General features: G+C 40.4%; 1 protein-coding gene across 4 annotated transcripts; it reads left to right on the forward strand.

The window, feature by feature from the left end:
- Positions 1–7,595: 7,595 nt before the first annotated feature.
- On the forward strand, positions 7,596–100,659 carry LPAR1 (lysophosphatidic acid receptor 1). Of its 4 annotated transcripts, none has more exons than XM_067553207.1 (4): positions 7,596–8,006; positions 40,207–40,365; positions 55,305–56,052; positions 91,880–92,144. In XM_067553207.1, exons 2-4 carry the CDS (start codon positions 40,306–40,308, stop codon positions 91,966–91,968), a joined length of 897 nt encoding a protein of 298 aa, XP_067409308.1. In that variant the 5' UTR covers positions 7,596–8,006; positions 40,207–40,305; the 3' UTR covers positions 91,969–92,144. The 4 variants fall into 4 exon arrangements, with proteins under 4 accessions (XP_067409308.1, XP_067409304.1, XP_067409305.1 ...); XM_067553203.1 differs by lacking the exon at positions 91,880–92,144 and adding an exon at positions 98,340–100,659 and having other exon boundaries at positions 7,603–8,006; XM_067553204.1 differs by lacking the exons at positions 7,596–8,006; positions 91,880–92,144 and adding exons at positions 8,445–8,574; positions 98,340–100,659.
- The last annotated feature ends 24,693 nt before the right edge of the window (positions 100,660–125,352 follow it).

A 125,352-nucleotide genomic window follows, 5' to 3' on the forward strand; every position in this document is an offset into this window, starting at 1 on the left:
AAAGAAAAGAGACCGAGCTGATAATGTATTTGTATTGTGCAAGGGGAGGCCTTGCTGTCCAACATAGCAAAATTCACTCCAGTGAAAATAATATTTAATAATTTATAGTAAATACTAATGCACATATTCTAACATTTTTGTTAGCAGGCCATGGATAAACATGTCACTTGCACCTATTTCAGTTACCCAACTGGCAATTATCTCACAACTCTTTAAAAAGCTGGAGTTTAAACAAAGTCATCACAAAAGCATCTGTAGGGCTTTATTTACACGAGAGAAGGATCCTTCAGACTTCTCCATATAAAACCTTTTTTCTGAAAAGGGGTGTGTGATTCAGTTGTTTAGAACGCTGTCTGTGGTGAAACAGCATACAGTTGTCAGTCCAAATAGCATTTAAAACAATGGGGCCAGATTCACCACAGAAGGCCTGACGGGGGAAGTTACTGTACCCTAGGCCAGCAAATAACCCCCCGAGTTATCGTTGGGACTCCAAATCCCACCCACTAAGGAGTCTGCTGAGGAGTTACGATAAATAGGCACATCCTCAGTCACTGTCCCAATTTCCCAGTTAGTGCTGTTCTTTTTGGGGGGGCAATGCTAGCTTCCTTTCCCCCCCATGGGAGGTTGCAATTGTTCTCTGCAGCAGCCGTCTGCAAGGAAGAATGTTTGACAGCCGGGCCCTGTGCTTGATTGACTGAGAATCTACTCAGAATAACATCCTGGCTCCAGTACCAAAACGTGTACACACCTACTTGCTTGTGCTTGCTCTCGCTCGCTCTCGCTCACACGCACATTGTTTTCTGGAGAATACAAAAAACAAACAGCTAAAACGCTAGCAAAGAAGCTATATCCTAAAGGCCATTTCAGCTCTGGAACTGCATCTATGATTGCCATTTTGGGCTCTTTAATACTGCTAACCTGCCAGATGAAACCTGTGCATTCAGGCCAACCCTGTGCATTCCTGCAGCCCAGACTGCACATTCAACATTCAGCCTGGCTGTGACCTGCAGTTGTGTATCTTGAGTGCCAGGTGCTGCTGCAGTGCTCGCAGAGCAGGCAGCCAAATGGCCCGTTTTGCTGCCCTGCCTGCTGGATCTGAGCTGGGAAAGAACAACTAGGAGGAGCAGCTGGCTACAAGAAGCAGAAGTGATGGTGGGAAAAGAAGTTCTGGCCTCAGGTTTCCCTACCCCCAGCAGATCCTAGTTGCCCACAGCCCTCACTTACTTTTTTTCCTTTTCCCAGATGCCTTCCCAGCAACCCCACACAAACCCAGCTCTCCACACACACCCAGACTTCTACCCCTGGCCCCAACTTTCCCTCCCTGGACACCTTCACACTGGGCTTTCTCCTGGCTTCTCCATCAACCCTCTGACAACTGCCCAGACACCCCTACAAACACAGCTGTCTTCCCTTCCCCTTCTGTATACAGCCCCCATCTCCCCACCTCACTGGCCATACCTTCCTATCTACCTGCCTATCTTCCATAGATGCCAAGTTTTCTGCTGGTCCCTGTCCAACCCCCCACCCCTGTTTGGGGCAGAAAGTCAAGACCTTCAACAGACCTTTCTAGCCCTATACAAATTGTATGTAGAGATGCAATGTATTTAATAAGCTAATTTGCACGTCTGAAGATAATTTGCACGAAAGGTCATGCATGGAGCTGCACAAAGCTTGGTGCCTATGGTAGCGAGGTAGTATTGTGGCAGTAGCAATGAAGGCAAAACACCATTTAAAAAAAATAGGCATTTTAGGTATTTAGAGTGCTAGTCTCTCACGGCCTTTAAGAGCGATCAGTTGCTGGTACCTCCTCTGCCTTTACAGGCAAAAGGTATAATGTTCATAATTCAGAAACAATGATACAGACACACAGACTTGCTTCTGGCATGGTCTCACTGTCTTCCTCTGTACAAGCGGAGTGTGGCAGAAAGTCTGTGAGAGTCCAGGACTGGGTCACAAGGGCAATACAAGATTGAGAGACGCAAAGTGACTGAGGTAATATCTGTTATTAGACCAACTGCTGTAGGTGAAAGAGACAAGATTTTGGGGGACACAGAGCTCTTCTTCAGGTTTGCTATACAATACTCAATAATCAGGCCAAAACTGCTAGCTATGAATACTCTACAAAAGGGAACCAAATTTTGCCTGGATCCTCACCTTTACCCTGGTCAGATCCACCAAGCGGGGACCCTGCACAGAAAACTCCATTTCTTGCCTTGAGATCTTTACAGATTTTGGAAGATCTGCTGAACTGTGAGGCTGTGGTGCACTATTTCTTTAAATCTGTTAGAGGAAGCCATGCAGGGTCGAGCTGGGACAGGTATGAGGCAAATACTCTGCATTGAAACAGAGATGGAGTAGCATTACGGATAATGTGACTTTCCTTTAATGGAACTTCTCATCTGTGTAAAGGTTCGTCTAAGAGTAATGTTTACAGGCTACCGTTGTTATTTGCTCACATCCGTCTTAAAGTACAGACCTGTCACAAAGAACTTACAATTAATTAGTAACTAGCATTCTGGCCTTAAATACATATAGTGGATAAGATATCAAACCCTGTCGGAATCATAACTACTTTGCATAACACATGCTGTAACAATGCTGATCTGCAATGTTTTCAGAAATTACAATATTTTAAGAGCTGTTTATTTTTAAGGACACTTCATTTGTTCAGCTAAGCAATGTCCACTCCAAATATTTTTCTAGTGCAGTTAATTGTGGTGATGCTCACCTCAGATATTTCTTAAGGTTCAGAATTTTCTTATTGCTTTATTAAAGAAAAAATAGTTGTGGTCTGACCTGAAGCAGACAAAACTCAGTTAAGGCTGAAACTTTTTCCTTAACAAGACCTGTTGCACCTGAAGATAGCACATCTCACATTTTATGTGACATCAAGAATTCTCTAACATTATACATAAACAAATGGGTGGGCAGAGACCAGAGTTTCCATCTTAATTCTGAATTTCCTGGATTTGTTTTTTCAAGTTAAATCAAAAACAGAATAATTTTTCAAGGTCACTATGAAGGGAAATTAGCTGCCTAGCTTCTATGGTGTTTTCACGACCAATTTTCCAGAAGCACTGAAATTGTATCCATTCTAAGAATTAAATAAAAAGATGTTTGTATGTGCGTGCAGGTAAAGGGTACTTACGATTGAAATCTACTTATAAAAATAAGAACATAAAATTTAGATAACATATTATTGAAGTATGTATTTTTCCAGGCTTTAAGACGTGAGAAACTGCTTCCATATTTAATCACATTCAGTACATCTGTATATGATTTTGTAAATATGCTCCAGACATCTGGTCTTCTCTTGGTAATAAATGTTTGCCTGCTCCTAAGACTCAGTGAAGATCTCGTTTATTTTATGATTACAGCCAGTGTGAACGATTGTTATCTGATTATATTAAATATGGATAAATAACAAGTCACTCAAACAATACTGAGTAAATATGTCTGAAATTTGTAATAGATTTAATAGCAATTGAAAGATCATTGCTGATTTAACCACAGAGGCCATCACCTTTCCCAAGCAAAGATGTGAACTACTACCCTTTTTGATTAGGTAGGCCATTTTGTCTGGTTTTAAGCTGGACACTCCTCTTTTTCTATAGTTTTTTCCCCTGTCTGGTACTGAGGTAAAACCAGATGTTTCTGTCTGGAATCATGGACAGGGAACTCCATTTCGAAGAGTGTGCAGACTTGCCCCTGCCGACATGACTCTGTACACTCTTCAAAATGGCATTCCTCACAGTACAATCTGGATTGGTGAACAGCTGCATCCCCTCAATTTCCCAGTCTGGGGTGCCTTTTACACTGCTTTGCTCTGAGAACAACCACTCCTGGCCAGTTCACACACAGGCCTCGCATGGAAAATCACTCCCAGCTGAATTATATGAATGCCCTGGCCAGTCACTCATGAACTACATGCAGGGTGACACCAGCAAACTCCTAGTCCCAGATTTGTCCCCAGAAATGTGCATCTTGTACTGCCCAATTCTCTCCTTCTGGACAATGCAAGCTCATAGAAAGCCAGTCATTTCATCAATGGAAAATGATATGCACAAACCCTGTTGTCTCAAATGGAGGTTCCCAAATATGTCAATTCAAACACACACAATGGTATAGATAAAGCAATAAGACAAGTTTATTAACTACAAAAAGATATATAGATTTCAAGTGATTGCAATTGGTTACAAAATGCAAACTAATAGCTTAACAAACTAAGTGAACTTAAAAGCAAAAAAGTTTTTCTTACCATAAATACAGAGCAATCTGGCTGGATTGCTTCAGCCAGGACCTCCTATCCAGTGCAATGATGCTTCCTTTGTCTTTGAAATGTTGTTGATGTCGTGAGTAGAGATGAGGGGAGAGAAGTGATTTGGGAGCCTCTGTTTCTCATTCTTATACCCTTCTCCCCTCTTTGAAGATTACCTCCAGCTGGGCTTCAGGTGACAGCCAGTCTGTTTACACAGAAAACCCCCAACTATTCCATTGCCAATATGTAAAGTTCTCGCTTGGACCCTTCTTCCTGCCAAAGAATGGCTGCTTAGCCATGTGATAGTCCATGATAGTTCATTTGATTATGATGATAGCTTGCTGGAGCATCAATATGCCTTTTGTCTCTGAAGAACTGGTTTGGGCCTGCTTTTCTAACTTGGGAACATGTCACAGCTATGTTATATAGCAGAATATTATAACTTTACATGCAATGTTGCCACACATTTTACCAGGACAATAATGTTCAGCAGATTATGAATTTTCAAATGATACCTAACAAGGCCTACTTCATGCAAAATTTATCATAGTCTTGTAGAAAGGCTGGACATAGGGTATAGTGTGTCATTGAATGCAGATTTTATGCACAGGGTTACCATGGTTGTGTGTGCAAATCAAGTATTTCAGCATGCAAACAGCCAGTTAAATGTGTAACTGTACTTTTCACTATGCCGATATGCAATCTGCATGCTCAGTAGCACAGTTTCAGTATGTGAAGCAGGCATGCAATTCCATGTACAATTTTGTTTAAAAATTTAAATTAGTATTTTTGATAGACCAACAGTGCTGTGTTCTTCTTAATGCCTTAAAGCAAAGAGTTATCTAGATATTACATTCAGAGATCTGCTTATGTTAATATTGGTGATGATCTTTGTAACAGTAATAACCCACAACATAAGTCATCAGTATTCTTTGACTTTAGAGTCTAGATTACTATTATACTGATGGTACACAAAGATGGATGTAATTTAAAGAGTTAGTTGTGTTGTCTTCTGCCTCCTTTGGAAACACAATAAGAAATATTTTCTACATGAAACGACTGATACACTTTACAGTGGGTATATGTAGGTTTCAGAGGTATTGCTGATTTTGTCGGTATTCCTTCTTTTAAATATAAGGAATATCTCTGAAAGCTATAGAATCTTTCAAAACAGAACCTCATCATTGTAGCCACCAGACTGTAAACTCTTTGGGGCAGGGATTGTCTTTCCATTATATGTGTGTATAACATCTAGCACAATAGGGCCTTTGTCCATGACTGGGGCCCCTAGGTGCTACTGCAATACATATAAATAAGTTATTTGACAGTAAAAGCTTATGGCAAAAAAGCCTACACATTGGAAACATTTAACCTCTTTTATGTAGCATACGGAGCTGAAATAATAGCGCATTTCTGTCAAGTCATAAAAAGACTCTATTTCAAACTATCCATTGTACGAATAAGCAGAGTTGTGCAAAACCTGATCCATTTTGGATGCCTGGGTTTTGGCCTGCACTCTTTATACAGTTTTACCAACTCCAAATTCTGGTTTGAATTTCACGTGAATGTAAACCTACACTCTAAACTACAAACTGGAAACAAAACTTTGCTGAATATCTCCTCTTCAGCTCCCACTCTCAGCTGTTAAAACAATTTTATCAGGGCTCAACCCCCAACACACATACCTTGGGACATGCTTTGGAAAAGGGTGGAGGTTTAATGCTGAGTTTCCTGGCTTTTGCAGATTCACAGGCTTAATGGTGCACTGAAGATATATCATCCTCACATGCTATTGTTTCATATGGATCACAATGTGCTGTAGCTTTTGAAGGACAATAGAATCTGTTTTAGCTCTCAACTATAATAGCAGCCCTGACACCCTCACCCCCTTTCCTGTATCCAGCCCCTGTCTGAAGTAGGCTGTTCTACCCTTGTCAACCACCAACTGCCTCAACCCCCATTTTTCAAAGTCACAAGTGCTGAAAATGGGGTGAGGATTAAACTCTTCTCAGCCCTATCTGTAGTGTAGAGCGTACATGAATGTGAATATTGAGGAAAAATTCTGCCTATATGTCATCCTAAAATAATTTCCGCCAATCTAAAAAAAAAAAAAAATCAGATCCTAATCCTTCTCTGACTCTTACACCAGCTGTATGAACTATTTGAAACTTTGTAATAATGGAGTTACTCTCCCTTTACACTCATGTAACTGACAGAGCCTCAGGACTGGAGTGTGCAATGAAATGCTGACACAACTCCTAAACGGTGGGTGCTGCTGTAATACATTTTGGAACACAATAGGAAAGCAAGATTCATTATTTCATAAATGTACCTCCCAGGAGTACATGGAAAAAGCTGATTTCTAGAAGACAATATGCAGTGGGGTCAATGGCAGAGTCTTTGAGAAGTGTCTGCTCCAACTGACTACACAAAACAAGAGATCTTGCAAGCTGTATACAATAATGCACATAAAGGTTTAATCTGTTGATATAATAAATCCGGACTGAATTGCACTTGATTTAAAAACAGGCAGGGTTCTTTGTTGCTGGGTAAGGAACTGGAAGCTACTAGCAAGAAAACGGATTTAGGGATTCAAGAAGCCAAGGGATGCCAGGAGGGAGAAAGAGAATGGGGTGATTATAAAACGAAACAGATAGTATGTGTGTGAAGTGGCGAGTTGTGTTGGAGTATGAGTTACATGAAGTAAGGCCAAGGGACTGGATGGAAAGGGAGGAAAGCAGATCAGGATTTCGTGTTGTGAAGGAGGGGAAAGGTAAGGAGATAGATGTCCAAAAAAAAGTCTGTGGACAAAAGTTGAAGTCTTTATGAATAATGAGAGGGCAGGAGGGCGAGGCAGGCAACTGGCTTTATAATAAAGCAAAGCAAGGGCTTACCCCCTTCCCCCAATTAATGATAATGAAATCAGCAGCTTCTGCCTCGCTTTAAGGAAACTCTTCATTTCACCAATCCCGGCTGACAGACATACCCTCTCAGCCTGAACTGTAGTGTGCGCGACCCATGGGGGCTGGGGGGGAGAGAACTGGAAGAACTAAATGAAAACTGAGTCCTGGGGAAGTGTACACACAGGTCCGGGGGGTGGGGGGTGAATGGGATCAGGGCAGACCGCGAGGCTGGGTTTAGTAAATGGAGGGTCTAAGGAGGGAAAGGAGGAACGGGCGAGTGGCCGAGAGGAGAGGCTGCCGGCCACGGGGCAGAGAGATCCGCTGCATGGGGCAGCCGGGGGGGGCGGAGGTGGGGGAAGGAGGCACCCGGCTCTGGCAGGAGGAGCATGTTTCTGGGGGGGGGGGCCGCTGGAGGGGCAGGTGGGGAGGAGGAACACGAGCAGGGGGGCGGGCAGGGTGACGCCTGCGGCGGCCGGGCCGGAGTGCGGAGGAGGGCGCTCGGTGCACCCCACCCGCCCCTCCTCTCTGCAGCCGGCGGAGAGCGGCGCGGCGCAGCCCAGCCCGGCCCGGCTCTGCTCAGCTCAGCTCAGCTCAGCCGCGCGGAGCCTTTCCCCCCCCAGCGGCGCCCGGCCGGCAGGAGGCGGAGGATGGTGCCGGCGCTGCCGCCCGCCGGGGCTCGCCTCCCTCGCGGCTCTGCCGCCGCCGAGTGAGCCGACGGGGCGGGGGCGCTGCAGCGGGACTCCGGCCCCGGGCGGAGGGGCGCGCGCTGGGGCAGGGGGACGGGTCCCGACCGTCCGTCCGTCTGTCTGTCTGTCTGCAGGCGGAGGCCAGCTCGGCCAGTGCAGGTAACTGCGGGACCGTGTCCCACCGCCTCGCCCCTCTCCGCAGCCCGGCCAGCCGCTCCTGGCTTTCCCTCGCCTCGCCCAGCGCCGTGTGCCCCGGGGCCGGCAGCGCTCCGCGCCGGAGGCGGGCTGGGAAGCTCTAGCTCGTCGCGTGTCCGTGTCCAGAGCGGCTGGCGCGTTCGGCTTTCAATCAGGCTGGGTTCTGTTTAGCCAAGGGCTTTGTTTGTTTTGGTAGGGTCGTAGTCCGGGCCGATCCTGACTTACAGGGTAATCATGGTTTCGCTTGATTTTTGTTTTTTTTCCCCCTCCACTGCCTCATTCCCCTTTCCCGACTCCAGCCGCAGCCTGGCTTTTAACCCCCGGCGACCGAGGGAAGTGGAAGGCGGGAGGGAGGGAGGGAGGGAGCTGTCGGTTTGAGTGGGAGGTTGGCATTGGAGGGACTTGCTGCTCTGGAATATGGTTCTGATGGTTTATGGTGTGTCTTGTCTTTGCTGCCATATGGCCTTTGATGTCCGAGGGGGAAGATCCCCTAGACTTATTACTTCCATCCTAGCTGAGGTGCTTGATGCAGGTGAGATGTTCCAGCCATTCGTGCTTAACCCTTTCACTGCCTGGAGCGCCCATGCTGCTGAGAACTTGACATACCAGTCTCTGCCAGCGTGGTTATTAATTCAGACACCCTTAAAATAAAGACCTATATTTTCTATGTTGGTCTCTCAGTCTCGGATCTGCTTAATATATTGGGGTGTGCAGGTAGGAATATAGACAGCATGGTGTTTGTGTGTATCACATATTGCACTCTGTGTGTTTTATATAGTGTATTGTCCTGTAAATAGCTGACCACTAATCATATTTAATGGGCAGTCCTTGTTAGAGGAGTCTTTTGTTCCTGACTAACATGATTATCAAAACAATTAAATCTGCCTGGAATAAATAGGGGTCATTTGTTTGATTAATGGACATTAATAGTGCTGCCAGCATTGATTTGCTTAGGGCCAATCCAGTTTTTCCATGCAATTTCTTTATACCAGACCTCTGGATTTCTTTATACCAGACACGCACACGCAGACTGAAAAGTACTAGTTAAGTGGTTGCCACCTCTTTTTTTCCTGTCAGTCATTTAAAGGAAAAGCTCACTCAATAGAAACTGAAACCCTATTGCCAAAGTTATCAGCTTCAGTATATATATTCTAGTGGAACTTGTAAAAGGAAAGGACAAGAGGAGGGACTATAATTCAATGAATGAAGAGCAGATGGGAACGCATTTGCAGAAGTATGAACGAGTGAGAGAACAGTGACTTGGAGGAAAGTTTGAAGACAGAAGAGTTGAAGGTAAACTAAAGGAGGAGGAAAGAGGAGTAAGAAAGAGAGGGTAGAACCAGGGTGGAACAGGAGACAGAGAGACCTATTCTGTTCCTTTCCCTCCCTTTATTTTCTTCCTCTTTACTCCCCGCCTCCCCTTTTGTGGTGACTTGGAAACTTCTCAATCTGGCTATGCAATAGAAGATTCTTTTCTGTAGCTCTTCTATCAATATTTCTCCTCCCCATCTCCCGTTGATATGAACCACTTGCATCATAGACTCCCGTGATTAAAGAGCTGCATTTCTCCATGTTTTCTTATGTCCCCTGACTTCTCCTACAAAGAGCCATGGTTTCTATTGATTGAGAAGGAGAAACTTTTTTGAGATTCCCCCCTAACTTCTATAATCTTTGAAAAGTTTGAGAAAATACAGCTTCTGAGTCTCAGTAGATAACAAATCCTCTGTACTTTTTTGTTTAAAATGTTGGTGGCTGTGAGTTGACTTCTGGTTGATGAAACTACTGGAAAAGAAAGTGACTGGATCTGTAGAAGGAAAAATAATCTTTTTATGCCAAGTCAGGTTTGTTACATTGTTCCATTTGGTTTAAAATGAGTTAATAAGGTCTGAGAATCATGTTTCAATTTGGCAGTCAAAATTGCATGCCATGCAGCCTTGTACTAGCATGAGTATACTGTATCATTAAAATAAAATATTCCAGTGGTTTCAGCAATAGATAGGTACTGACATTAGTTTGAGTCTCAATACAGAACTGGTTACTGTGCTTTCATTTATAAATACACAATTATATAAACTCTTTGATAGGTCCATACTTCAGATTTGTATTTAATACAAACCTGTAAATGACTCAAAAGCAGCTGCTGTTTTATACCAAATACTATAAGCGATATATGATCTTGGGTGGTGGTTGTTCATTTCAGCATTTAGCCAAAATAATTAAGAAAACATGTACATATATACTTCAGAGAGCCCTCTCTTTGTTTGATTGTTTGTTTGTTTTTGTTGATTTAGCGATGTGATGTTCACTTGTATTAATTTTGCTCATTGTTGGGGTAGTGGAAATTGGGTGCTTAACTGTTAATATAAAATTATTGCAGGGAGTCAGTAACTACCAGCTACACAGAGGGAGTTACAGATGAAAAACTTAAGGAGAAAAGTGACTAGTGATATTTCCTTTCCCCTCTGCTTCAAAACAGATGGTTTAAAAATGAAAAACCCCTTCTGAGCCAAAACTTTTGTGAGCTACAAAACTGAAACAGTGATCTGTGCAAGTAGGTAACAAGGAACTCTTGTTAAGAGGTGCGAAGAGATCTAGTCAAGATGAAACCGTTTGTCACTGGGCAGTTTTGCAGTGCATTGTAAATATAAAGGATAATTGCTTTCATGCTAAGAAATGCAAAGAGAAAATTGGACAACTGTTAAGCATTCTTACAGTCAGCACAATGATGAAATTTGTTAGAAAATCTATAATGCAGAGTTGAAGGAGAAATTGTTTGGAACCAAACATTTACATAGGGTTTAAATAGGGCAGACACACAGTGGTGATGAACAGCACAGAGTACCCTAATGAGGGGCAAATTGCTTCAGAAAGGCCTGATGATAATGTAACAGGGTTTTGTGAAGTCTCTGATTGAACTTAACATGGCCAATGTTAAATATAAGTCTCTCGTTTAAACCAATAGAATAATATTTCTTTAAGCAGCTTTCCTCCTTGGAATTGTTTCACTATTTTGTCTTTCAGTTCCCAGATGTTTTGTTCATTAACTTCCAGATGTGCGATATTACTATCAGAAATCTTAAGTGCTGGGGGCTTGGCAGTGTTATGTGGTGTCCTGTCACCGTGCTATCTTTTCATAAAACATATTACAATGCTCTAGCGGTAAATGCAAAAGTTATATATGGTGAATGATTATATGTGAAGATAGCTCCCTTCCCCCCCAAAAAAAATATGGTGTGAAGTTTTGTGTCTTAAGAAAACACATGTCCACTTTCCATAAATAATTGATTCTGATGGGGCAGGAACACCTAGAAGAAGCCTAAGGAATGAAATAGTTACACAGTGGGACTGGTGTCTTTGAAAAATGGCAATGAAAATATAGTTTGGGTTTGCCAACTTTAGCTGTTTCTCTTTAGGGAACGAAAGCTGTATGTATTTTTAAGGGACACTGTCTAAAAATTTCAGACAGTTGTTACAAATAATACCAAAATAAGAAATATATAACTGAAAAAAGTCTGTTCTTTTCAGTCCCTTTACTTTGTTGATTAACTCCTTGTGTATAGTCAGTTTCACTGTTTCCCCTAGTATAGTCACAGTTTCCTCTCTTGTTTGTGAGAGTCTTTTAAACAGCAACAAAAGAGAGAAAACCACTTTTAAAAATAGGATAATATGGTTGCAGATATTAGCAGAAACTACTACTATTACTCTTTTAGTTGATTAGATTTTGAATTGAAAGGGTCCCTTTAATCTCAAGATATCATCCCTTTGAATGGAAGAAGTCTGGGATTGGCACACCCATTTAACTGTTGGAATTAAATTCTGATTGGGAAAAAAATCCATATTATTTCCCAAGAAATCTGTTCATGAGCTATTTTAAGTAATGGTCAAAATACAACTTTCACCATGTGTGTTTTGCAACAGTGTGTCTGCATATGCTATTAAGCAATGTTGTATAAACATGACATTCGACAATATTGCAGGGTAAGAACTGTAGTTAAAGTTTTCAAGTTATTGGGGAACTATTTTTTCATAAAAATATGGAACTTTAAAGGGCTAATCTGAAGGCCATTAAGGTCAATTGCAAGACCCCACTGACTTCAGTGTACTTTGGGTCAGGCCCAAAGTTAGAATTACAATGAGGAAGACAAGATTGCTTCCAGAAAGGAAAGTAGTACTCCATGGAAAAAAGACTGCTGTTTTTGTTTCAAGGGATTTGGGTTATGTTTTTCTGTGTTAAACTTTATGGTATAACTGTTTTAAAAGAAGTGGAAATATTGCCAGTATATTCTTACTGTTTCCACGCTTGTTATAGCAAACCAATGTTAACATGTGAAACAGGTCCAGTATTTTGTGTTGTTTTTTAGTGAAGATGCAGGGGAAACTACGAAAAAAGTCTGCTCTAATATCTCCAGCCCACTTCTTCCTCCCTGTTCCCATTCCGCCCCCAAACTGATTAACAGTATCCCTAGATTCCAATTTCTTGGGAGTGTTGGGTTGAAGCATATGCTGTAGAATTAAAATATGTTCTGCTGCGGTCATGTGTTCCTATTATTCCTAAAAATGTGGATACTATTTTACAAATTTGTAACTTGACCCTGAAAAGTCTATTTTGTATGACAACAATTTGTATGTGCTCCTTTCTCAACTGTCTACTCCATTTTCAGACTGCCATTGCTCTGCTTTTCTGAATGGTGGAACAATATTGTTTCTAAAATCAATATGGCCTAGTCAAAGTTCTGTAGAGATACAGTTTGCTGTGCATGGAACAACTTGTTAATCACGCTCTATGTCTTGCATCCTCTTCTTAGAAAGTTTGCCTTCTTTTTGACCTCCACAATGCAGGCAATTAAATGTATTGGATATAAAACTGTGAGTAGTTTAGTTCAAGTGGTGGTTACTCTAGAGGAAAGAAGAATTAGAATTTCTTTTTAAAAAGAAAACAAATGTTCTACTTCTGACAGACAAAGATGTTACCCATAGACTTGTGTGTCTGCTCAGGTTAAAAGATCCTGGTCGGTAGGCGCGTTGTTCCTCTTTCTGACAGTGTGTGCAGACATCTGGTGTGGATATTGCCACTGACTCTGTTTAGGATGAATGGCCTGGACAGAATCCTGTATTGGCAAATGTGAAGACGCTTATTTTTAAAATTATTATCAGGGAAGTTTCCTGACTAGAAATACTCCCTTTTCTAATGGGGAAATACAGGGCCAAGCATTGTTCCTTGCTGCTTCATAGCCTGTGATTCTCATACAAGCTGCTATATAGATAATCTGTGTGGTGGAAATATTATGAGCGGAGAACAAGAAAACAGTTTGCAGTTACATAAAAAAATGAGACTATAAATGACATTCGAGGGAACGCTGTTTGACTGGGCTCTGTAGCAATAAGAACTAAGTGGTAAAGATTTTTGTACCAATGTAAAGTTCTTTAAACATCTTAGAACCCAGTAAGCATTTGGGAATTTTTTTTAACTTGTATTTGGCATGCTACATACAAACTGGAGGCTATCTTATCCATTAATAAAAGTTTGCAAGTTCAGCATCTTCTTTAAGCTTCTGACTAGGAATATAACAGGCAAAGTTCTCTGAAGTGATTTTTTTTTCTTAAAGCTTACTGGAAAGGGTGCTGGTGAGCTTGATAGTCATGTGGACTGAAATACAGCTAGCAGGAGGCCTATGCATCACTTAAGTCCCACTTACTCCTTGTTTAACAGACTGAAGTGCTGTATGAACCCCTCTGCACAACGTGAATTTCCGACACTGTTTAATGCCTACATTAATTTCTTTGTCTGCTAGAAAATACCTCATACTGTAATACTCACAGGAGCAATCAAAAAAAAAAAAGTTGGATTGAAATCAAAATTGAGGCCATTCCGCATAACACTTTGGAGATTTAAGAGAATGGTAAAATTTGGCAAAGGGAATATATGTTATTTTCCATTGTTTAAGTGTTGTTTTTTCCTTTTGGCTGAGGATATGTAAAATAATGTGTTGGCAGCCTGTCCTATGGTAGCAGTAAGCAAAGACAGTTTTTGGAAATTATTGGCCATTGGAAGATGGCTGGCTCTTGTTTGGATTAAAAAAAAAAGTCTATGGTGTTATCTTTTTATTATGGAGATGTTGATTGCAACCCCATAGTTAAGCTTCATGTGAGTTTTGCACTTAGAGATTCAATCCTCACTTTATATATAGACCAACGTATTATAACTTCTACTATATATCTATGGCTATTTAATATTACTGAGCTTAACACAAATATCAACTTTAGCAATGAGTATGCTATATCTGAACTTCCTGAAGTGTCCAGTTAATACTATATAGCTCACATTAACTACTTCTTTTATTTGAAGGTGTGCATGTGGGGAGAAAGAGAACCTGTATCCTCATCTTCCTGTTGCAGAAACATGCGGGCATAACATGTCTTGCTTCTTTGTTTGAAGTTGTCCTGTTTGTTAGCATGTAAAGGTTCCAGATGAATTTCAGTTGATCTGTCTTGCCTAGAGTACTATGCAGCTGAATCTTCTGTCATTGATGCAGGAACAGTAATCATGGAATTGCCTTGCTGAACTTTCGTTTTGAGTTGTAGTTTCAGGTTTAATGGTGATACTGGTGGTGATTTAATGTTGCTACGTTGTTTGAGGTGTGTATATATATACATATATGTTTGAGTTTTCCTTTCCCTCCAGAACAAGTATTGTATTAGACTACAAATATCAATGACTTAAATCGCTGGTGCAAAAGAATGCAAAGGCCTGCAAATTTCATGTCTATCTGCATGGTTGGGAATTTTAGAAGGGTTCAGGAATTGATCTTGGCAGTTGAATCTCCATATATATATATATATATATAAACTGTTACTGCTACTTTCAGCCAGCAGTGCCAGCACATGAACAAATGGTCTCATGATTACACTTTGTGGGTAACAAAAAGCAATACAGTATTTCAGTTTGCATCAGCTAAGTTTTCAAGGGACATAACTTTTTAAATTTGTGATTCTATTTTACCAATTATATCAGTATCCATTATTCAGATATTGAGGTGTGGACTAGAATGAGGATTTTTTTATTTGTATCTTCCTAGACCATTGGGACTCATCTTTTGATTGTCTGGGTAGTAGAACAGAGAGGTAAATTATATGAGCTTGGTTTTTCTTGCGTAGTTTGTGGTTCTCCAACAACACAGGCAGTGGGACAGGTAGGAGTTGAGTGATTCATTAGAGAGATTAGGTGTGGTTTTTGCAATGTGTAAGTAGTTGTGAGATGAGCTGTATTGAATGGAAAGGGTGTTGGTTTGATGTGGTAAGGAAGCTGTAATGCAGGATGTAAATGGACAATTTGGTAACATTACCCCAGGCAATGTTTATTGCTTTAAACTTAATAGCATGTTGTAGTGCTTACTTGATAGTTCTACACTTCATGTTAATTACTAGAGTATAAAAGATTTTGCATGACAGGTTACGGACATAAACAACAGGTCAGAATAGCATCAGAATCAAAAGAACATAAGACTTATTTGAGAATAGCCTCTCCTCTTATGTGCTCTAGAAATAGTTGTTCCAGAAAGCTTTCACTCAAGTTTGCATTCATAAGAAATTTCAACTACAGCTAACCTGGAATAGATTACTTCAATGTCTGTCCCCCATATTTCACTGACACTCAACAAAAGACGAACCTTGTTCTTCAGATTAGTCCGTTTCAACATCCTTTTCATTGTTGATTAATGCACTATCATATGAAACAAACAAAAGAAAACGTAACAGTTGGAGATGCAGATATTACTGATTCAATCAGATCAGATGAACATTTTTGTTCAACACTGTTTTGCTAGTCAGATGTAAACCTGAAGAAAAAGAAACCACCGAGAAGACAAGAGGAAAATAAGAAAACCAAACTACACAAACACATTGCAAGAAGGCAACACACAAACTGCTCAACCTATGAGATTGTGATTTAACTACAGAGACTATGCCCTGAAAGATGTAGTATGACTAAAATGTACATTGATCTTTTGAATTACTTAGTTTGTTTGCAGGCTTTGATTGGTAGCAGACTGTAAAAAATTTCCTGGAGTTCCATCTACGCTGGCAAAGCTGTACAAAGTGCACAGATTGAACTTCATTACAGGAAACGAAGTATCTTTCCTACAATCAGATTGAAGGGAGTCACTGTTTTCTGCAGTTGCCTGCTACCGTAAAATAAAAACTGGTAGTCTGTATAAAAGGCAGTGAAGACAGAAAATGCATTATCGTGTTGTGCTGCTTCCAGAATCTGCAGCAGTTTCTGGCACTTTCAAAAAGCTGCTCATACTTCCAAAATAAGTAATTAAAAACATATCCTAACTGCTGATATCTTCTGAGGGTCTCTAGATTTCAAGGAACATGGAGTGGGTAGAGAGGGGATGGAAATTTCCAGAGTCACCATGGATAGCTCATTGAAGACAGGTCTGCAGCATCAGTTGAAGTCCCAGTCCTGGAAACGCTTAAACAAGTGTGCAACTTTGCTCGTACAGGTCACCCCCAACCTCCATTGACTTCAATGGGAATACTTGTGAAAATAAAGTAACTAATGTGCTTAAAGTGTTTGCAAGAGAATGGCCAGGGAAAAATTGATCAGTTACTATTTTTTACCCTAACCCATAATCCAAAAACAAGAGGTAACGCAGTGCAATTTAAAGGGTAATGCATTTCGAATAAATGAAATACTGCTCACAACATAGTCAGCCTCTAGAATTCACTGGAAAAATGTCAAATTTTCACCTACAGCTTTTGAGTCGAAGACTCTAAGAGAATTTTTACCATTAGCAACATTCATTTCTATGCAGAGTTAAGACACCAGAAGGCAAACAAATCCCATACTTCAAGGTGTAAAATGTTCACACACAGAGAGAGTGGGAGGAGATCAGGAAGTTCTTTCACCTATCCAACATTTCCCTGCATGAAAAGCAGCAAGACCTGGCATGTATAATAGCTTATAAAGTTTGCAAACTCACTCTTAATACCACCTTTCAAAGAAAAATAGTGGGGAAAAGAAATCATGCTTCTTTCACAGGTTAGAGACTCTTTTTTCTTACATGAACAGTTCACTGACATTCTTTTGAAGCCACTTTGCATTTAAACATTAGATTGTATCCTTTTCACTAGATATCAAACATCTGCATGATAACAGAATATCACAATTCTCTAAACAACTTTGAGGTGGGGCACAGTTAAAGCAAATACACATCTCTTTCCACATCCCCAAACAGCTGTTCAATCAGCAGGCAGAATAAACTACCAAAAAATACAATAATCTGGAAATGATGAAGTCAAGGAAGTCCAGAATTAAAACAAGCCAAACTCCAAACTAGAAATGTAACAGTTGAGTATAGATTTACATGGACTCTCACCATGATGTGCAAATGGGAGTTTAAGTGGTGTTATCTTAAATAGACATTTGCCAACCTCTCCCTGCTATAGCTGTATATTAAAGACTGTCAAGACATTTCTTTAATGGGTTTCAGGCTCACCCTACTGCAGATGCTGTAAACCTTATCAACCTCTCAAAATAAACTGGAAATAAAAAAATACTTTCTGGTGCAATTTACTTTAACGTTTGCATTGGTCAGTTAATTACTCATTTAATGATCTCTGCAGTACTGTATTTTGTGTAGTTAGGCTGGCTAAAGTTTGGCAAGAATTAACAATTGACAATAAAGAAGAATTATCTTAACGACTGGGTTTAGATTCTCTATTCTCATGTCCCTCCCTCCACCCAAGGCCACAAACAAACTTATCTGATGAACAGCAGCGACCCAGAAATAAGATCATACCTTTGATCTTTGGCACAATACAAGGCCAACAAACCAAGTGGCCCAGAACAACCAAAATCCCAAGGCTGATAAATGAAAATTTTCTTTATTTTCTGTTCCTCTCATAGGATGCTGATGGGCACTTATAAATCCTGGATATAATACCGGACTGAAAATTAAGACTGGTTTAGCAACATTTTTAAAGATCAAAAGCAGACTAAAGGGAAATCATCCCCGCCCCCTCCCCACCACGTTGCTTTCTTTAATTTATTCAGTGCCATGACTAAGCCAGTTGTGCCCCAAGCCGCATTTTGGGAGGAGTACACATAGCGGATTAGGTATGAGCTGTCTCAGGAATGTTAAAGAAGCTGCAGTTGCCAACAATATTTATTAGAAAGCGGAAGCGGGAGTCCAGTTTTCATTTTCAGTCTCAGGAAGGTCATGCTAGTCATTCAGGATCTTTAAATACAGATCACTTCCAAAGCTTGTCCTTGAAAGAGGTACTTTAAAAAAAAAAAAAAAAAGAAAAAAAAAGATTCAATGCTCAAATCAGCAAGTGATTTATGTGTGTAAAGAAGTTACGTACATGTTGAAGACTTGCACGATCATGCCATTATTAGGTAGCAACAACAACAAAAGGACAACATTTTTTTTTTAGTATACACCCAACCAAAAAATCTTAGCTCTCAGATAAACCAACTTTAAAATTACACAGGATAGACAGAAGTGGCAAACATTCTGATCAGAAAGTTTGGAAGATGCTCGCCATGGAATTCAAGAGAAAAACTGTAAGTCTGACAGAAAAGTAAGTTGGAGGGACACGGTCATATTTAAAATCAACACTGCTGTAACACTGGTGCTATTTAGTTGACAGCACCACACGTAGTCGATTTCACTGTTTTCCAGTATAGTCAATAAGTTCCCTCTTGTTTGCCTGGGTCTTTCACACAGCAAGAGAGGAGGGGAAAACATTTTAAAGGGTAAGAAAGATATTTAAAAATATCAGCAGGGAGATCCAGAGGCAACTACTGTAACTGTTTTTTAACTATTTAAAAATATTCAAATAAGTTACCTCGAACTCTCCCCTGGGATTCAGTTAACATTTGCATGGATAGATATTCAAGCACACAAGCATGCACTTCAGAATGATGTTCTGATAGTCCTCAACAAAAGCATAAATGTAAAGCACTATAGAGAAACGTTTTTTCATTGTGAAGATACGGTCAGAGTGCAAAAGAATCCTAGGGATCCGGGGAAAAAAATTAAAATTGCCTCAGACAGTTGGTTTTGCAGGTTACAGGTGGCCCTGAATGGGATCTGTGTGACTGAACCGCTGCACCCAGGCTGATTCCCCCTCTGTGACTTAAACAGGGTACTGCAAAAGAGACAGGGGTCTAAGTTATCAAGTACCTCTTACTGTTGAAACAGTGTTTGTTGGGGTTTTTTTTGTGGCATTCAGAAAGGAACATGCGCACCATTGAAGCTTAACTGACAGTAGCCGTAGTTGCCTGGTATTTATTGCATGTTATGCCTTAAGCAAAGTTAGTGTTGCATCCCACTTGGCTGTAGTTCCACAACAACTTGGATTCTGGAGTTGCTTACAACCAACACGTTCAGGTGGGAAAAGACACCACTGTAACTAAGTAAAGCCTTCTCCCCATCCCTCACACGTGCACAATTATCTCTTCCACCAAACAAGCCCACCACCAAAAGAGTTAGGGGCACAGGCTTCCATATTGGTCCAAATTGGTATGGGTCTGATAAAATGTAAGTCCCCTAACTCATGTCCTTCCTTTTAGCTGCTGGAAGGGAAGCAGGAACTTTCTGTCCATTCATTTCCCTTCACTGACTGATTCTTCGGAGTTGTTCACATGCACCTTCACTAAATCTGACTCTTCAGTTCTGCCAATCGTGTTCAGATCCTTCTTTGTTTGTTTTTCTGTGAACATCTGGTTGACCAATTTTTTGTTCACATGAAAATTTGGGGAGGAGATATTAGGCATGCAAATACGCATACAAATGAACATGTTCATAGCAGAAGTCTCATTCCAACACCCTATTTTAAAAACATTTATTTAGTGTTAGAGATCTAAATAACATGCACACAATATCTGTGCATGTGACGAGAAAATTGATGGTAAAGTTTTGTAGAGAGGCAACGGATAGGTCTGGTTTATACAGTTTCTCTTACTCCTTCACTCAAGAAGGAGCTCAGCCACCTTTAAATTTGGAGTGGATATACGTAGCCAAATACATTTTTTTTTAAGAAAAAACATAACAGGTAAAATATTTAATTGTCCTAAAGAAGTCATAAGCCTCTACATTTCTGCTTCATCTCTTCCTCTAAAATGCACCTGTCGGGAGATTCAGTGGCCCTATGTTTGCAATGGCTAGGTCACTGAGGCACAGAACAAAAACCAGACCGTGTCATTAAAATGACCAAACAGCAACTTGAGCTATTTCTATGGACGATTTGCAAAAACCAGTAGACTCAAAATAGGGGTTCTGAAAGACTGTTCACCTTTTACACGTATTTCTATTGCAATAGTATCTGGAGGATTCAGTTCAGGACTCATGGCTGGTTGTGCTGGGTACTCCAAACAGGAAGAGAGAGCCTGTGCACCAAAAAGCTTACAAATGTAACACTATGAACAAATTAATTTTAAGGAAAAAAATATCACATCCAATTTATGGACTGTTCACAAGAAGAATGGAACAGTTTATTTGTAGGAGCTAACTTTTTCTCACTGATATTTACATGAGCTCAGCTCAAAGATTTCCTAAGCAGAAGAACGCAACTGATATGTCAGCTGTCTATTTCATAGCTTCCCTCAGAATCCTCCATAGCAACATTGAAACTGAACAATTTTTTGTTAGAGACAAGGTGGATGAGGTTCTTTTGTTGGACCAACTTCTGTTGGTAAAAGAGACAAGTTTTCGAGCTTCACAGAGGTTTTACTACTTCACCCATCTGGTTGCTCTAATATCCTGGGACCAACATGGCTACAGCACCGCAAACAAACTTTTTAGCCTTCCAAACGTGAACGAAGGCACCACTGTGTTCTGTGGCTGCATCCAAATCCAGCATCTCATATTGCTTGGGAAGAGCTCCAAGCAGCAGCAAATGCACTAAAGCAGTGTGCAGACTTTGAAGACACCTTTATACATGTGAACCAGAGCAATACTAATTTTTTAAAATGGAAGCTGAAGAAATTCTGGACATTGAAAGAAAGTCCTGAATTGAACATATGAATAAATTACAAAATTAAGCTCCCCAGATGGAGAAAGGACCATCCATCATATGAAGTTAAGACATTGAACATTTTTCCTTAACTGATTCCAAGGTTTGCCTGAACAGTAATTGTACAGCACCAAGCACAATTGGGTCCTGGGTCTATAGGGGCTCCTACATGCTACTACAATTACTAACAAGATCTAGCCCCTTTTTAGATCCCATTTCCAAACATACCGTAACCTGGATACTCTTTGAATGTATCCAGAAAGCCTGTAAATTACAGCACATCAATACCTTTTTAAGAAGCTCAGAATTAAACTGTTCCTTGCCACTGAACGAGCTTCTCCAAAATTTTGCATTCACTGTGTAAATAATCAAAACCTGGCTAAGGGATAGGAAACAAAGAATAGGGATAAATGGCCAATTCTCATCATAAGAAAAGGTTAACAGGAGGCTGCCCGAAAGGTTCTGTACTAAGTCCCATATTTTTAATGTATTTGTTAATGATTTGGGAAAAAGGTTGAGCAGTGAGGTAGAAAAATTTGAGATGACAGTTATTTAGATTAGTGAAGTCCAAAAAAGACTATGAAGAAGTTAGGAGGGATTTAACCAAGCTAGATGAATGGCTGACATAATGGTAAACAAAGTTCAGTGTTGAGAGATGCATTATGGAGGGAAAAACTTGAACTCTGGAAACTCAGCTTGGGATAGGAACCTGGTCATCATTGTGAACAGCTGAATGTTGGCTCTCTCAACTGAAGAGTCCAGGACTGAACATGAAAAAGATTGGACTAGTTTGGACCCTTTTGTTTCTGGAGGCCAAGACTCAGGCACACTGGGATAGTGTGGAGAAACTTGAACTGCTGTGTTCTGCGGTTAGTGGATTTCACTCTTCAGTCTCAGAAGGCAATTAAGTGCATTTTTCTAAACTGTGTTATGAATTCATGTCATTTATCAAATCAAGTACTCTGGGTTTGTCCTTTCAAAATGTATCTTCAAGCTACATAAAGCTTGTAAAAAGCTTGTTCAGGTCTGAAATTCTCTTACTGAGGAAATAGGATTCTTAGAGATAAAAATCTGGTTTAATACCCTAAGGGAAGGGAAGTAATTGTTTTGTACACAGAAAACAAAGTCAAGAAAATTCTTTTCTTTAATCAGATATGCTATTGTTTATCTTCCTGCATGCATGATGGGATGTTTATATGATTCGGAAGAGACTTTTAAGGTAATTTCATGCTACCACTAACATTTATAGCGTTTTCCTAAGGTGATCTTGGTACTTTCCATGTATCTGAAAGGAACATTGTCAGATACATGGAAAGTGTTCTGATTTGTTTTCTTACTACTACTTGCTATCTAATTCTTTTCTTGAGGGAGGGAAAATCACCTTACTAAAATGCTTCTGTGGAGTATTTTTTAAAAGCAGTTCCAGCATTCTCTTATTCATGAATAACCAGCAATAACAAGCCATTGTATGCTTACATGTTGCAGGAAGAACATGGTTTCAAGCATTCAGGGAGTCCTAATAAACAGTAAATATCTAATTCAAAAATCTAGGGTGGCGTCTTCAGAAGTGATATTTGTTAACTTAACTCTGCTGCTATTGAGGTCCATGGGAGTTGTATCCTTGGCTGCCTTCAGTGGGAGCAGTGTAAAACCAATGCTAAACACTTATGAAAATCCAATCCCTAGTGCCTTCTCCTCCTGCAATTCACGTCAATGGCAAAAGTATGTTTACACTTAAAAGGTGTAGGATCATGCTCCTAATTTGATCATGAGAAGCTCCAGACAGACATAACAGTGCTATTGGAGAGTGCAACAACAGATACAATGGATTCACTGTTGACAAATACAAAATAATGCACGTGGAAAGGAGTAATTTTAACTACCCATAACCAATGCTGTTTTAAATGAACCATTCAGGAAAAAGGCCTAGGAGTCATCATGCACAGCGCTTTGAAAGCCTCTTTATGTACTGAAGCAGTCAAAACAACATTAGGATTGATAAAGGAAGGGATAGAAACGAATGCTCAAAATACAGTGTCATTATATAAATCAGATGGAATAATACTGTGTTCAGTTGCAGTCACCTGTCTAAAAAGATACAAAAGGAATGGGGGGCGGGTCCAGAGACAGATGAATGGTAGGGTTGCCAATCCTCCAGGCTTGTCCTGGAGTCTTCAGGAATATGCCATGTGATGAAACTTCCGGGAATATGTCCATCCAAAATTGGTAACCAAAGTGAATGGAATGTTAGACACATGGAAAAGCCTGCAGTATAAGAGAGAGTGAAATATTGAGGGCTGTTTGAATTCATTCAAATACTTGAATTATAGCTCAGATGATATTTCATAGTGTGTTCTTCTTATAATACAATGACCTCTTCCCTGTTTCTTCAGGGAGTGCTCTTCTTACATGAGATTGTTCTGAGAACCTGGTTCCTGATCCTGCATACCCTTATTTATATGAGTAGTCCCACTGGCTTTAATGAGCCTTTTCCCTGGATTATCCTATGGTGCTTTGCTGAAGTTAGCAGGTAAAAGGCAGATGACTATTTAAAGAACCAATTAAGCAACAGCAATAAAGGAGGAACCGGTTAATTGTGCCTGTTTTCAGACAAACCAGTATCTTTGCAGAGTCCGTGAAACTATTCGGCTTGTATATGGAGGCTGCATGAAACACAAGTCTCTTTGCATTTTGTATTAAACTTGTTGCTGAATGTATTCGGTCAGAAAAAGATGTAAAAGCAGTTTTATAGTACGCACAGTATTACTGCTTGAGGCCAGGACAATGCTCTTTCCCTGATTAAACACAAAGATCCTATTCAGGAGGTTTGACTGATGTCATTTTTTGAGCAAAAGCTGAGCTGTGAATGCAAATGATGTAAAGCAGCCTTCAGTCTGAGATCATCTGTTGATTGTCATGTTGTGGAAAAATATTATGGAATGTGAGGGTACTTTAAAAAAAAAAAAAACTAGTGAGAGCTGCTTTTGTAGCAAGAAAGAGCAAGTGATGGGATGCAGAAGGAGGAAGAGAGTGAATGGTGCAAAATTAAATACAGGGGTTAATTTGTGCAGAAACAGTAAATTGGTTGGCTTAGAAGGTGGTCTCTTCACAGAGCAGCTATACCATGGGTAGTTGCTTTTCCAAGTATTTTGTAAAGTCATACCTGAGTATTTTTTGTTTATTGAAATTGCCATGTGTTACATCTTTACAGACATAGTACTGATTGTTTTCCAGTCCAGGGATGCTACTGTGGAAACAACTTTGTTCCCATCCTCAGATTACCACAGTAAACTTCTTACTTATCTCTTTTTTATTAAGAAGATGATCTGCACAATCTTGTGAAAGTGGAAGGTTGGACTAGTGAAAACATAAATCCTTTATACCCACAGGAAGTTGCAAGCTTTAGCAGAGCCCCTTTTTAATAACTATCTCTGAGGTCTGAGTGAATGGTGTGGGGAAGCAAGGTTAGTGGAAGGGAAGGAGACTGATTTGATTTTCTTTTTTAATAACATGCTTTTGGCTTTTTACCTTAATGAACTAGTGTTTGAACACGTACAATTTTTGTTTAAGGAAGGCCCCCAGTTTAGACTTCAAGGATAATTTTGAGGGCAAATGTCGAGTGTTTTATGAAGTAAACCAAGTAAAATTGAAGCCACTCTTAAAGGGGGAGTGTCCCTTATATCCCATTGTTTCTGTCTGGTCCTATCTCCTAAGCCTGTCTTTTAATAAGTAAGCATGATAGAAATCTCATTGGGAAAACCAGCAGGAGACCTGAGACACAATCTGATTTGGTTCTCAGAAATTCTCCACTTTCATGGATGCCCACTCAGGAGTTATGTAAGCAAAAACCCATCTGGGTAGAGACTGAGTTGGTTGGAGAAAATGCCACTTACAAGAGAAATTGTCTGTTCTCTTAAGTCAAATGAGCTGAAAAGAGATGCCCAATTATTTAATACCAAATCGAAAGTGGCAGTTGACCATGTACTGCTGTTAAGAAATAACCGGTTCATCCCACTATAGAGAGAGGCTTTTTGCAAACTACGGGTCTGGATACGGGTTTGGATTTCAAACTCTGTTGCAAAATTCATAATATGGGGTTTTGGTTAGAGTCTGCCTTTAATTTTGTCTCTGTAAAGTTAGCTCCTGTGAAAGGTACTACACTGACCGCCCTTGAGACTAGAGTAGAGATACAGCCTGGACCACAGCACTGCACGCTTCCTCTCATTCCTTGACAATATGCCTCAATGACCTAAAGGAAACTCCTGCAGAAGTGAGATAATAGTTCAGTTTCAGTGTCTATTCCGTCTTTGACCTCTCTGCTGAGACTGCACAAAGGTTGCCAATTCCTAAGTGCCAATTACGGTGTTGGTGCTTTTTTTTGTGATGTGGACATTTTGTCCTCTGGAAAATGGACAGAGGCCACTACCAAAGTGGGTTTGTTTTTGTGTTTGTTTGTTTTTGTTTTTTTACGGAATACCTTTATAGCAGCGGTTCCCAAACGTTTTCCCTGCATGACCCCGCTCTCAGATGTGTTGTTTCCCACTACCCCAGACAGCATGGAAGTTGCCGTTTAAAAATGGCATCCTCTATGCAGTGTGACCCCACATGCACTGTACATACGAGGTCAGGCTGCAAGGGGGATGCCATTTTGCTTTGCAAAATGGCGTCCTCTGGACTGCTTGACCTCACATATGGTATGTGCAAGGTTATGCTGCATGCAGGGTGCTGTTTTGTGGAGCAAAATAGCATCTGCTGTGCAACATGACCTCATGCATGAGGTGTGGGTGAGGTCATGCTGTGTGGAGGAGGCCATTTTGTAAAATGGCGTCCTCTGCACGCTCGGGATTGCCATTACCCCATCTGCTGATGAAGCAACCCCACTTGGGGTCACGACCCACAGTTTGGGAACTGCTGCTTTATACAAGGTTTCAATTTATAGATTCACTCCCTGCCCTCCTTCTTTACTTTACGAAACCGTAATGCCATGTATATTTTTAGGTACATGGTATGAACTCAGTTTTTAAAATGTTTTCCCACATTCTATTCTACAAACTGACTTTCTCTCAGTGTTTGAGATGTGCCACTAACAAGAAAGAAAAGGCGTGCGTGAGCGTGAAGACTCTGGAGATCATGGAGCTGTGTTTTGGTGTTCTTCACTGTACAACAGACAGCTGAGTTCTGTTCCATTACATGTTGCTTTAGGTGAGATGACGAAATTGTCTTTCAGGTTTCTGGGACTGCCTGCTCAGACTTTTTTGACAACTTTTACTAAAACTTAGAAATCCATTTTCATATTTATCTGGAAATGATCAGTGGGGAATAGAATGCACTCGTCTGTAACCAGCTCCTGTTTACCACACTTCTGCTCGCTACAATATCAGTGGAATTGAGGGCAATTAGGGCTCTGGGATACGTTTTGTGTGGGATAAAATAGATTCTTCATTCTGATACGTTATGGTGATATTGCATATCTTTTAAGTGTGGCGTTTGCACCGTTTGTTGTGTTTAAAACCATACTGAACAGTTAATAGCTGTCTCTTCCTTTTAAAGAAAGGTGTAGAGCCATGTTAAACCTAAGCAGGGCTCTTCTGTCTTGTGGATGTCTGAAGTAGATTCTTACCTTCCTTGCTATCGAGGGAATTTCTTTTGTGTTCCACACTGTAATTGCAGATTCGCTGCTGTTAAACTGATTTAATTACAATACTATAAAATATATTCAAATAGTGATTAATAGGAAAATAGTGGTGATTGCCAAAATCCCTTTATCATATTCACTGTAATGAAGTCTGGTAAAGGAATCAAGCTAACCATTTTCCCCCTCAGGCCAAATTTAATGGAATAACACAAGTCATAGAATAAAATGAATTCATTCGTGCCTGACTACACTGAAATACAATCTACATTAATAAGATCTCGGAGAGTTATTAACTCTTCTAGGCAGCACCTGCGTCGTTCTAGGCACATGCTAAATAGAAAAGGTGGGTGCAGTCCCTGCTCAGAGAAGCTCACAAGTTGAAGAAGAGCGGAGCAAGTGGTCCAGTTGGTGATTGACCACATCTTGATAAGGCCGTGTCGTTAAACAATTTAGTAAGCTGTATAAGTTGTTTCCAAATTACCCCTCAAATTTGCCACTGAGAGTCAGCAAGTTTTGTTTCCATATCATGTCAGAAGGGGTCTTCAGAAGAGACTTGAATGGATGTATGAAAGAAATGGGCCTCTTTAATTAATGAATTAATTAATTCTCTGTTCACGAATCCTGAATTGATGCACTAGTCTAATGCCATCTTACACTGGTGAAGGTGCAGTGCAATATGCTTTTTGCAGCTTTCAGATGTATCTGTATTGACTGGTCATTAAATCTGAAAACCTTTGTCCTCTAAATAGCATGTTGCAGATTTCCCTATTTCAAAATATATAAAGTAATGTTGGCTCTTAAAAAAAAAAAAAAAAAGTTTGTTTGTTTGAAATTCTTTGAGGTGGCACTTCATATCACATCATCATAAACCTTGTCAAATTCAGTTATGAATTTTTTCCTCTTTTGATGGGGGTTGTGAGTGAATAGAATTTTGTAGGAATTGTCTAAATTGGAATGTCAAGTAACATTACAGAACCTCTGTGGTTTCTAAAGCTGGCCACATATATTGAGGAAATGCTGATTTGATTTTTGTTACCAACATACTTGATAAGTGAGCGATAAAGAGAGCTATTTGCTGAAATGAGAATGTAGATAATGTCTGTAAATAAATGTCTCTAAACACTGGCTGATACTGGGTTGGTAGATTGACACATCCTGGTGTGCTAACAAATGAGACCTAATCCTGCAAACACTTGCACATGTGGTTAACTTCAAGCAAGTGAATAGTCCGTGTGCTTTAAGTTGAACACTTTCATAAGTTTTTGCAAGATTGGGGCCATGTTTTTTCTACTTGGTTGCTCTTCGTTCAACTGTTGTAAATTCTGTTTATGCAAGATGATGTCAGTTCTGGAACTTTAGATAGATAACTTTGCAAGAGCTTTGATCTTTTCCACTAACTGGAAAGATTATTTTCTCATTAAATGTGTTTGTGTTGACAGCAAACATTTTCTCTTGCTCAAAAGATCTAAGTAATTTGATGTTGTCTAGGAACTGCTCACCTCAATATCTTTGTATATGTATCCCTCTTCTTCATCATTTTCTTCTCCTATTGCCACTCCCACACCAATTATCAAAACAAAGGCATTATGTATTGTAATCCTTGTAATCTCCCAGCAATTGAATGCAGAGTGCAGGAGTTTATTTTAGATTGCAGCTTCAGGCCAAATACATCCTGGAATGAGTAATGGGCTGGAGGGTGGGGGAGAGATAAACAAACATGCATCTTTGGGGTCATAACTGTTTAATCAATTTTCTTTGAGTCAATGTGCTTAGCTAGGTCATTTGGTAAAGTTTCACATGAGTTTAGCTTCTTCTGGAAATTTATTTGTCTTAGTACAGCATGTACTGAACTCAAGGTCAAGATTCAGCAATCTGCTCACTGCTAAAAAATAAGACAGTGTCTCCTGATAAAACATTACTTTATATTTTGGTGTAAAAATTAATTGTGCGTCCCCATCTTTTAAAATATTGGTGTAGCTATACAAACAAACATAGAACATAAAAACAGACAAACTGGGTCAGACCAATGGCTTATCTAGCCCAGTATTCTGTCTTCCAATAGTGGCCAATGCAAGATGCTTCAAAGGGAATGAATAGAATACGTAATCATCAAGGGATCCATCCCGTCAGCCATTCCCAGCCTATAGCAAACAGCAATCCCTGCCTCTCCTGGCTAATAGCCTTTGATGGACCTATCCTCCATGAACTTCAGTTCTTTTTTGAACCTGGTTATAGTCTTGGCCTTCGCAACATCCTCTGGCAAGGGGTTCCACAGGTTGACTGTGTGTTTTGTGAAGAAATACTTCCTTTTGTTCATTTTAAATCTGCTGCCTATTAATTTCATTTGATGACCCCTAGTTCTTGTGTTATGTGAAGGAATAAATAACACTTCCTTATTTATTTTCTCCACACCAGTCATGATTTTATAGATCTCTATCAGATATCCTTTCCTTAGTCATCTCTTTTCCAAACTAAAAAGTCCCAGTCTTATTTATCTTTCCACGTATGGAAGCTTTTCCATATCCCTAATAATTTTTTGTTGTCCTTTTCTGTACCTTTTTCAATTCCAATACATCTTTTTTGAGATGGGGTGACCAAATCTGCACGCACCATTCAAGATTTATAAAGAGGCAATATAATATTTTCTGTCTTATTATCTATCCCTTTCCTAATGATTTCCAACATTGTTAGCTTTTTTGACTGCCACTGCACACTGAAGTGGATGTTTTCAGAGAACTATCCACAGTGACTCCAAGATCTTTCGTGAGTGATAACAGCTAACTTAGAGCCGATCATTTTATATGGATAGTTGGGATTATATTTTCCAATGTGCATTACTTTGCATTTATCAACACTGAATTTCATCTGCCATTTTGTTGCCCAGTCACCCAGTTTTGTGAGATCCCTTTGTAACTCTTCACAGTCTGCTTTGGACTTAACTATCTTGAGTAGTTTTGTATCTGCAAATTTTGCCACCTCATCACTTACCCCATTTTCAAGATCATTTATGAATATGTTGAACAGTACTGGTGCCAGTATAGACACCGGATGACTCCTCTATCCAGTCTGAAAAATGACCATTTATTCCTAGCCTTTGTTTCCTATCTTTTAATCAGTTACTGATCCAGGAGAGGACATTCCCTCTTATCCCATGACTGTTCTACTTTGCTTAAGAGCCTTTGGTGAGGGACCTTGTCAAAAGCTTTCTGAAAATCTAAATACACTATATTCATTGGATCACTCTTGTCCACATGCTTGTTGACCCCCTCAAATAATTCTAATACATTGGTAAGGCATGATATCTCTTTACATAAACCATGTTGCCTCTTCCCCAACAAACCGTATTCATCTATGTGTCTGATAATTCTGTTCTTTACTGTTCCACCAATTTGCCTGCTACTGAAGTGAGGCTTCCCGGCCTGTAATTGCCGGGATCACCTCTGGAGCCTTTTTTTTAAAAATGGTGTCACATTAGCTATCCTCTTGTCCTCTGCTACAGTAGCTGATTTAAATGATGGGTTATATACCACATTTAGTAGTTCTGCAATTTTACATTTGAGTTTCTTCAGAACTCTTGGGTGGATACCATCTGGTCCCAGTGACTTATTACTGTTAAATTTATCAACTTGTTCCGAAACCTCCTCTGACACCTCAATCTGGGACAATTCCTCAGATTTGTTACCTTAAAAAAATGCCATTAATAATTTGTCATATTTATACAATGGCTTGTTTTGAAGTAAACAATTAGAGTAAATTATTGCATAGCAAACAAGAATAATCAATGTTCGTTAGACAATTGGCCAAATTTAGACCTGGGGTCAAGTCACGGTAACGCCCTTGAAGTTGATAAATTCACACCTGCATTTGCCAGGTTTGACTTTTGGCCCAGTGCCTGAAAATAAGACACAGTTTTCAAAGATCCTGTTGCCTAAATAAAAATATTGATTGCTTGCAAAAAATAAAATGTAGTATTTTTGTTGGTTTGAGTAATTGCTTAAATACTTTTTTCAAGAACAGTTTCAATTTGGTTTTCTTGACAAGAGAAATTTAACAATATTTCTAATAAGCTACTTTAACCTAGTTGTCCATAAATTTGATGCATCGTGGTCTCTATTGTGGTGACGAAGCCAGAGGACAACATTTGTGGTTGGGGTTTGTGGTCATTTTAAAATTTTATTATCAGTTCCTAGTGCTACTCAAATAATATAATATTAAACTAAATTCTCTTTTGTAACAGAACAGAATTAGATCTATTGTCTCTCTTCCGTATTTGCATATTTTATGGTGGTGTTTTCTAGCACATAATAGCTCCTGCATTGACCAAATGATGCTACAATAAAATACTATAGAAAACTACCAGGAACCATTGCAACCTCTTCTTCCCTCTCACCTCCCAAAATAAAACCCCACAACCACATATGTACATTTGTGTATATAGAAATCAGTGTCTTTAGCAAACACGCCTTTCAGTATTTTTGTGCTAACTTGTATTACATTGGTGCCTAGAGATCGCAAGTATGTGAAATATTAAAACCGTAAAACTTAGTGAGTCATGAAGACATTTTAGTGTTTGTGTGTTTGCATTTATGAAAGCACAAATACTAAACACTGCATTTAGTTGGTGTGCAGTAAAAATGATAAATATAACTTGCCACAAATACTGTGAAATGTGTGGAGCCACATGACTGACTTTGCATGTACTTTTGGTTGTAAATATTTTGTTTAAAAAAAAAAATAGAGGACAATGACATGGGATAATTAGGGTATGCATCCAGTTTTAGGCAGGGCACATATTTGTTGGTATTTTTATTGTGCCTTCCATCCAAGTACCTCAAAGAACTTTCCAAAAATGAATTATTTAAGTCTCGGAACATCCCAGTGTAGCAGGCAGTAGTAGTATCCTCCTCCCACTTTTAATATGGAGTAACTGAGTCACAGAGCGGTTAAGGGATATAGTTTCAGCCAATGGATACCCACCAGAAGAAATTATACCTGGAAGACGATGCAGAGGTGAATTGCTACTATCCTGGTTCCCCTGCTTCTCCCACACTGAAGAGGCTGTTCTCTAGGCCCTCGGCACCAGAAGTGGTGAAAGGGAATTTAGGACCATCCATGGCTCATGGGTGCGTGTCTGCTTATATGCCGTTCCTAAATAAAACCGGAAAATGGAATCTGTCACTCAGAGCCGATTTGTTGTTAATTTACCCTACCACATGTTTACATGTCTTTCTTTTCTCTCCCTAACAGTCCTCAGGATCTTATCCTAAATTCCTCTGTACAACAAATGGTTATAACTGTCCTCTTTATAGTCCTAACTTCTGTTTATATTCCACAGCCTTATCCATATCCAGAATGGATGAAATCTGAAGGTTTTATTTCAAGGCTATATTGGAGCTATGTAATAATAATAATATTCAGCGGCAGCATCTTCTGGTACAGATTGGCTTCTCACGAGTCTAATCCAGAGTGTCTTGAACTCTTTTCAGTTGCTTTTATCTTTGATTTTGAAGTCCGCAGTAAAATTTTATGATACAACCTTTGACATCATAAATTACTACTTACTCCCAGGAAACGTATTCTCCAAAGTCCTTTTTTTTTTCATGGGAATAATCTATTGTGTGTACCAGCACACAAACTGGTGTGAAGCTAATGAAGCTCTGGTTTGGGTGCAGGTTGTTTACAGTTGTAAGGTTTCAGCAGATTGTCAAAGAGAGAAGCTGGCAGAGTGAAAAGCTATGAATTCCAAAATCCCAGTTTACCCTGCAGCCTAACGAGTCTGTTTATACCAGCTTCAACTTCTTTCCAGTGAAGTAAACATATACTTATAGTCTGAAACAAGTGGGACCAGTTAGTTGTGGAGCTCAGACAACACTCATGGTCCTTTGTCCCGCTGCCTACGTACTTCCAACCTCACTTTTTCTTCTATACAGAGATCTTCTACCTTTTAAAATAACGTAAAAAATAATTATTTTGCTCCTTTTCACGTTGTCTGGGACAGGTGATCCAGAGATTAACATGATCAAATACAACATGTTTGAGAGATATGTACTTTATTCAGTAGGGATATATGTGTGTTGTATACGTCAGATCTGTACTACAGTGTCAATTAGTACCTTATGGCACAGTTAGCTGGTTTTCTTAAGTAACCCAGTGCTTGAACTTTTAAAATAAATGAAGCTTCTAGATGCTGAATAGTGTCTTGTGGCTAAACAGCATCTGGTAGAGATTAGTCATGTAACATTCATAAAGCAAAAGAAATTCCATAATCTGTGGTTTCATCATTATATCTATGGCACCTATGTATTTTTCCCATATATAATTATCTGTTTGCTAGATATGTTTACTGTAAAGAGAACCATGTCTAAAAATAGGTAATTAGCGCAATATTTGTCTTAAACACCTGCCATTTCATAGTTTGGTTATGATGTGTATGAATACGCTCACTAAATCTTGGCACTCTTTCAGTGCCTTGTAATACAGCAAACTGCAAAACCTCATTAGTAAGAAGCTGCCCTTGTCCTTTTGTGGTTCAGATTTGTTCCTCTTTAATAAGAGACTGCATTTTCTGGCTCTGTGCCTTTTTCCTCTAGTAAATTTGTCTGACGATCTTATTTCCTGTATTTTTCCCCCCAGAGGCTCATGCTTGATTCTGAACTGTCACTAATTTTATATCCATGTAAATTCATTGACTTATTCATGGAGTTATTCCTGATTTTATGCTGATTCAAGACAATAATCAACTCTGTGTGTGTCTGTCTGTGTTTGTTTGTTTCTACAGCAGTGCCTATTGTATATCATCCAGCCAGAGCTGTGGAGTTGTTTAATGTGGACATATTCATTTTCAGCTGGAGCACTTTCTGATTAAGTTTCAAACGCGTCTCACCCTAATAGTTCTGTTAAGTAAGTCAAGTAGTCTGACACAATACAAGCAGGCAGTATTGACTCCCCCCCTCCCCCCCCCCACCCCCCACCCGCTTAGTTTGTGATCTGACCTTTTCATTAAATACAAAATGGTTTTTTCATGTATTTTCAGGTTTTATACTCTATTATTTTATGTTAAATCTGAAGAGCTCTTGGAAACTGTCTTAAATCTTAAAATCTTTCCGAGTAAAGGTTTTCTTGTCAACCAGTGCTTCAAAAATGTACCAGATGTACTATGAGCTAGAAGATGATCTAAAAGATGAAAGGGTGGGGTTCACAGCAATGTGGTTCTAGGGGAATGCTCCAGTGGGAAACCCAGCTATCCTGCCATCACCAGCTGGATTCCAACCAAGGTTATATATAAAATACATAAAAATTACTTACTCAAAATAGTGCAGGTTACTGCAGCAGCACGTGTGACACTAGTTTTGGGCTGTTGGTTTAGGTTAATCTGTGCATATGTTTCTGACTGAGACAGTCAGACAGGGATTTCAGTATTTTATTGCTGCTCTTACAGAATTATGTTGTCTTCTAGTTTTGGCTGTTAAATCCAGATGAGCTGCTTAGTCACTACTTGTTTAGTCACTTCTTCTTTACTGCAAATGCTAGGCTAGTTTAGGAATTAAGTTAAGCATTCTATGAAAAACATATTCAGCAGAAATTATACATGTTTGTGCGTGATTGACCCAATTTCTCATATCCTCTCCTCCTTTGTATTACAGGGATTTTCTGTTGGTGTGTGCTATTTGTGTAGGTGCATATATACATCCAGAGATGAGAGAGTTTCATGCATCAGTGATTTAGGTTAATTCATTCTCCCCATCACTTGTCACTATTTTGTACTTTTCGATGCACTTTAATCTGTTTCTTGTACATGGTGGCTGCAGGTTCTGAAACATGGAAGTAGTTTTAACTTCACATTCATTGAGGTTTTTGGTCATTCCAATCTCTTCAGGAAGCAGATTTCTAAAAAGTTCTGTCTTCTGCTTATGCAAGCCTCACTCGTGAGGTTGACAGCTGGGTTGCTCCAGTGGAACCCAACCGTTGTGGGAGGCTGTGGTCACACAGAGTCAGGCAGTCTCTCCAGTAACTTGGGCTGTTCCCATGGTGGACTTCGAAGATGAGTTCAGAAATCTGGTATTCAGTGGCAAGACAGTGAAGAAAGTGGAACACTGGGGTGAGTTCACTGAATCCACAGACTACTGTGTTCTGGACCTTGTCTCTCTCATATCCGAGAACCAACATGGCTAAAACCACACTGGAAACTAACTGTAATACTTCTGCAATGAGGTGTACACCACACTCAGGCCCTGAGCAGGTTAATGTAGGCCAGGAGGGGCTAATCAATCTTAGATGCTGCACCTGGAGGGTGATCGGGGACTGATAGCACCTAGGGCAGATGAAGCTCCGCTGGGGGAGGAGGAGCTGGGCTAGGAGCATAAAGCTAAGAAGTGAGAGCAGGAGGGGGATGCAAGTATGAGGTCTGCAGTCATGCCAGAGGGAGGAGAGTGCGCCCGGGTCAAGGAGGAAATCCAGAGGGAGAGTATGCCTGGGTCCTGCATGGACTAGGCAGTCTTACAAGAGGTCTAGAGGGGTGCAGAAGCCATGGGGGATGGAGGAAGCTCCAGTGGTAAACCCACAGATAGGCAAGGAAAGAGAGGAGGAGTAGATAGGAGTCCAGGGAAAGAGCAACAAGGTATGAGGCTGAGCACATTTATGCTGCTAGTCATAGAATCCCAGGACTGGAACCCAGAGTAGCAGGTGGGCCCGGGTTCCCCTACTAGCCACAAGCTAATTTAAATCATTTTGTTGCCTTAAAAACCCATCTCCTTAAAGTTTTTTTATTTTCTAAAATAAAACTGGGGAATGAGAAACATGTCTTTTGTGTAGAATGAACTCCATCTTCATAAAATGAGGCTATGTATTTGGTTTTCCTAATACAAGGACATACCATTAAAAAGAAAAAAAAAGGCGCTGATTAGTTCTTCATTCTTATACACAAACTAAACTTTCAGAATGAGGAGAGGACAGAAAGGCCCCATATCTTTTGCTTATTGGATTGTCCGTCTGTCTGTCTAGGTTGTTAAGTGGTGCTTGTGACCATGGCATCAAAGTGACTCATGTTTGACCAAAAACCCCATAAAATAATAGTGTAGCTAGTGTAGAGGTCTGAGGCCTCAGTTTTACTTCTCAACTCTTATTATTCCTAGTGTTAGAACAGCTCATGACAAATTAGTCACTAGGTGGTAAAAATTAAACGTAACCCTTGCCATATATAGCATATATATAACACTTGCCATTTTCACTTGCAGAGAAAGTCGTCTTTGGTTCGCTTTATGGTCTGCCTTCTTCTCTTTCCTGGCTAGTTCCTGCACATTACTGAGCACCTTCAACTCCCAATGTAGCGAATGGGAGTTGAGGATGCTCACTACCCGTCAGGAGACACTTGGCATCTCCCAGGTCAGGCCTATAGCCTCTCTGGTGCTGTGCCCAAGAGTTTTAAGTATCTATGGTATGTAATAGATGAAAAAGCTCACACTGTGGGACATGCATTTTAGTATAGCCCTCATCGTATGTGGTGGCACCCTCTGCTGCTTACGTAGGTGGTTCGAAAAGGAGTCTTGAAATACTTCTCTCTGCATGGCTCTTAAACGTAGTTGCTAAAAGAAGTAATGCATATGTTTGTAGAAGCAATTAAATGTGGCTAAGTGAATAAAGGGAAATGTGTGCTCAGAGCATGTTTAGGAATTTTGTATTAACTCTGTAGTTTGTATTTGTTTGGAGAAATCTTAAAACAAATCATTATACTGGTTATATCTGTTTCTATAAAAACTTTATCCCCATTTGAGCATTAGTGGGTCAGAATGTTTTAAGCCTCTGAATAAAATCAAGTTAAGATAGCATCTCTGACTTTTGTACATGATATAGTGATCATAACCAATTTAAGGATGAATGGATTAATTGTCCTTTTTGTCCCTTGCTGTTGCCTGGCTGGTAGAAAAGGGTAAATTCTTATCTGGTAATCAGGTTTCTGTGACTTCTTCTGTTCCAAACTGGGCAGTTTTCTCCAAAGTTAGTAAAACAGAGTTCTGGCTCATTTGTTTTGAATTTTTCCCTTTTTTCTCATTAGAAACCTGAACACTGTTTTCCAAAAGCAACAGCATTTGGGGAATAAAAAGAGAAGGGAAGGCAATGTGTGCAAAAACAAAAAAAAGGTGTGTGGCCCATTCTCCCCTGCTGTCTTTGGAGAAGGTAGCAAAAAGCAAGATCTCATGAGGCACCCTACGCCAGGCTTTCACTGGCTAGGGAAAAAATGATAAGATCTGTCAGACCAATGGCAGGGGAAGCCAGTGGCCAAGGACTATATCTTTTACTGTCATGTTTTTGTTTATCCAATGATGAAGTTTCTTTTAGTTTAAAAAAAATCCAAAAAACAAGCACACTCTAATATTCACACAGTGTTAATCTGCTTTCTGCATTTGTCAGAGGATATCATGGTTAGACCAAAAATCAGTGAGTTATAAAATAGCCAAAACTATGTTTTGCAAAAGACTTGGGAGGTTTTTAAACGCTCAGTCTTGGTTATTTAATTTCCTCTGGAAGCCTTTTCAGGAAGGCTAGGTCTCTGTGTTCTTTCCTCAGTGTGAGGACAGTAGCAGAGATCTGGAGTAAAATGCAATATGGAAAGAATGAAAGGATTTCTAGCAGGAGCGAAGAGGGCTTTGTGGCTAGCTATATAAAAATGGAAAAACTGACCCTAGTGCCTGGAAGATGGTCGATTTCAGTTATATATGTTGTAAGGCATGCTGGGCTGTGTATGAGGCTGAAGCAAGCTTTTTATGATGACCCTTTTTTAAGAGGCAGGAATAACTTTTACACAACGGCATGCAGAGACTGAGCTTAAACAAAAAAAGACATGACTGACTCAGAAAAGCATGTGGAATACAACTTTCCTACATTACTATCTGCTCTTACTTGGCATGCTAAATATACGTTGGCTTTGTGGCAAGTGAATTAAGAATAGGAAAGTTTTTTTATTGGCAAGGTTGATCTAGATGACTACATTGTAACCTCAGTCTGATAAATACCAATTACTTTTTTTTTTTTTTTTTTTGGAGGGGGCATATCTGTTGGATGCTCAGTTTAGTCCGTGTGGGAGCAATTTTCCACAACATCTTCCAGGAAAGGCAGTGTTAGGTAGAGACCACACGAAATTTGCCTACAAAACTTTTAAATCTTTTCCGTGGCCATTAATATACATCAGTATACAGAGATGTTGGGGGTTTTGGTTTTGTGAATGAAACTGCTAAATTCCATTTTCAAGAGTTGAGATCCTGGTATTTATCATTATCTCAGACCAGTTTCACAGAACATACTAACTTCATTTCTTTTCACCATTCTTTATTTTGTTTTTTGCACATGTAACGAGGGGAAACGCAGAAGCTGGTATAACCTCTGCCAAAGCAACCAGAATGGGAACACTTCTGCATTTGACTAACAAATCTGTTTTCCTACTGCACCTTAGTTCTTTGTTTTTGGTTTGTAGGGAAAAACTTTAAAGATGGCATGTAATCAAATTTGTCTGGCACCCATTATTGTAGTATTGGAGCATGTTCCAAGGATTGAAATAGCAGTAAAAACAATCGCTCTCTACACCTCCTTCAAAACATGTAGGAGAAATGTCTTGAGTTGTTTACAAGGTTTTGGCTGTTGGTGTGTTTTGCTTTTAGTCCTGATCACTCTACGGTCTGTGGCCATCATGATGTCCATGAGTGTGAGTCTAGGTCCATCTCCTCTGCAAGTTCTGTCTCCTGCACTCCAGGAATCTCCCTATATTGTTCAAAAGTTGTAGAATGTAACCACTGTGGGGGGTTGAATCTTGGTTGGCATGGAAGAGACCCTCTGTTACCTACCTAGTGCTGATCTTATGAAGGACTTTAATCAGGACTGAGACTTTGTACTGCACTTCATGTTCCGTGGGGAGCCAGCCAGAGAACATTTGAAGTATATTACTTTCACTTAGAGTACCAGTTACACACAGTGGTGCAACTGTATTGAGTGCATGTGTGTGTTCATTACCAAGACACAGTGCTGTTGTCAGGCTTCTTTTTCTTAAATCTTTTACTGTTGCATTTCTGCCATGCAGCTGTACTAGTGGTAGCAATGGTCAGATCAGGCCTCTGCTGGCATTTTTGCCAGCATGGCATCTAGACTAGGTTTGGTAAGGGTGAGAAGGCATAATGGTAAAAATGACAGTGCCTTGTCCACACTCATGCCACCACCATCGTTACTACTTCTGGAACTGCACCAGTGGTAATACGATGCTGGAACATCAACAACACAAGTCTATGCTAGACACAGCCAGCAGAATGTCTGATTTCAAATTTTTCAGAAAAAGGGTCATTGCAATTTTCTGAAATGCTGTAGCATGCTTGTTGAAGTACTCATTTAAAAATATCATTTAATGCACTTAATGAAATTATCCATAAAAACTACCTAAAACCATATAAGACATACCTGACAAAATGACGATGTTAGAAAGAATATATTTATTGCAACAGAAGACAAAGTCTACCAATAAAGTTCTCCCCCTCATAAAAAATAAAATCAGTAAACAATTGAACCTTAAACCGGTAGGTGACATAAGAGAATACATTTATCATAATCCACAAAAAAAAAGCTTGAGTGGCGTAGTAGCACAAAACAGAAAGGAATGAATGCAGACTAAAAATTAAGGGCTGCTCATCTACCAAATTATTTCAACGTCTTGGGAAAGTTGAGATCACTATATTACCCGTGACTACAAATGCTAGTTTCCTTCAGAGATGGGTAATGAGCAGTAATGTTTGTGTCTTTTAAAAATATATATATATAGCACTGAGATGTTACTGAAGAACTTTGGGGAATTTTGAAGTATTTCATTGCATTCTTGAATAAGCATGTTTTACTTTTAAAATAGTTTTATGATGAGACAGAACTACAGAGCTACTAATAATTTTTCACCATCAAAATGGAGTAACTATGTAGGTAATATGATCATACTATATCCTGCTGCAGTATTTAGACAATTTGGAGAGGAGGTGACGTACTTTCTGTTTTCAAAATATGTCTGTAGTTTACAATTAGGGATTTGAAAGCAGCTATATTATCTTGTTTCAAATAAAGAATAAAATATTGGTTTATCATGTTGATACTTTAGAAATTGTTAATATAATTCAAGTTGAAAACTAATTTTTCTGAAACAGTCTTCTTGGTGAAGAAATGCATGCATATAATGCTGGTTCTATATATTTATTTTAAAACATACATTGGAATTTTTTTATTGTCAACACGTTGCTGGATTCAGTGTGTTTAAATTTTGTTTTATGTGGCGGGGTTAAATATTTTATTGTCCTAAAGCAAACTCTCAAAGGTGCCCTTTAAAACATCTCTTGCAAGTCTTCTGTAAACGGTCATGAATCCCACAGACAAACTGTGCCATGCAAACTAAATTAATCGGAGATTGGTTCAGAGGCCGTTTGGGATTTGGGTGGTTATGCTTACATTGCTTTCTTGATGATCTAAAGATTTTCTCCTTCTTTCTAGGAGCAAATGCCAGCATGATTGAGATCTGACCAACTGTGTCAATACTTCAGCTAAGAGTCCTTCGGTGTGAAGGAGGGGCCTAACATCTGCTGAACAATCATGGCAGCCCCATCTGCTTTGGTACCCTCCTCTCTGATGTCGCAACCAGAGTTAATTGAGGTGAGTAGACTAATCCAAAATTCTGGTAGAGTCGAGTTGATCAAGCTTTTGTCGTGCAAAGGTGGATTCCTAATAATTGGCTGGCTTAGTTTCAAGTCACTGATGGAATTCTTAATATTTTGTACTCTGGATATACTCGGCAATCATTGCACGATGCCATCTTTTTTGTCAAGTGACATTATTCTGTTAGTAGCTACAGTAATTTATTAATAGAAGCTAGTTCACAGTCCATTGTTTGTGTTTGAGTCACACCTCGAGGTCCCAATTGGGATCAGGGTCCAAATGTTCTAGGTGCAGTCTGTGCATGCACATTTACACACGCACACAGTGTATCAATATACTCTCCATTTGGTTTTGTTATAGTAACAGAAAAACATGGGAAGTCTCTACTGCCAAAATACTACTACTAAATTTACATCAGTGGATCAAATATTTCATGAGCTAGCAGATAGTGTACCACCCCTACGTTAGAGAAAGAATAGTTCAACCACATATAGGGTCTGTCTAAACTGCCAAAAAAATTTAAAAAATAAAAATATCCACAAGTAGTTAATGAGTTAAGAACACTGTTTTTGTTTGTTTGTTTGCGCAGTGTGTACACACGGTAAATATAATCTCTAAATACTGGTGAGTTCATCTGTTTTATGTGTCTTTCTTGTCACAGCACTATTACAAAACTAGGTTCTGATTCTTCAGTAAGATCCGGGTAGGAAGTCTCTTGCATCTGAATGGATTCCAGTTGTCATTGGTGCACATGCATGGATCTGACTTTAGGATCAGGGGTCCTAGTCAATTTAAAAGATGTAATGAGTGTAAACCAACTGGCATATAACTAGTAATATTTTGTGTCATCCAGGATCACTGCAAATGAAAAAATATTTACTACTTGAGATTTTGAATTACCGCTATCTGTAAGTTTAAGTAAGGGTTTTTTTACAGCAGGTATGAACATAAGGAAACAAAATGGCTAACGGGGAGGAACCAAGTCAATTAAAGCACACCGCTGACTACGCGCACAGACATTTTTCTTTCCGTTTGTTATTTTGTTGGTATTCTCTGTAAACCTTTTAAATCTTTAAAACTTAATACAACTTAAATTTTTCCGGGCTATATCAGAAGTCCCAGTGCTTCACTAAAATATAGTTTTTATGGAGTATATTATCCTGTCTACTCAGCAGAGATGACGAAGTTTTTTGCTGTAGAGGAGATTGAGACTAACACTTTCAGGGATTTTTTTCCTTCTGTGCTTGGAAGGAGGGTTGCATACCTCCTGCAGGAGCTGGATTACATTTAATTTACATTTAAAAAAAACCTGTTGCTTGTTTTGAAACACAACTAATGGATGCAATAGGATTTCCTCGTGTTTAGTGGACAGTCATCTAGGAAATACATTAACACTGGATATATTTATTTTGAAAAAAGCAAATCTAATTTTTCTCTCTCTCACCCCCATCCTTTAATTATGGCCCTGATCCTGCACAGGGGGGTCCACAGTCCCTCAGTCCTGGACATTGACCTCAGTATGGGAAGATCCCTGTGCAGGAGTGGGGCATATAATTGTACTTGATGGCACTACGAGAGGTAAAATTCTTTGTGTCACCCTGAAAACAAAGGTTTGTAAGGAAAACTCCTTCATAAATGTTTTCTGGAGTGGGGGGGAAGGGGAGTAGGTGCTTTTCAAAAGTTTTGGCAATTCAAATGAGCTTCCAAAATTTGTTTGGCAGCACTAGACTGTTGAATCTTTTTGAGACTTGCCCATCACTAATTTCAACACAGGGACAGGTTCTGATGCTGTAGTAAAGTCTTCTGGATTATCAGAACCTCGTCACTAGAGTCTCTTTATGAGCTCTCTCAACCTGCTGAGCTGTCTCAGGTTCTCTGTATGCTATCTCCTTTCCCCTCCCAGCATACTGTTACCACAGATAAGAAATGATTCGGTGGTTTGATGCGTGGCGTAAGATGAGATCTTAGTCCAATTTAGGGTTGAAGGATAGTGAATGTTCAGAGCAGTTTGCTCATCCAAGACTGAGACCTAGTACATGCAATTTCTGTTCCAAGAGGCAGTTCAACACATTAAAGAAATCCCTTTGTTTTTAATTCCAGTAATTCATAATGTGTTCACATGTTTTAGGCAGTTTTCCAATACATTTAAAAAAAAGATATAGTCACATTCCACGTATGGGCTATTCTTTCTAATTTCAAAATGGTTAAACCATTTGATTTCTAAAAGTCTTATTGCGGCAATTTTTAATATTCCTGTTGGCCATTTTTGCTGGTGTTAATTAATACTGAATAACAGTAGAAATCCTCGAGTGGTTCCTTTTTACTGAAGGTCATCCGACATTAATGTCAGACAGGTTTCTTTGGTTCTGTCTCGTCATTTAACATGGGGTTTAAATTGAGTTTTTTCAGATTTAATCTGGTATAAAAGATCACAGGTGTTACATAGTTTTTCTTAGGTACAAGTATAGATTATCCATAAGATGTCCATACATTACATTAATATTGCAATTTAATTTGGTATGGCTGTTAGCTCCTCCTTTTTTATATTAATTATTTTACATGATTCACCACTACCTTTCAAGATAGATAATGTTCCTCTCTGTCTTCTGTGCTTAAAATCTTTACCCCACTTTAATCTTTGTTTTGTTTCATGTGAAATGTGTGAGGATCAGGAAAGACTGTTTTGGATTTGTCACTGCATGTAGTACACTGTTCCGTATATAATTGAACTCCCTTTTGTTCCAGCTTGCATGTAACTTAAAATAGTCTCCATCTCAGGTTTGTGCTCACATTCTCTGTGAAGATGTGTCTACTATAGCCTGATGGCTATGCAGATTAATTCTTAGAATGTTGTGAAGATTATGACGTTTATGAGAAGGATGTGAGCAGGAAAGATGAATGACTCCTGTTTAATGCTTCTCACTGTACATACCAACAGCTTTCAAATCCTTCAAGGAAAGGCGCTTGAACAATGAAAGAATGTAAGAATAAATCTTTCAAATGCTGGGTTGCTTTGCCCACCTGCAGAAGTGGATAGTGTTAAATTGTAAACTCTTTGGGGCAGGGACCATTTTTGTTTTGTATTTGTACAGCATCTAGTGCATTGGGGTCCTGGTTCATGCCTGGGATTCAAAGGCATTGCAGCAATACAAATTATAATAGTAAAAAAATCACTCCCTTAACTAAAGAAGTAGTAGAGACACAAACAACAAAGTAACCAACATTTGATCAACTTGATTCTTCTTCATCTTTAGAGGCTTGGACTGATTTATTTTTTTAAAGTGTGTTATTTACTCTTACTCCTTTTTTCTTTCCCTCTCACCTTCATATAGGCAAAAATGTCATACAAAGATACATTTTAGGAATCTCATTAGCTTAATAACGTAGTAGGTAGAAAGTTTGCTGAGTGGCCAGGAGGAATCTTGAGGAAGCATTTTAGTATGCCTGGAAGGTCATATATTGTTTGCAAAGGGAAAAGATAACAAATGATGTTCTAGATAAGATAATTTACTGCATAAAGTCATTAGCAGGTTGCCTTTAAAGATGAGATGCGGGTAGGAAAGAGAGGATGATTTTTTCCCCACAGTGGGAAAGTAGAAGCCAGTAACAGTTTATCCGTTCTATTTACACTTAACAGCTTCAAGAAGAAATTATTTGCTCTTATTAACTAAGTGCTCTTAGAGCACTTCAAACATGCTAAAAGGGCCATTCTTGTCTTGTTTTGTTTTTGTTTACATTTTGATTTTTGATTTTGCCAGCCGAGGATTTTGCCAGCCAGGACCACCTAGTGCTAGATGTAAATGGACACACACAAATAAATAGCTGGAATTGGCCTAAACGGGAGTCCAGAAGACAGCTTTCATTGTCCTCTCTGAGCTAGCCAAACGAGTCTCTAGAAGCACTTCTCCCACTTTTGAAATTGAATAAGTTTCTGTCCCCATTTCCTCTCCACTTGTTCCTACTTCTAAATGGATGAGACTTGGGTCCCCATGTGCTAATGCTATAACTGTTTTTTAAAAGTGCAGCAGTGAGTAGGAGGGGAAAAGGACAGGGAGAATGAAATATAGCATGTGTTAATGCTATCACTTTTTTAAAAAGTGCAGCAAGGAGAAGGAGGGGAAAAGGGCAGGGAGAATGAAATGGTAGCAGATATTGGACCTGTGGATTTTCAATCTCACTTCTAGCAGCCATCTATTGGCACTGTTGCTTTTCATTGTAAATATTCTTTGAATATGCTTAATCTGAGTTCTCTTCCTTGTCTCATATTGAATAATATTCTAAACCATGGTAACATGATAACCTCCTCCTTACCCCCATTGTGAAGGTGAAATCCTTTAGTAGAGATACCTTGATCTTTAACTTAAGTGATGTAAAATGACTGTCTGCCTCAGAAAAAAGGGGGAATGCACAGCAGGGGGGTTAGCTTCTTTAAAATGTGGCATAGTAGAAAACTCCAGCCACTGACCTGTGGCTAGATAGTGTTAGTGCCAGCAATTTTGAAAAAGTGAGATGAATTGAACTCTTTAATTTGCCAACTGAAGTACAGTCAGAGCAATCGCAGGGACAGTGTTGGAATAAAATGGAACCACAAATGTCACAGGGGAAAAATGTTGATGCACTAGACTGGTTTAGGGTGATTCGGGCTCTTCTGTCTCCACAGTGCCTATTCCAGACAGGCTGTTGGAGTGTAGCTCCCAGCAACTCCACCGCTAGACCCTTTTGATAATAGACCTAGGTCTAATGCTCATAACTATTGACTCCTGAGAACAGCCTTGATACAGAAGGGACCTGCAGTGCTATTACTGTCTCCGCCACTTAGACAAAACAGCATTGTCTGTGGTTTGGGGTTAGCTTCCAATTGCAGAAGCAAGCGGAGTGAGCTATGTTGCGTTTTTCCCGTTCCAGGTGAGTAAACAGATTAAAGCCATTACCAAAACAGATCCCTGGTAGAGCTGAATACTTTAAATGAGAGAGCAAATCAGCAGCGGTCAGACAGTCAAGGAAATGAATAACTAGTGATAAACATGAATCCACTCAATTACAGGCATTTCATAAAAGGAAACTTAAATACTCTGTGGCTTTCTCATTGCACCAAATGGACTGGTTGGTCTTCAGAATATGTATCCATGGTTACAGAGTAGAATAGCTTTGTCTTTTATGGACTTCTGGTTGGTCTGGCTTGAATGGGTCATTGCTAGAGGGCCCGTTGTTGCCAGTGCCCCAAAATAGGGGCTCTACTATATACATCTTTATATGTTCTGTTTACACATTTCATGAAAGGATCCGTCAAAGCAAAGTAAACTGGGAGACTGACCCATGCTGTCTGTGTACGCAAAGGTCCAGTATATTGCCAGGAAAAGATATTTGGAGAGGTAAAAACTGAGTAGTCTTATTATTTCCATTTAAAACCTTGTTTTCCTACCCAAAGCTAAATGTCCTATACTAGTAAACAGAATTCTGAATACACATTTTCTGTACTGGCTACGTTTTCCCACATGCTACCCTGCTTGTACATGGCATGGAAAGCTGGAAGGTCCATCTTATTTGGAGGTAGAGAGTGGACCAGGCATCCTATTAGAGAACCAATCTTGCACCCATTGAAGCCAATCGGTATTTTGCCATTGACCTTGATACAAACAGGATTGGGCATGAAGTCTACATGTCGCAGTTCACTGTGGACTGAAAGTCCTTTTTTTAATGCATTTCGGTAGCTTCTTTCATCCCAAAGTACATCAGTGCAGAGACTGTGTTTGTACAGCACTTAGCACAATCAGGCTTTGAACCTGATTGGGGTCTCTGGGAGCTGGTGTGGTTACAAATGTTCAATAAGAGCAGTATATGCCTGCAGTTGCCAAAGGAACATCCCAACTTGCTGTGCAGTGCGGTCCAATGACACCAGGACACAGAGCTCTTTTGGCTAAGATTTCCAAATGCGATAATGAGTGATTTGTGGCTGCCTGCCTTGACGTCTTTTAAAGGAGCCTGATCTTCTGTGGAGAAAGTGAATAAGGAAATGTTGTTTACTCCTTCTCATAACACAAGAAGTAGGGGGTCACCAAGTGAAATTAATAGGCAGCAGGCTTAAAACAAAACAAAAGGAAGTATTTCTTCATACAGCGCACAGTCATCCTGTGGAACTCTGTGCCAGAAGATGTTGCGAAAGCCAGGACTATAACGGGGTTCATAAAAGAACTAGATAAGTTCATGGAGGATAGGTCCATCAGTGGCTATTAACCAGGGTGGGCAGGGATGCAAAACCATGCTCTGAAGTGTCCTTAGCCTCTGTTTGCCAGAAGCTGGGATTGGGCAATGAGGGATGGATCATTTGATGATTACCTGTTCATTCCTTCTGAAGCACCTGGCATTGGCCACTGTCGGAGACAGGATACTGGGCTATATGGACCATTGGTCTGGCCCAGTATGGCTGTTCTTATGTTCTTAGGTTGGGTGCTCAACATTATCTGAAAATGATGAGCTGGCACCTCTTTCATGATGCCTTCTTGTTCTAGAACAGAGGTTCTCAAACTGGGGGACAGGTCTCCTTAGGAGGGGCATGAATATATTTAGGGATGGCGGGGGGGGAAATACTGCTCATGTTTTACCCACAGCAATGAAAAACTAGCAAAGCTAATTCCTGTAGACATGTCAGGTCCTCATATGGCGCTGTTCATTTGATTCTAGATGGCAGTGTGCATTTTGACAGATTTCTGTTAAGCTTGCATAGTCTTTGCCATTTGTTAAGCCATTTGCTATGACGCAATATGCCCATTTAATTGTAAGCATCCACCACAATCGCAGTTTTGCTTTTGCTCTCATCACAGTGGATCATTGGTGCTGTTTTGAATCAATGCCTTCCTGTTTTTGATATTTAGTGAGAGTCACCTGTTGATTTTTTTTTTATTGGTATATGTACTTTTGTGGCAGTAGGGGAGGGGTGTAAACTGCTACAGATACAAAGAAGGGAGGTCGCGATCAAATAAGTTTGAGAACCGCTATCCTAGAATATAGGTTTTCATTAAAAACGCCTCTAGCTATTACGGTAGTTGAGGTGAATTTGTTTCACATTTTCAAGGCTGGCTGATGCAGTGAGGTTTGCCTGCATTTACAGAGCCTGAGACACTAGCTGGGAGGGGTGTGGTCTGAACTAGTAATCTCAGTGGATGCTAACTCTGGTGCCTAATGCAATACTTTAAATGTTACCACTGTCAACTATTTCTCTGCTCATCAAAGCAAATGAAAAGAGGGAGGACCATACTGTGAAGACCTGCACAATCTACTGAGTAACAGTGTATTTTTGCCCAAGAGAGTGGGCTTGGAAGAGTACCACCATCTGCCCTGTCTCTCTCCTCATACATCCCGACCACCGCCCAGTACAAGAAGGAGGCAAGCAGAACTCAGCGATATTTAAGCCCCTCCAAAGAGGACGCAAGCTCAAGGATCCCAGAGAGTGTGTGTGATCATATTTTGAACATCTGCACAATTAACTTTGAGTGACATCTTAGGGGAGTAGAGCTTACTTTTGCAAGTAGAGCTTGGAAGAATAACATCCCCTCTTTCTTGCCAAAAGATGTTGGTTTCCATTTTAAGTTGATCTAAAACACTTGTGCATGATGGAGCAGTAATAACTATTCAGTAGACAGACTTAAGACCGAAGCTAGCTTCTCATTTTATCATTCTTCTTTACTTCCCAAAAGGAAAGCATCCACCAGAAACTTTTCATATTACTCATTCCAGGATAGAATTCTTCTGAGAAGCCTGGAAATACCAGAAAAGGGGCATAAGTGATAGCGTGTTCTTGTTTTTAAATTTCCCTTCTTGAAATCTTTCCTGATGGTTTTTTGGCTACTCATTTCCCCAAACTGCCTTGGCTTGCAAATTCCAAATGTGTTTTGTTTTGCCTACCTTGCCACAGGGAGGTACTTTTGGCAGTGATACTGAGGGTGTATGCAGGAAGCTGGGAGCATGGGGTAGTAATGTTTTGGAGGGCTGACTGGACCTGCCTGAAACATACTTGCAACCTTAATTCCTTTTACTACTCAAAACAAAACTTCAGTAAAATTGCATGGTACTCCATTTATCTCTTGGTCCTTTTTGTCAGACCGCTCATCCATCCCTTGGTAAGAAAGGGATTTTGAGAGTTAGAGAGCCAAATGTCCTTCTGCCTGTTCTTTTTTTATTCCAGAGGAACTATTTTTGAATTTTCTTTATAAAAACTTTACAGTGAATAAGCATTAAAGAAGGTCAACACCCTCTTTGGTTTTACAGGCAACCTGTGGAGGTTGTAATCATAGAGTCCAAAAGGATCTGTGTCTCTGGTGAATTTAAGCTTTCTTGTAATAAAACTGTTTTTCTGCACCATCCCCAGTTGCTGTTCATTCCTTCTAGTATATTTTCATATAAACCACTCGATATTGAGGACAGATGCTACACTCCATAGTCATTCAAGCTTTCACTGCGCCTAAAATTATGTAGCAAAACAACTTGTTCAAAAAGTATACTGAAGATATTGGGCTTCATTCCCATCGACACGAAGGTCTTTTTTACATTGCCAGAGCCATGCAAAGGATCTTAAAATGGATATAAATATAAGAATTCACACTCCTTTGAGAACTCTTTACATGATTGAAGGGGTATTAAAGGGGCTGAAGTGTAAATGAGAAGCAGAGCCATTGTTAATAGAACTCGCAACTTATGTCTTGAATGTTTATCAAAAATAAATGACTTTGGAAATACAAATTTTGAGCCTCAGAAGGAAGAATAAGGTTTCACTTGCTGGACTATTATCTGGGTTGATTTGGGAGAATTCAAAGGATAATGATTATAACCAGAAAACCAATCATGTAACATAAGTTTAAAAAAAAAAGGTAACCGAAAACTCTCCTGGGCTGGGGTTCACCACAGACATGTGAACCTGGGTGTGAAGCCCTGCGGTAACTGAAAGAGTCTCCCTTTTCTGTGTCTCAAGCAGCTAATGCATAATCCTTGCCCTGAGCACCTGTGTGATTGATGGAGGAAGCTGAGCTAGTTAACTTCTGGTTCACTGGGGACAAAGTATTGTCTCTGTACATACTCAGGCAACCCAATGGGCTTAGTAGCCTGTCCTGACGCCCATCCTGCCACGTTTATAGTTATCCGTCCTAGCTTGGTTAAAGCTAGCACAGGTATGCCTATCTGTGCAACAATCATATCTTTATTTTCAGTGTAGACGGGCCTTAGAGAGGAGGAGTATGGTTACTGCCCCATCATCTACTCGAGCAGCCAGCCTTGTTCAAAACTGGATGTCACTGGAGATGATTTTAAAAACGTATCATTGACAAGGCTGCCCCACAAGGTGTCACGTCGCCTGTAAAATGAAAGAAGGTGTTGACCTGACTTCACTGTATCTCTGGAGAAGTCTGCAGGAGTTCTTTTGGGTTTTTGTGGTGATAGTCTGAACAGTCCTAGACACTATGGGCATGATTCTGCACTGCTATGCGCATGTGTAATCCCATACCCCTGTGCAAAATGGATTTAGAGTGCTACCGGAGAGTGTTGTACACTCACATTGTACAGATGTAAATACCGCCCCGGGATGTAGGGCAGTGGAGCATCAGGTTCTCTGTGCCCACGTTCCTTTTTTTGCAGGACTTCACTTCCAACGTTTACTTTCTTTGACGTTTGGGAACTTGAAAACAAGGGTTAACATCTTTACTCAAACATACATTTTGAGGAACAGATTCTTATTTAAAAAAAAAAATTCTTTCCTTTGTTTTCAGTATCTCCTCTTCACCTTGCACTCTACAGCCAAGTCAACAGTCTGTGCTTTAAATCTGTGTGTTTGCCACTAATCAAATCCTTTCCAGCTTGCAACGTTAGTTTTCTGAAACATGGGTTTGCAATTATGGGATGGGGAATTATTCATATGCTGACTAACCTTTTATCTTTTATTCTGGGCCACTGGCTGTGATTGCTGGTTTGTCTCTCAAGTCTAGCCTTCCTGGTATACTGGTAAATTTAAAGCCATTTAGTTAAATTCAAAGCAGCAGCACCTTTTTCCTGACAACTCCTGTAGTAAATACTGTATGTGAATCCAAGTTTCTCTCAGTCTGGATTCCCACATTCTTCCTGACTCTAAAATTTCTGTTGAAGAAACTATCTTGATCTCTCTGAGAGCATTCAGATTACTGCTTCTCTCAGGGGTCTCTGTTAATTAAGGAGCAAGGCAGTCAAGATCCCATCCTGCAACAGCAATCAGTTTGCTCTGAGTTTCATTGACTTCAAGAAGACTGCACACAAGTTGAATCCCTTCGCAAAATTTCAGGCTTTGGGTTTTATTTGATGTTCCATTACAAGCATGATTTTGATCCCTTCCCCAAACTTCATTTAAAAAAACAAAACAAAAAACCTTCATCCCTTCTGCATGTCTTCTCACGTAAGAAATTTAATTTTAATTGGAGATAAGCTTTTTGTTTTGTTGTTGTTAAAACTTTTGGGGAGAATTTTGAAATGTTTTTTCTAATGCTTTTGGCTTTTTAAAACTTCAAATACAATTGAATAAACACTTGGAAATTCCGGAATGAGGTGTTTTCTAGGTCTGAAGATTACACAATGAGAAATAAAAAAGAATGCACTTGAATGTTCTTTTTTTAGGTAGGCAGAATAGCTAATTTTAGAGCTGTTCACTAATGAAAACTGTCAGGTCCCAGCACCATTAACCCTCAGTATGTTTCATTTAGAAAATATCAATCAAGTGCTACTAGTGTTTTGAAAACTTGTCAGTGTTTGTTTTTCACCTGAAGAATCAGGTTGCTCCCAGTCTTCCTGCAGTGAACTCTCACCACTAGCTGAATATTTCCAGAGCTCTTATCTTGAGTCCCTGCTCCAGGCAGCCAACACCTTCTCTCACTCACATTTTCCACCAAAAGAGAAAAGGTGGTGATGGAATCTTCACCAACCTCGGAGCTCCTTGTCTTCTTAACTCAATGACTCCTCTTTGCTCATCCCTGAACTGCTCCTGTGCCATACCCCAGAGAGATGGAGTGGATGCTGTTTCAATTCTCTCAATACCAGACTTTTCATGCACATGGCAATGGAGGGAGAGTAGCTGAGGCAGGATGTTCATTCCCCACCCCACTATGTCCTGCAGAGTGGTCACAAGACAATACCAGTGATTTGGCCCTAGTGGGGCTATGGGGGAAGTTATGAGGCTAAAGGAAAAAGATAGGAAATAATCTCTGAGCCGTGTGCAAAGCTGGTTTCTCTAGATGTGTGAAGAATGGGCATTGGTTAGAGAGACAGAGTCAATTTTATTTATTAAATCTTAGTGCTGAATCCCTTGGCCTTCTCTTACCTTGGTTATAACTATAGTCTAATAATATTTTACTAGATACGATTTTACAAATTGGACTGTCTCTGAACAAGTTTGTTTATTTTGTCTGGAGGAATTGGCTCTTTGAGAACTAAAATCAGCCTGATGTGATTAACATGGTACTTTGAGTCTGGCTTACTTCTCTTCCACCTTTCATTTGTCTCGTTTATGCTTCACAAGAAAGTCTTTTTTTTTCCCTGCGCATTATAAAGATGTATTTAAGATGATCATTCTCAATTCAGTTTAAATAAACTTCTGTTGAGATCATCTACTAAATGAATAAGGTAAAGTTTAGGACCTTGCACATCTGTTTTAACTGGGCTATGAAATGTTGAGAGTGAAACTTCAGGAAATTAAAATATAAACTTCCTTGTCTCTCTTCCTGAAGGGGCTGGAGCTGGGGACAGGCCTGCCTGTTTGTTTTTGCCATTATGTTAGGTTAACCCTTTGGATGTCCAAAGACAGCCCATATTCTTTTATGGCTTGGCCATAAGCTGTCAAGTAGCACCATTAAGTATATAAATGCATTGCCTTGGAATCTCAGATTCAGTAGTTGGGTGGTTAAAATCTGCTATAAAGATGTGTGCTGGAATGAGGAGAGCTGATCAGTTGCAGGCTCCCCTGTTTGAACTTTGTCAGCGCACCATACCTGATTACTATCACAGATGTGCTTGTTGAGGTCTCTTAAAACTCCAGTAGTGACCATGAATCAATTGTCCTTTTCCTTCCCAAGAGCAAACACCTGCATGTCTGAAATGTGGAAATGTCTTTCTTTCCCTTGGGAATAAAGAGATTGCTTACCAGCAATTACAGACTTTAGACTAGCATCCACTGAAAAGCAAAGATCTTTCCTTTGAAACTCCTTGAAGGAGCAGTTTGTGGAACACTGCGTGCCACTGTCTCCAGTATTATTAGACTCTACAGCCAGGTATTTATTAGGATACTCAAGTTCTATAGCATTCCTGAATTTAACCTATCATATTTTAAGTATATCCTATATTCATATGTGTATTGCGTACACATATATTCCCCTGTCTTGGTGATTGGGCTTTTTATATGTAACTGAGATAGATTACACTAACACAAGTGCCTGTAATGCATTGATTTTTATCGTAGCTTGTTTCTGGCTGTATGTGGGGGGCGGTTATGGCAGGCAGAGAGTGCAATACTATACACTCAACTGTTACATAGATTGCATTTTTAAGTTAGCTATATTTTGCAGAACAACTACAAAATGTAATCCTGTAACTTGGTCCAAAATGATATTTATAAGGATGAACTGACTTCCCTTATCTATTGTGGAGAGGCAACAGTGAAGCCCAGGCTATAAATATGACTATCTGAAAGAAAAATTCCAACCACTAAACTTAGTGCGTGAATGCAACAGAACATTCATTGATAGATTTAAGACCAGAAGGGGCCATTAGATCATCTAGTAGCACAGGCCATAGAATTTCATCCGGTTTACTCCTGTAAAATGCAAAAAGTCTGGCTATTTATATAATAATGAAGATGCTGGCAAAGCTTTTATAATGTTCACTAATTAAATCTTATGACTTCCCTTCTTCCCCAAGGGTTTTTATACTTGACCTACTATTTCCTCACAATTAAACAAAGAATTAAAGCCATACGTGTTATGTCCTTAAGTCTGCCCTACTGAAGGTACCCATTGTATAGGATTTGTCCTAGTCAATTGAGGGATCCTATAAGAGATTTTAATTCATAAATAATTAGGACTTAAAGGCCAAACTTCCAAGAAAGAGATTTATTTGGAGAGTTATAAAAGTTAAGCTCCGCCTGCTGCGAAAGAATTGTTTTCTATAGCTTTTTACCCTGGTCTAGAGAATACTTAAAAAAAATTCTGAGCAGTGTTTAGGTTGGAGGGTAAAATTATTGCAACTAAAAGGACATTTTTCTTCCTTAACTTAAGTTCTGTGCAACACGTTTTGTGTAAACATGGAAAGTTTTGCCATTATTGGTTTACAAGAATTGCCCGCATAGTGCTGACTTTCACAAATAAAAATCAGTGGAAATAACTTAATTCCAAAGAAATCTTTCAGGGCCGTTTTTACGCTGCTCCACCCACTTGTTCTCTTTCCCAGTTGTGCACAGTTTTAATTCTAGTGTGTTAGTAATACTGAAGATGCAGTTTTGTACGTAATGGGTAGAGCTGGCTGAGGGGGGAAGGGGAAAACAACTTTGTCATTAAATTTTTTAAAAATTTTATTTTGACCAGTTCTAGAAGTGGGCCTTGTTCTTCTCTCCATGATTCCCACCCATTCTTACACCGGTGAAATTCCAGTGCAGGCAATTGAGTTCCCCAGGCATAAAACCAGAGCAAAGATTCATAATAGAGTGGAGATTCAGACACAGTGCATAAATATAGATTTCTTTTAAAACCCTCTTTGTTAAGTTGTGCTACATAGTACAGCAACAATAAAATACATGTATGTACCCTGGAGTTTGCCTTTTGGGAATTCCATCCTGAGTAATGCTTCGGGAAGGAAACAATGTATTTAATGAGGGATTGCCTTTTAAAACTTTGCTTTAAAAAAAAAAAAAAAGATACTGATAGGGTTGGTTAGTTGAGCACATAGAAGCATGCAAAACACAACACTGAAAGGAAAATGAACAGGTAAAAACCATTAATCTGTAGCTTGATTCCTGATACAGCTGTAACTTCAGTAATTCAGGAAACAAAGCTTGATGGCTAAAACTTTTTGAATATTCCCTGCCTCCGCCCTCCACCCCCCTTTCAAACTGAAAAAAAGCATTTTGGGTTAGACTATGATTTAAGGAACAGTCCTGAGCAAGGGGTGTTGCTCAGGCTCTATAACCCTAGCTCTTCAGGAACTTAATTAGACTGAAATTGAGGGAGGGAAAATACTGAAAATAATGGGCCTGCTGCTTTTTGTTTGTGGTCATTGTATTTATTTATTTATTTGTCAATGTATTCAATGCTACAAAGGATATGGAGTAGACAGGCCCTTGCACTGAGAAATTTACAATCCGAGATCATCTATTAAAGCAAGCTCATGCATTCCATATAGCAGAGAACAGAAGAATAGGGGAATGCCGTTACTGAATGTCACCCTTTAAAACCTCGAGTGTTGAACTTGTTTAGACACATGCTAAAAAGGAGGTTCCCTGAAAGAAGAGGAATGGTAACAGTTAGCCCAAGGCAGTTTAGCTGATTTTTTTATGTATCAATGACATGTTTAATGTGTTCTTCAATACTGTTTAAATCCTCACATTACATATCATGGGCAGCATTGTCTGTATTCAACTTGGTTTATTTTTAGAAGAATTGTATGTGTAGCAGGCTGTTACAATTACTGTGTAATTTACAGCTGCCATGGAAAAAAATTCTACCTCCAAAGCTGGACATATTCACCTTCAGTTCCCTCTAGTCTGAATGCCAATTCTAGCATTGTAACAACAATTGTAATGTCATCTTGGATATTAATTTAAATACATTATCTGAAGAGTTATTCATGTTTTCTTGCTTCAGCGTGTGCCTTCCCAGCAGAGGCAAGTTTGTCGTCATTGGCTGCTTTCAGTTCTGATTTCTGTTTTCTCTTTTTTTCAGTCCACAGCCATGAGTGAGCCCCAGTGCTTCTACAATGAAAACATTGCCTTCTTTTATAACCGGAGTGGAAAATATTTAGCCACTGAATGGAACACTGTCAGCAAGCTTGTGATGGGACTGGGTATTACCGTTTGTATCTTCATAATGCTGGCCAACCTCTTAGTTATGGTGGCTATTTACGTCAACCGCCGCTTCCACTTTCCTATTTATTACTTAATGGCCAACTTAGCCGCTGCGGACTTTTTTGCAGGGCTGGCCTACTTTTACCTAATGTTTAACACGGGACCCAACACTAGAAGATTGACTGTGAGCACCTGGCTTCTTCGCCAAGGTCTCATTGACACTAGCCTGACGGCATCTGTAGCCAACTTGCTGGCCATTGCTATTGAGAGGCACATTACAGTCTTCCGAATGCAGCTGCATACTCGGATGAGCAACCGACGAGTGGTGGTAGTAATCGTTGTCATCTGGACTATGGCCATTGTCATGGGTGCCATACCAAGTGTCGGCTGGAACTGTATCTGTGATATCACTCACTGTTCCAACATGGCACCACTCTATAGTGACTCTTACTTGGTGTTCTGGGCTGTTTTCAACTTGGTCACTTTTGTGGTCATGGTGGTCCTATATGCTCATATCTTTGGGTACGTCCGCCAAAGGACTATGAGAATGTCCAGACATAGCTCTGGGCCCCGCAGAAATCGGGACACCATGATGAGTCTCCTGAAGACCGTGGTCATTGTGCTTGGTGAGTGTCTTCTTCAGCAAAAATGTTCATTTCTGCTTCCCGTAGGGTAATTTAATGAAACATTAATTTAGTGGTAGAGGAGAACTGGAACATGCATGCCCATCATTCCCACTGGCACACTGTCAATTTGTGGGAGATGGGAGAGGGAGGGAGGGAGCAAACACCAAATGTGTTCATACCACTCGGAATTATCATGATAGTTATGGCAATGATATCGGAGCCTCAGTCATTCAATAATGTAACATCTGTCCTGGTCATATAATTTTTTTGGGGGGAACATATCAGGGAGGGATGGAGACTAGGACATTGAGTATAAAGGTGATATGATCAAGGCAGAAACAACCCTTCCCCAGGAACAGCTTCACTTACATTTCCTGGTCCATTATAAACCTCCCCAGTGCAGACACACCCTCTTTCATGGAAACTTTACCCCCTGCACGTTTTCCTGGTCTTAGGCCTATGTATTTGGGGAGAACTAAGCAGTTACAGCACCGAAGTGGCACAGAGGTAGCTGCTACTTGCTGTATGCTTTCCATCTTTCAGGTAAGTGCCAATTGCATTTTCCCACTTGTTGCTCAAAAAAATGGCACATTCTGACAGGCCTCTGTTGCCATATTTGCAGATAGTCCAGGTAACAAATGCTCAACTTGCTTCGGTGGCACAAAACGATTCCCTCTTGTCCGCTACCTGCTGTTGTCGAAAATATTAAATCTCAGCAAGTAAAGTGAAAATATGTTTAGCTAGGTCAGGTCTCTGTTACATGAGGTTCCAGTACACAGACATCTTTGTTCTATCAGGAGTTACGTTTCACATGAATTGGTGAAGTTTATATTTAAATGCCTGCTGATTAATTTTTGAGCAAGTGTCAAGAATCGGTGCTTTAGCTTCATTAATACAAGCAGGTAAGTGTTGGTGTGCTGGCTTAACTAACACCTTGGTTGAGGAGCAAATCTGTGTGCAAGAGCAAGCTGGAAATTTACCAGCAACCAATGTTACTATATTATCTATTTACTTGCATCATTATCATGTTTTGCTTTTCTCTTTAGGGTAGAAAAAATAGTGTCAGTGCTTTGAAATAGTTAAAACAAACAAAAGAACGAGTAAATCTCATTTGGTAGTTAATGCCAATTATGTGTGGGACTAAGATTGTTTGCACAGTTAAAAGTCAGTGGAAATCTCTCTCCACTCTTCACCTTTCTCCTAGCAGTTCAACAAGCAGATGTTATGCTGAAGATTTGAGTATCAGATATAGCATGACCTTAATAGTAAGGCTGAACTGAGAACTTGAACCAAGCCACCACCTCTTCTTGGGTATTGCTGAAAACAGCAAAAAGAATTCAGAAGGTTAATTAGCATTACTCACACTAATTTAATGTCACTGTTAGTATCTTTAAATAATGACAGCCATGGCTCCTTGTGATATTGTTTGGATAACAATTGTCAGGACTGCAAACAGCGCATGCAGCTTGCTACAAAACTTGAACAGGCTCATGGCATTTGTCATTACTGATTCCATAATAGTTCTGACATCCATTCAGTGATGTTCATTTTTTTCTCTTTATGCACTCAGTCTAAGTGCAATAAAATGCTTCTTGAGAAGTCTTAGAAGATTGCTTTCCTTAGAAAACAAGGATGAATGCAGTTCTCAGGTTACCAGCACTTTACTCTGTTCTGTTAGTGTAATTTGACTGCATGTTCAACTCTTTTGTGGAATGTATGTCCTGTATGCAACAGAATATTAACTATTGAGCACTGATTAGATGCTTACCAGAACATAGATTAGATGTTTACCTGAAAAATAGAAGCTGCAGTTACACATGCTAGGACAACCTATAAGGGCTGTGAATCCTCCTCATGCAGGGTATTGGGTTGACTGCTAGTTGGGGTCAGAAAGGAATACATTATACCACACAATGGGGTGTGTTATTGCAATTAGGTCTATTTATGGGTGGCTTCCTCTGGAGTATCTGACATTGGTCACTGTGGGGACCAGGGCACTGAAGTAGGTTGGAGTAATTTTCCTTATCTGTAGAAGCCACTTAAAAGTCAACATTCACCAATCATGGCCACTTAGTTACTGTAGCTATTGCTTTTGTGGCTGTGGTTTGCAAATGCTGATTTCAGAGTGATGAACACTCATAATTACCACCAACAAAAATTAAGTAAAAATTAGTATTTGAGGCCAACATGTTCAAACTTAGGTGTCTAAAGTTAACCATCAAGGCTCCAGTTCAACAAAGCACTAAAATATGTGCTTAAGACCCAATGGAATTTAAGCACATGATTAAGTGCTTTACTGAATCAGGGCCTTGAATAGGCAATATGGTTTTCATCAATTTTAATCACCTTTACAGTTCCTGTTGAAGTCACCAATGCTGAGCGTCTCTGAAAAGCGGAGTGCTTACCTAGGTATCAAATGTGGACTTAGCTTTCCAACTTTAGGCACCTAGGTTGGAAAACTTTGGCCTGCAGATGCACTTAGGCTCTGGCCTTCAGGTTGGCTTTCCTCTAATTCTCAGATGAGTTATTCCTCAGTCTGAAGGACAACAGCTTGTTGGCATGGATTAATGGTGATCCATTGGCCAGTGAGTGATGCCTTTTATGCAGGTTGCACAATGAATAGCAGTGAAAGTTCCTAACTGGGCTTTTCAATGAGACTTTCAAAGCATAGCTTTCTATAATTGCACTATATTATTCACCAGTATGGGTCTCAGTCAGAAATCAGACTGTGAAATGGAGTGAAGGGGAGGGGAACAGAAAGGAGGTAACATAATAATCTTTATTTCTAGAGGCCTGTTTTTCAGTATGGTTGAAAATGTTCATGAGTGAAATGAGTTTGATATCAGTTATATAGCTTCTGAACGTCTTTCTGTATAGCAAATCTACCACACAATGACACTGTAGGGAAACTGTCTGTATTGGGATCAGTTTTTCCCAGACTTGGGAAAGACAGGATAAGATACATTTTCAGACCTGTGTTAAAAAGCTTATGGAATGTTTATCTCTATGCTACCTGGCTCTTTCCAAATCAGCTTTCTCTTTCTGCATCAGTAAATTACACAGAAGAGGAGAACTGGGGCTTTCTTGGTGGTCTAGCTGTCAATGCAATGTGTTGCATTACAATTTGAGGCAAAGCTCAGCCTCTCTACAGAGAGAGAGGAAAGGAAGTGCCTTGGTTTATTCTCAAAAGGCCGCCTCCCCTGAAACTCCTTGCAGCTGACTCAAGAATGCAGTGGATGTATGCTAGCCCTCTTAAACAGAAGATTGGGTTTGTTCAGCACAGAGCTGCTTTGGAGCGATGGGGGAGGGGAGGGTAAGGTGAATCTCAGAATTAAAAATGGGGGGAAGGGGCTATAGATCGAGGAACCTTCCTATGTAAATCAACAAAGATTGCAAAGAGATGTAATGTTGCTCTTGTTTTATAGTCCTCTGCATCCTTAAATAACCACCCCATAAGTGAGCCAACAAGGGATAAATTGGTCTTTCTGAAGTTATAGCCCATTGCTAGTCAGAGGAAAAACGCCACCGATGAACTTTTTTCAGTCCATCTTTGCTGCAGTTTCAAGGTGTGGGGAGGGGATAAACAAAAGAACTTCTTGTTTATCGGCCCAGTAAATGCCGAACGCTGTCTGCCATCCCTGCATCTTGTTGCTTTGCTCCAAGAGGACAGCCACCCAAAAGAAAAAAAAAAAATCCTCTTCTAATGGCTATGCTGTCAGTATGTGTGAGGTGGAATCCGATTGAGTTTCATAAGAGGACTCATTGTTTGCCTAATGACTGAGACTGCTTGAAGCTCTGGCTGGAGCGGTCGGAAGCTGGCACACGGCGTCACCCCACAGAGCTGCTAGGATGTCGAATCCTGGGACTGAGTCAAAGCAGAAAAGAGAGGGAGGGTTTTTTGTTTTTTTTTTATGCCCTTTTGTGTTTTTTTTTTTTCTTGAGTGAAATATTTTAAACAGAAGGAAGTGATTTCATAGTTGAGTCCTTTCTTTTAACAAGGCTCCTTTTGAAACACATAAAGCTCTTTCTCCATAACATGCCTTTTTGCTCTGGGGCTTATGCAGAATTGATTCGTATAACATACACAGCTGGAAAATTGGGCCTAAGTTAGGCTGCGACTCGAATCATACCAAAAGCAGTTCATAATTGCAATGCATTATATTAAAGTAGAAAAGGTCATTTGCAGAAAGAACCTAGCTGATACGACAAGCTTAAAAATTGTATCTTTTCCTTTGTATTGTTTGTGTTAGGATGAAGTTAAACCAGTTTTCCTGTTGGGCTTTTATCTAAGTTCTTATCTGAATCTTCTTCACTAGCACAAATGCGGGGCTGAAGACATTAGTTGCTCTATGAGGAAGATAGGTATTGTGGTTAAACTTCTGAACCAGGACTCCAGAAATTTACGTTCAAATCCTAGTATCGCCTTAGACTACCTCTGTGACCTTGGAAAAATTACTTACAGCCAGATTTTTAATGCTACGTAGGGTCTAAGTATGCAGATAAGCTTCCAAGTGGAATTCCTAAAAGCACTAGGAGTATATCTGCATATTTAGACGGATAAATACATTTGAAAATCTGGCCCTTAATTTCCGTTTCTCAGTTTCCCACCTGCAACATGGGGATACAGACAGGGGGAGCAAAAGAGTGTCTTGTTTGTTTAAAATGTTAGCCGTTCATGGCAGGGACTGTCTGTATCTCCATAGCCTCTATGGGAATACAAATGAAATAATAGTGAAGGCCATGGCGCACACTGGTGTGCAGTCCCATTAGAAGCTATTGATAATGCGATGTATTGAGGCCTGCCAATAGGCGGGAAGGGAGAGGGGACAATTGCCCAGGGGCCCAGCGATTTTAAAAGGGCCTGGGCCAAGGGGGTCAGGTGATGCTTCCCCTGAGGAAGGCCAGCTCTCCATCCTGCCTCTTCCGCCTGTGGCCCTGCCCACAGTCTATCCCAGGCCCCACCCCTTCCCTGTTTAGCCCACTGCGTCCCTCCTCCTCCCCCTCCCCGCCGTTTGGCCCCCCTCCTCTTTTCCACACACCCCTTTCCCACTTGGACTCCCCACCACCATGTCTCTTTGCCCCACTCAGCCCCCATGCGGGAAGGAGGGTGTGGAAGAGAGTTTGGGGGCGAGCATGGGTGGGGTTTGGGGAGGGGGTGTGGGCGGGGCCGTGGGCGGAAGAGGTGGGATGGAGAGCTAGCCTCTCCAAGTGGGAAGCTTCACCTGCCACTCATGATCGTAAAGCTGAGCCATCCCTTTCTAAAGGGATGGGGATCATTGACTGTTCTGCCCTGGGCCCAGAATTGCTGTTGGCAGGCCTGGATGTAGTATTGCTACTTTGATTCCATCGGAGGAAGTTAGCAGGGCTACTTACTACACTACACCAGTAGTAAAACTTTGCAGAATTGGGCTCTTATGTCTAGCACTGAAATAATAGTAACAACTTTTCCCAGTTAAATGATGGAAGTGTGACAAAGTTGCATATAATTGGGCCACAAATGTATTCCTTCCTTTTTTTAGCCTCCCTCCCGTGCATTGTCAATATTATTTTACCAAAATTAGTTATGTCTATTGACTTTAACACAGTAGCTGCATTCTGTGACCTAGATGGAACAAGCAATGAATTCCTTATTGCTTACACCTAGACTTCCTGGGAACTGGGAAACCTGCACAATGTGTTTTCTCTGAAACGTAAGGACACTGACATCGTGTGAAAATGATCAGTTTGGTTTAATCTGCAAGACTTGGAAGTAGAGGTGGGCACAAGATTATAATGAATTTTGCCACAAAGGAGTGTCACTTTCTCTCAACGCACTCCTTCGCTATTGCACTGGAGGGATGAATGTAATGGAAACATCTGGAAGTTCAGGGGAAACATCTGGATGCATGGAACAGCTTACTGACAACTTTTTTCTTTCTGCCACAGTTACGAATTCCACAAGAGACTAATTTTTTGTACTGACTCTGAAACTCTTTCACAACTAGGGTACCAAACTGAAATGAAATGCAGCAGATGATAACTAAGGTAATATAGTGATCTCTTACGAACCTAATTAATCCTCCAGGCTGGCTATATTTTTCATTTTGCTTGGTTAAAGGAATGTAGCAGGAAGTCACTTATTTCTTGACATATGCAGTTGGTTAAAGCAAATTCCATGTATTATCAGTAACTTGTCCCCTAACCAGGTGATTGATTGGCTGACATGCGCTGTTATACGCTAGGATGAAAACCAGCCAATATTGGGAGACAGACTTTTTTAAAAGATGTTTTCAATATGTACTTTGCTGTAACTGACATGCAGTTCACTTCACAAATGTTTCTGGCTATCTCTGTCATGCATCAGAGGGGTTTGTTTAAATGAAAAGCAACCCCCCCATCATTTAGCTCTGCAGTTTTAATGAGCTCATTCCCCATGGTGGTAAATAGCCACATCTCACATGATGGTGAATGCTTACATTTCATGAATGTCTATTACCTCCCCAAATCTTAAGGCCACTGACATAACTTTATTAGTTATCTTTATTAGTTTATTTCATTAGCTCTCAGGGACTGAGGTGAAGGGGATATTGTCTAGGCAAGAGCTTGGCTATGGCTTTACTTAAACTTTGGAAGACCTTCCCTGCCAATAGAAAGTTATTTCTATGGTCGAAAGCAAACACTAGGTTGTAGTAGTGTGACACATCAATAACAGGATCTTTTAGTAGAGCAGGGATTTAACTTGGCACCCTATTGATTGGAAACTCACGGCTTCACCTATTCATCCTTTCCCTGTAGAGTTTTTTGTTGACATGAAGAGCACAGAAGCCTTAATATCATTTTCTAGGAGATCATTGAAAATGGGTATCTTTTCTTAGCTTTAAAGCATCGTCCTATTTAGCAGGCATAGCCTGATTTGGAAGATAATTAGGTGTCTTCTTTAGTCTTGATAGAGAGGGCAGTTGTATGAGGTCACAGTGGGGTTGCTCACAACCATTCTGCAAAGGGCAATTTTAAGAACCGGGATGCTTCTGGACTTGGGAAATGCTGTAGAATCTCTTCAGTGTGAGGGGCTTGTTCATCTTTCGCCAGCCCTGCCCAGCCCCTGCGTCACAGTAAAGTTGCTTGTATATTGATTCAGGCCTAAAGGAAAAACAAGTTCTGTAAACTCAGGAATTGGCATCAGCAAGCTGAGTCTGACCATCAAGGACTGTCTGTTCTAAAACAGGAGGAGCACTATTTATTCTCCTGGTGTTTTTAGATAAGTAGATTTTTAAAGTGCATAGGCTGTGAATTTAGCCCACCGCCAAGTAAACGGGGAAGTTGCATCTGATGACCTGTAGACTAAATTGATCATATCTAATGTATTTCATAAGATTAATTCTCTTACTACACTGTACATATTTACACATGAAGAAACAATGAGTTTGTAACAAATAATTGTCAGTTATAAATGAAGAATATGGTACATGTCTGATAGCTATTATATATAAAGATATAAAGATAAAGATTATATAAAGATAATAATGGAATGAAAAGGTGAAATTAATTTTGACAACTTTAAGGCTTTCTGCATTTAAAAATGTTTCAGATTTTTGTTTTTACTTTGTGTTTTAGGATAGCTTGAGTTTTTTGGTGTCATTTGAGTTGTTTTTTGTGGATTTCTTGTAAGGTCTTTCAGAGCAATTGTGACTTAATATTAACACGTCTGAAGCTTTGGTTGGAGGAAATAGCTGATATAGTTTCTTGCTTTTTATTAAAGATGATAGATGCTGCTACTTTTATAACCAGCACTTTTTTGTGTGTCTCTTGCATAAAATTTTGGGTATTGTTATATAAAAGATAGAGTACATTCAGTTAGTATGAATGGATGAATGGAAGAGGAAAATCCAACTACACTGAGTATACTGGCATATGGCTTCATCTTTGTCATACAGTTTCAAATTTTTATACCATCTCAGATACAAGGTTATTACAACCTTGCGAAATTCTATCTCCTGCTCTCACTTGTGGCAAGTAATTCTTTTGATGAATGATTAAAATATCTTTAATTTTCATCATTACTGTCAGCACGGAAAGAGTAGGCAGGTAATTTACCAGCCCAAGCATAAAACTTTCATTTTTTCCCCCCTATTTAATATACCTTGACTATTGTACTAACTGTATTTAAATCCAATTATAACACATGGGAGATTTAAAAAAGTTGTATGCAATTTATTGTTAAGTCAATTCTTGCATCAGCCCAGATTCTCAGCTGTAAATCTAGGTAGCTTCATTCAAGTCAGTGAAGTTATTCAGATTTGCATGTCCTGAGGATCTGTATGAGCCATAATACTTATCGGGGGCCAAAAAATATAACCTGCATTTCGAAAGTCACTTCGTGTTTTATTTTTGAGAAGAAACACCATTATTGCATGCACTCTTTCCTTAACGAGTCTCTCTGACTTTGACTCAATTGGCATTCCTGGTGGAATTTTTTTCCTTGCAACTCATTATAGTTCATCTCTTATTCTCCATGAAATAAGCCTTATCATAGCTAAATCGCTTTTTAATACTTAAGTGCTTGGCAGGCCAGGATAATACTTTAATAAAAATGGATTCTACTGATGTACTTGATCCTCAAAACAATGGAGATTGGCACGTTGTTACACTGTTGATGTATGTGTGTGTGACTGGAGGCTTCACAACAGTTTTGTTTTTCCTAAAACAAACCAATGCTCACATGGCTGAAGCAACTGTAATTTGAACTTTGAGTTTAGAAAATGCTGTGGCAAGTCCTTTCTGTGAACCCGAAATCTGGTTTGATGTTCTGACAGTTTAAAACGAAAGACATTTCTTTCTTTCCCCGTTGCTCCTCCTGGTGAAATCTGCTACATCCAGAAGTAAAACTGATACATCTGCAGTAAATAGCTTTTCTCTAAAATATTCTAAATACCCTTGTTAAATTCATGGCTTTGCCCTGGGAGAAACCCTCTGGAAGTTTGGCCCCTTTGACTTAATAAGACAGATTTATTTTCCTTTTGGGTTCCTTTGAGACTATGGTTTGAGGAACTTCTTTCAATGCCTAAAGCAGGCATGTGGTTTTATATTTTGAGGAGTGGAGGGGACTCGTAGGAGGGCCAATACCCTACAGGGGGAGGAAATGATGCCTCGTTTATAAAGAGCTTTACCTAAATTCAGTTCAGATTAATACCTTTTTTTTAGGTATTATTGAAGGGAAAATGGAAACTCTCAAGCATTCAACAATTCATGGGATAAAGATGAACCTCAATTATTCCTCCTTGTTCAGTACTTTTTTTTCCAAGTTCAGTTCTTGGTTAAAAAATCTTGGAATAGTGACTTGTAGGGACTGTCACTCAGTTTAAAAACACTTTTAAGGTTCTTTTTAAATGGTTTTCTTTAAATAGCAAAATTGAGGTTTGGGGGCCTATTCATCCCATCAGTGCACATAGCTAACATGCGTTAACAGTAAAAAGACATGGGCATATCCTTGCACCTGAAGTAGAGAAAACAACGCTTTCTGCTGGGCAGAATTGAAATAACGAACAGTTGGCTAGGGAGTGAAACGTAGCTGCTGAAAACCCCACCTAAAGGAAATGAAATAGTTCTGAGTAAACTACTCTAGTTCAGTGGCATTACAGCCAAGGATATGTACTTAGAGAGACAAGGTAGGTGAGGTAATATCTTTTATTGGACCAATTTATGTTGGGGAGAGAAATGAGCTTTTGTGCTTACACAGAGCTGCTTCTATAAGCTCGAAAACTTCTCTTTCACTAACAGAAGTTGGTCCAGTAAAAGATCCTCACCCACCTTGTCTCTTTAATCTCCTAGGACCAACATGGCTATGACAACACTACATATAAGGATGTACTTGTCAGTCTTGACACCTCCAAAACACTAGAGGTTTAGACCTTGTTGTGAGAGAGTCTCTGTACCCCAAAGGTCTTAGTGAGCAATGGGAAGATCTGTGAAGGGGTGGCCAAGAATGAAACTTCATAATCAGAAATTCAGTGGGTATAGGAAGATCTACATGTAATATTTCAGAACACAAGTAAAACCCTTTGGTTTAGACCACAGGCCTTAGAATGACACATGCTCAGTATTACAGGGCAATAGGATTTGTTAAAACAGAAGCGGGCTATTCAGACTTTAGGACAGTTGCCTATACCACTTTTATAATACGGTTTCGTCCAAAATACTATGTTTTTGCAAAACACGTTCCCATGTGGTTGTGTGGTTTGAAAGCAAAGGGTTTGGGAGCTCAGAGGATCCTGGTTTCTTGTCCAGGCCAAATCTGACTCAAACTGTAACCTTGCACAAGTCATTTGACCTTCATGTACTTTAGTGAACTCAACTAGAAAACAGAGCTAAAACCACAGGACCTTACTGAAAACTAGAACTAGGAGGGGGGGAGGAAATTAGATAAATAACAATGTCAGCTGTTAACCTTTGTCAAATTGCGTTATTCTTGTGCTAAATGAGTCATGAAAATTGGCTTGTTTTAAAGATGTTGCCTTCAGTGTCACTAATACAGGGGGAAAAGATTTTAATTCCGGTACTTTTGAGAAAGTTTTTAAATAAAAATGAAAAAGGTAAATGGTGCTTGCAATTATTCCAGATCTGTCATACATATAGGATCTTCCAGCAAACAAGGAAATACTTTACTATGTAGATATACCAAAAATAACTTTTTCGTTCATTATATCCTTAGTGCAGTAATGGCTATTCAAATTAACATTTGTCGGCAGAAGTACACAGAGTGATATCAGATATCAGTTTTGTGTTTCCCTATATATAGAATAGGAAATTGTCGGTAAATGTTAGCTTTTGAATGCTGGCCATGTACCTACACTATGAGACTTAAAATTAGGAATGTATTGGAGAGATTTATTTGATGTTGATGTCTGTGGCTGGTTTCTCCCTGCTCTCACAAGAAAAGAGTGAATATGGATTTAAATGCACCCCTGTTTGAACATGTTGGCTTTAGCATCTGTGTTTGTTTACTGTGTCTATAAAAATGAACCCTATAATTAAGGCGGTGTACAAAGGTGACTTAAGCAGAAACTCATAACAATCAGTGAATGTCTGATTGGTTAACTCCACTACAGAAATACATTTCCATCAACATATTTGTAAATTTGATATACTTAAAAAATAACATAAACCAAAAACTCCAAGACAATCTCACTACACAAGTCCTTATTCTGCAAAACCTCTTGTCAATGGTCCCTACTCAGGCAAGTTGTCTTTCTTTAAGGCCCTTTCAAGTCGTGGCCAGTATTTGTACAGGTAAAGGTTGAGAGATTGGGCTCTTATTGCTAAAGGAAACATGGAAGAGTGTATGCCTAGAACTATACAATAGCTGATGGAAAAAGCAGGTTGTTAATGCAAAGACTGATGTGTTGGCACTCCCTTATGGTAACAGGAACACTTCCATGGCTTTTATCCACAAATCCCTGTGTGAACACTAAATATTCTGTCAGTGATCCCTTTATTTCTACCCTGACAGCCTTTGTTTGATATAACAGCTTTTCTTTCACTGAAAAGTTATGAACCACATATATGTGTGTGTGTGTGTGTGATTACTGTCAGTCAGACCAGGACTCTGCTGCTACTATAAAAAGTGCAGTCTACCATAGACTGGAGAAAATTTGTAAGAAAACCTAGCAGGCAGTGATGGCATTCAGGCAGACTTCTTTGCTGGACTGATCTCTTTTCTAAATAAACAAACAAACATACACTCCTCCAAGTAAAATGTCAGTCATTGTAAAACTGCTTGCAATAAATGGGTTTTGTTTAGGATTTGATAGGTTATCCAGTCTGAGATGCATTTTCTTTGCACCCTTGCAGAGCAATGTTAGGAAACATTCACATGATGTGCAGTCATATTTCTTACAGGCATCTGAAATTAGTTTTCAGATAGGTCAGTTTTCCTGCTTCAAATCCCTCCTTAAAACTCGCCTCTGTCATGATGCCATTTAAAAAAAAGTGATTAGGCAGCATGTATCTTGGGTCTACTGTTTATCCCACTCTTCATAGTGGCCTCGTTGTTACCCTGTGCTCTGCCTACCTGTTTGTATCCATCCTTTATTCTTATAGTTGGCTTGAAAGCAATCAATGGCAGGGACTATGTTTTTGTTACGTGTTGTGCCTAGAACATTGGCGGCCTGATCCCCAGTTAGGGCCTCTCAGCACTGCTGAATTGCAAGTAATTAATAATAGTATGGGGCTGAGCCTAGAACCCTTCTATTCATCCAAGTAGTCCTCACTCACGTGAGTTATCCTACTGCAGTGTCAGGACAACCTGAACGATTACTTGCATGCATGAAGGTTGCAAACCCACCTTCCATCCGCCACAAAATACATTGCACGTTAGTTTCTGAATTGGCCTATTGAAATAACTGGTAGACCATTGCTGCCTGTTGCTTATAACCACTAGATATCTTAACGTTTCTGAGAATGGTGTATGCTCACTGAAATCTAACTGTAGTTTAATAACACCCTGCTGCTGCTATGAAGTTGAAAAGCTACCTCAGACAATACAAATGTTAGCATTGCAGCGTTACAACAAAATCAGGGCTCCAGGGTTGCTCTCACTCTCTCACTTTTACTGCGAGTCTTGTGATATCTGGTGTTTTTTCTTAAAGCTTCAGCTCTTGGAGCCATGAATACGTCAGAATTTCAGCTTTCCTTAAAAAAGGGAGTTTTTATCCCTCATGGTTCACAAGCTTACAGGCATGAACCCTAAGGACTCAAAAACCAGAAGACAAATTAAAAGAGCTCCAAATCCATGATTTTTTTTAAAAAAATATGATTTTAAAGACAATCCCATGATTTTTGAGGCCTGCACCACTATTTTTTAATGCTTGGGGCTGGCAATGTTGATAGTCTGTGGGAGATATGAAGGCATATTAAGTTGAAATAATAATAATTTTAAAAAGTCAGTTTCCAGTGAATTGGGCCCACCTGTGGAAAGGAGAAACTTAAATACCATGGTAATAGGTGCCTTAGAAATACTCTTACATAGCAACAGCTACATTCTGCGACTAAGACAGGTAAAATAGAAACTTGCTACATAAATGGGCGTGTGCCATTTGAATCCAGAGGGCAGCCTGCTGCTGCAGGCCACTGTACAATCAAGGAAATACTGAGTATTGGAATAGATGGAAATAATTTCTGGGAACCAGAGTGGAGGAGAGGATCTACTGGCTCTTCGTCAGTCGCTATTGTATTTAAATAAGATGTTGTAAGGAGCCAGTCTGAAAATGGGTCTGTAAGAGTATGTCTATAAGGCAAAGAAAAACCCCACGGCTGGTCCTTGCCAGCTGACTCAGGCTCACAGGGCTCGGGCAGTGGGGCTGTTTCATTCCTGAGTAGACTTCTGGGCTCGGACTGGAGCCCGGACCCTGGGACGCTCTGAGCCCAAGCCCGCAAGTCTACACAGCAGTGAAACCCAAGCCTCACAAGCTCAAGTTGGCTGGCACGGGTGTCTAGTTGCTGTGTGGATGTACCCTAAGAATATTCTGAGGTAATGGAGTTCAGTGGGGGAGGGCAAAGGAACAGCTTTTACTGTGTTTCCTTATAGGTTTTGCATTTGAGTAAAAACCTACAACCCAGATATATTTATTATATTACAATTGTATTTGTTATGTTAATTATATTATAATTAGATTTATTATGCAGAATGTGTGTATTAATTTGATTAACAACCCAGCAATAATTGCAAAGGTAACTTAAGGTTTGTGAGGTAACATGCTTCTTTCATTTGCTCTTTCTTTTGAAAGAGATCTTCTAAAGAAAAGAAATCACAGCCTTCAGAAGCAGTAAAGTCCGCCGGCCTAGCTTTTTATCTCCTGGCGCAAAAATAGCCTTTTTTCCTCTCTCCTCAGATGCAGTAGTTTCCTTATTCTATTATTCACTCTTTTGAAAGATGGTCTGTTTAAGAGTTTGATGTGGTCTCAGTAGCAGCTCTGTTCCAATATACAATGTTAATATTTTTTCTTCATTTGATGTTTTTTTTTAGAAACTCATGCATTTTACTATATCTTTAGCTATCTAATGAATTAAGATTCATTCCCTTATCAGACCTTTTAAATGAATATATTATATAAGTCTATTGGACGTCCATATAAGAAGCTACTGCTTTGCACAGCTAAATTAGATAGCTTAAAAAAATTCTATATCTAAACGAAACATTCAGTCAAATTGCTATCTGGTTCTAGGTATGTACTTGGATTGGTTGAATGCATTTTCTCTTTGTAGTCGAGCAAAGCAACATCAGGTAACACTTTCATCCTGCAAATATTTTTCCACTAATATTTGTCCTGCAACATTGTGACCTAATCAAGTAACAAAAAGGGAAGAAAATTCTATGGAACACAATCATCTAAATGTTGTGCAGCTGTGCTAACAGTCCCAGAAACAGATTTGTATGTAGAGTCAGGAACACCGTACAGTGCCAGTCCTGCAAGTTACATGTAGGTCAAAATGTGTCTGTTTTAATACTGATATAGCTGTATGCATATTTCGATAGACTCTGGAAACTATACCATTTTAGGAATGATAGCTACATATTTACAAGAAGTTTCCAAAGAACCTAAAAATGAGAAATAAAAATTGTGTTTTGAAACGTTTTATCTCATCCACAGACATGCCCTGTGAAAAAGGAAGGGACTGATTCATACTAAATTACAGAGTAAATTGTGTTGTCCCCATTAATCTATACTGCGTACTGACAAGTCTACTTCTGGGTTTTTTTAAAAAAAAATGTTGAAAATTTACTGACGCGTATACCCGCATTTGGGCAAGTGCTTACGTGATGAGGCAATTGACCATAGGAGTAAGATAGATACATGGTGAAATGTTTTTATTTCCTTTCCATGTACAATAAGAAAATTTCTGTATTAAATAGTGTCTACTTCACCTTGTTCCTCTAATTTAACTGGCAAAAGGATCACAAAGAGGTAGCTTAATTCCAGTCTCTGCAGAGAGAATGGTGAGGGAGAACAGGACACAGGCTAAAAGTATTAGGCCTATCCAATTTAGAAAGTTGTACCACTTTAACTATATTGATATAAACCCCCATACAGGGATACAACCTCTCTAACGTGGACATAGTTATACCAGTATAGAATGCTTAGACTGCAGGGGAAAGGGAATAAGAGATACTAGTATAATATAAGACACCTTTTCACCAGTATAATTGTGCCCATGCTTTGACTTTTTCCAATATAACTATTTAGGTAAAAATCACATTCTAACCAACATAATTTATACTGGTAAAACTGGCAAGTGAAGACCAGACCTAGCATTCTGTTGGGCTGCTAAGACATGAAGTACCCTTCAAGTATTTATTTTGGGTTTGGGATTTGGGTTTTTGTTTTGCCTTTTTTTTTTTTTTAGACGGGGAATGTTACTGTTTTGTTCTATTGCTAACTGAAGTGTGTATTCTCCTCAATTTCCCCCCACAAAAACCAGGAGGGTTTGGGGCATGAGGAAAGAAATACACATTTTGTTTCAAGTCCTGTATTTTTGGCTTGGTAACTCATCCTCTTAGCTATGAGGGATCCTCTGGTATGGCAGAGGCACTGCCATGCTCACAAGAATTTATTTAGTAAAGAAATTCCAAATTAGAGAAACCATCTGCATGGACCCATTTGGCTCTAACCTATTCTTGTTCGTATCTGCACCTGCCCCCTTTGTAGCTCTCCACCCACTGGGTGTGTAATGCAGAGGGGTATTGGTTTAAGATGGAAATGGTACTTTTAAGGGGTTACCAAAAATCCTAATTTACATGGAAAAAGGTGCATTCCAGGCTTCCCAAGTCAAGTATGTAAGACTTGCATGGAAATGGGCTAGGTTATGTTTTTATGACTTGATCCTTTGGTCTTTCATGCTGAGGAGAGCCAGTGTATTATTAATTCTTGGTGGGTCTCTTCTGAAGTAGCACCAGTGCAGGGAGAGATGTTTGGATTCAGAAGTTAAAGGGTGAAATTTCCACTTATTATTTTTCCTATGACAGAACCCCAGACAATCTCAACCCAGCTTCCCCACTCCAAGTGCATATTTTATTCACATGCTATTGCTCCCAAAATAAGGCACTGTTCGTTTGTTGGATTTTTTCACTGCTATGTGAAACACACTTTGAGTTTTCCAAACACATATCAGCAGCTTACAACTTTGAAAATTGGAGAGGGAAGGTTAACTTTAAACTCTGCACAGATGAGATGAGCGCAGGTTGGGTTAGGAATGGCTCTTGGCCACTCTTCCACTTCCCTTATCCTCAGTTGGCCATGGGGGAAAACAGCTTACAAGTTCTTTAAATTACACCCCCTGCAAAATGCTTGCAAAGTCAGAGCCAAGAATGTGACACTAGAGAGTCTAGTTTTGCAACACCTATATGTAACGAAGTATGATCTCCTTATTTGGAAGGGGAGACTCGAGGCACAGAGATGAAGAGCCAAATTTTTAGCCTGCTCATGATTAGATCTCCGTGTTACATCTGCAGCTTAGCTCGTGTTGGTGTCTAATTAGTGGGGTGAAGTGTAGTTATTTTGCAATATTGGTGATTTTGATATCTGTGTAAATAATTGCATCCATACAATAAAATTGTTTGTTCATGGATTATCTTTTACCATGTGCTGTATGACATCTAGCATGACGGGGCCTTAGCCTCTATGCAGATAACAAATGAAACTTCTAAATGACCTAAATTGCAGGGGCATGTTATTGTGAGGGCAAAATTCTACCTGCAAAGAGTTCCACCTGCATGTTATGGGTATGGAAAATGGCTTTCAAAATCGGATTTCAAGTGACTTGCCCCAAGTGACACAGGAGGGTCATGACAGAACTAGGAATAGAAGCAGGGTCACCTATCTCCCCATCACATCTTAACAGGCAAGTTGGGGGGGGAGGGGAAGGGAAGAAAGAGAGAAACAGTGGTTGATACCCCAAACACCCTCAAAATCTGCAATGTAGTCAAGACCGTAAAGGAAGAAATGTTGTTATCGTGGTTCTAAAGGGAAGCATAAACAAAAATAACCAAGATCCATTAATGGTTTTTTTCAAAGTTGACTGTCTTCAATGTTAACTAAGAAACAAACAACTGAAGTCTTTTTTATTTCTGCTGACTGTTATCAAGGTGTAGCAGTAAACTGCCAAACAACATCACAGCAATCAAACATCATGCTTAAAAGTCTAATTCTTAATCAGGAAGAAAATATATAGTTAAGTGAGAGGGAGGAAAGTGCTTTTCTCTGTCATTGATAGTGGCACAATATGTACTTTGTACAATATACAACGGGTGAGCATTTGTTCACAGTACATTACGTTGCTTTTGGAGCATAGGTGATTATTCCGTGAAGAACTCTGCCCTTTTATGTCAATAAAAGAGTTTTATCTTTAACTATGGAATGTAATCTTGGCTCATTATTGAGGAGGTAGTGTTGTTCACTGTAGAATAGTCTGCGTGTAACACATCTAAACAGATGGTAATAAACATGTGGAAATGAGGACGTGCTTCTGGAGTTGTAGCTCTTTCATTCAAGTGTCGGTGTCTGCCTTCTTCTGCAGGACTTAGCTTGGTCTGTGTATACAGCTCAGGGAATTAAATCCGTGCTATAAAGGTAAATAGTGAGTAAATTATTTTGAAAATGATCATTGCATGAAACTAATTGAATAGAATGAAAATATCCTAGTTCTGAATGGGCAGCTTCTTTGAATGTTGTACAGTTACACTCCCATCTCCTCCTTGTTCTTAATGACTTGGAAAGCCTTTGTTCCAGTTAACAAATTTATAAGAAGCCACTATGCTTACTGCAGATGCAGAGGTGGACTCCTAAGTCACAGGCTAGTTGCACTGGATGTGGTGGACTCTCCTGTTCCCTCGCTGCTGTCCGTTGCCCAGCACCTCAGACCGATCAATACTTTCTAATTGAATTTAAAGTTACACTACTTCCCGTTTAAAAATGACTAAAACATAAATTCATTTCTGAAACAGTGTCCTTTTGAATTGATATTTTACAAGCCAGACACCCCTCACTGTAGACTAGATAGCCCTGCATGTTGGTTAATGGGCTTTAGGGCCTTATATCTCTAAATAAGAATGATTGAGTTAATCGTGACCAAAAATGTATCCTCTGCTGGCTCTTTGGTGGTCTGCATGAAGTAAGGTTTTCTAGTTTATCCAGGTTAGTAATGACTGAATTTTTTTTTTACCATTGATGGCTATATGGTGAGGTCAGTACAGCTTGTAGTGGTAGAGTTGTCTGTTTAAAAATATATAAAATTAAACTAATACTTCTGGTTAAATTAGTTTGTTCTATAGTTAGAAGACTTCAGTCTCTATTACTGTCAATCCAGCAAATTCACCCATGCTAAAGTCATACCGTCTTCTTGTTGTGTTGAATTTTTTAAGGAGCAGAAGGCTTTCACAAGTTCATTATTGCTTTTCTTGACATGCCACGTAAGTGTAAGTGCTGTATGTAAAGCTGCATGTGCTCAAGAAAATGTGACCTCTTAAACACATTCCAGAGAATACAGTAAATGATTGATGTTTCGCCCCATGTGACTTTTCTTTCTATGGTTTTTTTTTCCCCTCTGCCCTTTCTTCCTTTCTCACATCTCCACTCCCTTTTTTATTTTTAACCTTATCTTCATGACCTTGCTCCCATTTAGATGGCAGGCAAGAGTTGCGCCTTTCAGAGCTTGCACAGATGCTGGATGGTAAGTGGAAGAACTGATTATCAGGAGATGTTGCAAAAGCATTACAGTCAGCACCTTTCAGCTCAGACTCTGCATTCTCCTGCTTCAGTGGGACCCAATTCAAGTGGCTCAGAGCCTCGGAGCCGGACTTAGGTGCCAAGCTTTTGTCCTGGCAGAGCATGGTAATTCCCGGCCTGTTTTATTAAGTGAAACGTAGCTGTCCTGGTGCAAATCTTTATTATGGAAGTAAATATCCCTACATTTCCTTCTTCACATTCGAGATGGAATAAGCATGGAGTGTGACTTCTGGAAGAAAGGCAGGCTCTTTGCCAGTTTGAAAAACAAGTTGTGAAGTAAAAGAGCATTTGCTGTCTTGCACTCTGTTATCTGCTTTTGATAACCTATTTTGTTTATTGTACATAAAACAAATTAAGTTTAAGATAGTGGTAGAGCTTATCAATATCGTTAATCAATAAGTTTATCGTTGTCAACAATATCCATTATGGTTTCATCCCCTTAACAAATGATTCATGAATGAATTCTGATCTAAGTGCCTGACTGAAAAAGAGTTCTGGGTAAGCTCAAAAGCTTCTCTCTCACCAACAGAAGTCAGTCCAATAAAATACATTACCTCACCCACCTTGTCTCTCTGAGTTAAATAATCCATTTAACTGCTAATTCGTTATTTTGTAAGTATTTGCTGAATAGTCTGGATAAATAATTTTCAGCCTCTAAGCCATTTGCAAACTGTTAATTTTGGATACAATTTTCAAAGCACCTAAATGACTAAGAAGCCTAAGCTTCTTTTCAGAAGTGAATTAGGCGTGTTAGTTCTTATGTCTCCTTTGAAAATGAGATTTAGGGACTTTTGAAAATTTTACTCTTAATTACTTGCTATTCATGGTGTTTGGTCAGACACTTAAGTTACATGGTATTGCTCATCCACTCACTGACTGGATGAGTTAAACTATTTAAATGGGGAGAATATTGAAGACTATTTTGTATGTGTGACATTTTGAGCAAGTAAACGTTCACGTTAAACTTTCAGGATTCAAATATTTTCAGTCAGCCTTGGTTGTTCTCCAAGTATGTGTGAATAATGAACGATATGAACTTATGAATCGTAATGAACTGTTCTCATTACTTTTATTTGTGGAAAATATTCAGGAATCAAGTGATAACTATTCAGCCATCTGTAGTGAACAGCACTATGGAGAGTGCACAGAGTGAACTGTGATATCAAGTTATACAGTCTGGCAGACTGGGAAAGTAGTTTATAGCCTCAATATGTTGAAAAGCTCTCAGTTGTATAAAGAGCCACTCTTCGTATTGGATAATTTCTTTGGATTTACTGTTATGGCAACATAACCTCATCCATCTTTTTTCAATCTGCAAAATGTTATTTCTTAAAAATCATAAACTTGCTTATGATCACATCTGAAATGTGAGACCATGATACTGCAAAAGAAGCCTTGTTGCTATGTGAAGTTTCTGCTTCACCGTTTGAACTGATCTGTGTCAACAGAGCAGTGAGATGCCTCTGTTTATGAAGTACCAGTAGATCTGTGATAAAGATACTTGGTAAGTATCTACAGAAATCATTTTTTACAATCAGTATTGTGGTTTATGAGTCATTTGATTTTTCCCTTCAAATGGTACTTAATAACCTACCCTCTCTCTGTCATTACTGTATAGTAACATTTTATGCTATGAACTTGATTCAAAGGCCATTGAAGTCGGTGGAAAGATCAGACTCTATGACTTTAACATTACAGGAACATAAGATAAAATTTTCAAAAGTGTCAAAGTTCTATTGTTTTTTAATGGGTCTTGGGCTCCTAGTGACTTAGGCACTTCTAAAATGTTTACCCCAATTAACTTTTTTAATTCCTAAACTTAAATCTTCTTCATTTGCCTGAGCATTTTTATCTGCCTCTCCCTGATTGCTCCCAATTAGTATGATAGCTATCAATAACAGAGACCTCAGAATTAAACCCTTCCTAATATAGTTTATTGCAAATGTTTAGTTATAGTCAACTTCTGATGTCGAAGACTTATGTAGGTGAAATTGGACCATTTAAGGTTCTTTATTTATTTTTTTAAAATAATCTTGGTGAAACTCACATCCTTCAGACAAGTTCAACGTACACTGGTCTTGTGCAGGAAGTGTGGTGACGGTCACTGGCACAACCAACATTCTACAGCAACAAACTTAGTGGTGACGCCTTCAAGAGGTGGTTATTGATAGTGGATCCTCATAGTTAGTGGGTATACTGGCCTGGTCCTTGGTTCACAACCAATATCTCCCCAACAGGAATTTTGCCATCCACATTTAGGTGAGCTGTTTTAATAGAGCACCCTAGGATTCTTCATTCTCAGGAAGGACTTGGGAAGCAGATTTATAGGAACTAGACAAGTTTAAAGACACAAATATTGTGGAAGGGTGGCAACGTACTTCTCTGGTACCTCCAGTAATTGTGTTTTTTTGTTGTCTGATTGGGGTTCCAGGATAGTACAAATTAATCATATTGAAAAGGAGTAGCATTAAGGGGTTCTGAGATGGAAGGGCTGTTGTCTCACTGTTCTTCTATTGCCTTTTCTTTGGGTTGGAGAAAGACACCAAAAGATAAATAGGTTTATGGACTGGCGCTCACATTAATAACTAGTAGAAGCATAGGAAATATGAGATAATTTGATGAGATTTTGGGCACAGCTACAATGTAGAAATTGCCGTGTGTAGAGATTTACTTACAATATGGTTGAAATCCAGTTCAGTCTAGCAAGCTTTTAAACTCTGTCCCTCAGCTGAATTACTTCCCAGCTGTAGAAAAGTTCAGGAAAACTGTGTAAATTAAGTCCTGGTACACACTGCCAAACTAACCTGTGATGATTTTTTTTTTTTTTAACCCTGTCCGGGGACTAACATGTTGTAGCAAGGGCATTACATATAGCATTTCATACAATGTAGAGGGGACCTTTGTATGGAACAAGGAAGGATGGGTTCTTTAAAACAATGGAACATGGGGAGAGAATGACAATCTGTATAAAAAGGAAAATACAATGTAGGTTTAGTATTGCTGCAGATTAGGTCTTTTGTCATTTTGCCCTGGGTTACTAAACCATAAATTTTAAAAAATATATATTTCAAACTTACACAGAATTAGTGTTTTTCGGTTGAAACAGACCTGAGTCAACTGCAGAGAATTGGCAATCTTTACTTCCTCTGTTTATCATCGCCATCTCCAAGCTGAACGGGTTGTTGGAGTAGACAGTCTTGGTTTTATTAAGCTCCTCTAGACTAGGCATGTATAACTGAAAGTACTCCCAGAAGACCAACAAGATGCCATGGAGTGTTGCAGGATGGGGTAGCCTGGCTTCCTCTTCTGGGACCCAGTGAACTGCTTAGCTCACAGCCTGTCTTCTCTTGAGCATGCTTTAATTGCAAAAGGCTCCCTGGTTTGTGCCTCGGCTCACATGCGCTGGATTTTTGTCCTAAGCAGGGTGATATTTTGGTATGATGCTCAGGGAATGCCAGCACTTTTCTTGGTGTTAACAAGGAGAGGTTTTGCACCACTGAAAAACAGCTACAAAGTCTTCAATTAGAAAAAAAAATCCTCTGTCACTAACTAATCACCAATGCAATGATCAAATAAATGTGAAAAGTAACATCATGTTGTTAAATGAGTTACAGACAAGGATACAAAACACTTGGGGATTCTGATTCCTTAGCCTATACTCTCCCCTTCTCCCTACTTAACATGTTGCTGGTCCCTTTAACCAAGGGAGTATCCCAGAAAAATTGTCAAAGTGCTGTTTTGATGAGGAATGAGTTTGTTAGCAGATGTTACCTGACACTGTGCTTTGTCAGCTTTGTAAACAGTGTTATATGTTTGGCTACTCAGCACAGGAAGACAGCTCATCGTCTTGTGACAATAGTGGCATAGAATGGACCTTTTTCATATTGGTACTCATCAGAAAATGCATGATGTGCAGCCAGGAAAAATGCTAAGGAGGTAGCAGGACTTAAATAGCTTTTTCAGAGACAGTCATAAACTTCTGTTTAGGTAATAACTTTTTTACCTCCTTTTGTTACAGATGTATTTGATGGTTCACTCATTTTTCATAAATCTTCAGATTTTTTTTTTTTAAGAAGTACCTTCTCTAAACATTTAGTCAGGTCTGTCTAGTGATGCTAATACTGTAAGAGTTTGGTGCATAGTCACCAGTGCACTGAGAAAAGAGAAGCCTATTCGTTTCTTACATAAACTGATAGCACACATGACATCCATCCGCTCATTTATTGTTCATGGCATAATCGGGGGGGGAGCGCTATTTCCTTCCTTGTTTTGATCCCTTCGTGCAAGTGAGGTTCTAATGAACAAAAGTTTTCCTTTCCTTTTGTGAATTACTGAACTTTGCATAAGTGCAAGCAACATAACTTAAAAATATATCTGAGCATGTACTTTGTTCATTTATTTTTCACAACTATAGTGTGTCTGATACTTTCCTATATATCACTGATTGCACTGGACACATTTCTAAGGGCCCCATCGCTGTAATAACCCTGGGCGTTTCTACCTAAATTTATTCTCATGCAAGAGACGCCCCTCTGCGGGAGCATAGCTCTCGTGCCTCCTATCCCCCATCATGCTCTCTTATTCGAAGGATCAGGGTGCAAGTGACTAAGGGCTGCTTGAATAAGCGACGGTTTGAAGTTAGTAGTAACCATAACTTATTACCATCTTGTGTGACCTATGAGAAACAAGCGCTCTCAGTCTAGCGATTGGAAAAGGGCGTATGCATGTTGGAAAGCTCTTTGTTTAGAATGTCCCCAGGTTGAATCATCTCTGTGATTTGTGATCTGTTACCTTCCAATTTTTAAGTTCTCTGTCATTGTTCATATGTTTACACACATGACTTTCTGAATTATACTTATGAGACAGCATGGGCTTTCTGCTACTAGAACTGAAATAACTTAGAGGGTGGTTTCCCTTTTAATGCCGTTGTGCCTATAAGAGCAGCTCAATTCTGCAAATACCTCCGGAACTTAACCGGGCTGGCAGTTCCTCTAGGGGGTATCACTCAGCCACTTCCATGGATCAGGTGTGATCTAGTTTGCAGAGGATGATCAGGTTTGATTATCACAGTTGTAGGTCATGAAAATAGTTTTAGACTCTAGCTAGTGGGTGTAGTGTGGAGAATCAGTAGGAACTGCTTGGAAAAATCCAGGAGCCATGCTGAACAAATTAGGGTTTTTCTGGTTGCCAGTGTTTTGCCATCCCCCATACACTCACTGGCATTCCTGGTGTCCAGTGAATAGTTTCACGGGTGTCAACTGTGTCTGCATGTGTGTATATCTGCGCATCCTCAGGGTGATTGAGCCCGTGGGCCTTAGATGAGTTATCTGACACATCTGCATGAATGCCATTCATATGTTACTAGGAAATGGCAAAGTATTATTGTACCACATTTACAAATGAAATGAATTATTAGGACATGGGATTTACCATACCAGCTCGACCTTTCTGGAGTTTGCATCTCAGTATGTTGTTTAAAATATGTCTCAACACCTTGATATCCAAGCACAGGAGAGAATGTTAGAAAACACTTGAAATTTAAATTTCTGAATTAATTACATTTCTTATAAACCTGTCAAAGGCACATGTCCTCCAATGAGGACTGAAATCCATGGCAAGTGGGAAGTCTGCAAGATGAGCGGCTTTTGAGTTCTCATACTACCCAGAACTCCAAAGGTGACTAAGGGCTGCTTGAATAAGCGAGGGTTTAAAGTTAGTAGTAACCATAACTTATTACCATCTGAGAGTTCTTGAGTGACCTATGAGAAACAACTGCTCTGTCGAGGCTGAATCCCAGTGGACAATAGTTGGCACCTTTGTGGTGATCTCAGAGGCAGCAGTACCTTTTCATCCCTAGCAATGGAACCTCCAGAGCAGTCTTTCATGGTGACTCTCCAGCAAAGAGGTTAAATTAGTCACATTGTCAAAATATGCAGACTGAGCAGCCTTCCAGATACTAAGAACTGTGCCCTTTGTCAGTATTATCAAAAGGCTATGGATATACAGTTTTTGAGCAGTGTCACAATGACTTAAAGATTGTGGTAATGTCCACAGCTGAAAGGCAAATGCTGTTCTCGGTGTGAGATTGTTTTTTATAGACAAGTGGATTTAGAATGAGAGCCCAATGCTGAATGACCCAAGAGAGGCCTAGGTGTATTTATTGTTCACACAGATTAATTAACAACATGAAAATGAATTCAACACCATGAGCTGGATGTTGATTTCTTAAACACTGTGTCAAATTCAGTGGATTTGTTACATGTCTACACCAATGAAAGTGAAGTCAGAATCCAGCCCAGAATTATCTACAATAGATGGAGGTTTAAATGAATGAAACCTCTATTAACTCATGTGTAGTGGTACAGTGTCTCTACTACATGCTGTCTGGTTCTTTCTGTTGCTTTTAATTTCCCTGACTGAGCTGACCAGCAGTATAAAACAACTCTGTAAAACATAACAGATCTGTCTCAGTAACTGACTTTCCAGTGTATGCAATAGTGTGCAATTAGTATGTAACGGTAAGAGGCAGGAGCAACCATTAATACAAGTATTTGCAAAATGATGCCTGGCTTAGCTGTGTGACTCTTGAAGGTATCAGTTGAAGTTAAGGCTAAATGTTATGTATTGTCCTGAAATCTAACTCGCTAGGCATCTTATTTGGATTGGTGAGTTTTGATTTTTTTCTGTCCCAGACTTTTTTCCCCAGACTTAACTTCCTACAGGTTTTGTGTTGCCATGATCAAAAGAAGCTATAGAATGAGCGCCACTAAAGCTTTGATATTTATCAGTATCATATTTTACTATCAAATATTTTCCAAGCTCATTGCATTTCACATTTTAAATATGGGGAATACTTCAGGTATCACAGTAGAAGAGATACGGCAGTGATTTTTTTTTCTAAATTGTGTCTTCTGTATAATGACAAAATACTGCATTTGCAATGCATTTTGTTTCTTAGGGCTCTTCACTCCATTATGACAGCAATTACTTTTGGATAGTATTTGAATGAATCTAGGATTTGACTTAGTTGGAGTCAGTTGAAGGAATTAGTTTTTTCATTCTCCCCACCTCCAAATGTGGTAGTTGCATGGTAGCAAATGGAGCTGGTCCAGACATTGCCAATTAACTGGATCCCAGGAAAACTCAAAGGAGCCATGGAAACTATGAAGCAGAAGTAGTCAAAATGTTAGGCATAAGCCAAATACAGTCACCAAAGCTTTGTCATGTCTTCGTCTTTAATGCAGAAGTCCAGGTTGGAGACTATAGTTTCCAGGATATTATGGTTCAGCCTGATTGAGTCCACCTAGAACCAATGTATGTAGAACTAAACTTGCTGCAATTTGCTCCATTTCATGCATATTTGTACTTAGATTTTGGACCTCTGACAAGTTGTTAGTATAATGCTCTTTTGAGCAAAGTTTGGGTGCCCTTTCTATTGACTTTCTTCTGTGATTGAATGGAGTTACAGCTGTCTGTCTTTTATCTTAGTTTTATGCTGCTGCCAATTACAATGGTATCTGACAGTCTTCAACATAAAGTTGATAGCAACAATAAAGTTCCTGGTAGACTTCATGCAGTCTCTGGCACATCTCCCTGTTTAGGGTAAAAACTCTGCTTCCAGGGGTAGGTTTTGTGGGGAGGGAGGTTTTTTTAATTTTCATTAATTTACTTTTTTTAAGGTTGATTGGTTTCAGGGTAACTTGGTTTTTTGGTTGATAGGTGCTTAGAGGTAGAAGAAGAGGGGTGAGTTTCACTGCTGAGTCTCATTCTTATGGTGGGAAAGGCCTTTTCAAACAGGAAGGTATTGCGGTGTTTCCTAAAGACAGTCAGACTCAGGATTTTCTTTTCTCCCTTGGAAGTTTGTTCCATAACCAGACCCCTTTGGCTGAGAGTGCTTTGTCCCCAGTTCTTATGTATTTCATTCTGAGTGTTTTGGTCTATATTGCCCCCAGAGAAGTGCAGCTATCAGTGTTTTATAGATCAAAATTCAGTCTTTAATGTAGTTGGGACTTGATCCATTAATTTACTTTAAAGATGACTACCGTACCTTAACTAACTAGCCATAACTGGATACCAATCAACTATAACTAGATGGGACAAAACACATCTGCATTGCTGATTGTTGAGTTAGAATTTGAATCTAATCTGATCATTGAAATTGCATTTGTATTTCTTAGATACTTATTCTGTTGGGGTCAGGTTTTATGTTACCTTCATTGCGGTAATGTCTGAGTGCCTTCCAGTAGTGTGTTAAGCATGTTAGAAGCAAATTTAGCTCTGTTAAGGAAACCAAGAGTTTCTAATAACTATTTCTGCTATCACTGCTAGTTTCATCCTATTTACAGTGGGATCACATCAGCTCCAAACATTAAACTGCATAAACAAATAATTTTGTCAGAAACTTATGTTGCAGTTGGAGCTGATCCAATCATAATACAAGTAATGCGTAAGGACCTTAACAACAAAAGAAATCGCATTGAAAACATATTAAACAACCCATATTCTTTAAACAAAGTGTTGTGGTTGAACTTGGAGAAGTACCAGAATACTTGCCGGGAGTGAGAGGTAGAGAGATTTTAAAAAGAAAGTTCTTTCAACTTCAGCATGAAATAATTTCTCTGTGATTAAAAACTGCAATATGTACGGTAGTAAGGAAATACTGAATCTTCAGTGTGTTAAATATACATTGCAAACTCAGATGCTAATAAAGTCTGGTTTGTAAGCAGCTTCATTCTGCATGCCAGCTGTCCACTCTGTGCCTCACATGACCTCTTGTGGCGAGCCTAGTGTTTGCATAAACATGTTGGTTCTGCAGTAGCAAGGTTCAGAATGGGTTTGATTTTTTTTTTAAGTTAAAGGGGCACCAGCACCAAAGAAATTCACACCAGTGAAATTACTTTTAAAATTCCCAATACAAGTTCAGGTGCACTTAATGCCTTACACTGAAAAGTCCTACTTGGCTATGTGCTTCTTCTTAGATATAGATATACATGGCCAGATCTTCAAACTTAACTAGTGATTTTGTGTGCCTACATTTTTGAGTGCACGATTAGGGGCCAGATTCTCATCGAGTGGGTGCTCAGCCCTTTCAGAAAAGCAGATCCTTAGCTGGCACCTCAAACTCATTAGTCATTTTAGAAAATCTTGGCCATAGCAGTCTACTGAGCATTTGCTTCAGACCAACTAATTTTAATTACTTCACTTTTGCGGAGGACAGGTTTCTTTAAAAAAAAAAAAAAAAAAAACCTAAAAGAAAAGAATACCAAGTGATAGCCAAGAGAAATCAGTTTGTTTAGTCCAGCTGCCAACAAATTGTCAAATTCAAACTAAAAAACCTAAGGTGGGAGGGGACATGTGGACTGAAAATATTTTCTCCTGCTTCCAGCTCTCCCAAGATCTGAATTCCTTTAATCATCATCTGCTTTTCCTTGACCCTTGTCCGACGGGTAACACAGTATTACATAGGTCTGTGCCAGTGGCACGAGTACCACAAAGGTTCTGACTGTACAAGACTGTCGTCGACAATATTTTATGCACTCATTCCAGCCAAGTTGCTGTTACAGGAGAGGTCGTGCCACGCTTTGTGCTTATGAAGGAGCATTAAGGCCATTATTTAACTGTTGCAAAATGATGATAGACACCAAAACTTCTTATTTGTGTCAGGTTTTGGCAAGGGTGAGGCCAGGGACTGTCATTTTATCTTATGGAGGGGAAAAATAATTTAAATTTCCTTGGCAACAGCTGGATCTCATTCATACATTAGCTTCTCATATCTTTCTGGTTTAGAAACCAGCCAAAATCCTGAAAATTGTCACTTAATGATTTCCTGTTTTGTTTAAAATGCCTTTTTTTTTTTTTTTTTTTTTTTAATGATAAACAGTTTACTTTCTTCCTTTAGGAAAAAAAGAACTCTGTTATTCATGAATCTCACTAACTTCAGTTATTGGATTAATGGTGAATTAAATTTTTCCTCCAGATCTTTAATTTCAGAGATTTGAAATGGATGTTGCTAAATTGCTTAAGCCCAATATTTTACATTTCTTCAAGGAAGGTAAATTTCATACACCACTCCTGAAAAATGCCTTTTTATAAATAATTTAGATATGTGAAACACAGGGCTGTGTGTGCTCCTTATTAAAAGTATAGTTTGAAACCCATATGGTTCACTTCCATGTCCATTCAATCTTTGGCTTCTGTTGTAGGGGTGCGTCAGTCAGTCAGAAGACTGATGGTGGAGGTGGTCATTTATCCCTTACAACTGGGACCACCAAACTGCCACCCATTTTCTTTTTTTTTCTTAACATTTTCCTGGCTTTTGGCTGTTTCTATGAGATGTTTCAAGAGCTCTTAACCCTGCAGAAAAAATGAAGGGGTGTTTGGTGATTTGCAAGCATTAGATGTAAGAGAGGCGCAGACAACACATGTGCACATAGCTACTATTTAAACAATAAGGCTGCTTTAGGGTCTCATCCAACTCTCACTGAACCCCATGGAAAGATTACCATCAAACCAAGCCTTCAAGAGCAACTTGCTTGTATTAATCTGAGACTACAGCGGACTCACTACGTAAATGTTGTGTTTTTCCTAGACCTCATGTGCTGCTAACAAACTAGTATTGGTTTTCTGTCAATATAAATTGTCACTTGCTAATCTTCTTGGGGAAAATACTGCCGTTTCTTACTTTCATTTTAGGCTTAAAAACTGAAGCAACCATGCCAAGAGCGTGACCATATGCAGTCTATAAAGTAGTGAAAAACTGGAGCTGGGCTGTGGGTGTAGAAGAGGGGAAAGAACAACATGGTTACTAAGTTGGCATAGCAAACTGTGCAATGCAGTTGCCCAAAAAGAGATTAGCACTGAAAATCTGAAGAGGGAATGAAAATGTTGCTGCTCCTGTGAGGAGGAGAAAAGAATTATGGTGATGAATTTAGGTGATGAACTCTGCATGGTGTCTCTTGTCCAGATGTGCCCTAGAATATCAATTAGCATACTCTGCAGTTGTGACTCATGCTCACTAATGATCACTAGCAAATGCAGTCTTTTCTCTATAACATTTTGAAGAGCGTTACAGATGAATTGTCTTCTATTACAGTGCACTAAACATAGAGGAATACAACAGATTTCAATAGGTTTTTTCCTCACTATTTTAGGATAGGGTTCCTTTCCACAGGGAATGTCGCAATTTAGCAATTGTCCCTCGAATTTGATGCTTTCTGGATGCTGGTGTAGGAGACGCTATCCCTGCATGAGCAAACTTCTAACCAGAGCCAGTGGAAAAAGTGGTTTTGCTCCATGTTAAAGCCAGTGACATTAGTGTCAATAAACTTCATGTTCTTTGACCTGCGATAAAGATGGGGAAATTAAGTAAGTTGAAGAATGTACAATGAAGAGGTTTTTGTTTTTATGAGTGACACATTTAGTGCTGGGTAGATAGTGATGGACAAAGCAGCCAAAGTTGCTGACTAGAGGGGTAATTCTTGTGAATCTGGCAGACTAGGTGACACCTTGTCCCAAGGTCTCCATGTCTCAACTGAACATTGGTTTCAGCTATGTATTTGTCAGTCTTGTTCACCCGTGTTAGTATTCTTAAAATAGGTATTAGGATGATTAGAACTTATTTAGTCTTTGTTGAATACTTGTGAGTTGCTGCATGTATTAATCTCATTTATAACATCTGTATTCCATATTGTAAGGTAGTATTTAACCATTTGTATCGTACGCCTCTGTAAATTTAAATCACCAGACAGGAGAGAGATATTAGCTAGTATGAAATGCTGATCACCAACAGGAAGTGTTACATCCTTCCCAACAGGAAAAGGCTATCAACACCAGACAGACTATAGTGGGACATTAAAAGGGATAGAAGACTTCGTTGTTCAGTTATTCCCTCTGCCCCCCCTGAACATGAATCATGCAAGTGAATTCCTCCCATCAACTGAGATTGCAGCTCAGAGTACAGTTGCGGGGAGGGGATGAGGGGGGGACTGTATCTCTGTGCTGTTTGGACTCTAGCGGGTCCAGAGTTTTTTAACCATAAGCAAAGAATCCCCAGCTACTTAGCCTGGGTTATCCCTAAAAGAAATCTAGAACTTGCTTATTAAAGAAGCTTCTGTTAGCTTTTGAAATTTAAGATTATAACTCATGTATGTATCTGGTTACCTGCTTTAACCTTGTAAATAACTATCTTCTTTCCTTTCCCCAGTAATAAATTTTAGATAGTTTATTATAGGGTTGGCAACAAGCATTGTCTTTGGTGTGATATCAAAGGTGTAATTGACCTGGGGTGAGTGACTGGGAGTAACCTGGATATTGCTGTAATCTTTGATGTAAGGGACCATCTGTCACAAAGGTATGCTTCCCTGGTTGGCAAGATAGATGGGAATATACAAGGGGACTGTCTGTGACTTCATATTAAGGCTGTTATAGTGCCTGAGGAGTTTACACTTCAGAATTGGTTGGTGCAATCTAAGGATAGAACTCAACCAATCTGGGGGTTTTGCCATGTTTCCTAACGGTCTTCTCTGGCAGTGCTATCCATGCTTTTGTTTTGAGCCACTGCAGGACAGCTTCACACTTCTATTGAGCAGTTAAATAGGTATTTGGAGAGTGACTGGGGACCCAGCAGAGAGGAGATACTAGGAGGATGGAGGAAGTTAAGGAAAGAGATTAAAATTTCAGAAAAACTCACTTTCTAAAGTGTAGAACTGTAGGAAGCATAACCAAAAGCAAAAAGAACTAACAACAAATACAGTAAGGAGATTTTAAAATTATGGACTCCACCTAAATATAGTGAGGGAAGTGAAAATCACTTACGTACAAATATTATGAATTTGGAACATGTGATGACATTGATGTAGGTTGATAGCAGGAAAAAAGTTCAAAGATTAACATATGCCAAAGAATCCTGCATGCCCCTAGAAATATCGACTGTACAACACACTAGAAACTTCAATAATGTGGCTAGATGGAGTGATTTTTAAAAAAGGACAAAAGGATAAGGAAGGCACAGGCAAGATATTAAATATCAAGTCCAGGAATGACATAAGGCCAGTAAATACTGGCATCTGATTTTGTTTGCACTGGTTCCCAGCGCAACCAGAGCAAAGCCAGAGCATGAAGGTGGTTTTCACAAGGTATTAAGACATTCGAATGTTGAAATGGATAAGTGGTTCATGAGGGGAACAGCCACAGTTCTAGGAGAAAGGGTAATTTGTTGACAGAAGAGAGGGACATTGCAAAAATCTGAACAAATTCTGTGTCTAAGTGATCAGAGTCGGATGGCAACAGATAACAAAGCAGACATGCTGTATTTCCTAAGGGAGGGGAAAGAAATACAGGACCAAGCTGGTATAATGTCTGGTATAATAGGTGATCCAGATGTCACATGGTGTAAAAATTGATCAAACTCAACCACACAAAAGTCCGAGGAAAGAATCAAAAAGAGATGGAGGTTCAGGACGGAGGGGGATGCAGTCTTGGTGGACCCCATTTATTGAAAATTCTCTTTGCAAATACGGAGTCACACTGGACCGAAAAACAAAGCAAATGTGATATTTGAAGTGAAATCGTGACCTCATTAAAGGCAATGGCTGTTTTTCTATTGATTTGAATGGAGCCAGGATTTTACAAGTGACTCTGGAATGGTGATGTGTTCTGAATGCCGTCTTTCCCTCATTCCATGTGCGTTGTCTCACTTCCTTTCTTTCCTTTGGTTCTCCTGCTCTGAATTCTCTTAACAACGTACTGTTTGATGGTGGGATGAATACTGCATGTTTTTCTGATTCCATTGTAATTGTTACAGATCACTTTGCCTCTGGCATGTGATAGACATATTTAATTAAAAAAACTGGTCAGAACTGCAACAAAATGTACAGTACAATGTATATAGGTCAAAACACAATCATGTCTTCAACAAAACACTGCTGTGTTGGTGTGCAGTAGTGTCAAGCTCACACAGGAACACATTTCTTATTCCATATTTGTTCAGCAATGCATACCAGAGGGTCAGCTTCCTCATGTGAACTTCCTGACAGTGGCAGAAACTCTTAGCACGTTGTGATGGCATTTATTACTAGGTAGAATTCCTTTGCCCTGTGTTCAACAAACCCACTGTCCCTACGTATGTTTATTTGCGAGCTTATCCTCAGGGGAGGGATTGCAAATATGGAACTTGCTTCTCTTTGTTCCGCAGGAGCCTGAGTTTGTTGACTTTCTGGGTATTTTGTAAGGGAATATCTTTTTCCCTAGGCATTTTCTGAAGGAGTCGGTGGAGGGGTTCATCTTGTTCTGATGAGGTGTGGAGAGCTGAAATTGGGTCGGTTTGAACTTTGGTCTTTTTAAAATATGTCTTCAGGGACCTTGAGTTTCAGACGGGTGCATTTTAGAAATTGAAATAAAAACTAAATGAAAAAACCTGACTGAAAATTTCCACCCAAAGCTTTAAACAGTTAGTAATAACTGTTTGTTCTTGAGCTGAGGGCTTTGGGTGATACGTTAGCCATTTTTGGGCAAAATCAGGGAGCATTATATCTGGTTAGAAAGAGAAGAAAAACAACTCCTATTCTGTATATTTACAGAACCATTAACTGTATCCACTGTTACTTTTCACAGTTAATAGTATTCAATTTAGAATGAATCTTCTAATTTTTGTATTAATGGAAAAGATGATAAATAAATACTAACATAATTGATTGTGTGTTTAGCTCTTCATGCTACACACCAGATAATTGCAACATAAGGAAGCTTATTGATTCAGCTTACTGATATCCAAGGCATGAAAAATGTATGGCTGTCTAGCGGCTAATTAACTACATTCCAAGTTATTGGAGCTAGCAGTTTTCCCTATGGAGAAATTAATCATACTTAGCTAATTAGTATTTGTTATGCCCAAAAACCTAGAAATTGTCATGCAGTGTTGGATGCTATCCCTGGTGCTCTGTTTGACCATGCTTTGACTCCCATAGGATTTGGTCCCAGAATCTCATTTCTGCCTTTGTTTTGCTCAATTCAGGATTTTTCCAAAGACAACATTTCCTGCTACACTGTGCACTGAGTAACAGCTCTAACCCTGTAAAGTGTAACACCTCTTGCAAGCGTGTGGTACTGCTAGTCTGAGGCTAATTTTAATGCAGTAACTTTTTTCTCCCTGTCCTCTCAAGGAAGCATTATGGGATGCCATATCCCAACTCACTTTCACACCCTCCCCAGGCAGAGTTCCCACCACTGAGCAGAGATTTCTCCACTGCTACCCTTCCCACCCCTGAAGACCTCCCGACCTTGCATTTTCTGCCACCAACTTGGAGAGGGTGTTGTGACACTTCTTCCCCTGCTGATAACTGACTGCAACACCCAGTATCATCCTCCCAGCTGCAGCACTCCTCTTCTCCTAGTCCTAGTTCTGAATATCTCCAGCAAAGTAGGGGAGAGGACTTGAGAGAGGGAACTGTCCATCCAACTCCTGTGATGGGAACAGGAGGAGAGGCTGACTGGAGAGGGGGGCAGAGGAGAGGGGCTGAGTGGAGGGGGACAAAGGTGAGGATGAGTATGGATACTGGGAGAGCACGATTCGGTGCACAGGAGAGTTGGATGGACATATCTGTGGAAGGACAAATGTGGGGTAGCTAATAATAATTCATAGGACTTACAGTAGTTACACGTAAATCATTAAGCACTTTTCCTGACTGGATAAGTATCACTATTATTATTTATTTGTTTTACGGTAGTGTGTAGGGAGTCCTAGTCATGGACCAGGATCCCATTGTGCTCGGAGCTATGAAAACACAAAATAAAAAGACATCCCTGCAAACAGTTTACGCTCCAAGAAAGACATCACAATCTGAGTAGTATTCACCCCGGTTTTCCAGTGAGGAACCAGACATGACAAGTTAAAGGACTTGCTTGCGAATGGCAAATGCAATGCTGCAGCCAGGCCTGGGACAGAGGGGAATATGCAGGGGGATGGTTAAACAGGAGCTAGTGAGCGCTTCAAAATACATCACAGCTTATCAGAGCTGTGGAATAATTTTCCTTTCCTTCCTCCTGTCTTTCATTCAGATTTTATTACCTTGGCCTCCGTGATTCCTTCCAGCTTTGCCTCATAGTTTTCTTGTCCAAGTGAAAAACACTTCATTTTTATATGTGTAAGAAGTGCTGATACACCTCTCCCGCTTGAGGGGAGGAGCAGGGGAATTGTCGCACTTGGAACATGGGAAAAAGCCGAATCACTGGGGTGCATGACTTGGCAGGGATCAGACACCTTCTATTTTATGTTGCCATTGTACAGTAGAGGAAAATGAATGTTCATGGAATAAATATCATCTTATCCCATTTTAGGCAAAAAGGGGAGAAAAGTGCTCATTTGGAAATTCTTGACCTGCTAATCGGAGAACTTTTAAGAGTTACCAGTCGGTCTGGTAACTTGAAAATGAGCACGTGACTCTGGCGTGTGGGTTAACATCAGACAGTGTGATTAGGGTGGAGGCCGTTTTGTGATTTAAAACCACAGTGGGGGGAGGGAGGCAGCAGAGAGACACAACAGCCCATTGGGAGTGCTTGGGTGTGTTGGCTAGAAGCAAAGAGGGAGCGTGGCATCTGCACCACCCTTTGGTGCCATGTGTTCTCTCCCACTCAGGGCCAGCTGTGTTGGCATTGCCCCTCCCTTGCCTGGAAAGCTCCTGCCACAAGCTCCCTAGCCTGGAATAGTCTACTACAGGGCTGGACCCAGGTGAGTCCTTCTGGAATAAGCTGTCTGTGAACCTCCATTAGCCTCATCAAGGTGAACCCTAGTACAAAAATACATTGCAGTTGATACTGGATAGGTTTCCAGCTAAAACAGGGCTCTATTTTCACATTGTAGCATAGCAGCAATAAAAAAAAAAAGTTGATCTGTGGAACTAGAGTAAAACTAGACCAAGTGCTCTTCCCTTGCGTAAAGCCTGACTCATGCACTCTGGGGTAACGGCTTGAAGTCCCTTTACCCTCACTTGGTATTGGATCTGCAGTATGTCTGCTTTTGCTTAAAAAAAAAAAAAAAATCCATCAGACAAGCTGAAAACGTTTTCTCTTTTTCTCAGTCAGACTTGTCAGATCTGAAGAAACAGACATCATTGGAAGCAGAAGAGGGCCTCTTGCTCTTACGTTGGCTTTCATGTTGTCTGTGTAAGCGAAGCCTTTGGTGGAAGACAACCTATATGGATAGAAAAAGGGTTCCTGAAAAATGGACTTTCCTCAGTGATTGACCAAACTGACAGATTTTGACTGGTTGATGTAAAGTGTGTCTGTGACTAGTATAGATCTTGCAGTCAAGCAGCGATCTAAATAAACATCACTTTGTTCCAGGATGGTCCTTTTATATTCTATGCTTTCCCCCTGCAGTATCTTCTTATAGTTGATACGTCAGACATTAACAGTAGGAGACTAAATTCCCTCTGAGGCTAAGTAGCTAACAGTGTTGTATGCCACCTTATCAAAGGGTTTATTCTGATGAGGTATGTCTTTGGAAAAAAAAAATTTTGCATCCTAGTTAAATGCGCGATACCACGAATCTATTGTGCATAATTAATTGTTCACTGTTTGTAAACCACTTATGCCATGTTTACCCAAGCCATTCTAGATTTGGAACATACAACAACACTGATGGCAGAAGACAGATTTATTATGATGATGATGATTTTGGTTTGTTGTGATAGCACCCTGAGTGTGCTAGGTGCTTTCCAAATGTGGAGCGAGACAGTCTCTGCCACAAAGATATTTCATTTGAATTCTAGACAAGATGCATCATGTAAGAGCTACAACAGATAGAGAAATAAGTTTCATGGCTACTTGGTTGTTACAGAATCATAGAATTGTAGGACTGGAAGAGACCTCATGAGGTCATCTAGTCCAGTCCCCTGCACTTATGGCAGGACCAAGCATTATCTAGACCATCCCTGACAGGTGTTTGTCTAACCTGCTCTTAAAAATCTCCAGTGATGGAGATTCCACAACCTCCCTAGGCAATTTATTCCAGTGCTTAACTACCCTGACAGGAAGTTTTTTCCTAATGTCCAACCTAAACCACCCTTGCTGCAATTTAAGCCCATTGCTTCTTGTCCTATCCTCAAAGGTTAAGGAGAATGATTTTTCTCCCTCTTCCTTGTAACCACCTTTTATGTACTTGAAAACTGTTATCCTGTCCCCCCTCAGTCTTTTCTCCAGACTAAACAAACCCAATTTGTTCAGTCTTCCCTCATAGGTTATGTTTTCTAGACCTTTAATCTTTTTTTTTTCTCCTCTTCTCTGTATTTTCTCTAATTTGTCCACATCTTTCCTGAAATGTGGCACCCAGAACTGGATGCAATACTCCAGTTGAGGCCTAGTCAGTGCAGAGTAGAGTGGAAGAATTGCTTCTTGTGTCTTCCTTTCAACATTCTGAATACATCCTAGAATGATGTTTGCTTTTTATGCAACAGTGTTACACTGTTGACTCATTTAACTTGTGATCCACTCTGACCCCCGGATCTCTTTCAGCAGTATTCTTTCCTAGGCAGCCATTTCCCATTTTGTATGTGTGCAACTGATTGTTCCTTTCTAAGTGGAGTACTTTGCATTTGTCCTTACTGCATTTCATCCTACGTATTCTATACATACTTCTTGGTGGAAAATATACTCCACAATATGTGCAAAACACTCATTCGCAGGGGAAAAAAAAACCAAACTAAAATCCTCTTGGTGGATGCAGCGCACTTTCACCCATGCCCTTTGAATATCCATTATGACCTTCTTCTCTGTTTTTCCTTATCCAGTCCTCACTTCATGTGTCAGACCTGGGCAAGTCATTCTGACAATGCTCCACATCTTCCCCTATAATCTTTCCTTCCGTATCACCCCGGACATCGCTGACTTCTAGGCTCTGTGAAAGCTGTATGAAGGTTGCCTCCAATTCTAGCCAAGCAAAGGGGCCTGTATGAACATATAACAACTAACTTCTTTGGACTTCAGGTTGAGAATCACTGCTCCAAATCAACAAACAGCTGCAGCCCATGTGGCATCCTCAGGGCCATACAGGCAATATTGGATGTGGCTCACATAACACATTGTGGGCCGTATATGCAGCCCATAATGGTAAATAGGTTGAGAGCCACTGCTTTGGAGGCACCCAAAGGGGATGGCGGGGTTGTGGAGGTGTCAGTTTCTGCATTTGGTGCCGGAGGATGATCCTTCTGCTGTCTGATCCCTGTGAAACCCAGCAAAATGTCTAGTACCAGTGATGCTGTAAAGAGAAATACATGGACTGCTAATGACTAGGTGACCACTGCTACAGGCTGAATGACAATAGTGCAGCCCTCTGCAGCTCTTTTACACATTCCTTAAGTTAGTGGTCTCTTGCTTCTAGCTGGCTTGTTTATATGCTGCAAACATGTAAGCAGCAGATAATGCCAGAAGTTGAGAATAACCAAAGGCTGGCTAATGAATGGGTCCTACTTTAAACTGACTGATATGTAACTGGGTTTTCTAGTCCTTGTGCTTTGTAAAATAAGTCCCAATGTAAGAGTGATATTGATTAATGAAATGGGATGGAATTCCTCTCTTTTATCATTGTAAAGATGAAGTGGATTATAGTTGTAAAATGTTAATTAAAATTTAGGAAATGAAGCTGATCACCAGATACTTTGGACTGGTTTTGAAGATGAACTATGTCAGAGGCGCTAAGATTTGTCAATTTTTGGGTTTTTACAATGAGCTTTTAAGTCTCATTGTTTTGTTGGAGATGATATTTTTGTATGGTCATTCTTGGCAAAATGAGACACAAGATCTGTGCACAGGGACAATTTAACCTGGTGTTTAAATTAATATCACTGTAAGATATTTACAGGTAATAAGCAATGAACATTCAAAGTCACAAGCAGAAAAAAAAAACCCTGTGAAATCATGGGGGACTTCAATTTGAGTGACATATGCTGGAGGTTTCATGCTGCCCAATACCAGAACATCTTTCGAATTTCTAAACATTACAGATGACAATTTCCTAACTCAAAAAGTATTACAGCCATCATGGGGTAGTTTTTATTGGATCTTGTCCTAACAGATAAAGAGGAACTGAGCACAGAACTAAAAATGTAATGGTAGCATAGGCACACGTGACCATGACTTGATCACATTTATAAAGTGCAAGTAGAATAAAGTCCAGACCAGTAATATATATATTAGGTGCTTTAATAGGACCAATTTTATGAAGCTGAAAACAATTATGAGTCAGAGTAGCTGGGAGGAAAATTTAATCAGAACAATGTAAATGATAATTGGGAATCGTTTTAAGAACATCTTACTAGATGCCCAGAAAGCCTCAATCACACAACTGAGGAAGAAGCCCATACTGGTTTAAAAAACAACCTAGTTTAGATGGCAAATGAAGGTAGCTGTTTAAAAAATGAGAGAGAGAGAGAGAGAGTGTGTGTGTGTAAATGGAAGAAAGGGGAAGTTGATAGTAATGAATATAAATCAGAAGTGAGGAATTTTAGAAAATTATTATGGAAAGCCAAGGAACAGAAGGATAACTTTATGCCCAGCAGAGTTAAGGACAATAAGGAGTTTTAAAACTATATTAGGAACAAAAAGAACTCATACTATTACTTGATGGAAATAATCAATATAAATAATAACACAGAAGTGTTCAATACATATTTCTGGTTTTTTGGGGGGAGAAAACAGATGACATATTCTCATCATATGGTAATAACATGTTTTCCATTCCACTTTTAGTCCATCTTCAGAACCCTGTAGATGGTAGATCCTCCCTCCTCTCATGTCATCCTCACAAGGAAGTGTGACAAAGGAATTACATGGTGAAGCAGGCTAGAGCACTGGTGCTACCTGACCTGTTCAAATCTGACTGGCACAAAAAAATTGTGCAGGTTGAAGCTAAAAGTTTCTCTTAATATCTGTAAAATCTAGATTACAGAACTATTCTGTGCGCGTTTGGTCCAACCAGATACTCCATCACCTTCACTTCTTATCAAGGATTTTTTCATCCACTTAAAGGCGAAAATTGATCACAGTAGAGCTGGGGTTGTCTTTGTGAGTCAGGTTTGTACCAGGAGGAGACAAAAGCATGGTCTTCTCTGTGTGAGTTTCAGGTGCCCTTGCCCGTGGAGAATCTGAAACTAGAGAGAGACCTATACAGTCAGACTCCAGGCCTTTTATGGTTCGTGAAAGCCAGCAAGGGGGTAGGAGAATATCACCCCTTTCCTGGTAGGATGCCATCCTCTCAAACAAGAAGTTATTAGATCCCCTGGTAGCCAGGCAAATTGTCAGCCAGTCTCATGCCTCTCTTTTGGGGTTTGTTGATTTGGAGGATGATAATGAAGCAGCTCTTGGACTGCCTTGAAACTTCTGATGCAGTTGACACCTCTCAGTCTAGGGTTAGTCCTGGATGTGCTACGGAGTCCACAGGCGTTTCCCTGATCAATGATCTACTTCTGGCTGAGGGAAATGGTCAGTTGTCCATACTGAGGCATTTAAAAGCTATTTTTGATAGCCTTGAAATTGAAGCATTATTGACCCATCTGTGGTCTCTGGGAAGGGGTGGATGACCCATTTCTCCAGTGGTGTCAAGTTACTTCCTCTCTGATCTCCCAAGGTTCTGCATGATTCCATTCCGTCCTCCATCATGTAAGGGAGGCTGTGGCGGGAGATGGTGAGAAACGTCGACCCACCACACGTTTTGAATTGCCCTTAACAGCAAAGAGGAAGCCAATGCAGTATATGAAACACAAGACTAGCATGCTTAGGGCTAGTGCCACTAAGAAAGAGAATGCTGCTGCACTAGATAACACCTCCAGATGGACTACAACAGAATCATCGAGTAGTATGCACACTTGTGCTGCAGCCTGGATTACTTATAGAAAGCCTTTCTCCATATACATCCTCAGCACAGTTGAGCTAAGCGTAGATTCTCAGACTTAACAGTTCTGAAATTTAAACTAATGGAGCCGGGTGGCATGGCATTTTCAGTAGTGGGTCCTGAACTCTAGAACGCTTGTTGCCTTCTCTGTTTGCTAGAGTCCGTATATAGATGTATAGCACACAAGACCAGTCTCTTTGCCTCAGTCTTTCAGTGAAGTTTGAACGGGAGGTGCCTGGTGAGGAACGGTGTCTGAATGTTCCTTTCAATGATGGCGTTGCTTTGGATTGCGCTGGGGATAGCACAGTCCGTGCATGGCGTTTATTTACGCAACCATTTAAAAAAAAAGAAAATTCACCCAGAGGCAGCCAGCACACAAGCGTGTCTGTAAATGTAGGTAACAATGGAGCAGTACAAACCTAAGCCTTCGCCTAGGTGTTCTGAGGACTTCGTTCGGTTGGAGTAAGGTCTATGGCTGTGCAATGGGCTGCATGAAATCAGTTTGTTGGCCTGTCTGTCTCCCACTGGAAAGGTGTCCAAATTGCACAAAGCCCTAGGTGGGAATGACTGACATCTTCTTGGCAGACACAGCAAAGAGGCTGTGGGATGAATGGGCCCATGCATAATGAACTATCTTGCCCCTTGAGCTGACCCCTCCAGTCACATTAGGGGTACTCTAACAGATATCATAGTGTTGGTTGCAGTATAAGACCTAAACAGAATAATTACCTGCGCTAAACCTGTCTGTACATAATGACTTTATTTTTTTCCAGGGATGTCAATCCAGCAAATCTTAGGAGCATTGAAATCCCTTCATTCTTTTAAATATTTTCATGTCAGAGTTTCCTCTATGTATATATTGGAAACATCTTTAAGTGCACCATAAGAATTCATCAGACCTAAACTCACTGTCCCTCTTAAGATAATAGAGACATAATTTCATCCCTGCGCTTAAATACAGAATTTTTTTTCTGTGCTTTACCGACTCACTGTTCTGCAAGTGCGGGGGGAAGAGAAAGTGTTTTTTATTCAGTGCAAGATTCTTTGGCAATCATGCTACTGAAGCTGCAGGAGCTTCTGAAAGTCTGCTGAATAGAGCTCTAAGAAAGGAAATAAAGCCCTGGAAGGACTACCTTTCACTGCATGAAGGGAATGTTTAGTACGTTCAGTCACATAATAGGCCTGAAATGGATTAGCAGGACCCAAGCAAATTCTTTTCCTTGAGAATTTACTCCCTACATTGCTTCTCTCTTTCGGATGCTTCATTCACAGTGCTAATAGAAGGGTTTCCTTTGTTGTTAATTTGAGAAGTAAATTGCAGCATTGTCTCCTGGAAGCAAGACATTGATTTAATCAAAGGTCTCTAGTTAAAGTGGAAAAATGCTCCTCATTATCTACTTTAAATGAAAATATATTCGCCAAGGAGGGACTATTTAGGGAAGTGTGTGTGTGGCTTCTCTTCTCTTTCGAAATGCTGGCAGAAAACATTTTGATATTTTAAAAGATAAACCACTCATAGCAATGAAGAAATCATTTCTGGCATTATACGTATTGTAGAAAATTAAAATGAAACATTGCTGCTTTTGGTCAGATCATTTCCATAGCCTTTTATGTGATCAGTGCATTGATATTTAATTTTTCTCTCTCACTAGGTGCTTTCATCATCTGCTGGACCCCAGGATTAGTCTTGTTGCTCCTTGATGTTTGCTGTCCCCACTGTAATGTCCTGGCATATGAAAAATTCTTCCTGCTACTTGCTGAATTCAACTCTGCCATGAACCCCATCATCTACTCCTACCGGGACAAGGAAATGAGTGCTACCTTCAAACAGATCCTCTGCTGTCAGCGCAGTGAGAATGCCAACGGCGCCACCGAGGGCTCTGACCGCTCCGCTTCTTCGCTCAATCACACCATCTTGGCTGGAGTACACAGTAATGACCATTCTGTGGTTTAAAAAGGAACTGAAAGTTCACAGGGAACCACCGAGAATTTTGATTGATGGACAAACAATAACCGGCTACAAACCGCATACAAAGAGGGCTGGGCACGAGGAAAGTAACAAACTCACGAGACATTCTAAAATACTAATGGACTACGACAGTACTCCTTTTCCAGAAAACCCACCCATGCACAACACCAGCCATGTATGCAGAACTGGCCAGGCTAGAGCCCATGTTCTTCCTTCTACTTTCTGAAAGCAGTTTCCTTGCAATGGAATTCATAAGTAGCCTTTGGAAAGTCTTATTTAGACTACCCTAACTAGACTTGGTCAGAATATGCTTTGTCTTTGTGCCAGTTGGAATCAACTCTGATTAATTACGCTTATACCTGCTTCACTGCATTTACGTGTAGACACTTAGTCTTCTTTTTTAAAAATGAATGCGTTTCATTTAATAAACACTTATTATTTATCGCCATCCGCATGCTTGTGATGGACATTAACTGTGCAGGGAGAAAAAACAATCCGGTATTCTTAGCTACACTGCCATAACTACAACGAAACAAAAATATTTTTCTAATACAGGCAACAGGAAAATGATGGAAATTCTGACTCTTCCTACCTTCTTTACTGGTGTTCAAGAGTATGCATGTTCTGTGTATATGCGGATTGTTTTAATTAAGAAAAAGATGCTTATTGTAAAATCCGCAGGAAAGTAGAAAAGCTTAGACTGTATTACAGTATTTGTTTAGATTATGAAATAAACCGTACACTAGTCACAAGGTATTTAACTTTCTTTTTTGAAGTGTGGTATTGAAATATGTAACATACACAAGGGGTCCCAAGTTTATGCATGGTCAGCTCCTTCAAGTAGGCCAGGTCTTCAATGCTCTAAAAGAACTACAGCTGTGAGGGTAAGCTGAAACACAGCAGTGTTCTGTACAATGTATTTATGGTGTTGGAGTGGTTTTCTCATTCATTGAGGAATGCAAAGGGATTTTTTTTAATGGATAAAATAGTGTACTTTTTAAACCCTTTTAAAAAGAAAAGAAATGTGTTTTTTGCACTGAGAGACATTTTTGAGGGTATCTATTAAATTATTTACCCTTCATCTCAAAACCAGTAGTTACTTGGAGTTAAGGTACAGTTTTATTTTTTGAGGAGACCAAATATATAGTAATCTGTCAAAACAACTGAAACCTCCATTATGACAAGCCAGCCTAATATCTAGACATCTCATATGGGGCTACTTTTAAGAGATCCCTTCTGTTCAAATATAAAGTCCTATGAATTATTAAATAGTGAAAATCCATCGTCTGCCATCAAATAAATTTTAGTGAAGAAGGGATCTTTGTGTTAAAGAACTTGGGACCTTTGTATGCCAAATTACGTGTTTGTGTGTGCGCGTTCATGTATGCATAACAATGTAATGGACCACAACAAAAATTCATGACCAGCAGTTTTCCATGTTGTTAGATGTCTAAATAATAACTTGTTTGAGGTTTATCACTCGGTGTAATGCTCTGGAATGTTAGGTGACAGGTGTTGGAATACTGTCATGAGGCCGTTGTGCAGAGGTGGATAGAGTACGTAGATTTAAGAAGGATGCCTGAAAAAGGGAATTCAGTGCCAAGGAGGTGCAGAGAGTGTAAAGTTGCCAAGGGAAATCCTGACCCTTCTGAAGTCAATGGGAGTTTTGCCATTGACTTTAGTGGAGCCAGGATTTTCACCTGTAATGTTCAATAAGTGTGCAAGGGCTACGTGAAAGTGGGGGAAATGACAGCGGGCAGGTGGGCTTAGAGAAGGTGTCTAGGGATCACGCGTCAGTTAAACAAGAGACTAGTATTTACCCTTACTTACACACATATAACTATATTCATTCTTTACTGAAGTTTAGAACAAGTTAACTCATGGTTTTGCACGCATGTAACTACAATAAGAACTAGAAGATGGGCTGTTTGAACTTAAAAAAAAATAAATTAATTAAACCTCCACGCTAAGCCACTAATAAAGTTTTCTCAATGAGTGTACAATGTTTGGTGTGCATACCTGTCAGTGCTCAGAGAACAAGGGTGATGTATGCTTCTCAAAGACGGGAATAGGTTTGGGGAGGATGTCATCTCTGTTTTCCTGACCTCTGCTTTCACTTCTGCTAGTTGCTGTAGCGAGGAGAGAGGAATGGGAGAGGACTCAGCACTTAAAGAATCTTCCCTGCTTCCAGTGTCTCCTGCAGTGGAAGAGAAGACACGGCAATATCTGGGCTTAATAGTGGTTTTCTTCCTTTTCTGAAGGCATTTCTGATGTCACGTGTGGGAATTGGAGGACTGGTGGTGGGAAGTCAAAGTTGGTAGGTTATCGTGGAAGGAAGGGAAAAGAGATCAACCAGTGGGTGAAACAGCCAACTCTAGTCACAGAATGGGATCCAGAAGACAGGTGTCTACATGCCAGCTTTAAAAAATAAATCACACAACTCTCATCCCCCAAAATATTTTAAAATGTGGGTGACTGAAAGTTTTAGAAAGGGAGTATGAGAAAGATTGAATCAGCAAGAATCATTTGCAAAAGACAGAAAGGTTGACAAACCTAGTGTGCATGATAGATGTTTTGTGATACTTCCTTTTTCCCTCTTGCTAGTATAATGGGCAGCAGTGACTGTAACCAGTGTCCATTCCCACAGTGACATTAACCAGTGCTGGAAGTGAGAACTTTTGAACTTGTCACAGCAGTTACAGCTCATGCATCAAAGAGATTAATCCAGGAACACTTATCACACACAGGTGACTTTTCACAACTTCAAGGTGAACTGCAGAGGTTTGCTCAAAGTTTAACAAAGTGCAAAACTTATTTATAAGAGTCCACTAAAAGAACTGAGCATGTGGCTTTTAAAAAATGTAATTGGTATGGTATGTTAACGAAATTACCATCCTGTAGCCTTGAGAAATCTGAGTTGCCAACTGCATAGTTTTTCTGGAAGCTAATGTAATTACAGCTGCCATGAGTGAAGGAAATGAAAACAAGTGGTTGGAATAGAATGCTTCTTTCAACCTCCTGTCTATGATTGTTCTCATGTCATTTATTTTGGCAGAGAAACCAAGAAATCTGCCATTTGGACTTCTCAGTTTCTTTAGGTGGTTGTATAATTGTCTCTAGTTGTGTTAAAATACGCACAGTGATTAAATAATATTTTTAAACAATGATCTAGAAATCCTACAAAAAGGTTAGGGAGACTTTTTAAAATGCCAAAGTTTCTCCCAACATCATTAACATACTTATATGTCTTGCCCATGCAAATGCTACCCAAATTCAAACCTAGTGGTGTTTTCTCAGACAGTCGTAAATATAGGAGTTCTTTAGTAATGCGAGATGCTTGATGAGATCGTTTGCATGTCAATAACCGAAATGTTTTCACTTGCTCAGTTATTTGGTAGCAGCACTACTGTCAGAGTTCTCTGTGGACAAATGGGAAGAGTTAGGGCATTCTTGAGGGTGCACAGATTTCTTTGCAAGCTTAAAATATGGAACATTCACTGAGTTTTTAACTTCCTTACCTCTGTTGTGTTCCATGTTCCCCATAGATGGAGTGGATAGCTGCAGCTGTCTTGATGTATACTTCCATGATGAGGCGGGGGGGAGGGGGGGAATGTGAAGCTATTAATCATACACATTTACATTAAAAGACACAATCTATTCTTCACTGTGGTCTACTGCAGCATTTCTTTTATTGTGAACCTTGCCACTTGAGCAGTGACTTCTAACGTCTATTGCAGAGCTCAGAGTCTGTAACAACTAGAGATGTGTCCAAACTGAAAACCCAGATCAGAGAGTAATGAAGTTTGGAACCAGAGCTGATACTACTGGCTTCTATCACTAAAACCAAAAACACAAATCCAAATATACCTGAAGTCCGGATCTGTGTCTAGAGTTAAATGCTGGGGGTCCCATTTACTAACAGCCATCACAGCCAGTTATTGGTGAGTAGAGCTAAATGTGGGCACAAGGCATTTCAGAAGGCAAACACTTAAAGGCTGTAGGGAATTCTTCCCCATAAAAGTTCTCCAGTTTAAAGGCAAGGTAGTCTGTACATCCAAGAGCCAATAGTTTGTTGTTTGGAGTTCATGCAGATATTTTAACAGCATTGAATAGCAACATATTAAATGTTGGTTAAAGCATATATAGCTATCAAGAGAGAGTCTATCTCTGTCTACTATATTTGCACCATCCGATCTGAACATTGACCAAAACAATTTTTGCATAAAAATATGTGCAAAAAAGTTCTTAAGTGATGTTAAATGGGATGCCATGGTTTTGAGAGGCTAAAACCTCCCCCCTCCCCTCCCCATCTACTTGAAATGAATGAGAAGTATACAAGATACAGTTAGGAAAGACCTATTATCCTAGGACACTTCGCCAAGTCGTGACTGTGCGTTGTGCCTAGAATTCTGTTTTGTTCATGCTAATCATGAAATGTGGTGGAGTTGCCGTAAAAGTATTTTCACTTTTTACATATTGCAGTACTGATGTGATGAATGACATTTATATAAATGAAATACTTTGCATTTCTTCAGTCCCTTTATTAAAGGCTTGCCTGCACTATAATTTGTAATATTTTAGCATCTTAACGAATGAGATTGTAAGTTGTAGTGTAGATAAGCCCTTAATAAAGACAGTGAAGAAATGCAAAGTGTTATTTAGGGTGGAACTCAACTTGTGACAAATGCTTGTTCCTTGTCTACTTAAAATCTACAAGTATGTTGTTTAACGTGTTTTAAAACATGATTATACATTGTACTGTAGACAAGAGCGAAGAGAAGGTCAATGCTCTACATAGATATTAATGGAGCCTCATAGCGTCCCACTGTAGTCTTCCATTCCTGCAGTTAGCGATCCGTCAGTGTCATTGAGGCTACTTACCATTACAGTCCACTCAATTTTCAATCAGTTCACCCAGGTTTTACACGTTCATTCCACTGACCAGTTTTAGAAGAAAGCCCTTCGAAAGGGTCACGCAAGTCTTTCCACATGCTCAGCTACCCCACTTCCAGAGACGATGCCTTGTTACACCCTATATCCCTTCCTCTCCTTTTCTTCTCTTATGGGCCTTTAGACAGAGTTGCTCATCCACATAAATATTTCTAGAGCTACAAGGAAAAAAACCTACAGTATAAAAATATAGCTGGACAAATCTATTATGGTCTTAAACCATCATATTGTCTGCTACATCATCCTAAGTAAATCCAGACCAGTGATGTGCTGCCAACACGTTAACAAGGGGCTCTCACAAAATGTTCCCTCTGCCTGTAATAAACCCCTTGTAACCAGAGGTGTGTATGTGGGAGGCTAGGGAATCTAGTCATTTCCCGCCGCCCCTAATTAAATGGAAGTACTTTCTCATAACTCCTAACTATGGATGGAGCCAACGCTACTTGGCAAACAAAAGTTATGTCAAATTCATTTCCTATACATGTTTATAGGTTCTACCTACTATAGGAAAGTGTTTGGCACGTATAATATAAAGTATGTGATAAGACCTTTTAGGGGAGATCTGGAGTGGGGATAATTCATTATAAATACGTCTCTATATAGGTACAATCTGCTCCATTCCACTGGGTGATATGCTTGCTTTTTGGAGCCCGAGGATGATTTAGCAGCGTTGTGGGATGTGTTTATTTCTGGTGAATCATATTAAAATCAAAGCCAGTTTAAATTTTTACTTTTTGGCACTGAATGTAGCTCCATATTCTCTCTCCTTTATCCCAGACTGTCAAGCCCCCATCGCCCCTTATTCTGGGCTGTTTAAATCCACAACTGTGGCATTTTAATCTCAGGTGGTCTTCATGCCTCCAAAGGAGTCACCTGGGTGCAAGTGTATTGTGATGCCCCAGGTGGGTTGTTGGCAGGAGGGATCAAACTCAGAACCTGTGGCGCTAAAACCATTGGCCTCTCCTGCCTGAGCTAAAAAAAACCCACCTCCGTCAGCTCACAGCCAGTAGCAGATTCATAAATCTCGCTATGTGATCCAGCTGTAAAAGGGAGACAGAGAGCCAGAATGTGTAAATAGGAGTTACACATGCATAATGGTAGACTTGGCTACACAAGGTTGAGTTTTTTAAGCATAGGGCTTGTACTTCTGTTGCTGCTCTGTCATATATAAAGAAGGCCTGATAGGGGTTGAGATTTTTTCGGCTTGATTTTCACAATAGAAATTTAGTCTTTTGTTTATTATTTGTTTGACCATAGTAGCCTAGCAGTTCCAGTCATGGACCGGGTTCCCACTTTCCTAGGTCCTGTAGAAACACAGGACAAAAAGATGGTCTCTCCCCCAACAAGCGTACAATCTAAGACACACTATGATGACTGAAGATCTTGTGAAATGATGTCATTGCAACGGCTGGGAGAGAAAGTTAAGCAATTGAGAAGGAAAGGTATTTTTACTTGGGCCTTCTATACATATAGATCCACACTAACTAAATCTTCTGTTATTGTGGTGCAAGTCTGTGTGTAGACACACCTGTCAGAATGTGTGTCCCATTTTGATTTGGATTAAGTAACTAAAATATCAGCTAAAACTAACCTGAAATGGGACACATATTCCAAAATCAGTGTGTCCATACACAGACTTCCACCACAATAAAAAAAAGAGTGAATTGAAACTGATTTTGTTATTTTGGCACCAGTTTATGGGTAGATCAGCCCTCAGACTGCTTAAAACCCTTGTTTGGTTTTCTCTCAATCTTTGTTTAACTTTGACTAGTTAACACTCCTGCGAAAAGAGGTCTTTGTTAAAGAATCAACAATCCTATTTGTTAGAAGCTGTTAGAAAGCTAACAGTCTATATACTGTGAGTTGCTGAGTAAGTCCTTCCAGAGTTGACATTCCTGGGGAAAAAAATCCTCGCACTTTTTTAATACCTCAGAAAGATACAAAAAGGGCAAAATCTCCATTTTTTCCAGAAGTCCTTTATATGTAGCATTTAAAGCTTTAACGATGGACCCTCCATGGCATGTCATGTGCAATGTAATGAGGCTTCATAAAGCTTGCCTTGGCTTGACATAACGAGCAGAAAGCCAAAATAAACAATTACTATATACATCAAACCTCATGAAAACCTATTGTGATGCTTCTGGGATTTCTTTTAGACCCGGATAACCATTTTCTGGGGAAGTCAGACTATTTATCTTGCAGTCTGTTAACACTGAATAAACAACACATGCAGTGATAGAGGGCGAACAGGCGAGGAGTGCACCAGGCCGCAAACTGAGCATGAATTTGGAGAAGCAGTCCAGAGTTTAGATACTAAGGTCCAGATTCTGCAATGAGCTTCATGGTGGCTCAGAAGTTTGCCCGTGTGGTGCAGGGCCCAAGTCTGGAGAACGGGGAGGTTCAGTGCCATCTTTTTAAGGACCTGAGACTCCTAACTAGGTCACCTACTCCATCTCTTAGCTGGTGCAGGATGGTTTCCTACAGAAAACCTGCCTAACTTGTGGCATCTGGCCAGAGCCTCTTGTTCCCGTTGTCTCCTGGCCTGCTGCCCGTATGTTTCTGGCTTTTCTTGGCTGCCTGCCAACATTTTTTTTGGTAAATTTTTGTTGTTCTTCAAGTGCTTGCTCATGTCGCTTCCAAGTAGGTGTGTGCGCACCACGTGCATGGTCTGCCAGAAAGCTTTTTCCCCAGAGTACCCTTAGGGTCGGCTGTGGAGCCCCCTGGAGTCGCGCCTCCGTGACACTTTATATTGGGCTCTGCTGACCCTTCCCTCTTCAGTTCCTTCTTACTGCCTGTGACTGTCGCTGGAACAACCGTTTTCTCTTGCTTCGCAAGTGATTCCCCCTCTTATCATTTCTCTGTTTAAGTACCTGTAAATAGTTCAGTAGTTAAGATTTAGTTGTTATTAGTGCAGTTAGGTCCCGATTAGCGGGTAGTTCTAGTTCTTCCAGCCCCATCCCGGAGTTGCGGCATGCCAGGCTTCAAGTCGTGCGGGTCCTGCAAGAAGCCTATGCCCAGGAACGACCCGCACTCCTCCTGTCTTAAGTGTCTGGGAGAGTCGCACTTATGGGAGCAGTGCAAGATCTCTCAGAGTTTCTGTCCAAGGACCCAGAAGGAAAGGAGCCAAAGACTTAAATTTGTAATGATGGAAGAGACTTTTCACCCTTCGGACACTGCTGAGGATCAAGGTCCCAGGAAATCGGCCTCGGTGCGGAGTATCAGTATCGGTGACGGAAGGGCCTCATACTAAGGACTCTTCTAAGGAGCCACAGCACCAACATACCTTCCCAGCACTGAAGGCCATGGTATGTAGGGCTCAGCGGCACCGTTCCCTTTCTCTGGTGCCTCACAAGATGAAGAGGTCGGAGAGAGGGCGTTCACTGACCTCGAGATCATTGGGAAGAGAAGTGGGCAAAGTGAGACCCATGCCGGGCCACTTGAGGCCAGACCCTCAAGGTTGACTCCGGCCCTGGGAAGAGGTTTGGCGAATCTGCTGCTGGTGGCATCTCTGACAAGGAAGATATTAGAGGAGGATTTGCAACTCCCAAGACCTCCGAGGTGGCAAGGGAGCTGATTGAGGAGACAGCCCTGCCAGACCACCCTAGGCGAGAGTGGATGCAAGCTCCTGCACCGAAGAAGACCCTGGTGACGTCAAAGGGCAAACCGGCATTGATGGCCAGGTCCCGCTCCCCTCGGCACTGCTCCCCAGCACCGTCTGGCACTGCGCCGCCATCGTCTCCATGCAGCGAAAGGTTCTCCTTAGACTCTGAGGCAGAGTCAGTGGTATCCAGGAGAAGCCGGTGCCAGAGTAGACAGAGACGCCACCCATAGCTCTCACCCATCTTGGCGCCTTCTCTAGCTCCCGTTCTGTGTCTCTCAGAGCAGAAGAGTGAGATGACAGCGTGTGCTGGGCAGAGGACGTGTCTCTTAGTTGCCCCGAAGGTGCCAAGCAGCATCTGTATGATCAGTCCTGCAGCCCCAACCCCCTGGGACTGGGAGGCGTGGTTAAGGAGGAGTCCGACAGAGATGGGGAAAGCTGAGGGGGCTCAAACACCAAGGAGGTAGGAGAAAAGAAGGGTAGGGAGAACCTGGAGCACAACTAGTCTTAGGGCCCATGAAGCTTGTGGCCACAGGCCCCCCTGACCTGGGGGAACAGAGAGATGATTTTCAGCTTTTAGTTTTAGAGCAAGTGCATGCCTATGCGGCTAGCTTTGGAAAGGCAAATCTTATGCTAGGTGTGAAAAGAACACGCAGCTGATTCCACTTCTGCAGCGGGTGGCTGAGGGAGACCTCCTCGCCTGCTTTCTCTTTGCGGTATACCCTGATGGATCCTCTTACTAACTCTGCCCAAAACCCTTCGCTTGGCTCTGGCCAACAGCGTGGTTATGTTTGCACGGGGAGCAGCAGAAACCACTGTGATGGAGCACCTTGAAAGCTGGCCCTAGTGTGAGGAAAGAGATACAGAAGGAGACCACCTGAGTGGAAAGAGCCAGCCCTATCTGCCGAGGTACTTTGGGGACCCCATTTCTTTAGTATCTCAGCTCCTCCCAACTTTTTAAAAACAGTTTCTCTCCCCAGCCTGTAGGAGAGAGAGCTCGATGAGCTGAAAAGAGGCTAAATGCCATAGTAGGGGTGCCTGCGTCCACATCCATTTCGTTCTGAAAGGGGCAAAGCCAGTGGCCATTCTGTCTTGTGAGAGTGAGTTCGGCTCCTTGTAAAGTTCTGTCTCCCACCCTCACCAGCTGGCTGACCATTCCATTGATAGGGGATACATTGCATTGTGGGAGGTTTTCTCCCACTGTGGGATAGAAGTGGGAGAACTAGTTGCACTGTTTGGGCTGGTACTCTACATGCACGCTGACACTAAACTGGTTCAGGTTTAGCTTTAACCAGTTAGTAAACTAGCTGAATATCAGTCTGTTCTAACTGGTTATCGGACAACTTGTAGACTGCTTAGTGTCTTCGTGTGCCGCATTATTTCACAAATGACCCAGGGGCTTTAACCATCATGTAGATCAGATCATAATGATATTCCCTCGCTAATTCTTCCTCTTCCTGCATGTGTGCTGCATGGCTGACATGTTCTCTACTCATCACTTACCCAAGCAATACATATATGTCGCTCTTTCACTCTTCCCTTATAAGAACCCTCCAGCCCTATAATAATCTTTGTTGTTCTTCACTGAACTCTCTCTAGGTTGTCTACATAATTCTTCATCATGAGGTGCTCAGAGCTGAACGTTGAGCTTCCTACAGCCCTGCTGCAGGGTACTCTTTGAAACACTTGGTGAAATGGAGTGTTTAAAAAATCAACAGCAAGGGAAGGGAAAAATTAAAGAAAGAGCCGGGTGAAACCCTTTCATGCAGGGCTTAGACTGTGATTTTTCAGGGGTTTTCTGACAAGTTCAGAGAAGGCTTTTTGTTTTCAAAAGGAATAATGCCCTTTGCATGCTATGGTTTTTTCCAGATGGAGGCTGAAAGACTATGTGTTATTTTAGGTGCATTTCATTTATTAAGAGCTCAAAAAGCCAATTTAAACAAGGAGAAGCCTTCCCTTTTCCCACCCACATTTGACATGAAGTTAAACTATTTTAAAATAAGTGGCACTTTACCACTAACAAATTGAAGGATGCTGAAAAGCGTGAAACTCAGGGCTTTTTCACTGCTCTGATCTTTCCAGCATCACAGTTTCTGGGCATTGAGTTGGATTGTTCTTCACTGTTGTTCAAAAGCTTGCAAATTTTTCTCTTCTTCTCAAGTGTTTCCTTGGGAACTTTTATATACATACATAACTCAGCAGTTCAAGAGAGTTGCTCAAAAATGTGCCTGAGTTTGAGCCATTCCAGCTGCTGTTGCCTCCTAGACCCCTCTGCCGTTTGTTAACAATGAGGATTGAGTTGGAGCTGTCGCTGGATGCTAGCAGACGACACTTAGTTTGTTTAAAAATTCTTCTGTCAGGGGAGATGCCAACATCAGATCCACGACCTTACAGCTAATGCACTATGCTGCAAAAAAACAGCCTACCTCAGATGGCATTTCTTAGAGGCACATGAAGAAAACATTCAGTTTTCTGACTCGGAGTGGCTCACGCTTAAAAATGACTGACCTTTCATTTATTTTTTAATTTTTTTTCAAGATTTAGATTCCTGTGCTCTTTTATGAACATGCTGAAGAAGAAGTTGTTGTTTTTTGGATTCACTTCATCTATCCCCTCTCCAGTCATTTCAATGGGAAAGTGGCTTGAGTAAGGAGCGTTTGAACTGGACCGTAAGAAGCAGGAGCCAAGAAGGAAAGCAGAGGGTGGGGTTTTCAAAAGGGCTCACTGGTGGCCTATCTCTGGTAAACTATTGACTTCCCTGGGCACAGAGTTACATGCTGAGTTTAGAAGGAGCTGAGTTAGGCCAGGGCTAAAATCCTAGTCTAAATAAATACTTATAGGAGGCAGCATGGTGGATAGGTTACTGCACTGTGACTCAAGAGAGATGGGCTGAAATTCTGGGCCTTCTGAAGTCAATAGGAGTTTTGCTGTTGACTTCAATGAGGCCAGGATTTCACCCTGGATTTTATTCCCACCTCTGCCACCGACCTGCTATAATCCTGGGCAGATCACTTTACCACTCAGTGCCTCTGTTTTCCTTCTCACCGTTTGCTTCTCTTGACTATCCAGATTGCAGGCTTCTCTGATTATACACTAGGGGTATGTACAGCATCTAGCACAGTCAGATCCACTACGCACTGCTGTTATATTACAATAATAATTACAGATCCAGCTACAAGTGCGGGGGAGATGTGTTCACACTCTTTTGAGCATGTGAGGAAATGGTAGCAATATTCTGTGTACAATAAGTTTGTGATCCAGTGACCTGAGATTTGCGGGGGGTGGGCAGGGAAAAAAAATGAGTTGCGTTACTTCCACTGCAGGGAGTTGAAGGAAGGATCTGTGAAAATAATCCTTTTTAAAATAAAAGTTTTTACAGGTTGCAGAGTAAAGATTATTTACTTTGACTGATAAGGGGGAAGCTAAGAATGTAAAACAGTGGTTTGATATAAACTAGTCCATATCAGCAAAATCCAGAGGATCATTACTGTTGATAAATATCATGCTGTTCATATCCAGTTTACTTTGTACTCTCTTGTTTCCATGTGGTGACCTGCAGAGGGCAAGACTTAATTCATCTTAAGTGGCCAGAATTGTTTACGTGAATTAAGTGATATTTGGTTCAGCTATTTGGTGACCCTGCATATTTTTTCCAACCATTTACAGATCCTCAACTGGTACACCCTTAAAGAACAGGCTCTGTGATTCATATCTTCATAACTCATACTTAAGCTATCTGCAAAAATAGCGCTTAGTCTAAAGCCATATTGATGAACATGTAAACCAATTTATTCATGAAAATTAAAATAAAAAGAGTTCTACCAGCGGACTATAGGTTTTGAATGTGACTGTTTAAAAATCACACCCTTTCATGACTTGTGTAGGCCTCCTCAATAAAGGAACCTTCTGTAATGAACAATATCAGGCCTTGAGAAAAAGAATTCATGGTATGTTGTATCTTTTGCGCCTCACATAGCAATATTAATTTGAAGAAACCAGACCACCACAGTTGGGTTCCCTATAGCCGTGTTTATTATTTATACGCAACCCACTGCTGTTCTGGCTGGTTTCTGACAGCTTCTAAAACATAGAATATAGTGAGTACAATTAGAAGGCTCGTGAGCCATTTAAAAAGATACTATCTTATTTCTATATTCTACAAGGTAGATAATGTGGTCCCTTTTATTAGACCAACAAGTAACCTATAGAATACAAGCTTTCTGGCCCAAAAGAATCTTCCTTCACCTCCATACTTGACCCTTCTCTTATGCTTTTCACCTGAAGATCTCAAAGCGTTTACAAATACTATCCCTCTCAGTCTCATGATTCCCTTGTCAGCTAGAGAAGAATTAATATCTCCATTTTATAGGTGAAGAAATGAGGCTCAAAGGATGGCTAAAGGCTGGATGATGACACATCTGCAGGGGAGTAAGAACGCTCCTGTGTGGGTGCTTGGGGCATAAGAAGGTGGTATATGTTTCTCCTGGAGTAGGTGGGTGGGGATGAGTGGGATTGAGGAGAGCCTTTCTTGCACCCAGCCCTCTACTTGAGGCTATAATATATGCTGGTAGAAACTAGCAGCAAATGACTACTCCAAGTTATCGACTGTTTCTAGATAACTAAATGAAATATGAAATATGCTGCAACAGGACTGCCCTGGTCGGAAGGAAAACCGCACCCATTTTACTCAGTCAAACGGCACGAACGTTCACAGGATCAGAAGCATTTAACAATAATAGACAAAAATATATTTTTGTAGTGCTTTTATGATTTTTTGTGGGAGCTGGGCTGAAACTAGGCAGTGAAAACCTCTCAGAATGAAATGCCCACTGAAGGTAATTAACGCTCTGAAATGCTGCAAACGGTGTGATTCTGAAAACCCACAAAGATTCAGTAGAGAGCAAAGTTCTTACTCTTATGTCCGTCCTTTAGGAGATGTCCTAACTTTTAATGAATGATGTGCCACTCAAAAAAAATTGAAGACTTTGAGAACAGGCTCTCTTGGCTTCTGAATCTGACCTGTGATTTCCAGAGTGATTTCAGATAATGGAATAGAATCTGATTGATTTCATTCACACGTCTCAGTGTTTGCACGGAGGGGTGGCTAAAGGGTATTGCTTGGGGTGTGGAAAGAAGGAGATAGAAGAGCTACATTTCTATCATTAGGGAATTCAGACTGTAAAACGTTAGCAACTGTTTGTGCTATGGAAGGTGCCTTTGCCTTTGGCCCCCTGTTGCAGGTGGAGGCGTGCTCGTTAAAAACAAAGGGGTTTTGTGACAGAGCTATGGCTGGTAGGTAATGGAGCAGAGTGACACAATTTATTTGCCTGTTCTTATTGTTCTGTAAGCAATCATAAACCTTGTGAGTCTGCTCATCAGCTGGTGTAATTCCAGAGATTTTAAAGGAGCTAATTTACACTAGTTGAGGATCTGGCCCCGCATGTTCCTACAGGTTTGTCTTGACTAGGATTTAAACGTCTGTTGTTAGAAGGTGTGAGCTAGCATGGTTTAAAAGTCAAGTGTACACAAGCCAGAGTATGCTTTTCACATGTGCCAGGTGGTATATTGAAGCCTAGGCTCCTCACCCTGGGTTACAATTTAGCCAACTAGCACACAGTGAAAGTATACACTGCCTTGTCTACATGGGACTTAGAACATGTTCGTTAGAATGTCTTCCCCAACTCCTTCCAACAGCACGTCTTTAAATCCTAGGGTAAGATTTTCAAGCCCCCCAGTGACCCAGGATCCTAAATCTCACAGACGTTCAATGAAATGACTTCAGCTGGGTTTGGGTTTTTTAAGTGCCAAAGTCGCTTTTGAAAAGGAGACTTAGGGCTTGTCTATACTTAAAAATGTTGCTGTTTAACTATGCAGACACAATGAAAATGGCATGATCCCCCTAGTGTGCACAGTTCTAATAGTCTAAAAGCACTTAAACCGAGATACCTTATTTATAAGCTGTACTGATAGACAGCGCCTTTCCACTAGTATAAGTGCATCGACACTGGGGCTTTTACCATTGTAACCATGTTGCCAAAAAAAAAAAAAAATCACACCCCCAACTGACATAGTTATGCCGGTAAAACTCTTCTAATGTAGACTAGTCCTAACTCAGGCACTTTTGAAAATGTTACTCCTCAAGATAAAGGCATCGAGGAGCCAGTATTTGGATTAAGTGGCTTTACTAGTAATGTTAACAATGTTTAAAGCAGGCTCCCCACCTATTTCCACCTTCAGTGAGTAACGCTATCATCAAAAAATATGGAGAGCTTCCAAACTCAACAGGGTGTTTTTCATTAGCAGTGAGGAAAAAAAAATCATACTGTGCATACATTTACTATGAAGCCCATGTGGTTTGCCATGAACTATTAATGACGTGTGATTTTAATAAAGAAAACCATGATTTCATTAGCTAACGCCATGTGCAACTCAAGCATACAATGGCAAAAACAAGGCAGGTCCCATCATTCATCAGTTAAGCTGTATGAGCCTTTGTAATGAAACACAAAACTAGGTAGATTTTCCTCTAGTTGTGGTTTCTTTACTAGCCCCAACCTGATCCTGATCTTATTTACCCCAGGGGAACTCTGCTGACTTCAGTGGCGGTCCTGCTTCAAACACGGTGACCAAGACCAGAATTGTGCTGTAAGTTTGCTATGGGGAGGGCAGGCACTCCCATGTGAACGGAAGGACTGAGGAATAGAAAGGGAAGTGAGGAGAGATACTGAGACTTGACTCCTGGCTGGGGAGGAGGGTCCCAGGGGATCCTACCTGCTCTTGGACCCATTTCATCCCTTCTGGGTCCTTCTCTCTGCTCCTTGGCCCGATCCTGGGCCTGGCAGCATCTGGTCCAGCCCCTCTAGGTCCCATTCTCACCTCTGCCCCCCACCTCCAAGTGTGCATGAGTTTCCTGGGGGGTGGAGCGCCCACAATATTTCCATTGTGAGGGGTGCTAAGCCCCCTCCCTCCTGGTTCTGTCATCCCTTGGTTGCTGAACAATTTACAAACTTGCCAGTGAAGTCAGCAGTGTTCCTCCCAGGGTCCTTGTCCAGGTTGGTGTGTTACAAGCATAGCCACAGAAGACATGCTTCTCTCCCCAGTCCAGAGCCTCAGTCAACCTGCCCCCTTGTGCAGTTTTCCCCACCTCCAAGATGCCTACTCCCAAGTCTAGATTCCTACCAAATACTCTCCTGTGCAATGCAGATCCCCCCACGGGCCTATTCCCCTTCCCTGATAACCAGCCCTTCTGCCATTGCATTCTGATGCTATGGAAATAATTATACCGTTACAAACATTCTGACCTCAAATACTTTAATAATAGCATTAGGAATAATAATAATTTGCACATGCAGCATATAGCACTTTTAAGCTGGAGTTCTGCAATACTAAAATTAACCAGTCATTTATAACACTGCTTGAAAGCCAAAGACCCACAAGCATTCAACTAACATTAGGGAGTAGCGGTGGAGAGGCATGAGTGCCAATGGTTAATTCACTGGACTAAGACTCAGGAGATACAGGTTCAATTCTTGGCTCTCCTACAAACTTTCTGCATGTCCTTGAGCAAATCATTATCTGTGTTTCCCCATTATCTGTTCTCCCACCCTTTGTCTGTCTTCTCTATCTGGATCGTAAATTCTTCCTAGCAGGGACTGTGTCTTACTACGCCGTTGTAAAGACCCAGAATGATGAATGAATCTTACTCTTGGAAGTGACCTCTGATGTGCCACTGTAAGAGAGATAGTAGCCTAGAGATGAGTCTGCTCACCTCAGAAATGCAACGACCTCTGGGATGTAAGGCAGCAACCGTTTAACTGCGCACTGCAGCACTACATGGCAAAAAGAAGCCCATGTGATATGCAACTGAAACGACAGAGGACTGTTTTTACAGGAAAGCAGAATGAAATTACCCACTGGAATTTGGTCAGGGCTCAAAAGAAGGGGGTGAAACATAAACAGCCTTCACTGTTGACAAATGTCAGGGTGAAAAAACATGAAAAGTAAATGTGCTTTAACTGTGATATGTCTGAAGGATGAGCCAGCATTAGGTGCAGCAAAGCAACTAGAAACACTTGTGCTCCCATTGACTTCAATGGGATGACGCACGTGTTTCCAGTTAAGCCCGTTTTGCTAGATCATGTCCAGAGTGCTCAGCAACTTGCACGAACTAACCTAGGGCTCTTTTAGGACTTGATTTTCAGAGCGGCTGAGCTCTCAGAACTCCCACTGAAGTCAAAGAGGCTGCAGTTTCTCAGCTCGTGTGCAAATCGGGCCCTAAATCAGTTCCCTACAGTAAGAATGCTGTAGTTTCCATAAGGGTATAGAAGGTTGAGATTCGTTATTCAGCCAAACTTATCCTCATTTCAGTTCCTGAGAAAGAAGACAGAAAAGTCTGAAAGACTCTTCCAGCCCGGAGGTTTCTTTTCATTATGAATCCATGGTACCATGTCTGTAGAAATAGAAGAGGAGTGAATGTGCCCTGACTGAACAGTAAGGGAAAGAACAGAATAATAAACCCCTAACATGTTACAACAGCCCCGAAGGGCATTTGGTAGAACAGACGCCCTTTACAACAAGTAGTGGATTACTGAAGACTTGCTTTGGTCTTTATTGCAGTGAATTCTTTACCTAAACATGTGGTTGTCAACTGGGATTATCAATCCATGTCCCTTTAGTATAAAGCATCACCATGATTTTCTGTAACAGGCATGTTCATTTCATACATGTGAATTCCGCTGGGGCGATGAAGAGTGTTCCTTCACAAACTCCACTAGGAAAACTTCAACCTTGTGGAGGATGAAGACTCTGGTTACCATATCAAAGCAGCTCTCCGCTAGCCAGCTGCCAAGTTGCTGTGGATGTTTTCTACTGGACATTGTGTAGGAGGCAGCCCAAGTTGTCAGGCTGCCAGACCGATGTTGTTTTTTTCCCTTTGTGCTGTATGGAAATGTGTTCCCCATTTCTTCCACGGAGCCAAGAGCGTATGATTGGTATGCAAGGCATATAGGGCAGGCATTTCACTAAGACAATCAGTCTACAGTACAGCAGCACTGGAGGAACCGGGGAGTTTTGAATGCAACAGCTGAAGTCAGCAGCATTACCATGCACTCATGTCATTATTTATGGACAAGTCAAACAGCGACGGTGGCTTCACGTAGGCAAGCACAGGAGCAATAAAAGAGGCCACATTAGCAAAGTACCTGACTGTCCTGCTATACTCTAGAGCAGTCATTTTAATGTCAGGGGACTAAAATCTGGAGTAGCAGCTCTCAGACAACATGAGCGTCTTCTCATTTAAATCATTTTGAATAGATTTTAATTTTTTTTTTTTAATGTCATGGGACCGCCGGTGAAATTCAAAACCCTGAAGGCAGAGGCAAGACTCTCATGGACTTGAAAAGGCTTTGGCGTGTGGCTGTACGGCCCAGGAAAGGTGTTAGTCTCTCTGCCACTACTGGAGATTAGAAACTTCTGTTTCGCCACAGGTCAGGTGCAGCACGGTGAGGGGCGGCCAAGATTTCCCCACAATGCCGGGCACTATATCTCTGCCGGGAAGCTGATGGGACTGCCTCTCAGCAGGGGACTGGACCGAGACCAACAAACTCACATCATTCAGGCCAATGGTCAGCCATCAAGTGGTAACAACTTTTGGTCTCTGCTAACGTGGGCTGAATGAGAACTGGTGGTAAAGAACGCTGCATCCCTCCACCCCGCTGCTTCCTCCCCTTGGTCAGTACAATCATTCTAAAATAAGACCAGAGGAAACCATTTTATTTTGGTCTTTTTTTAAGCCCTCTTTACATTCTTGTAAAAAAAAAAAATCAGTCTGATCAGCATTTTTGAACATTTTCAAGCCGTTAAGGATGAGAAGATCTGGATCAGTCATCAGAATGCTGAGGCAAGAGCAGAATTTTGCTCTCAGGCTTTTTAAGTGCATTGGGCACTTTAAACCAGTCAAACGGAGCATGCTGCACTTTGTTGTAAGAGTGATTGCTGCATGTTTTCTGCTTTCATGCATTTTGGGCTTTCCTCTAATTATCCACAGACCAATTCTGCCCAAGACCATCAAGGCAAACTTCTTCACAATGCACTTGTAACCCTGACCTGCAGAGATGTTCTTGAGATGGCTGTACACTGGGCGGGATCTAAATCAATGCCTATAGGTCAAAGACTTTTAATCCCAAGAGCCATCTCTCTTTATGTTATTTTATTTGCACTGCCATAAAAAACAAGAATATGAAATATAAAAAGTTATCATATAATAACCTTAATCACCAGATTCTTGTCTCATGTGCATAGGTATAAATGCGGAGTCACGCCAGCTTTACATCTCTATAACTAAGATCAGAATCCTGACTCCACAATCCTTGAAGTCAGTGGTAAACCTCCTATTGATTTCAATGGGGCCAGGATTTCACTCAGACCTTTGGAATTAAAGCTGCCATTTAGTCTCTGACCTCACTCTGCTGTGGAAAGTATTGAATGTGTGGTGTATTACAATACACACAACTATTGGATGGTAACTGTACTCAAGCAAGTTAATTTTAAGCTATACATCTGGAATTTCCTATCTTAATTTTGAACCCTAAATCAAATTTAGAAACAGGATTTGGTCTTTTAAGTGTTGTCCAAGGGCTTTATCTTGCAAGATGTTTAATGTGCTCAACTCACACTGAATTCACAGCACTTGAAAGATTAGGGAATAATTTGCCTTCTACCTTCATGTCTTCTATTGCCTGGTGATTTGATGCTAAGGAGTGGACTATCCTATGTGAGACAACTGGTATGGACCTTGTTGTCCTTGCAATGTTGTTGTAGATCACCTGTTTCCAAACGGCCTCTGATGCAGGTTTATGATGAGCTCTTCCCATACGGTTTTTGATAAAGTTTGCACAGCTAGGGATGTGCTGATTCTCTCATCTGCCACACATTCACACACAACAATCCTCCCTGTGTTGTAATGTTTATGATAAATACAGACCATAGAATATGAGGAGGAGAGGAAGCTTCAGGAATGTAAAGGAGTTTGGTTACCGGTGCTTATGACAATCTGAAGGCTGTTTTTGGCTTATGTTTTGCTGGCCGAATGTAACTTTCTTACTTAGCTGGAGAATCCTCGAAATTCCAGTGATGAAGGCGTGACCGACCTTTGCAAATAGCTGGCATTCCTGACCTGCGAGACCCTCTGCCTCTCAGTCACAGGGAAAGGCCCACCTCATGGTCAGCTCTCAAGAATCCCAGCAAGCACTTCCTCCCTCTCCAGCTAAGGTAGGAGTGTTAAAAATCCAGAGCTGATCATTGACCTTTCACCTCGTTGGACCTCTGAAGAAATAAACACTGCATTCTGCCAGGAGGGATAAAAATAACCTTGCCAATGGGGCAGCTCTGCTGAAAGCCTTTCAGAACACGATCCATCAGATGTCAGCACAAACACTTGAGTGCTGTCAGTAGCCTGTCTCCAATTACCTGCATAATTTGACCATTTCCTATCATTGGTGAATGGAAGGGATTGAATAATGCGGGCAGATTATAGGATTATGCAAACCTTTGCTGTGGAATGACTGCAGAGGACATGCATGATAAGCATACAAAATTACTGAAGGGTGTAAATACAAGGGCGGGAGGAGTTATTCGGATAGTGGCGGAAGGAGGAAGTAAATAGAGGGTGTGGTTAAGAGAGGGAACATTGAGACTGAATATTAAAAAATTCCTGCTGGCAAGGTCTGCTAAAATGTGGAATGATCTCCCTACATTAATGGTGGCGGTCCTTCATTGCTTTGAGTATTGCAAACCAGATAAGACATTGTATTAGCAAATGTATTTATCTGGATTTAAACAATTACAGAAAATGCCTCTCTCTCGAGGTGAGGTTCTTAAAAGCGTTCAGCTTAGACTAACTCTGCTCCCACTGAAATTAAATGGTAAAATTCCCACTGTCTTCAACTGGAAGAGAGTTAGATCAATGTTGAGACATTTTAAAAATCCCACACTCTGTGTCTTTGCCATCAATTAGGAAGACAAGATGAAATCCTGACCCCTTGAAGTCACTGGATAAACGCCCATGGACTTCAGTTGGGTCTGGATTTCACACACTGTCTTTGCTCACTAAAACCAGTGCAAACTAAAACCGCAGCACCATCCCCAGTCTATAGGAAAGTCACCACACCACTCCAATTCCCAAAAGACACCCAGCTGTCCGCAAACCCATGCTCTGAGAGATGGGCTTTGCGGAGTAGCCAGAAGGTAAAGTAACTCAGGCTGTTTTGGACAAAGACAGGGAATTAATTCCAAGGTCAGGGACTTTTGAAAATCTTTCTGACCAACAACCCTTCAGCTTCCCAGGAGGCTTTTCTCATCAGCACTCAAAATGCCTTCCCTCCTACTGTGTTTTTTACATGCCATCCATCCGTAAACTGCTGTGGTCTGTGAGAATGAAGCTGTGGAAGAGGGAGCCTGTGTGTCACCCTATCAAAAGTTTAGGACCAGAGATCATTATAAAGTTGCACTAAGCCATTGACAGCGTGGCCTCTGGGACACATGCTATTTGTTCTTACTGCTCTGCTAGATCCCCAGCCCCAGCCGTTTTTGGGGGCCCCGGGGCAAAATCTGAAATGGACAGCCCCACCCTTCCAAAAAAGTTACCATGGAGACAAAACAGGTTGAGCAGAGGGGAAATTGAGAGTCAGAGAAGGCCCATGTCTGTAGGGTCACTGTCCTCCCCAAGAGGATGGAGGACCAGTTCTAAGAGCTGTTGTGGACACTCCAGTGAGGGCTTGGGTATGTTCTAGTTCATAGAAACTGCAAGGGCTTTTCCATCTTTTACCTCTATGAGTCGCTTAATGACCTTGGGAGCCTGGTTTTCAAATGATTAAAAACATAACTGTGCACAAAATTCATCTGCAATTCTGCACCTAATTTGGATGCACATTTACCACAGCTGTATGTGCAAACTGGGAACATGCACACATAAATGCTTCTAACTGATCATCTGCATGTGCATATCTTCAATCTGCATGTGTAGTCCTGATATATGCGCATGCTAATTAGGCACAAAGCATCACATGATATTTTGTATGTATAGTTGCACGCTATATACTTTTACAATCATGCTGTTAATTATCTTTCCTGATAATAAACCCGCATTACAATGTTGTGCTGCATAGGCACGCAATGCAATCCCGATATTCTAGTGTACTTAAGACATTTTTTGTTGTGATTAGCCAAAGGAACTAATTTGCACTGCAAATTAGTATTTTGTAAATAAAAAGAATATGATGAGACAAATGCAAAAAATAAAAACAAAAACCCACCTGAGTATGACTGAATTTTTTGTTTTTGTTTTTTTACATTCAACTCATTCAGTATATTTTTTTTAATGTTTAATGATAAAACACATTCAGGCTGGCATTTGGCATATCAAGATTTAGTCTGGAATATGTTTTATTATACTTAAAAGGACGATTTAAAATGGCAATCAAAGGGGAACTGGAAGGCTCAGAATATTGGTGTTGGTACAGAGGGACATTCATCCCTAATTCAATTGCAGCCCATGGGCCTTATCCAGCTTCAGTGGGAGCAGGATCAACCCCGAAGGGTACGTCTACACTGCAATTTTTAGCCCTGTAGCATGAGCCCAAGTCAGTTGACCGGGCTCTGAGACTCGTTGCCACGTTTTGTTTTGTTTTTGCAGTGCAGACATACCCTTAGTTAGCAATGGTGAAAAGCTGATGCCATTTGATGACTGTCGGTGGCCCGTGTGAAATGAACTGGTGGTGTAATTTCAGTTACTAGTCAACATGTCCACAGCACAAAAAACACCTTCACATTTGTGGGCAACCTGAGCAGAGAGGCCTAGGACTGAATGGGGCTGGAGACTAAACAAATCACTCTCCCACCCCACACATTGTCTTTCTGGGTCAGGGTGTAGACCCTTGGGCAGGGTGGGGTGGGGAAGTTTGTACAGCTTCTACCTGTGCTCTGCATGTCTAAATAGAGGATTTTAGGCTGAAAGTTCAACCCTTTTCATTAGCATCTCTCCAGCTCCCACAGATTGAAAATCCAACATTCAGCCAAGAACTAGCCAAGAGATTAACGGTAATTCTTCCGAGATGGGGCTTTGGTAATATCGTAGATACTTATTGACCTTGGAAATTTGCTTGTCTGGAAAAATAATTAAGCAGATAAAGGGGACCCTGATCATCACAGATGAAAACTGCTCTTTATAGATTGAGGTGATCAGTGTAAGAGTTCCACATTTTCCCAAACCTGGGGATGCTGATATACTTACTCATAGTTTCACTTACGTCCCATTCTCTTGCAAGCCTTCCATAGGCTCCACCTATCTCCAACTCCTCAAATACAAGCTTCTTGTGCTCACCATTAAAGAACTTCACCGCATGGCTCCACCCTACTTGTCAAATGTACCCACCTTATCACAGTACCAGCCTCCTGCAATATTCACCACCCATTATCCACTTCTTTGTCAAGAACCTCCATGCTCTAACCCATGCCACCCCTTATGGGTGGTGCATGTTCTTTATGGTAGAGCCATTTGCTCTTCCATATCCCTCCTTAAGATTGGCTTCTCCCATGATCCTTGTGTGATCTATGCTAATATAGTGTGGCTTTTAGTGTCCCACTAGTGTCTTAGATCCCCTATAGAGGTTTTTGAGTCCATTACTATCTGGTTGATTAACTCAAGTGACAGAGGCTTATGTTTTTAGATCCAGAAGTCACAGGTTCAGCCTTGAGGTGACCCAACCAGGAGCATCGATACAAATCTTTATAAGTGGTCTGCTTATTGGAGGATGCCAAAGCACCAGATTGTATTAGCCTGGGTTATACCTACAGAACATTGTCTGATGACAGCGAGAATGCTAGTGAGCTACATGGTACATATAGCTAGTCTATGTGAAAATGTGCTCGTCTCGTTACCTCTTTCTCTCTCTGCTCCGCTCCTGCCATTTGTTTCATCCACCTGTTGCAGCTTGTCATTAACTATGGGAAGGACTGTCTCTTAATTATGTTTGTTCAGCCCCTAACACAATGAGGCCCAAACCTTTCATGGGGGCCTGTAGAAGCCGTAATACAATAATACTAAATGCTGGTATTAATGATGCCTAATGAGTTTTGTAAAAAGCAGTCATGTTGGGTAAGAGTAGGATGATTTGTCACAATAGCTGCCCTAATACAAAAACAAAACAAAGATCAATTTGGAGAGTTTTGTATTTTGTTTCATGAACGGAGCAAATTTAGACTTTAAAACATGTCAACAGAAAAAGTCCACCTTATGAAAGGAAATTTGAGGGAGATTTTAATATGCCTGTCCACCTACGTCAAAGGAAAGCAACACAGTCTGAGACATGGTATGTTAAAATCACGATCCACATATTTGATGATGGTGAGAAAGGTCAGGCAAAAAGTTCCATCTCACTCAGCTGCTGAGCCTGCTTTAGGACAAATACAGTTAATCTTCAAAGGACGCTGGTTCAGCTGTAAAACTGCCTACTGGATCTGAGAGCGTGTGAATCAGACGAGATGCTTCCTGCTGCTCTCTGGATGCCACCACTTGAAATGACCTTGATGGAAAAAATATGAGCAGGATTGTGAGGGGCCGTCAATGTGAATGTGAGGAGCTGCCTGCTAACTGCATTTCCTTCACTTTTTTCCAGCACTCCGTTCATGTTGTTGCTGTGCTAAGAGTTTTCCTTATCCACTTGTTATATTTTCTTCTTCTGCCGCTGTGTCATTAAGACATGGACATGCTCAAATTGAAATATAAATGTCTTCCCATTTATCAGATGATACCCATGTATGACCTGATCCTTTAACCCTTACTCAGGCAAATAGTCCCAGCCACTGGCTCAGCTCCACACGCTCTGTTTGGATAGTTCCACTAAGGAGTCTGGATATGACCTCCAGGCAGTATACAGAGTGACAAGTAGAAGCGTAAAATATAGCCAATGGCTATCTCATGACAGATCCAGCAGTCCAGACCCCTGGTTTTGACCTGTCATGCCATCACTATCAGCACATCTGATCACTCTGCTTCTAAAGCTCAATCACTTCAGAAGCAGAATGATCAGACATGCCAATGATGACAATAAGGGGGGCCTGCATGACTCCTCTCTTTGCCTCTGTGGCCAGTTGGAGGATGTAGGCCACGTACCTGCAGGCTGCACCCTTCCAGAAGGGCTGCCTGGTTCACTCATCGACTTAGATACTTAGACTAACATGCATGACTTGACTGTATATGTATATGTTGATGTAATTCTCTCTCCCTAATATTGCTTTCAATGGGACTATTTGAGAGAATAAGAATTACTCACCTGAGTAAGAGTTCTGGGATCAGGCCCATTTATATGCAAGTGTATGTCTACATTGACGGCGGCAAAGTTGCTGCCGTCAGATCGATCTTTCTGGATCGATTGAGCGGTCAGCGCTCAATCGATCAGAAAGTCGACCTAGTAAAACCACCTCCTCAAGTGGTGTAGCGCTGCATTGACGGGAACACGGTTCCCATCGGCACAGTGCAGTGAAGACACCACGCAGAACGGAAGTACAACAGTCCATGGGAATTACGCAAGCTACTCTGTGTAGCTTGCGTAACTCCCATCAATTGCCGCCGAATTTTCAGGTAAATGTAGACCAGGCCCCAGTAATCATGGATATAAATCCGTGGAGGAAGAAAGTGAAGGTGCCTGGAGTACTGAGAGGGCAAGCCAGTCAAAGGAGGTGGCATACGAGAAGAGGTGGGGTCACTTGGTGCTGGGTGTCATTTGAGAGAACTCCTAGGTCCTTTAAGTCGAGAATTTGTATGTCATTCAGGTGCTAGCTGCAGTAAGCTTAATGATTAATGAAGAAATCTTGGCGCTGACACTTGGTTTCCAGGAAATTGGTCTGGGAGGAATTTTTGGGCAGTCATGAAGCTGGAGCTAGATGTACATATGCTGAAGGGAAACATCAGACAAGTGAAGAAGTGGTGTACAGTGACTTTAGTGGAGGGAGTGCTTTTGTGGAAAAAATGTAGGGAAAGGCCATAGTACACAGGCCAGAGTGGGGGGGAAAGAATATTTTTCTGCCTGAAATATCTTAATATTTAAAGAAAAAAATTATCCTATACAGAGTCACTCTTTCCATTCTCACTCTCTATCAGTTCAATGAGCAGAAAATCAAAATCAAATTGCTTTAGGGCAAGATTCTGCCATCTTTATTCACCCTGAGTGTTGCCTTGTGCCACAACTCATTGTTGTCAAAGGGGCTTGTGATGTTGGCCTCCATGGGAGCCCTGCTGAGATAGCTTAAAGAATGGGGCAGGTAAAGCCCTAAAAACTGGTAGTTTTTCTTCCATAAGATATACCAAGCCAGGTCATTCAGTAGACAAAACACAGTTCCAACAAACAGGTGAAAATCTGATGACCTCACAGGTCATTCAGTAAAGCCAACTTATTAACTAAACACAGATGAAAATAAAGCTCTTAGCTCAGTTTCAAAGTAGAGATGATAACTGAATTGCAAAGTTCTTAAATTGCAAAGTCTCTGAAATTACCCAAGCAGGTTGGAGGTCATCAGTCCTTATTTAAAGCTTTGTTAGAAATCCAGTCTAGAGAAATGAAGACTAAATAGTCCATGTGCAGAGTTTGTTCAGTTCTCCCATGAGAAATAGCAGGGTGATTCCAGGCTGGTGCTGGGTTCTCAATCTTGCAATGCAATGCAAACTTTCCCTGCCAAGCTTGGACAGATTTGAGATAAAAAGGATCAGTCCACTAGAGTCTTTTATAGATCCATGCAGGCTGACGGATAATTTCTTGACAGTAGGTGCCTCCTTGAACAATTAATAGATGATTACTTGGGACTCTGAAGTATCATCTCCTATGTTCTGTGCACACAGGTAACTAGTTACATTGGGACAAGGTAATTGGCCATTTACAACCATTTACAGGTATTTACTACTTAAACTTCAAAGAGAAATACAAACAATGGTATTGTTACATTCAAAGTTCCATCTAAATGTTCATATGTTCCTTTTGAACTCTTAATCAATAGAACAGTGATAGTCAGGAAAGCAGTTTATCTACATTGCTAACCTCTAACAAGAGATACGTAAACAAAACAACATCAAACAACTACCAACAATACACTTGCATAT

Source organism: Emydura macquarii, unplaced genomic scaffold (genome assembly GCF_026122565.2).
Source record: "Emydura macquarii macquarii isolate MOO-44397 ecotype Brisbane River unplaced genomic scaffold, CSIRO-AGI_Emac_v2 contig_1451, whole genome shotgun sequence".
Taxonomy (NCBI): Eukaryota; Metazoa; Chordata; order Testudines; family Chelidae; genus Emydura; species Emydura macquarii.

Bases quoted from the DNA above. Each gene is read 5' to 3' on its own strand.
- LPAR1 (XM_067553203.1), top strand. From the start codon at position 40,306: ATGGCAGCCCCATCTGCTTTGGTACCCTCCTCTCTGATGTCGCAACCA. The intron at 40,366-55,304 runs GTGAGTAGACTA...TCTTTTTTTCAG, and splicing joins CGCAACCAGAGTTAATTGAG to TCCACAGCCATGAGTGAGCC. The intron at 56,053-98,339 runs GTGAGTGTCTTC...CTCTCTCACTAG, and splicing joins GACCGTGGTCATTGTGCTTG to GTGCTTTCATCATCTGCTGG.